This window comes from Varanus komodoensis, unplaced genomic scaffold, assembly GCF_004798865.1.
Source record: "Varanus komodoensis strain SLA01 unplaced genomic scaffold, ASM479886v1 scaffold3, whole genome shotgun sequence".
NCBI lineage: Eukaryota > Metazoa > Chordata > Lepidosauria > Squamata > Varanidae > Varanus > Varanus komodoensis.
This window is the reverse complement of record NW_025335761.1, coordinates 8,285,158-8,410,548: the sequence shown is the minus strand read 5'-3', so window position 1 is coordinate 8,410,548 and position 125,391 is coordinate 8,285,158. Positions and strand designations below refer to the sequence as shown.

General features: G+C 40.5%; 2 protein-coding genes across 2 annotated transcripts; both read right to left on the bottom strand.

The window, feature by feature from the left end:
• Positions 1 to 16,581: 16,581 nt before the first annotated feature.
• On the bottom strand, positions 16,582 to 82,150 carry TTC17 (tetratricopeptide repeat domain 17). Its single transcript, XM_044435966.1, is given in 25 exon segments — positions 16,582 to 17,633; positions 20,826 to 20,969; positions 24,572 to 24,691; positions 27,930 to 28,013; positions 28,989 to 29,148; positions 30,744 to 30,864; positions 32,437 to 32,602; positions 34,203 to 34,462; positions 37,260 to 37,427; positions 50,974 to 51,160; positions 51,923 to 52,147; positions 53,760 to 53,837; positions 54,723 to 54,897; positions 55,652 to 55,767; positions 56,446 to 56,592; positions 59,938 to 60,050; positions 60,724 to 60,884; positions 61,292 to 61,431; positions 61,865 to 62,009; positions 63,113 to 63,222; positions 63,552 to 63,683; positions 67,364 to 67,475; positions 70,923 to 71,092; positions 72,728 to 72,817; positions 81,932 to 82,150. Coding segments are annotated over 25 exon segments (3,675 nt in total). The 3' UTR covers positions 16,582 to 17,501.
• Positions 82,151 to 85,438: 3,288 nt separating this feature from the next.
• On the bottom strand, positions 85,439 to 107,908 carry API5 (apoptosis inhibitor 5). Its single transcript, XM_044436460.1, has 14 exons — positions 107,726 to 107,908; positions 104,980 to 105,141; positions 102,233 to 102,326; positions 101,000 to 101,065; positions 99,923 to 100,074; positions 98,782 to 98,988; positions 95,860 to 95,964; positions 95,334 to 95,423; positions 94,217 to 94,398; positions 92,636 to 92,729; positions 91,395 to 91,451; positions 90,392 to 90,468; positions 89,487 to 89,623; positions 85,439 to 87,893 (listed from the first exon to the last, which is right to left on the bottom strand). Exons 1-14 carry the CDS (start codon positions 107,792 to 107,794, stop codon positions 87,814 to 87,816), a joined length of 1,572 nt encoding a protein of 523 aa, XP_044292395.1. The 5' UTR covers positions 107,795 to 107,908; the 3' UTR covers positions 85,439 to 87,813.
• Positions 107,909 to 125,391: the final 17,483 nt, after the last annotated feature.

The window sequence follows — 125,391 nt, the reverse complement described above, 5'->3', positions numbered from 1 at the left end:
CATAGGAAGTCTGAGCAACAACAAAGCTAGTGGAGGTGACAGTATTCCAGCTGAGCTATTCAAAATCTTAAAAGATGATGCAGTAAAAGTGCTACACTCAATATGCCAGCAAATTTGGAAAACTCAACAGTGGCCACAGGATTGGAAAAGGTCAGTTTACATTCCTATCCCAAAGAAGGGCAATGCCAAAAGAATGTCCAAACTACCACATCATTGCACTCATTTCACATGCTAGCAAAATTATGCTCAAAATCCTACAAGCTATGCTCCAGCAGTATGTGGACCGAGAACTACCAGAAGTACAGCAGGATTTCGAAGAGGGAGAGGAACTAGAGTTCAAATTGCCAACATATGCTGGATCAGAAACCTATATGCAGGTCAAGAAGCAACAGTGAGAACTGGACACGGAACCACTGATTGGTTCAAAATTGAGAAAGGAGTTCGGCAAGGCTGTGTATTGTTGCCCTGCCTATTTAACTTACATGCAGAGCACATCATGAGAAAGGCGGGGCTAGATGAATCACTAGTTGGAATTAAGATTGTTGGGAGAAATAGCAACAGCCTCAGATATGCAGATGATACCACTCTCATGGCAGAAAGCAAAGAGGAACTAAAGAGCTTCTTGATGCGGGTGAAGGAGGAGAATGCAAAAGTTGACTTGAAACTCAACATTAAGAAAACTAAGATCATGGAATCTGGTCCTGTCACTTCCTGGCAAATAGATGGGGAAGAAATGGAGGTAGTGACAGATTTTATTTTCCTGGACTCCAAGATCACTGCAGACTGGGACTGCAGCCAAGAAATTAAAAGACACTTGCTCCTGGGGAGGAAAGCTATGGCAAATCTAGACAGCATACTAAAAAGCAGAGACATCACCCTGCCAACAAAAGTGCGTATAGTCAAGGCTATGGTTTTCCCAGTTGCAATGTATGGCTGTGAAAGTTGGACCATAAGGAAGGCTGAGCGCCGAAGAATTGAGGCCTTTGAATTGTGGTGCTGGAGGAGACTCCTGTGAGTCCCTTGGATTGCAAGGCGATCAAACCAGTCAATCTGAAAGGAGATCAACCCTGACTGCTCTTTAGAAGGCCAGATACTGAAGATGAAACTCAATACTTTGGCCACTTAATGAGAAGGAAGGACTCCCTGGAGAAGAGCCTAATGCTGGGAACAGTTGACGGCAAAAGAAGAAGAGGATGGCTGAGAATGAAGTGGCTAGATGGAGTCACTGAAGCAGTTGGTGTGAGCTTAGGTGGACTCCGGGGGATGGTGGAGGACAGGAAGGCCTGGAGGAATGTTGTCCATGGGGTCGCGATGGGTCAGAGACGACTTTGCGACTAACAACAACAAGAAAGATGGCTGAATTGGCCATCTAGGTGAGGTCCTTTGGAGGGGGAGGATAAAAGGTGTCCTTGGTCCCATCCCTCCTCCCCCAAACGTTTTCTCTGAGGTCCTTGGCAGCCTTGGAGTCTGCTCGCCTTGGAGATTCAGCCAGCACAGGTTTTTTCCATGCCAGCTCCAAAGATATGGGGAAGGTGCACCAAACAGCCCCACAGGTATGAGCAAACACTTGCTGGTGTGCACAACATTCAGTTTATTTTTCCAGCCACAGCTCCTTGTAACAGAGACTCTTCTTGAAATACCCTCAAATCCTGAGAGTGGCTTGTTGGACAGCAGGCTACAGTTGGAAGGGAGGAATCCTGTTGGCATTAAACTTTGTGGGGTGATATCATGGTAGGGATTTACAGACTTATGCTTGGTGTGAACAAAGTGGATAAAGAACAGTTTTTTCCTCTTACAAGTGAGGAGCAGATTCAGAACATATGAAATGATATATTTTTACATGCATAATCATTTTCTTGACTTCACTGCTGTAAGAAGTTGTGATGGCCACTAGCCTAGTTAGCATTAGCAGTAGACTAGGTACATTAATGGTGGGTCTAGCAATGGCTTATAGCCTTGAGAGAGACATTGACCCCCCAACACCTGTCCATGAACTGGAGCAAAAGCACTGAAAAAACTGTTGACCCAGCAATGGAGAAGACTGAGGGTTTATATACACGTTGCTAACTACCTATTTTCTTGGTTCAGCAGTTGAAGCTCAGTAGTTTCCTCCATGGCAAAAGGGTCTTCTGGCAGACAGTTGGTTGTCACAACAGGTACACTCAGGCAACCTGGCCAGGTGTTGCTTATGCTCCAGAGAACGACAGGATTTGGGAAGGAGAGTCAGGAACCACAAGAGGATTTGGGAAGGGATCAAAGGGGATCTTGGAGACGCCAAGTAGGATACCTTGTGATAGGACCCCTCAGGTTGCTTCATGTGTTCTGTGGGAGTGGGTTTGCTATGGGAGCCCAATCTCCTTCTCTGAAGAGGTCTCTCCTGGGCATGGTGTGGCCTGCCCTGGCCAGGAGTCTGACATATATGCAGTTACACTTAAGGGAACTAAGGGGAGGTAAGTGGTTAGAATGCATTATTGATCCTTCGGAACAGACCAATACAAATCCAGGCTAAGCAACAGAGGAACCATACAGGAAGGTGTGGTATTCCATTATGAGCTACTACTATGAATGTGGTTCATAAACTATGTCTAGGTATGTTTTGAAAGCTGAAGCATCAGGATGCAAGTTCATAAGAAGCGATGTACAGGACCAGAGGCCTACCCTGTCTAGCATTCTGTTCCCGCAGTGGCCAAGCTGATGCTTATGGTATGGAAAGCCTCAAAGCAGGACACCCACACACAATTGCACCTCCTGCTCAGGTTTCCCACCAGCTGCTGTGCAGAGACATGCTGCCTCTGATACTGGATGGAGAGTATCAGCCCAAGTTGGAGGCTGTCACTATGTTAGGTGGTACCGTATTCCATAGTTAAAGGTGTGTTGTGTATACCTGTTTGAATCTCTCACCATTTAGCTTCTTTGGATGACCCTGGGTTCCAATATTACATGAAAGAAATGTCTATCCAGTTTCTTCAGACCATGTGTAATTCTAGGCACTTCTGTTATGTCTTCTCAACTCACTTTTTCCTAAGTTAAATCCACCCAGCTGTCACAATATTTTCTCATAGGGGAATTTTTCTAGCTCCTTAACCATTTTAGTGGTCTTTTGTGTACTGCTGACCACAGCTGTACATAGTATTCAAAGTGTGGTCACACCATAGATTTGAATAAAGGCAATATGATACTTTCTTAATAAACCTCAAAACCAAATTCACCTTTGCCTTAAAAAGTGCACACTGGATCTAGATTTTATTGAGACATCCACCATGACCCTAGAATCTCTTTTCTCTTTTCCCCCAGCTCAGAACCCATTAACATATCTGTATCAAGGATGATGATGAAGATTTGCTCTAGTGTGTATTACTTACAACATGCTTACACTGAACAATATTTTCTCCAGTTTGTTGAGATCCTTTTGGAGCGCATAGTTCTCTCTCATTTTTACCATCCTAAACAATTGGGTGCCATCAGGAAACCTGACTAGCTCATTGTTCACTCCTAACTGCAGATCATTAATGAACAAGTTAAAAAGCAGATGAGGTGAACAGAATGTAATGAAAATGGAACACTGGTGGGATCTGGTAAGAGGCAAATGTGTATTTCTAGTTAACTGAAGTGTTACGCAGTCCCATAAGCACCATACATAGGCATTTAGGAATCCTGCAGATATTTGTGAGAACCTCTCCTATGAACACAAGTTGCTCTTCTGATCTGATTCAACTCCTGTCGCATTTGGCACTATGTCAGCTGGGCTTTTCATGCATGTTTTATCATTTCTGAAAGGTAGATACTAAATGCATCATATGCTACTGGACACATATTGAGCATCTAAACCAATTTGAAAGGATTGGTTTGCAGGTCATAGGACTTGGTAAATTTCATCTCCTACAATTTAATTATGTTGCTGACTATAATATGAGTTTTCATAAACTACAGAATTGGGAGGTTTCAGCATTTGGTTACCAGGTTTCAGGTTTTTCTGTTCACAGTTAACAAATGGAGACAAGAAGAAGAATAGATGAGGAGGAAATAAGCCAAGAAGAATTTCTGATGCTGTGGTCATAGCACAGTGTCACAAAGATTATACTTAGGAAACTGGGGTGCTGCGCTTCATTGTTGAGGTATTGTACAGTCTTCTGTTCAAGCGAGTTTCGAACATGCTTTCAGAAGAAATTATTTCAGTCAATAATTGTGTGTATTGAGACAATTATGTGCATTACAATTAGAGTCATGTAGTGAATTTTTCAACCTGCTCTATCCAATCCAGACACTGCTGAAAAAACTTGCATTATATAAGTCAATCAAATACCATAAGGTAGCACTGTTCAAGTCTTGAAAGTGTGATTTGAATCGCAAGAGTTTGTTTGTTTGTTTGTTTATTTATTTGCATCAATGGCCCATCAACCCTCAAATGACACTCAACTTATTTAGACTGCACCTCATTGAAGTCAAGCATCTTACAGTGAATGAGCGAACATCTCTGGATGTTGTGTTTTATAGCCCTCCTCATCCCTCACCATTGGCTGGACTACCAGCTTATGGCTGGTGGGAGTTGTAGGCCAAAACATATGGAAGGCCACAAGTTGCCCACTCTTGGGGTAGTCCTGAATCACTTAAATCACACTTTTGCATGCAGAAGAAATACGTCTTATAAAAAGCACTAGTAGTACAGCATTTTCCCTGCTTCTCATTTTGGTGCATGGCTATATATGCAGTTTGTGTGCTCATGGTTATGAGTGTGAGTGGGGATTGCTTCGTATGTTCACTCTGAAGTAGGTATTAATCAGGAAACCTCTGGCAATCTTTGCTAGTGTGTTTCTTCCTGGACCGTGGCCTGCCAACACCATCCAGATCATTTTGTCAGAGCTGGGAGAAGGCCCTTCTTTCAAGACCACTGACTTCAGAGGCATGTTTGGTGCTGATGCGAGGGCAATTCATGGCTACTCCTTGGCTGTGAAATTCTGTACTGGGTGTGGGGGCAGGTTAAAATTACTCCTTCTTTGCTGTCTTTCTGCAAGCAGGGAAAGATCATCTTAGCACCAGTGGGGTGCAGTGGTTAGAGTGCTGGACTGGGAATTCAGGAGATTCGGGTTCTAGTTCCTATCAGTCCTGAAGCTCAGTGGGTGAGTTTGGGCCAGTCACAGACAATCAGCCCAACTCACCTCACAGGGAAGTTGCTGTGAGGCTAAAATGGAGCTATGCAAACTTCCTTGAATCCCTCACAACAGGACAAAAGGTGGGATATAAATGCAATGCAATAATAATCTTGTTTAGGTAGGCCTTACTCATGTAAGCAAGTCTGTTGGGCTGGAAGCTGTTTTTGTTCTGTTTTTAATTGTGTGTCAGTACATTTGTTTTATTATTTTAATCAGATGTAGGAATGATTGTAAGCTGCTCTGAGCATCATTTTTCTTGGTAGAAAGGTAGGGTATAAATCAAAGAATTAATATATCAGTTTGGATGACTTCATTATAAGCTGTTGCACTTTTTCTTTTCCAACTCTCACTGTTGATGCTCCACTGACTCTGGAAGATTTATACCTCATCATGACTTGCAACCCAGTACATGTCCCTGTAGCTCTGTATATTATCTTGCTAGGCCAAGTACTGTGCTGCTTGACTCTCCTACTGGGCCAGTTCTGTCAAAAGCAGCAGCTAATTTACTCATGAGGTGGACCCTTATAAAGAAGCTTGTTGTTCTGTCTATGTGTACTCATCTGAGATTGGTTCAGCTCCCCCAGCCCCCAAATTCAATTCAGAATGGAAAGGTTCCTGTGGGACCCCCAGTTGTCAGGTGGTATAACATCTGTGTTTTATGCAGTGCTGGTCTTTGTTTCCCTACCCAGAATGCTGACTCTCTTCTTTCTCATGACTTGGATTTTGAAGAACCAGTTCTCAGCAATCTCTGTATGAAAAATAAATAGTCTGCATCTCTGCTTCATGACAAGTCTTCAGGGCATCTCCGTAACCTGTGGCACCATGACTTGGTCTGAGATGCATCTGGCTTGCAGTTTTCCATAGTCTAATTTTTACATGTAAAGTCATCAAGTGGGTAGCTGATCAGTTAATTTATTTGTGTATTTTGGGAGAAGGAAGTTCCTTGCGCAAGGGCAGCAAACATGGTTAATTGGGGCACAATCTATTGAGAATATTTTCAGTATAATCTCCATATAAAATAAATGAGAACTGGTCAGGAATATAATGTCACTGGGCAATTTCTTCCATACAGATTCCATCTTTGGTCACCAATTTACATGGGTGTTTATTAAACATTGTCATGAATATTGATTTACCATATCACAGAACTGCCCTTGAATTCAGGGACGTAAGGTTCCTGTCACTTTTCCTTTTCTCTTCCTCCTCCTTTTCTCCTTCTTATCACAGAAAATGTTTTGCACATCTGTTAGTATACTTGCAACCTCTGTGCTGCAGTTTTGTAGGAGGGATCGGCAACTAGTAGATACAATGGGAATTCTGTCTCCTTCATCTGTAGTATTGCAAACATTGTTGTCAGTTAGACATACCATTCTGGGAAGAGCTTCTCACTTTCTACATCTTATTTGGCAGATAAATCTCTGAGATGATGCAAGTCTTTATTAACTGCATCTATATAAATGCTTTGAAATTGTATCATGAAGGATACCGTATTTTAACATCTGCTCCTGCTTTCAGAAAAAAGAAATGAGAAACTAGTTGGAAAGAATTTATTCTCTATTTTGTTTGGGGTGTGTGTTACTGTTTATTTAGCATCACCTTCTCCAAACTGATATCCTCCAGATGTTTTGGACTTCAGCTCCAAAAAAAACTTGCCAGTGGTGACATATACTGGGAACTGTAGTCCAAAACATCTGGAGGGCATCAGGTTGGGAAAGGATGATTTAATAAATCCATTTTTTTCAATACATACCATATCTAGAAGTAATGCATCGAGCTAGCAGCATCAAATCACTGTATTTGTGGTATAATGGAGCATAAAACACAGGGCAGAGCAGCTACTGTGCTGGCTTTCATGGGCAAGAGAGAGTTAATCCCTGTGGGGTTTTCATGTACGTCAGAGCAGGTTTCTGTCTGTGCAGCACTCAGCTTGATTTGAGAGTTTTTGCACCTTGTTATTTTTCATTATTTCTTTGCATTTAATAGTCCCCCCCCCCATTTTTATAAGAACCAGACAATCAAGCCAGGCAAACAGAGGTTAGGTTTATTGTCATCTTCCATTTGCAAGGAGCAGGGTGTTCCTATACATACGCTGAGAAGACAAGCTGCCACTGCCTTTGGTTCTTCAGTGCTTACACATTACAGTGTTTTTATCACAGCCTGCAAAAAGACCACACCTTCTTCTTTTGCTTTTTAAAATTAAGAGCAGGAAAAACAAACTTTTTTTAAAACAGAGCCTATATATGCCACATCAAACTACACCAGCTTCCCTGATGTGCTCTCCAGATGTTTTGTACTACAATGCCCAGCATTCCTGACTCTTGCATAACTGACAGTGGTTGATGGGAGTTGAAGTCCAAAACTTTGGGAAGGCACCAGGTCAGGGGAAGGCTGACATAAAGCTTGCAGTGATGAAACTGCAAAATCTACAATTTTCAAAAAGATTGTAAAGAGGTGGCATATGCTACACAATAATTCCTGTCAAGGAATAGGGGAAACCACTGACAATGGTTCTATAATTTTATATCCTGTAAACTATGAAGGCTGATTCATAAAGGTGATTCTGGTTTTGAGGCCGTTTCAACCATTCCTTCCCTTTGCTTGCCGATTCTTCCACAAGTCCAGAACAGCAACTAGAAATCAGCATGAAGTTCTAAGGGATATGAATATGAGAAGTAGATTAGGCTTTCTCACATTAAAGGCATACACATAAAGATTTTATGTATAAGCTACACCATGAAAATAGAAATAAAAATGTGTGCATGCTGAACGTCCGTTCTCAAGTGCAAGGGTGGTGGATGCGAGCACAAGACAAAGCTAGAAGAGGCTTCGGCTCTACATCTTGTATTCAACAGAGTGAAAAACACACATCAGCTACTATGTGTGTTTGTGTGTAGAGGGCCATTTTTCCCTTTGCATCATCAAGTGTAGGAGAACTAGCTGTACGGCTAGCCGTGTAGCTTTGCCTCCATCAACGTCTAGCCACTTTGAGTGCCGCAAATAAAATGGAGGGAGTTTAGAGGATCACCACAAAGAAGGCTTCAGAGAAAGAATTAGGTAGGCTTGTGTATGGCTAGCTAAGAAATGTGCAGCTGAAAGGAATAGTTTAACTTGGTCTTGTTGAAAACTGCAAGGAGGTGAATACCAGCAGGAAAATAGGAATGTATGGAGGTGGAGGTGGGTAAAACCCAGAACGATGGGCTGAGGAGTACAGTGCAGTGGACAATCCTGTCCTGAGTGCCTCCAGACGAGGCTTTTATCATGCCATCGCACCATCATTCTCAGCATTTTATGGTGCAGAGGTGGTGGTGGTCCAGATGAAGATGTCTTCCACCTGCAACCCTCCCATGTTTTCCCTTTGCTTCTTCTGGCTGGTATCTTACCAAAAAAACATCTGTTAAGGAGGAAAAGATCTGTTACTCTAGCTGTTTATTCTAATTAATATTTCCATGGCTAAATGTTATGATTCGGTGCGGTCGGGGCCCTTTTTACCACACCCAGTTCATTATATGTGCTTGAGCTTCTGGGAAAACATTTTTTAATATCTGTTCTTTTTTTCTGTCTCCAACTTGCTTGCACAAACCTTTTCATCCTGTATATGAGAACTAATAAGCTTCCTAATATTCACAGAGCTGTTGTTTCCACTGGATTTATCAGTGTCTTCTTTTCAAATAAGGCCAGACTAGTCCTTTTAGAATGGTGCCCTCTTGTGCCAAAGAAGCAACTATTCATCTGTGGAGATATGGAAATAGATGCCTCGACAGGGGATTAAAAATATCACAGATTTTTTTCTTGGTGCTATACTTGTGTTATTATATTTTCTGGATAAAGTAGCTACAACATGAGATTGAAACTTCTTATTTCCAAACTATATTTTAAAAACATATTTTTTAAAAAAGCAGGAAATAATTCAGGAGACAGTCATGGAAGGGTGAGATGCTGCTGAGGAGCCAAAGATGGTGGACATGCAGCTGTTCACATCTGTGCTAGTTAAAAGGTGATAAACCATCCTACACTTAAGCAGTACCCCTTTGCAGTTGTCTTCTGAAAAGACTAGACAAAAAGATTACAGCAGTTCATGGGTGGACCACTGGCCAGTTTCTAAAGGATAACCTAGTTCAGGGCTGTTGAACCCCTTTCACTCTGAGGGCCAGATTCCATTTCAGAGAAGGTCTTGGGGGCACCATTACAAGGGTGGGTGGGGCCAAAGGTAAAAGGAAGAGAGCCAAAAATACCAATATATTTTAACTTAAAGGCACAAGGTTTAGCAAGTTTAGATAGAACAGAGTCTACATGGGTTCCTCTTCTCCTTCCCATTCAAAGATGCACCCTACATTTCTTGATGCCTCTGAGCCTTCCGAGATATAGTGGAATGCTACAAAACTGTACAAAAGCCATGAAACCAGCACATTTTACAGGCTTGGTGCCAGGGAGCTGAGGACCTCCAGGGGGTTCCATGTTGGTCCCATGTTCTTGCAAAGGACACTGGAGTCAACAGACTTTGGTCTTGTGTTCTTAAAGATGCAGTCCTATACTGTTCAGAGAGAAAACAGGCTGACTGTTCCTGGTATTCCCCAACCAGCTACGTTGGCCGGGGAATGTCGGGAATGTCTTTTTATCTAAACATGCACAGAAGTGCATCCCAAGCAGAAGTGCGTACTGAACATAAATTAGTTATGCCTTGAGTGTTAAGAGGTGCTGGCTGTAGATTCCTGTTGGTGAGGAAAAAAATAAAGAGGGCATGAGAGACTCGATTCCCTACTTAGCAAGTGAATAACATAAAAAAGTGAAAACAAGGATTGCCAAAAAAATTACAGGTTATTTGTGCAATAAAGATACTCTGCTCACAGCTGAAGACCTGCCAGCGGCTTGCCCAAATGTCCGGTAGATGGGTCAGGAGGAAGGAGTACTGAAGAGTGGTGTGGATCAGAAACATGGTGAGGATAACGCACCAGGGCTGAGTCCTGGATCAGGACTCCAATACACAAAGGCAGTTAGAGCCAGGTTCTTCTAGATGCCACACACAGCCCGGGACCCAGCAATGCTCAGTCTTTGTGGCCTGTTTATAATTCCTGGGCCTGACTGCTCCTGACAGGACTGCTTCCTTCATGATACGTGTGGGAGTTTGAAGGCCCTGGAGCCTAGCACAAAATCACCTCCCCATGGTTCCTTCTCTGGGCCAGTGCAGGAGCTGTGTGGATGTGACAGCTGAGTAAAGTGGGCTTGAGTTTGCAGATTTTGGAGGCTTAGACTGGAGGATCTCCACATCTGTGGGGGTGGAGGGGGCTGGTGGTTGGGCTCCAGCTCACCGTTAGGATTTATTTGTCTTGACCCCTTGCTTCAATGTCCATGGCTGGGTCACTGTTGCAAGATGGGATCATGAAACTCAAGGCCCAAAGCTTTCAGTTAAGAACTTGGATCCAACCCTCTGCTCCTGATGCAATTCCTGACACAACACCACTGCTTGAGTGCCTTGTGCACCCAGTTATGGTTTCCGATATGATCATTCCACTTAGCAGCTGTCGCTGTCTTCTCTTGCATCACGGCTATTGCGTGAGCCTTCGATATGGGTGGTATTCCTAGCAGAAAGAGCTGCTCCAGAACTACTAATTGCTTGCACTGCTCCTCTTAACGCTAGTTCCAATGGAAGATTTGTAGAGGCTCCTGGATCTTGTGTAGGGTGAGTTCTTTTTCTGTAAATGTATACAGCACCATTCTACCCTAAGATTCCTGAAACAGCTGACAGGGCACACAGAGCTATGTCCACCCCTCAGATATGGACCAGCATCACTGGAGGACTAAGGATGAGGGAAGAGATGGGAGGGAGCAAAGAAGCCATGGTGAAACCGTGTCCATTGGGCATGCTGTTGCTTATTGCCAGGGTGAGTTGGTGTGATGTGTGAACATGCCCAGTAAGCACCTCCTGGTATTTGACTCGCTGCATGATGCGAAGTTAAAGAAAACCTTGAGACAGTGTAAAGGGCAGGATGCAAAAATTTTCAATCAATCCTGCTTCCCACAATACCGCTTATATTTCACTGAGGAACTGCAACCATTCTCCACATGGGAGGCATCCATCTGAGTTCACACACCATGCATTGTGTGGGCATTTCAGGTGAACTGGGTGGAGAGAATGAACACAGAATTGCTCAGATGGAAACTGTGGCTGGAGATCAATAATTGCTTCTAAGTGTTCTGACAGCAATTCTAGGATATGCTTTCTATCATATTGTTACTAGTGGTCCAAACAGGTTTTGCAGATTTTTCTAAATAGTACAAAAGCCTGAAAAACAGGTTCGGTGGAGGAGAACAGAGGAATGGCTATGGGCAGCAATCCCTTCAACTCTCAAAACACCTTCAACACTCTTTAAAAAAAGGAAACTCAAAAAATTCTTGTTACCTTGCTCTAATTGTACCATTCTAGAGAGGACAAAGGGCAAATACCAAAACAAAATCCAGACCTCATTAGAAATTAGAAATGGCACAGAACTTTATCTGGCTCTGATGTATTTCTTCATTTAAGAAAGTAACTAAACTTCATTTAGTCCTTGTGGATGAGGGGACATGTATCTTATTTACACCCTTATATATACTCATATACACCCCTGCATACAAGCTGGGCTTAGAACAGGTTCCAGCTGCCACCTGGAGGATTCCAAAGGTGCTGGCCACATTTTCCTCCACAGTCTGCTGCACAACAACCTCAACCTTGGGAAGAAGGTGCTGGAGAGAAGAAAGCTGTGCATTTTCCTGGAAGTCTGATCATGTCCACACCTCACTTGATTAAAGAAGAAGGGATGCATGTAGTGGGCAGGGGGCATCCATGCAGCATTGTGCTTATAGGTATTCTTGGTTTTTCTGACCAGTGAGAGGTTCTAGGGACAAAGTTTAGCAGGTTTTAACTTCCTGTGGAAACTTGCTGTTGAACGAGGGATTGCTGGAGATATGTGGCATTTCTGTACATATAGCTTAGGTAGAGGCAGAAACAACAATTTCGCTGTCCCTCATCAGATTCCCCTGAGAAGCTCTTCAGGACATCAAGACTTTCTTGCCTTCAGGTGATTCATTGCTTCTGCATCGGATTCGTTGTCTCAGGGTACCTCTGCTTCCGTTGTTCTCTCATAGGTACGTAACTAAAATTCTACCATTGGATGACCACAAGTTCAGCTGTTATAAGAGAGGGAGAAAAATTATCTTGGTTGACTTTCTCCACAACATGCATAGTTTCCTACATGTCTTTCTTGTCTCTCCTTATTTGCATTTTCCTAAACCAGAAAGTTCCAATTGTTTCAACCAGTCCTTCCAGAGGAATGAGTGCAGCCACTTTTACCAGTTCTATATCCTTTTCAATTGCGGCAACCCGTACTGTACATAGAATTCCAAGCATTGTTGCACGACCGAGTTGGAGAGAAGTGTTACCATAGAGGCCATGTTTTTGCACCCTTTTGTAATGATCCAGAACACTTTGGCTTTTCCATAGCTAGCTCACGCTGTGTGGTGACATTTTCACTGCACTATTCACCGTGACCCCAAGATTCTTTTCCTGGTAAGCCACTGCCAGTTCAGGGTATATGTGAAGCTATAATTTGCTGTCCCAGTGTTCATCAAGACAGAACGTTGGTCTGGTAAATTATTGTGAATTGTGTAGTACTGCTAGGGGCCACCTGTGCAGTCACACATATGGAATCTGTATTGGAGCAGAACCTATTTTGGACAGTCCTTTTCACCCTGGAGTTCTGGTGGATGCCCCACCTCTACCCTGCCATCGCATGCTCAAGGTGGTGTGGCTCCTGCCTTTCCACTCTTGTTCAAACCTCTGACTGACATGGCAGCTATAAAAATGGAGATAATGGAGAAGCAGATGCATAATGGCACCTTCAGAAGGACAGGAGGATGAGTTGTGTGGCTGCACAGAGGACTAGCTGAAATATTTGAGACACAGATGGGCATCCTGTCTTTCTTCATCATGATTTCTTGCAGTCTGCCTGATCTGGGGCTATTATAGCAAGCTAGCAGAGAGGTTCACTGCAAGCCCAAAAGATCCCTGGACTGCTTCAGACTGGGAATCTTGGTAGCTGGTAGAATGAGTAGATCTTTGAGTAGACCCAAACAGAGAAGTGCAACATGGAGACTGGGTCCCTCTTGGGACCTTCATAGCAGTTTTGCACTTTTCCAGAAGTTCTCAGTCGCATCTGAGAGAAGGCCAATAGCCAGTGAACATCCAAAGTGTGGAAAGGAGACTGGGGGAGAGAATTCATAGCCCACCTGTGGGAAGGTCCACCTTTTTTATTTATTAATTAAAACATTTATTTATTTATTAAAACACCTTTGACATGTAAAGCTTAGAGGACCCATAGAATTTTTATCTAGCTTGTTGACTGGGTTGTCCTCTAACTCTTCCAAGACATCTCTCCCAGGAAAGAAAGGGGTACAGAACCTCAGGTCTAGGACCAAATCCATGTCCCCTGCATCTCCCAGACAGCCATGCTGCTTTTGCTCAACCAGCCCATTCCTGCTGACCAGCAGTTGCTTTATTTTCCTGATTTCTTGTATGGTATTTTCCCAGGGTTCTACATGGTTGAAATGCTTGTCCTAAGGCTTAATGACTGGCAGCAAATGCTTTAAGCTATATGCTGGCATTTTGGACCAGCTTTTGTTTTTGGCCCCACCCACCAGTGGAATGGAACCAGCTAGAGCTTGAGTTTGGCTTTCAGGCTGAAAAAGCTTGAACACTGCAGCTGGTTCACCAGTGAAAGCTAACTAAATGCACTCCTTGCTACAGGTGCCACTGGTGTGCCTAATTGTGCCTTTGGTGGTGGACTTAATCCTTCCCCAACAGGCTGTGCAGCAATTCCCACATAAGCAATTCCTTCATCTGATACTGCTTCCACAAATCCATGTCTAGATTAGGCTTCAGCTTTTTAGTAGTCTTTCCTTGATTTAAGATACTAGCTCAGGATTTCTTCAGTTTCTCTGGAATTCAAGAAAATAGTGAGGAGAGAACTGATTACACTGCTGTCTAGTTCCCTGAAACCCAAAACTCTTGAGAAACCTTCTTGGCTGTTTAATATAGATACTTCAAGCCCTAGGTTGGGTGAATCAGTGTATGCAAACAAGTTGAATTAGAAGTAGTTTTTACTTTTGTAGCAGTTAAACCTAGATGCAAAATTTTACCTGGCTCAAAAATGATAGATGAATTCATAACATGCTTTCTAACATATAACCTAAAACTCAGATCTAAGGAAGGCTTGTGTATATCCCTTCAAGCTTGTTTCCACTGCACTGGTGAAATGTAAAAACTAAATTCTGTAGTCCATTTTCACTTGAATGAATCTAAACCCAGAGTTTCCTTTTTATTTAATCCAAGGCTTCTCAAGGGACCTGTGTGTTGCAACTAAGGCTAAAGAAAAAACTGCTTATTTTTGCCTGTAAATAGGGACAGAGAAACAGTTCTTGCGTGCCTGCTTCTTGGATTTCAGCTGAACTTTTCAGTTTTGGAGCTTCACTTTTTAAGTGACATAGTTATAAACACAGCTTGGTGAGAACTTGGCAAGTTCTTACAAGAAACAATGCCTGGCAATGTGTTTAGCAATGGTGGCACTTGTCCAATGGCCAGTTTCTACTTAATTTTATAGACATCATACCACATCAGGATTAAAATGTCTGAATTTGAGAAAACTATGTCATTGCATGGTAGAGAACCTAGGATTGGTATGTTTCATCTCTGATGCCTGGAGAGAGGGACTGTATGAAGAATGAACTGTCAATTGCAAGAAAAAATAAGAAAGGGAAGATCAAGTTGCTCTTCCTGTAGGACATAATGACAAGATGATGTTTCTACTTCTTTGATGAGTCATTAGGCTTGATAAAGAAGGAAGTTCTGAAAAAGTGAACGGACCTTATTTTCCTGGAAAAAGGAGTGTACCTTCACATTCTTGACTGATATACTCATATTTGCTCCATTTTGTGGAAGGCAAACATGTCATCTTACAGTCAAATGATGACATCTGTTTTCATCGCAGACTGCTGCCTAACTTTAAGAGAAAATTATATAGCAGCCCTATAGCAGTTCCTGCAGTCTCCTGAGATATGCAGAAACATCCGTTTAATTTCTGATGTCCACAAACATTAAGATGTACTCAATCTTATGCAACCACTGCTTGATCTTCTTCTTAAGTACAGCAGCACCTGAGCCATATATTAATATGACTGTCAGGAATATGTACAATTCTACATTCAAGTTACCACAGTCCAAGTAATTCTAACAAAAGACAAAAATTAGCCTTATTTTTGTGATTATGACAAAATTGGGAGTCAGAGACCCTTGCTGTAAATAACCAGTGATCTACTAATATATCCTGATCTATCTACTGCCCAAACCTGTGTGATTGCAGTTTGCTCTCTGACTTAAAATTATTGTTGCATAGCCGGTTGTAGAGAACCCTGTCAGAGGGTGAATGCAAGCACAAACATTCTCTACAAATTATGCCCTGGATTTCCAAAGAAGCATATGCTGAGCTCAGCTACATCTTTGTCATTCAACAGACTGTTGCTAGGCTTTGTTTGGAATCTAGATCACAGAGCCTCACCATTGTTTCGCTCAAAGCTTTTATAGGGGCCAAGGACAGATGGGGCGACTTCCCAAATGTAACCGCCACACAACATGCAGGAAAGTGGCTGCAGGTAGCATGGCAGGCACACTCCTCAGTGATTTTGTCATCTCACCATGGACAGCAGTGACCCCCAGGCATGACTTACTTTTAAAAAGTGCCAGGGTTTTGCTGCTGCTTCTGTTTTGTTCCCATTAACTTGCTCACAGCCCCTTCCCCCTCGTGGCTTTTAACATTTCAACAGAAGGAAGGCAGCCTGCTCTTGTGCTTGGAGGCTTTAAGTGCTGCTACTGTTGACAGTGAGGAACAGGGTCTGTGACTGGACTTACCTCTGCTATGCACAGAAAACAGTAACAGCAAACCAAGCAAATACCCTTTCTTCTTCAAATAATCTTATCCAGGATGCTTCAGCCCAGCTGTAGCTCCAAAATTAATCCAGGATGCTTCACCCCAGCCCCCAAAGTTAAACAAATTTGTTTGTTTAATTTTGTGAGCTTGCATAGGGTTGTAAATTTTCAGGGAAGCCTAGGCATGTAGAATAAACTCTCTTTTTCCTGTGATGCATCTACAGCTGGGGCTGGGGGCAGAGGCACGGGGAATATGAGGTCAGCCACAGGAGGACAGCCCTCTCACCCACTCCGTGAGATCCTGTGTCAAGTAGAACACCTAAGGCGGGCTTGGATTGTTTCAATGCCAACGTAACAGAGCAGAATCTGAACTCTACTGAGCAACCATACACTCTCTTAAGAAAACAGCATTTGAAACATGGGCTGTTCATATCTTATGATATCCAGACATTTGACTTTTAAAAACAGAGGCCAACATTCAGTTCATTAATATAATAGTTTATTTTTTCCCTAAGTTATGTGTCCTTGTTGATTCAACAATGAAATCTGGAGCTCCAGGTCCTTCACTGACCACGGTGGAAGCTGATTTGGAAACAGACCATTTGTTTGTTCTCGCTTTCCCTAGCTTTCAGAGAGAAAGAGCATGTGTGCACGTCTTTAACATTTGCAACTTAAAATCAGTTGGGTAAAAAAAATAATTAGTAAAAGGCAGGCTAAGGGCTGCAGTGTCCTTCAAATATATAGATATAAAATCTCCAAAATAATATTTTGTCTTATTTGCTTCCTTTTTGTCTTTTCACCAATGTACATTTAATTTCAGTTGCTGTTCTCACTGTTCCCCAGCTCCCTCCCCCCATGGAAAAAGTGTAGATAAAAAGATTGTATGCTCCCAAAACACATTAAAAATGGTCTGCAGCCACCTGCACTTTTATCTCTTAATCTTTCTCTGAGCTGGTAATGCTACAATATGGACTGGCTGAGATGGCAGAACATGAATTTCTGATGGATGAAAAGCTAATTATGGCTTCTTGCTACGTACAGTGTCTGGTGCAACAATGTGCTTTGCATTTTCATAGATATGCTAAGACAAGAAGCAGGTTACATTCGATGCTGGCATCAATTTGAGTTTCATGGGACTCTAATGGTGTTTGGTTCACAGGCATGTGGAAGGTTTCTGGGCTCAATATTTAATTATACAAAATTGTGGTAAAGTATTTTTAATGTAGCTCCCCATAGGTCTTTTGGTTTCTGAATAATAAAACCAACCTTCAATTCTTAGCACAAATCCTGGTTTCCCAGATTATATTAGCACACCTCATTACAAGCATAATAGTGAACAATGATTTTGTTGCCTTAAAAAACAAATACAAGAAAAAAAGGGAAGAAGATTGTGCTCCTTAAGGAGAACGTCTTTCTTTTTTCATAAGTAAATGACACTGAATGGCACGGATTCGATTCTTTGCTGGGGCAAATTCAGGCTGCAGTTTCAGTGTTGATTCATACCATCTCATTGCCTTCTCGAACTCTTCCTGTAGAGATCACAGATGCAAATCAATCAGTATGGGTTATAGCACAGTATATAGTAAGTCGATGGGTGACTTAAATGTTGTGAACTGCCCAGAGAGTTTTGGCTACAACTGGTGTACTAATGTGGTGGTGGTGATGATACACTAAGGCATTGGTGTTGAACTCTGGACTAAAATCCATCCCAGTTACTCAAGTATGATATATGAATGGGCCCAAATCAATGATGACAAGCAACTAGGTTCAGTTTATATCACTTTTGGTACAAAATCAACATGTCGTGAAAGACGACTATGGGGAATCCACTGCTGTAGTGCTCTTATGTAGCATTTCACAACAAATAACTGCAGGCCAGGTGAAGAGTATCAAGCATAGAATTTATACACAAATTCTTCCTGACGCTTTTAGTTCAAGTATTACTAATAATACATTCACTCTTAGAGCTGATTCAACCATAATGCCAAACCACAGTTTAGCACTATATGACTCTTCTTTGGGCCTTGGGTTGAATGCTTCCCTGCAGGAGACTGGAAGAGGCAAGGGCATGGCTTAACCTGACTGCAGTGCGTGGTTACGTCTGAACCAGGACTATGTTGTGAGGAGTCAAGGAACAGATAGAATTCCTGTCCACTCATATTCAACATGGACAAAGACAAGTTAGAAGCAACACAGCAGTGGCCCAACACAGCATTGCCCGTATTTCCTCAACAGCTCTGTAAGCAGCAAAGGCTGGGAGAAGACTAAGAAGGAAGTGGCAGAGCAACACAAATAACACCATGTTCTGAGTTAAGCATGTCCCAAGGTGAGCCTGCTAACTACCCACCTTCATATTCAATGCAAAGGTGTTCCAGGGTGGAAGGAAACTTAGATCCTAGATGAAGGCTTGACCTAGAGGCCAAATCCAGCTTCTTGGAGGCCAAATCTGGTCCTTGGGTCCCTGCACAACTGCACATCATTTTCCTTGTCACACTCTTTTGCTTTGATGATTAGGTTGTTTGTCAAGGTTCTGCACATCTCATCCCAGCTGCCATTTTAAAAGTTCGAAATGTCTCTCCTAACGCTTAGTTACTTACAGTAAGAGCTTTATGCTACAATAGACTTGTATTTTTGGAATTTAGATTTTCCCTTTCCCTGGCTTCATATACTACTCAAATTTGGCCCCTGAGTGCTGCTTTGAAATGGAATTCAAAGCAGGCAGAAAGTGGTTTCTCACTCTTGATCAGAGGAAACAAATTGGACCCTTGAAAGAACTCGGTGAGTGTTTCAAGGCAGTAGAGGGCACTCAGTGGGATCCACAGGTTAAAAGAGCTAGAGTGAAACAAATATCATAAAATGCAGTAACAGATGTAAACTCAAAAGTGTTTCTTCTCCCTGTGATGACCCTGATTTCCTATTCCTTAGAATGAAATAGGATGCCCTGGAATCCTGCATAGAAGAGGAATGGGGGCTTATGATCTGGAAACAGTACACACACTATGGTTTACTGAAACAAGCCATGATCAGATACCACAGCTTGATCTTGGCTAATTTCAATACACTGTATCTTAAATTAGTCCAATTTGTCCTTCTCAGATGTAATGACGACCTACAGTCGGTTTAAACCTGGAAGCAAATGCTTCCAAGATGAGTTGAATGAAGAGCAGGAAAGGGATGAGACAAGCCTGTGGCTCACTTCTCCTCACTCCGCAGTGCTAAAGCACAGGGAAGCATCACATCTCAGCCAGGCTATCGATTTAAAGACATGCAGTTAGAGGCCTGGGGATCAAACCATGTGTTACCTTTGTAACAGGGTCCCTTCTGAAAAGTAGAATTACACCTATATTGTTGCTGCTTTATTATTATTAAATGCATTTTAATACTGCTGAACATATTTAAAATATTTCTACTGGGTTCCCTATGAGACGCTATGTGTGTGAAGCAATTTAAAGCATTTGTTGGTATATTTCAATCACATAGCACGGCACAGAAAGCCACCCCATGTTGGACAGTACACAGATGGTTTTGCTGGCTACCATGTCACAAAGGGAACACATGAATAGGCCTACACCAGCAATGCAGATTCTGACCAACAGAAAAGCAGAGGAAGTTAAGTATAGAAGGCTATCTCTGGGAAGTCACAATCCTTACTTAAGTCAGAAACATTTCAGGCAAATACGTATTCTGGTAGAAAGATAAATAGATAGAGCTTTTAATTTTTTTAAAAAAACTCTTACTTATGGTTCACTCACTGACAATTTGTTTCCAACTTAGCATCCCCTTCTGTAAATTGAAAGAAAACACTCACATTTGCTGACTACTGTGGCTTTTTAAGGCATTCTGAAATGACTTAGAATGTTGAATGAAATATGTAAGAATTACAAGGATCAATTTATAAAGTTCACAGCAATGGCAGGAAGAGATGAGTTATGTGGAGTTATGCGTGGAACAATGTATCAGGTTAACTCTTGTCAGAAAAGTTTAAGTAAAGAGAGTAAAAGAAATTATATCACTGAAGAACCACAGGATTTCATGACATTATCAACTAAGATCTATTTTCCCCGTTATTGTTCCCTACTAATCTGAAACTAAAACGGTGCATTTCTAAGCTGTCTGAATTCTCACAAGATGTTCTTTCTGTCTGGTGTGCTAATTCATGAGCTTAGCATATTTCCCTATTGATTCAAAAGCACCAGACATTTATCAAGTGTTAGTTTGGTAGAAAGACTACAGGTTGAGTGACTGCTAGGAAGGAAGGAAGGAAGGAAGGAAGGAAGGAAGGAAGGAAGGACGGAAGGACGGACGGACGGACGGACGGACGGGAGGAAGGAGCAGACCATATGGGTGATGAGAGAACCTTCTTTTGCCTGAAGTAAGATCCTAAGGGAGAGTGCAAAGCTAAAGAACAGAGAAGGAAGCTGCAGCACAGTCTTAGCAATAGGGGAGGAGGGAAGCAAAGGCCTCCCTGTTCCAAACTAGAAGGTAAGCAAGTCAGGAGGAGGAACTGGAGGCAACATTTTTGGCATTAGTTGGATGTTATAAATGCTCAGATGTGATATAAGTAAAAGGGAAAATTTTGTGGATCCACCATGCTATTACATGCTGTCTCCATCTGCAGCTGTGGATTCTGTCTTTGTTCCTACACTCTGACCATCTGTAGCACTGTAGCCTCAGGATGCTATAAAAGATAGAGGGACCAAATCTAGTGATTATTCACTCACCATTGCTACATAGACATTAGCCAGTGTGAAATGATTGACGACAAAGTGCGGGGCGATTTCTACTGCCATTGTAGCCACGACAATGGCATCGTTCCAAAGTTTTGCATTGTGGAAGATGTTTGCTAGGCTTATGAGTGGCACATCCTGAAAAAGAAGAAAAGTGGAACAAATCCAATGAGAAGAACACTTTGCTTTTTAAATCAGGTCATTTTAAGCGAAGGCTATTGAATGAATCCACTCCCATTTGTTAGGTCAGTTTTCCTTTTTTGCTGCCATGGCATTGCCAGCAGATGGATTTTAATCCACAATCACAAAAAAGAATTGCCAACTGTTGCAGTGAGGATGGCCATTTTTAATTGTAAAAAGAATCTGGTGGGCTTATATTTTGAAAAGTTCACTTCTCCTTGACTTTGCAAGCCCAGCATATAGGTTTGCAGCTTGCCTTGTGGATAGCAGGGTCACAGCTATTGAAGAGTAAGGTTGCTTACCTGTAACTGACATCCTCTGAGTGGTCACCTGAGCATTCACACATACGGGCTTTGCAGCTGCAAGGGGCCTGTTGTCTGGAAGATTTTCCCTAGTTAAAATCATTTTGATGGGAGCGCTGCCCCTCACTCCCCTTAGTATGTTATAGGAGGGACCCCAACTCTTAGGGGACTGACATTTTGGCCACAGGACTGGCAAGGAAAAGCTGGCAATGGCTCTTGACAGTGGCAGTACAATTGCATGATTCAGGTGGAACTGTGATGTGACCTTAGTTTGTTTGCCTGCCTGGCCGTGGTGATCACCACTAGAAAAGCAAACTTCCATGAGAAAAGGTGTAAATCCATAGTGGCCAAGGGCTCAAAGGGAGACTTCATAAGAGCCTGCAAGACCACCAATGGGCTCCATCCTGGCATGAAGGACTGAATGGGCAGGATCAGGCTGTGCACAGCAATAAGGAATTGATGGGACAAGGGATGAGAAAAAACAGAGACGATTGGCCATCCTGTAAGAAAAAGAGAGTGCCATCAGATACACTCTAATGGAGGCTGGTTTCTGGCTTCTGGTGTGGAGCATATGGAGGAAACCAGTGATATGCTGGTTGAATACTTGATGCGGATCAAAGGCTTTCTCCCAGGAGAAAGCTGTAAAGGTGTTCTATTTGGCCATGTAGGAGCATCTCATGTTTGACCATAGGGCTGCATCCAGGATTGCCTGACACTCAGGATAGAGAGGATCCTCCTTATCTATTGACTGATCTGGCACAGTATCAGATGGATGGTCTTGATGTTTGGGTGTAGAATTATCTCCCAGTCATTTGAGATGATGTCTGGTCTCATCAGAAGGTGGATGAAACTGGTTGGAAAGGCAGAGGAGGTGGGCGAACCATGCTCACCGGGGCCACCACAGAGTCATAAAGATGCTGGTGGTGCCCTCCCTCCAGATCTTGGCTAGCACCCTGGTGATCAGTGGGAATGGTGGGAACAGGTAGAACAAGATCCTTTCCAATGGAGATGGAATGTGGCCTGCATCAAACCCTGGCAGATCCCGGCCCAAGAGCAGAAGGCTTTGCATGCCATGTTGGTTGGCATGGCAAAGAGGGCTACAGATGTGGTTCCCCAGGTCTCGATGAGCTGCCTCAAAGTATCCAGATGCAGCTTCCATTCTTGGGTCCCTTTGGGTCTCCTGCTCAGGGTGTCTGCTGTGATGTCGGTCCTGGCCAAATGAATAGCCACAATGGTAATGTCATGTTCCAGGAACCAGGCCCATATCTGCAGTGTGAGATGGGTTATGGATGTAGATCATGTGCCACCTTGTTTTTTCAGGTAGAATACCACCATAGTGTTCTCCAAGGCAACCTAAGATATTTTCCCCTGAAGAGAATCCGGAAAGTATTCAGTGCTTTCTGGACTGTGAGGGGCTGGTTGATATGATGCATGTGATCCCGATTGGTCCACAGTCCTTGAGCCTTGCTGCCAGCACAGTGCATCCATCTCAGGTGCAATGCATCCATCATCAAGGTCAGGTCCGGTATCTTGGGCATGGACAACCTTGACCATCTCAGGAGCCATTGCACCTGCTGCACCAAAGTCCTGGGCTCAATCTGGAGCTGCAAAGATAAAATGACCAGTGCCACCACCCAGTCTGCTGGAAGGAACGCTTCTATGATTATGGAGTCTAGCCTTGTCCCAATATAAAGGATCAACTGGGAGAGAAGCACAGAATTCATGGTGTTAATGCACAGTCCCAGTCTCTCCAAGAGACTGTATGTGTCCCTGGTGGAACCAAAGAGATCCTCCTGAGATGAGGTGCCAAGTACCCAGTTGTCCAGGTAAGAAAAGACCTGGATCCCCTGTAGCCAGAGGTGGGTGCACACCATAGCCATGCATTTGGTGAACACCCAGGGAGCTGTGGAGAGCTGAATGGAAGCTCTCTACAGCTGAATGGAAGCACACAAAATTCAAAAGCATTGGGCCCAATTTGGAACCAGAGAAAATGCCAGTAGTCCTGATGAACAGACACGTGAAAGTATGCCTCCTTCAGATCAATTGAGGCAAACCAGTCCCTTTGGTGCAGCAATGGCAGAATGTTTTGCAATGAGAACATGTGGAACTTCTGGTGGGGGGTGAAAAAGTTAATGTCTTGCAGGTCTAAGAAGGCACAGAGGCCGCTGTTCTTCAGAGTGATGAAGTACTGCGAGTAGAACCCATAATGGAGATCAGATGGAGGGATGGGACTGATTCCTCCCTTTGACAGTGACACCCTCTGCCAGCACGGGAGAGGGTGGTGTTGTGCATATAGTTCTGAGAGGTGGGAGGATGAAGGATATCATAAGATAGCCAATATGTGCTCTCCACAGCAGAAGAACTGACTGATTCAATGATATGGATTCCCATGTGGGAAGCAAGATGGTAAAGCAGCCTTCAAACCATATTTGCAGCACTGGAAGGAGGGCTGGTTTGTTGCAGCAGTCAATGGTGCCACCTCTTGGTGTCCTTCTTCTTCTTTTGGGACTGCTGGAACCAAGAGGAGGTGTCACTTCGAGATGCCCATCTTCTCCCACATGAAGACTTGATATCTCCCCATGGCGGCTTTATAGTTTGAAATGTGAAAGCCCAATCTCATCATCATGTAGACCCTCCTCGCCACTGAGTCCAAGTGGCATCTCCGTTCGCTGATCTTTCTGTGTCCAACCCTGCATTGACGTTACAGTGACTGACTCTGGCTGTGGGATGGCCCTCTCTTGGACCTGGTACAAGATCTCCAAATGGCTGTGGTTGTACTGGCACCTTCCATGGTTCTGTCATGGATTGGAGGAGCATTGGAAGGAATAGAATGGCCACTGGTGCAGAAGCCTTGTGTATGATGCAGAGAGACCACGGAGAAGACTTAGCTAGATCTGCTGCAAATTTATTCAGCATAAGGTTGGATCCAAATCGATATTTGCATCTGCTCATGGGGAGGGGCTCCCCATAGTCAACTTCCTGCTGCACAGGTATGCTGGGACCTTCTCTGACAGTTTTTCACTTTATAAAAGCAGCAATTAGCAGGTCTTCCTCAGTATTATGAGTGAAGGCCTTCTACCACAGTTTACATGTTATGACGATGTGGACAACAGACTTAGAGTAGTTTTAGGACAGATCTGAAAATATAGCAACTTATTCACATGAGACCTGTTCTACAGATATGAGAATCAGTGAAAGCAAATGAACTCCCACATGCAAACTGAAAGTCAGAAACCGCCAACAGAGAGCATTACACACCTTCATGTGGTAGGGTGTATGATGCAGAGCTTGACGGAGGCAGTCAATTGCTTTCTTCCCTTGACCTTTTACCCTCCAGTAAAGGGCTGCCATGCTGGAGAGGACCCAGGACGTTTGATTCTGGCACGTCAGGAAAAACAACAAGTGGTAAATAATGTTAGCATATATCAAATACATCTGTTACAAGCCCTTTTAATTTTCCTCCTCAGCCCCAAGCTTATTTGATAATTAAGGCACTCCAAACTTATCTTGGTCTGAGCAAGGGATACTATTTTAATTCAGGGAGCTTTCTATCAGAGAAGGTGTGTAGATGCTTATTATGGTTACAACAATGATGTGCTTTTCTTACAAAATCTCACCCTTGGTTTTTGCTTAGTGCAGAAATGCTGCCACTCTGTGGTGATTCATAGCAATCATGTAGCTATCTGCTATGAGATCCATTCCCCAATGTGGAAGATGGATTTGGGTGGTCAGATGCAGGAGAAAAGAATGAGGCTGGGATGAACATCAGCATGACACTCTTTAAGAGGACCAGCAAAGACTTCTGGTCTCTGAAAAGGTACTTGGTTGATTAGGGGAGGTTTGAGAACTTGGCAAAATTCCTAAGGAAAATGATAAATAGGTGCCATTTAGCAGTCAAAGGTGCAAACTACATATATCTGCTGTAATTAAAAGTGTTATTTAACATTTCCCTTACTCATGTTATTTAAAAGCTTGCTTCCTCTCATCTTAAAGAGTGATTAGGGAATGTCAGTTTGAATATACTATTCTTGCAGTGTCGCTGAAAGGTTTGAGTGAAGTGACTAGGGTTCTCAGCTTCTCCAAAACCTACAAAACTTATTTCCTCCGGAGGTTAAAGTCAAGGTCTGAGCCAAGCATTCCTTACAAATCTTGTGAAACATTTTCAGGGGAATATGGATTCATAAGGGGAATCCTTTTGGGGGAATGGATTCAATATATCAGGAAATTAAGAGGGCTTCAACATATATCAAGAGTTTTAATGTAACAGTAGTTTTACAGTTTTGGACTAAGGCATGCACCCTGCCTGGACCCTGAGATTATTTGTGGTTGTCCTCTGGGAGGCCCTGCCAAATGAAGTGAGGTGGGCAGCTTCTAGGAAAAGTTCCCTTTCTGTTGTGGCCCTCTAGCTGTGGAAGGCGGTCCAGAGAGAGGCTTCCCCTGGTGGAATCTTTTCAGCACTAGGTGAAGTCCTTTCTTTCCCTATTCGATTCCTCTTACTTGAAATCTCTTGCTGTATTTTCAGTGTCTGCACTGCTGCTAATTTAATTTTGGTTTCATGTTGTATTTTATAGGTTTAATTGATATGAACTGCCCAAACAGCTTTGGCTAAAGGCAGGTACTGAAATATAATACATAGAAAATAAAATAATAAAAAACAAATCAGAAGGATCATGTATCTAATCACTCTTTATTAACAACTGACAATATTGATAAAGATGTTCAAAAATGGATTGAAAGAAATACTGGAATTAGTCAATTCAAAAAACAAATTAAAATAAAACACTTCCCACCATTATCGTAATTGTGCTTAGCCATGTGTCTAATTTGATGGCAGTTCCAGTGAAACCCTTGTGGAAGAGTGGAAAAATGACTTCTCCTGCTGCCTTGGAGGCCTGTTAGCTCCCCAGTATATTATGGAGCTGCAATTCCATGAGCAAACATTCAACAAAAGGGGTCACAGAGATCAGAAAAAGATTTGCTTGATAGTTACTTTTTACACCAGAACAGTCTTCCTCAACCTGCTGCCTTCCTGATGTGCTAGACTACAAGTGCCAGCATCCCCCAACCAGACACACATGCTGGGAGATGTTAGAAGTCACAGCCCAACACATTTAGAAGCCACCAGGTGAGGAAAGGGTGGGCCAGAACAGTGATCTGTGGACTTAATTGTGAGTTATTCTACCCTTAGAATCTGGTGGGGACACACGGAGGCTGGCATATTCAGCCACATCAGTGTTCAGCATCCCTCTGGAAAGCTGGGTGAGGCTGTTTGTAGCTTTGCAGAAATATGGATGGCATTTAGGTCTATATTTCATTAACTGGGCAACCTAGATCTGTTCTCTCTGAACTAAACTTGTGTCTCAGGCCAAGAGATAAAGCAGAGGTGATGTTCGTGGGGAGATTAGACCGTCTGGAAAGGGCATCTCTACCCATGACAGAATTCTTTTTGACTCTTAAAAGCAGCTTGCAGCCTAAGGTGCTACTAGATCCAGCTTTTCAGCTCACGGCACGAGTTGAGGCAGTGGCCAGAACTTCCTGCTGTCACTGGCATCTTAGAGGCTATGCCCCTTTCCTTGAAAACAGGGATCAATCTACATGTATGCCAATCTTTACTGAGTGTGCTTTGTGTTTTTGTTGGATTTTATGGACTATATCTCTAAAATGCTATTCCAAGCCACCTCACATATACTGTTCCCAATGGAACAAACCACCCATTGGCATGAACTTGGGATTGAAGTGTTAGATCCTTAACATTAAGATGATGGTAAGTAACTCTTGTCTTGCTTGAGCTAAGTATTTCAAGAGAGTTATTTACTCCTGCCACTTCACAGTGCACCTTGCAGAAATGATAATGTTAGATTCCTGGAAGATCAATGAATGTTAAAAGCTGTTAATATATTAACAACTCAGTATACTTAAGAGAGTGACATACCCTCTTGTCTACAGTTTGGAAACAGTCTCTGCCAGGTGCCTGATCCTCACCGTGTTTCTATGTTTCTCACTCTGTTTCTATGTTTCTATCAATGGAGCAAAGCTCAGGGAAACAGGATTTAGGGTGGAAGCCAGGAAGTACTTCCTGATGGTTAGGACCCCAAGGGTATGGGATGGACTTCCACGGGAGGTGGTTGAAGCCCCAATGGTGAGGGTGTTTAAGGATAGGCTGGACATGCACATGGTAGGCATGTCATGAGTGGAGCCGGTTGGAGCCAGGGCTCAGACTAGATGGCCCAGCAGGTCCCTTCTGACTCACTGTTTCTATGTCTGTAGTGTGTATTGCTTTCTTAAGCCATGGTGAGCATGCACAACAACATAATCGTGCCAGGGAAGAGGCCAGGACCGCAATCAAAACCCATACATGATGCAGAGATGCTCAGTGCTACATATTATGACTGATTTAGAGGCTAGGCTGTTTCTAGTGATTTACTTAAGTAAGTGTCTCGCAGACTGTATGCCAGTCTGTTTTATTCTGTTTCTACAGATCTGTTGATTACTGGAGACAGCAAGAAGACAGAAAAAAAAATCATTCTACTGCAGCCTGGTTTATGTCACAAATTTTGAGAGAACACTACAAATCTAACTAAAATTATTACAATTTGTCTGGGTCATGTCCACCTACCTTTTCTAGCACTTTAGCTATTCGAGTACCAACTTGTTCTAAAGACTGTGGTGGATAATGGTCTTTTCCAAGATTCTGCAATACCTGAGAAACAAGAACAGACAAAAGCCCAGAGGAAGTTATAACCAAATCAGGCTCATGGCATCTTAAATTCTGTATCCTGCCTTTTGAGGAGGTGATTTCTTCCTTTCCGACAGCTAAGCCCAGTTGTCATCTGTACCTAAGCTGTCTTTTAAACTACAAATGCTGCTATATGATAGCCAAATAAAGTTACTGATAGTTTAATATACTTATTATTTGTTGATTTATTATTATTCACATGCTCTCTTGGAGGCCATGGAACTATTCAAAAGATAAATTATCACTCTACTTCTACATGTTCTGTGTAGATGCTGAAGAATGTCACAGTTCAGTTATTAAGAACTGAACTACAGTCCTCATGACTGTGTAGAAAAGCTTACAAACCCATGGACAGAGCTTTGTTAAGCGGCCAGAAGGCAGCAAGGTCAGATATCAGCCGTTTGACAAAGGTTATGTTCCTGCTATTTCTGATGGCCCCTACTTGTACACATGGATTTCCCTCCCTCCGTCCCTGTTCACTGCAGACCTATTCCCTGCAAAAAATGAACAATTTGGCATAGCTTATCTTCTGCAACAGAAATAATTTAGGAAAATCAAATAAATGCAAATATTTGCATAATGCAGAACAAAGGAGTTATAGAATTTGATTCTAAATCCTGATTCCTGTAAACCCATTTCCTTTTGTATACCACATAATTCAGACTGGGTTTTTTTCTGCCAGCAGTCTAGCAAGATGCTAATGGTAGTTAATTCTTGTACCCCACTGGCACTAGGCAATCATTGCTAACAGTAGATAATGTTTCCCGGAGAAAAGGTCCCGTAGCTTCCAACCAGAGGGTTAGACCCATACTTAACTGTACCTAGAGCAGACCCACTGAAATAAACGGGACAAATCCATGGCTCACTGATTTCTAAGCACGACTAAGTAGGCAACCAGCACCGTGTGTCTTGAGTGCACACATGACAGTAAAAGCCTACCTCCTTCAGTTGACTTTCTCCCATGTAATGTAGACTGGCACGACTGGCAACGCCCTGGAGATGATCTAATGTGTGCATGCTGGCAGGGAGGTTGGCATTACAGAGAGGCTCCATGGCTGGTTCTTGCAGTGGAGTGGCAAAATCGATGTGTTCAGTAATACTACAAAGAAAAGGAAGACCGAGTAATCAGAAATCAGGATTTCAGAGAAGGAGGTTGGAAGAGATGTTCCAATGTAGTGACAGCTTATCTACTAGCCAGTATCCATCTACAACCCGCTAGTTGGTTTTGGCATATTTACTTATGCATTATTTACCTTGCTTATAATTTGTTCTTTTTCTGCAAAGAAGCTTGGGAAAAATAATTAGTGTAAATAATCAACAGCATTAAAATACAGCATGAAACATTCAGGAAACCAGGAATAAAATGCTAAGGGTTAGAGCCAAACTAAATTAGTTGCATTGGCCCCATTAAAATCAACAGGTCAAGTCTGTGATGATGTAAGATCCACCGAAATCAGTGGAGAACAAGTACAATTGATTTAGGCTGCAATCTTATATAAATGCACATGAAAGTCTTACTGAATCCAATGGGACTTATGTCTAAGTAGGTAGGTAGAGGAACACACTGTTAGTCTGGAAACAACCCTAAGAATAATAAATAAAAACCTGAAACAATAGTAGTGATGTTACTGACCATTAAAAACAAATAAAAAGGCCTTAGCCTACTGGCAAAAGCTCACAAAACTAGGTGCCAAGTGAGCAGCCCTGGGGGTGTCTATTCCTAATTGCCACCCGCCTCACCTCTGATGAAAGCAGAAAGAGAAGAGCCTTTGAGGGCAAGTAGGCAGGCTTCAGGGGTAAGAAATAGCTTTCCTTTAGCTATCTGGGTCCCAATCCAGATAGGACATTCAAGGCTAAAACCAGCAATTTGATTTCTGTTCAGAAACAGACAGTGAAGCCATATAAAATTACTTAGATGCATTCAAAGCCAACTGATACAACCCACTAATCTTCCTGCAATATTTTGAACTAATTTTAGTTTTCCAAGTTGTCTTACAAAAGCAGTCCCCCATATATTATATTACAGTAAATTAGCCTGGATGTTATTTCTTACTGATACACATGCTCTCACATCTTGGTTGGCTAGTATGGCTGTTGCTGCATCTCTGATCACCAATTACTGAGGATGACAGCTGCTCCTTTTGCAGCACTTAGCAGGGAAAAGATCCTATCTCTCAGCAGCAGCCAGCAGAGATTCCCATCCCCATTGTGGTCCACCAGGTGGGAAGGGCTGAGAAATACTCCTTATCAACTAAAAAGAGTATGTACATATGTTTCTATTTGAGTGTACGAATGGGATGGACAAGTGTGTGCATGGGCTTGTGAACTGCGTGGAAGGAGTGTCTGTGTCTGTATGAATGGTATATGAGACAACGGGGTGGCTACACCCATTCTGGGTTCCAAAATGGGGCTCCCTGGAATGTTTCCAAAAATCATTATGTTTAACAGTCATTATAAACTCTTGGAGCGTTGATGGAGCATCTGATTTTAAGGACATCAAGGTGAACAAACCTGGATCACTATCTATGACAGTATTAGCTCCAGTAGCAGAGTTTCCACACTAAATGAGAGGGCAGAGTTTACCCGAAGCACAACAAAGTTCAGTGTATCAGTCCATTCAGACAAACATTTTAGGATATATATATTTGCTCAAGTTTATGCGCTGACCCAGTTTTGTTTAGCAAAAGTACTCACTCAATATTTTTTGCAGAAACAGCTAGCCATGTGCTGGCTACCGTAGTCAGCTCTACTCTACGGAGTTTGATGCACTCATCAGGACTTGGCCAGCCCAAGCTGCGGTAGTCTCTCCTTTTTCCTTGAAACAAACAAACACGTAAGACAAGTTATTAAGAGTTCTCAGTTGTTTTCCTATAAAGGGTAGACCACCCATTGAATCAATAATGTCTGACAGGCATAGCTAGATGTAGTAAATATTAACTTCTTCCAAATTTGCAACAAAAACCTAATTGTCATAGTTAAAACTAATGTTAAAACATTATGATAATGATTGTGATAATGTTCATTTGTGGTTAGTCAAAAATGGAAGTGGAAACTTCTAATCTTCTCCCGATGGCTGACCAAAAAAAAGGTAGGGTGAAGACCCTGCAACTCCAAAGTCTACTCTGATTTTTGTCCCATAGTGATAAATTGTAGGTTATCATTCTGCATCATGCAGCCAAACTATGCAACATCAGCTGGTGAAGATGCTCCTAGTTGTTCGTATCAGCAGTGCAAGAAATGAAATGGAGGACACACAGAAGAGGACTGTGTGTAGGTTCACACATCAGGCTAAACCACCCTGTGAATAAGCCACAGTGGGCTTATTAGCAGAGCAATCCCTGGTGTGTCTGACGGCTGATTCCCCATTTCATGGCTCTCTTTTGGAACACGTACTGCTGCAGTTACTGCAGTTCCCTGGCTGTTGGACAACCTGTTCTATGTATAACTTGACCATGCTGCTTTTATGATTTCAGTGGCAACTCATTCACAGCTGCAAGCAGTCAGGGCATTTGGACCCAGCACCTGTACCACAGGCAAGCTGTGCTGCACAAAGCAGGAGCAGTTTCTCGAATTCCCAGTGTGGCATTCCTGAGAGATCGTTCCACAAGGTCATACAGTAATGAGAGAGTAAAAGTGAAGGGGATAGCCCAGGTGGTTCAGAGGCATATGGGTTTCCTCGAAGCTGCAATTTTTCCCAAATTCCTCACCAGGTACTTATATACGTTCAACAGAGCATTCTTGATACAAGGATGAAATATATATACATACAATTATGGTGTGAAGGTAAACTACAAACATTTTGGAAGTCCTCCGCAACATGGAATACAGCTCCCACTTATTATAACATGAGAATGGAATAACTGCCATGATCTGGGTTGCAGATGTAAAGGAATTCCTCTAAGAGAGGTATTTTTGTAAAACAGTATTTTCTCACCTATCACATTTCAGCCCATGGAAACCATAATTATTGATCTAATTTGTTCTAATTCATATGCCAGTTGTGTTGAATACGGCTTTTAAAATTGGCAGGACTTGAATGTCACTTTCATTTATGCTCATTCTACTCACTTCGTTATGATTCTGGCTACCAGGAAAAATGTACCATGTTACATTTTTCACTGATCATAATCAAATGCTGCACTGTCCTTCAGGGATACAGTTTTGCCTGCTTTGTTAAAGAGGCCAAGGTTGAAAACTATGAGCACTTACTTGGGGGGAAGCCCTATTGAGTGCTCTCACATACTTTGGAATAATAAATGTGCACAGGACTGTACTGTGCAATATAAAACTATATAATCTTACATTATGATTCAGTTGATGTGTGAATGAAATGGAACCCAATGTTCTAGGATATTTCCATCCTTGTTCTTAAAAAAGCAATCATTACCTGGTGGTCCAGGGGAGGGGATTTTTGGCCCGCTGATTTCCAGGGCCATTTGGTAAAGGTTCTCGCTTTCTCCATTTAGAGCTTCCTCTCCAGTTCTTCCAGCAGGCTCCTGCGGTTCCAGACTATCAGTTTTGGGTTTCTTTACACGTTTTACTTGGAATGTGATCTGTCACAGAAAAAAAAATTGTGAGGGTAACAGGACCAAATATATCAGGCATGGTGTTAAGAATCAAGAGCTATCTGATTTTCTGCAGACTGTGTTGATTTCAAGGGCAATTTCCAGACAGTTCCCTTTTTTTGCTGCATCTCTAGCCACTCTTATTCTGCTTGCATTTTAATGCATCAATTGCACAAATATAGGCATATAAAAGTAATGCATTTAACACAAGGTTGGGCGACATTTTCAGCACTGAGAATGACACCAAAGATAACTTACAAATTTGAAACCGGCAGGAAATGAGCCTATTCTGTAAAATGATTGTGTTGGTCCACTGATGATGGTCAACCACACTAGAGGCACAACTTCATTAGGAAAGATAGTTAGCGTGTGGAAAGGTGGAAGCCTATGCTTCTTTGTCCTGCTGCTTCCACACCTGATTATGCACATCTGCAGAAGGCCACTATTTGAGCAGGCAGGAGACCATGCTCAAAGCACGGATTTGGAGGTGAAGCCAGCAGGAGCTACATTAAAGCTGAGACACAGTCCCACTCTCCCTCTAAATGTGAGATCACCCTGCACCAACCTGGTGTCCGCTAGATGTTTCAGGCTACAATTTACTCCCACTTCAGCCAGCAATGCCAATTAATTACCTGAAATGATGGGAGTTGTACTCCAAAGCATCTGGAGGACACAAGGTTGGGGAAGGCTGTGTTAGCTCTATGCATAGAAGATTAATTTGAGCAGGGCTTACATTTTTTAGCCATCTTGAGGGGTTATAAGGTGGCGTGACTTGTGGAGGTCCATTTTGTACTGAAGAACCAATATTCTTGGTCTGGCTAACAGAGGAAGGTTTCAGTTTGAACTTCAGCATTCATTGGCTTGCTAATGCCAGAAAACAACAGATGTTTTTTCTGTATTACATATTAAAAGTATATCCTACCTTTCTTCCAAAAATGGTGCATGAAATGTGATTAGAAAGAGTCTGGGAACATATATACCAAGCTATGAGCAAGCTATTCCCATTAAATTGGCCCCTCCAAGATAAATTATAATGAAGATGGAATTAATGGGAAGCAGGACAGTAATGAAGTAAAGGGGGAGAATGAAGGAGGGGAAATGAGAAAATTGGGAGATGGGGTGAAGAAAGACCTGTGGAAAATACAGAAGAAGAGGGGTGTAAGAGATGTAGCGATGAAGATATTTCGTGGTGAGGCAGAGAAAAGAAAAAAAAAAAAACCTATGGACATACAGAGATCCATGAAGTAGAGAAATAGAGGAGAGGGATGAGTATGGGAGTTGCAGAGAGACCTGTAGTGGTGTACTGCTTGCTGGTTAAAAACAAAGCAAGCCCAAATTTAAAATCGATTAAAAAAAAAAAACCTTTCCATACATAAGCAGAACAATGTGGTCCTGTGTTAATAAAAATATAGGAATGTTTGCAGACTGATCTGGGCTGTACACTCTGTCACAGTAAGATGGAAGTAATCCCATGGTTCCATCTGTGGATTACTCAGAGGCAAAATGCTGAAGTAGAAAGAAACCCTCTGAATTTCAAGTAACCATGACTAAAGTCTCAGAAACAATGAAAACGAGAGAGAGTTCCTACCCATTCGGTGTCTTCGTCGTCATCATCCTCTCCACAATCACCAAAGCAGGAGCTGGCAAGCCCATCCTGAGAACCCTTCTTGAGGACACGGATCCCTTGCAAGTCCATCCGATGGCCTTTCACTTCCAATGCTCCTTCAAAGGCTTCAAGAGGCCAAGAGTTTTCAAATTCATCCACTAATGCCAGCATCTCCTCAGACATCTGAGCATCTCCTATACTCTCTACTTCTTCTGAGCCGTTGCTTTCAGCAATCACAGTGCCTGTAAAGGAGGAACAGCAAAACAGAACACTCAGGCCCATAGAAGTATTATAACTGTTAGCCGTATGCTTTCAAACAAAACAAAACAAAACAAAACAAAACAAAACAAAACAAAACAAAACACTGTACTTTGCCTTAACTTATGCCAACAAATGAAATAACACATTAGGGATGGGCAATATGTGTTCCCCATCTCCAGTGGAACTCCTGGCATATTTTTTCAGTCTGGTGGCAAAAAATCTGTGATTTATCACTGAATTTCAGTGACAAACAACAACAGAGGCTGAAAAGGGACAAATATAATGTGTCCAGTTGGGAAATCACCATTTTTGGGGTCAGAATGGCAGGAGACTGGGGGTCTGGGACAGAGAGCTGGGTCCCAGTACCCTTGAAAATGCCACCTCTGTAGTACAAGAACAGCCCCAATAAACTCTGAAACGCATCATGTTCTTAAACAATTTGTTTTTCATATTTCTTAGATCATCCTTAACAGTTGAATAAGAAAAGGATGTCTTGCAGGTTAAACGTACCAAACATCTGCTTGAAAGATATCCATGCTTGAAATTCCCACTAATATAAGACAAGAAGAACTGTACTGTATCAGACCAAGGTCCATCTATTTCAGTGTTCTGTTCACACAGCACCCTTTTAAACTTATCTAAATTAGAGACCATCACTAGATTTTGTTGAAGAAAATTCCGTTGTTTAATGCTGAGCTGTGTACTTCCTTTTATCTGTCCTGAATCTCCCACCAATCTGGATAGGGATGCTCCCTGTTGGGTTGTTTGGGAAAGTCTACCAGTCTAGGAAGCAGATAACTGGGGCTCTCTGGCTTATCTGTCTAGAGACAGCATCCAAATGAGACTCTTCAGCTTTACCTGTGGAGCCGATTCTGCGTGGTGAATAGGTAGGATTTCAGAGAAAGCCATGCTGGTAGTCTTAGATTTCAAACTCCTATAAGCAACCTACATTTGGCTTCCAGGATCTTATAACTACTTTTCCCTGTGTCACTGGTACCAACATAGACCATAAGCCCTGCCTCCACCACACTATCCACAAAGCTATCTAGATAGCATGTGGTATCTTCTCACCTGGCAGACAAATTACCATGTAGTCCACATGCCCATGATAAATCCAACAGTTTATGTGCCTGATGATCAAATATCTCACTACCACAAGCTCCCTGTCCCTGCAAGCACATCCTTCTCATCAGAAGAGTTTTGTCTTCTTAAGAATAGGGTTTTTCTAAGGAATCAATTCCCCTTCCCCCCATGATTCTCTTGTTCCCCAAGACCTCCCATTTTTTATGATAGCAGAAAAGCCTTCACCCAAGGAGTGGAACACCAAAGGTCTCACCCACAAACCTCTCTGATTCTCTCAGCTTTTTCAGGACTGCAAACTTGGCTCAAAGTAACATACTTTTTTCCTGACAGCCAAGAGCTCATAACGCTTAAAATACAAGCACGCTCTCTGTCCAGCTGGCAGAAAGTCATGTATGTCTCTCTCAGTGCAATATAACCCTGCCGGCTTTCTAGCTTCAAAACTGTTGTTGCTGTTGGATTTGTTTACCTGGAAATGAAGTAATTTACTGGGAGGAGGTGGGGAAGAGTCAACTACCCTGGTTATTTAATTATTTCAACAGTTATTAATTAAAAGCTGCTTACTAGGAGAAGGTGAGGAAAAGTCAGCTTCCTTGCCCTGGTGCTAAACTTGCACAGGTGCTTAAGTTGCATATGTGGCAATGCTGTGTCACTGCGACTCCCCACTGTGGGAGCTGCAACCCTGATGACACTCCGTATCTGGACTGGAGCAGTAAAACAGCAGAACTGTCCTTTTTTTTGGCCTAGTGTTTTGTTTGGATTTGTTAAGTTTACATCCTTTTTGGATGTATGTATCAGCCTAAAAGTCAAAAATTCAGTTAATGATTACTGAAATCAGGAAGCAGAGTTTGGAAAAAGCCTCATGGCAGAAAGTCTGCAGACATAGAGGAAATACAGAAATGAGCAGGAAGTACAGCAGAAATTAGGAGAAGGACTCAGGATAGGAATTTAGGGCAAGAATGATCAAGAAGCTACTCTCTGCATTGGAGGCAGAAACATGCAGGGTATATTTTAATATATAAAGGCTTGAGACAGAGGAGCAGATTTTTAGAAGGGAAGTGAAGGGATCAGGTAGAAAGCCATAACAACAACAACAACAACAGTAGCTCAGTCCTAGAAGAAAGGGCTGCTAAATCTGGAGAAATGGAAAAGGATTTCAAACCATTAAGATATTGCTGGGAAGGGACTTGGATAAAATGGGGACACAATCTAGTAAGGTTAGCCGGATTCAAGTATGTCTAGATATTTTAATTACTACTTGCATATATGGCTTGTACTGTATGTGCGCTACCTATTCTGGGATAAAACTTTTTCTCATTAATATTTTTCCCAGTAAATTTTTCAACTGCTTTCTTTAAAACTCTTCACTTTCTGGGTTAACCATGCTAAGCCTAGAAACCCAACACGCAGTACCTGGAAGTGACAATCTGAGACACAAGGAGCTTTAAGGCTGGTTTGGTGGAGGCAGTCAGGAGAAAAAAAAAGGGGGGGTGCAGAGAGAGAGCTGTCCACCTGATGTCAGCAGAAAAGCCCACAAGCAGAGAAGGGCAAAAAGAAGGCACACTATTTGGTCCGGATTCCCTTCCACAAATGGAAAAGGGTTTCATTGATCAGTGACAGGTGCAAAATAAAAATTGTTCTGAAAACAAAGACAAATATAATCCCCTTCGCTGTGCTCATTGTCCAACATTCACTTACTTTCTAAACTCAAAGATGAATCCCTTGCAGAATTAGGAACAAGATCTGCCGAATCGTCTTCAGTAGCTGCCTCAAGATTTTCTTCCACGGATATTGTCTTAGAATCGTGCACGTTGAAGTACTTCTGCTTGGGATGGCTGTCATCTTGGCTCCTCTCATGGCAGTGGCCTGTGTGACACACACATACACAGACATGATTTCCTCAGGGCAAAACACTTGCTACATTGCATGTGAATTATTAATACACACAAGCAACTGGCCTTAAGAAAACCATGTAAAATGCTACTAAGATGAATGAAAACAGCTAGATTCTTGCATGATTTAGCATCCTCATAATTAGAGCATGGTAACAGCTTCCAGTGTTCCTGACATGATACCATAGCACACAGCTGAGAAACCTGGAAATCCTACAGGAATAAGGGAGGGATTTCTCATCTGAGCTACTTTCTCATCACAAGATCCAAGGACATGGACCACCCAGTTCCAGCCTATCAGCTGTTATGATGACATGCAAAATATAGCTATGCAAAAAGAAGCCATTTCACATGCACTAAACTCTAATCAGCCACCACTGTTACTGTGCGTGAATCTAAGTGTGAATTGACCCAAAGCTTCCAATTCCTACATCTTAGATATTTAGATTCCACCCCCCCACCCCCCCAAACACACACAAACATGTCATATGCTTGCTTACTTGGAGTAAGTCCTTCTATGTTCAATGGAACATACTTCCAGATGAGTGTGCTTAGAACTGCAGCCCAATAATTTAATATATTCAAGATTGCAGAAGCACATCAGACTCACTAGATTTGGTACATTTGTGGTTCAGGAAAACAGGGAGATTACTGAAGTAATTGCACAATTAAAGGGTTTTGCTGTGAAGATTACAATACAGTCCTTCTGGATTCTCACAAGTGACATATTTTGCATGTTAGAAGTAATTTGCTATGCCCTAATTTGCCACTGGAATAACTGCAGAGTAATAAGCAAAACCTGCTTGGTATATTGGAATTGGGAAGAAATTTGACCCGAACTATATCAACTTCACCCACTAACTTTGGCCAAGTTAGATTGGCTAGGGATTTGTCCTGCCCTTTATTACCTCCATGGTATGCTTGATTTCCATGCTTGAGTTGTCTGGATCTATTTGGCAAACAGGAACACTTTGGTAGGATGTGCATACTGAAATAAATACTGGTCAGACAGGCATTTCTGTTCTTATATATACTGTGCAGTCAGGGTTAGATGGTTCTTGATTTTAATGGAAGTATGCAGCTGTGGAGTGGGGTGGTAAGGTGTTTTGAAACCTTAATTTGGTTTAAAAAAACTCTTCATGTAAAATTACATAATGTTATTAAATATGAAGGAATCCTATACCTTCTTGGCATAGGGGACAGACATGGTAATCTTGTCTAACTGTGAAAGTGTTTATACTGCCTTCTTTATGTCAAGTTTATAACTCACCCCATCCTAAAGGATTTGACCAGGTAATAATACATTAAGAAGCAAGGGCTGAAAGAAATACTTGCTTACATCTAAGTATCCTTAGAAATAGGGGTTTGAGCTTTCTTCTGGCATATTCGTATGACAAACCACTTATGAAAATGAGGACAGTTTCCAAAATGGTTTGTGATATGGCATGGAAACCAGGTAGCAAAATCCCAATTGGTTGTTTGCCTCTTATCTCTAAAACTGCCCATTAGATAAAATAGCCCTTTGCTGGGTTAGTCCTGATTATTAAAAGCCAGCCTAAATACTAAAGCCAGGGACCACACTTGAAAACAAAATAAAACAAGTTATAAAAGACATTCTGTCATAAGCAAGCGTTACCTTCTTTAACACATTGACATTGTTCTATTCAGTATCAGAATGGAGATGCTACACAAACATGTTTTGCATGATGGATTAATGGACGAATAAAAGAACAATTCTATACTATTTATGGAGCAGTCCAAGATCAGAGCACTTGGATCCTCCTTCGGCTATGTCAACTCTTGTTGACAGGGCAGGAGCAAGAGAGGCAGAGCTTACAATATTGGATGGAAGAAAAAAAAATCAGTCCTATCATGGCATTGGGAGGGAAACATTTAGACGTGCTTTGAAGACATCTAAATGTTTCCTGGGGATGGTAGTATGGTTGGTTGCTTGGTGAACTTAAGATCCTTTGGCTCCCCAGCCATTTCCTTCCTCCCCACTGACATTCCCTCAAATGATGTTGGAATGCATCCTTTCTGCATCATATAGGAAGCCATCACAGAAATCTCAGCAGTGTCTGGTTGAATCAAAACAAGGGCAATGATATTGGGAAAACCCTTCAATGTTCAAGTTCTGGCTACACTCTCAGGGTTTTCCTGTCCAATCCTATGGCCCCTGCAATGCTATCTAGGCGCCACAGGATTGTTCTCTAAGCTATGCAGTTAAAAGTTTATGCGATTTTAAAGAGCTACTGAACAATTACATTTGTGTTGCTCAACTCTCCCTACTCCTTATAACTGCATTTGAGTCTCACACTTTTCCCCACACTCATCTCTTTCTCATATCCACCCCCTGACATTCATCTTCTCTCTCCCCACCCCTATTAAACTTTAATTGGTTTCGTCCTTTTAATTCCTTGCAAAATGCAGAGAACTTCATGTTAAATTTATAGGAGATAGTGAACTCAGGATCCCAATGCAGAAATGAGTCCTTCTTGCTGACATCTGATCCAAACTTTGGTACAAGTATGGTGTATTTGAAGAACACGATGCCCTTCAGCAGACAAAATCTTGATCATAGCATTCTGATAAAATGAATTTTTAAGAATAAAAGATTTTATGGGAAAATTTAAAGCATTCAGAATAGTGCTGCAGGAAAAGGACAAAGGAAGCACACAGAGGAAAAGGGATAACAAAATGGTAGCAGCATGGTGTTCTATATGAGTGCTATCTTTGTTAAATTAAAATTGTCTGGATGTTTGGGGAATGCAGGTCTTGCTATGTGTACAAAGTTAAGTAGACTTATGTTACATTTGCTTGGTCTTACAGAACAGAAGCCAGCTTACATACTGGTTTTGGCTTTAAAGAGCCACTTTTGGTCTGATCATCTAAGCAGAATACTGAAAAACCTCAAACATTTCCCATCGCTTGCCACAACATGTCTCTTGCACTTCATCTGAACTAAGAATACCAAGGAGTTCTTTGAGGGGAAAGGTAACAGTAGTAGGAACTAACACTGCTATGGAGAATTTCTATTCTATTTCTATTATTTTCTACAAACAGAACACAACTCAGTATCACAATACTGTTACAAATCAAGGCAAATGCAATTTTGGGTTTGTAATAATGTATAGCATCAAACTGTGAACTGAAATAGAACTTTGCTGCACAATACTGTTTTAGGAAATGTGGGTAATATCTTCTAAAGTTAGGAACTATGTAGAACAGGCACAGGGAAAGCAGATCAGGGAAAACATTCACATGACTGAATTTCATGCACAGTCTTACCTTAAAAGCAGCTTCAGAAAACATGAAGTATAGAATCATGGAGTTGGAGGGGCCTTGTTGGCCACTTAGCCCATTTTCTTGCTAAATGCAGGAAATCCAGAATCACAGCATCCCTAACAGGGGAAGCTTGAAGACCTCCAGTGAAAGGATCACACCAACCTCTATGTAATTGGTCCATAATTAGTCCATTCTTCTAATGTTTAACTAAAATCTACCCTACCATGAAATCTATGAAGGCTCAAAGGAACAGAGGGAATCAGCAAGACTTCGAGTGACTATGAAGTATAAACTCAATGTTGCCTAGAGCTTACTTTCTGTCTACTACATATCAGTCCATCTGTCATGCTGTTTCTAGTCTCCATTTACTTGACTTTCTTCCACTCTCCTGTTCAGTCTACAAGATGTCACTAAGCTAAAACACAAATAGAAGTGTGCAAAGTAAAATAATCAAGCAGCATTCCCTGGTTTATTTGACTGTAACACTTTGCAGGGTGGTTTAAATGAGCCTCCTTACTTTCATCCATTTACATCAGCGAGTAATGCAACCAAAGTGACCAAAACTAAATTTACTTTGATATTCCAATACAGTGTTCATTACCTATCTATATTTCAAGAAGAGCATAGCCTTATTTATACTGATAAGAAATCAAGGCTTACACCTGTAATTTGTTTTGAGTTTTTGGTGTACCCTGATCCTCCAAAATTGCACTTAACTATACACAATGGTGAAGTGTAACAAAACATGGGTTTCTCCAGTATACCCATTTATTTTTAAACTTTAGAGTTGTTCTGTTTCCCTACAGACACAGCCAACATCTGACCATTGCATAACAGGCTCTATTCCCAGCGAAGATAGCGCTAAAAATTACCCTTATGAAATATAAACCATCATTAAATAAATCATGAAAAGAAAAATCAGGACAAATGTCTGATATATTTGCACTATATGGTCACTTTTGCACTATAAAGTGACACACGTACACACAAGTCCATCTCTTCAGAGAATCTACTGGAATGACTAACAATATGTAATTCCTTTAAAAGCACACAATTAAACCATGAATAAAGGGGAGGGAGCTGGCTTGGCTGGTTACATCAAAAACCACCACACCCTGCCCTCATCTTGATAAGAAAGGATTCATCTCTGCGATGTGGACAGAGACCACAGTATGTTCTCAGCAGTGACTGGGAACGGGGCCGAACATGGAAGATGATTTTCTAAATTTAACTGTCTAACGTTGCCAGCAGATAAGACTAGAAAATGCTACTTGCAATGCCTCTCAGGGTATTCTGATGCTACATATAGTGCAGCAGGCTAAGCAGCGTTCTGGTCTGAATTTCAATTAGTGCCTCAAAAATAACTTGACGTCCTTTAGAAAATAGGGGAGGGTGAAAGGCACAGACCTTCAGAATGGTGTTGGCTTTTTTCAACCAAGTTTTTGCATGAATTTTAGTTTCTCCTCTTAATATAGAGTGCGTGTTTTTAAAATTCTTTCCACAATAAATAAATGTTCTAAATTTGCAGATTATTTACATGAAAAATTTTCTCAGTATATCTTGATATGGATCTTTTTATATAAACCGGTTCTGTCTCCTGATCAGTAGAACATGTCACAGCAATAATGGCCAAGCTATCTCCTCTTGATATTTAAAAACCCTAAGGTGAATGTATTTTATTCTTTAAGAAGGGAAAAAAGTATGTTTGTAAAGGTTTGCATTCAGACAATAGTTATGGTTTCCTCCCATTGAAATTAATGGGGCACGTATCAATCATGATTAACTTGTTTCACTGATTTCAATGGAACTAAAGCATGACAGAATTTAACTTGAATCCTGCCCATTCGGTAAATTACTTTTAAACATTCAGTCAGGAAAGCTGAAGTCTTCACTCTAGCCATGATTCCACACAAAGACCAGGAAATTTCAACTCAAATGAACCACAGAATTTTCCATGCAGCAGAAGGCTGCTACCCACGGCTGGCCTTACCATTCGGCAGAGTGAGGTGGCTACCTCTGGAAGATTTTGGGTATCATGAAAAAGAAACAAGCAGTTTTTTGTCATTGTTGCTGTTGAATTTTTACTGCCAGGGAAAAACATCTGTGAGATTTTCTGCCTCAGGTGCCAAAATAACGTTGCTAACTTCAGGTACAGCGCAGCTTTTCTTTGTAAATGGAGGACAGACAACATTTGCTGGTTTGCCTCAAGCTGAAAAATGTATTTGACCACCTCTACTGCTAGCAGTGTACATATTGTCCATTTTAAAAAGCCACTTTTGTTCTTAATTTTCAGAAATGCAATTAGTGCTGTGCTTATCCTGGATTGCTATTTTAGCTCACACTCACATGTATAAAACTGTAATCTGATATTGGACTAAATTTCCAGAAGTAAATTGGTAGGTTTTTTCCTGCTTTCTTTTTAGTTAGCATCTGTATCTTCAGAATCAGCCACGAGGACCAAATTTCATAGCGAACTTAAGTGCAAAACTAAGGTCAAATCCTATGTGACGAAGAACAAAAGTAAAACATGGAAGTACGTAAGTGTGTAGAGGACAGAAGGCATAGATTATCTTATCAGTATTTAGATCTGCCAGGTGATTAGCTTAGGACAGGGGTCGGCAATCTGTGGCTCCGGAGCCGCACGTGGCTCTTGAATCCCTCAGCTGCGGCTCCGTTGCTCAAAACACGCGCTGCCACAGCCACCGATCTGCCACCGAGTTTCGAGTTACAAAATACCAATAGGTGATGATGAGGCATCCACTCAGGAACGCTGCGCTAGCTGGTTAAGTAAATTGCTACATTCCTCTGCTATTGTGCAGGGAAAGAGTGGAACAAGCTTCCTGCAGGCTCTCATGTTACACAAAACACTGCTGAAAAGATTTTCTTTGTCCAATGTAATCTCCTTCCTCTGAATGTTAAAAGCTGTGCTTGGGACCTGTCACAATTCATATCACTTGACTGTTTATCTGCTAATCAGTCACTAAATACACATGTATCTGCGACCCGCGCCAGTTTACTGAGCGTTTAGCCTGGTAGGCCAACCAGGGATAAATTGAAGAAAATTAAACTTTCTGAAGAAAACCGAACGTTTAATGGTAAGTACGCGGGTAGATTTGCTTGCTTTTACTGCTGATGAACTTATGGGGTTTGCTGTTTAATGCATGCAGCCCTCTAGCACTGATTTTGACTCTGCAGGAAGCTGTTCTCTTATTCAAAATATATGAAAGTTCTACTAGTTTATAATGTAAGATTAAAAATAACCGTTTTTAGTGACTGAACAAGAGCTACAGTTAAATCATAATCAAGATATAGATCTACTTCCTCGTTTTAAGATTCCTATAAAAATTTCAGCAACATTATTACATTGGGAGAGGGATGTTTGTTCAATTATTTCACCAGACTATTATTTATATTTGTTTCATTGCAGAAACTCTACGTACTGTATGAAAGTATCAGTTAGTCCTTTTTTATTCAGGTTGACAGCTGACTGCACCCTCCAGTACACGTGATAAAAGGATGAGGGCACACAGTAGCAGATGGCATTTTTGGTTTGCTGCAGGTGGCATGTTTGGTTTGCTGCAGGTGGATAATTTAAGTTTGGCCTTTTATTTCATAAATACGAGGAGGACTCAAATAGACATTGAGTATTTTATTTGAAAGTAACCTTCAACCCAGCATCTCTTTTTTCGGAGTTCAAAATATTTTTGTTGCATGCAGAAATAAAAATTTGTTTTCTCTGTAGCAGTTCATTGATTTCATAAATACGACACACTATAGTTTTTTTATACATCGCATAAAGGTAAAAAACTATATATGCAGTGTTATTTTCATTTTAGATGTCAAAAGGGTTTTGCGGCTCCCAGTATTTTCTTTCCTGTGGGACACGGGTCCAAATGGCTCTTTGAGTGTTAAAGGCTGTCGACCCCTGGCTTAGGAGAACTGCTCATAGAGAAGTTCATGATGATGAACTGTGGTTACAGAGGACCTACTGCATGAGTATCTCACTGGTATACCTGAAGCGAGGTGGGAGGCATTCAGGCAATTAAAACAGAGAGGCTGTGACAGCAAACAACTTACTTAAGCTAACTCTTTCTGCATAGTTTTTCACCTTCGGAAAACACCTGAAAACTATTCTGTGCTGAAGAGGCTTTTACAAATCTTTATATTATTTCTTTTTTCTTGGAAAAGTAATTTAATTGTCATTTTTCTGCACTATATACTCTAAAAAGTGGGATTAGTGTACTGTGTCATAGAACGTTGCATTCCATGGCATTATTCATGGCAAGGGGATTCCCTCCCAGTCTTTCCCACTACAGATGTTTCAAGTGTCATCCAAGGTTCTTAAGGGTTAGGGGACTCAAAGTAAAGGCCAGGAATATGGAATGGGGGGCTGCAGACACTCCACTCACGTTACCCAATTTGCCTTACCATTGCAGCCCTGCCCCCTGCATCTTAGAGTTCAGACTTTACAGAAAGCCCCCCCACCTCCAATTCCGAAGGACAGGATTGGGAGAATACAAGTGGATTATAAAAGGAGTCGGGGGAGAACAGGGGATTTCCTGTTACATTGGATATAAACTTTGCATAATATTTGTTAAACTACTGTATTTTTTGTATTATTTGGAACAACTCAAATGTCACTTTGTGAGGCATATTGAGCACTTTCTGGCAAATGAGCCCTAGGTAAATTTCACTCCTGTAGTGCATTTACACAGCTGCAAACATTTCAGAAATATATGTATGTGAAGACAAACATACCATCATTTCAAGACCTCCCTGTGCTGCTAATTGTAATTCCCATCACTCAGATCTACCCTAATAATTGTTCTTTTGTGCTATTCATTCAGTAAATATATAAAGCAATGGTACAGGAGGGTAGCAATCTTTTCCTTGTCAAAATTTCTGGAGAGCTTCACAATTCAAGCAGCACTCATCACCTTAGTCAAAACGCAAAAACTATGAGTTGCTGATGCCCATATGAAGCCTTTCTCCTACTTAGCTAGGGCTGCTTCAATATCACAACCAGATGGTATTTTCACACAGGAAAAAGGATAGACTTTCCTGTTTTCACACACACATTTAGGTCTGTTTCACAATGCAGAAACAACTGCAGCTAATTGTGTTTTCCCAACATGTGTTTGTTCCCAAGAAGGGAACCCTTCTTCCCTCTGTATATCACAGGTTTGCGGTGTGCTTATGGTTACCTATATAGAAATGATATTCAAGATGAAAAATCCTACTTTACAGCAATCCTTACTCTGACTGCAATGTATATCTATGGCTCAAGACTGAATACATGTTAATGGATACATACTGGCCAGAAAGTGCCTGATTTCCTAGATTTTCTGGAGGCCACAATAATGCAACAGTGAAAGAATGTATTTTTCTAAATACATTCTTCTTCTTCCCCAAACTGGAAAAATTGATTTTCTCCCCAAATGCAAAAGCTGGAGACATCTTTTAAAAAGGTCCTTCAAGCCTTCCTGTGAAGATGATACACTGCTTCTGTCCTCTTCAGAAAAGCTGGCTAGCAAGAAGTGGCACATCTTCACTTGCTAGATACAGGGGTCAGTTTACATTATCAAATAAGTCACTGTGCTGCATGGCAGAGAGAGTTTCAATGATCACCTGATCACAGCCTGAGCCTGAGTTGGAATGGCATGTTGCAAGGGGAAACAACCTTCTGATAACTCCCTGGCAGCTGTAGGAATGCTTCCCTCTCTATCAACCTGTGTTTTCCAGGGCTGGATGACAGAACAAGCTGTGCATGGGTGGTAATTACAGAAATTGTGCCTTGCACTGTGATTTAAATAAGCCACCATGGTCTATTTTGATTATGAAAACTAGGTCACAAGCTATCCCATTCTGAATTCTGGGCTCAACAGCATATACATTCCTCCAATATAGCTCTGAAATAAAGAACACTGAAAGAAACCAACTGAAGAGTTTTATTCCAAGAAGCATATAAGAAATGCAAATGTGATATACCACAAGAGGGCAGCAGAAAAAAAGCCTGCACAGGACACACAGTATAGATGCTGGTTAAAGAAAAAAATACAGTGTTTCAGAAATACATGAATTAGAATGAGTAGAATCATTGTCTGATTAACATATGTACTAGAAACTAAGAAAAAACAAAACAATTAGGGTACAAAATGAGAAAAGCACCCACAACTTAAAGTAGGGATAGGAGAAATTCTGGCCTTTCTGATGTTGGACTACAAATCCCATGCTTGCTGATGGTGATGGGAGTTAGCATTCAACAACATGCATTTTTACCATCACACCAGAGGAAGATAATTAAACTGTATAATAGGGTCTGGAATAGGTAGGTGGTAACATATTGCCAAAGTCAATGTTTCAAATTTGGCTTGGGAGCCACCTTTCAAGGTAGTTATAGATCTAGCCCAAACAATAGCACTTGATATTTACATTAATCAGCCAAAAACAGGTGCTTCCTTGACTAGAAGTAAAACACATTTGCCACATTACCTGTCTGAGGGCAGAAATATGGGTGTAGTCTAAGCAGCTTTAAGGTTGCAAACTTATGTCCATTTATCTGGAATGCACCAGAGCTATGACATCTATAGGACTGTGATTCTATTTACAGCCTATATGCAAACTAATTTAGTGGAAGCTTTAATGTTAAATGTGCTCTGCCTGCTTAACCAAATCTACCTCCCCTAGACTCTCAGCAATATAGTGTCTAGGACCTGAGGTACACACAAGAAGAAAAAGGTGATGTAGTTTTGGGACATGGAGGCCTATGGGACCAGTGCTGCTTATCTCTCAGCAGAATGGAAACCAACAGCACAGTAATCAGGAACATCTTGGCAACTACGACCTTTTGTACTTTAATTTTATGCTTGGCCAGTATCTATGTGGCCGGTATCTGTTCACTAGTCATTCTATCTTAATCGATTGGGGAAGATAAGTATTTGGTACCACAACATTCTTCCCATCTTCTCTTTGTGACAAACCATGGAGCAAATGCAGATAGTACTTCACCGAAGGTCGCTCAATGACATCTAGTATTTGGTTGCATGAACCTCAATCTAGTTTACTTCAAGATATAACAGAGACTAATTTTTGACAAAGTAACCACTGGCCAATAAATAGGAGTTGGTGAATTACTAACTAGTGGATTACAAACAAACCCCACACACAGACTTTTTTCTGATTGTGCAAAAGGGACACTACTGTACAATGGTGAAGAACTTGCTCCCTAAAGGAAGCTGGAGCATTGAGTTTACAAGAGCTGAGCAGGGCTGTCAAGTACAGGATATTTTGGAGGGCATTTTTCACAGAGTCGACTTGATGGCGCATAACAACAAGAGCAACAGCAACAACCTACATTTTGTGCATCCACTTGTCTGAACATTTCTTTTAAGGGTGATTCACAAAAAGTAGTTAAAAGCTTCAGCCATCCATAGGTTACATACCCATCACAAGTCACTGATTCTCACGGCTAGGAAGTTGTGAAATATTAAAGCTATCACTGTAACAACTGCTGCTTGTTATAGCTGATTATATCTGTATAGACAGACATAAAACACTGAGTATGAATGTTGCTAAGTATGGCTCAGGATGCTCATGTGTAAATACAAGCTTCCTATATGAGCCAACCTTTTTGGCATGCATTTCCTTACCTATTTAGGAAACATCTGGCATGTTAAACAGTCCTAACTACTGAATGAATATTTAAAAATATATACAGATATTCATTATAAGAATGGATAACCACAAGTAACAGAACAGGAAATTATTAATTTTGCTGCATTCTGAGGTTAATGCTGAATGATGTGCAGTTTTCTGCATATGTAACTATACAGTGGATATTCTTTTGATATTCACTGTGTAACTGCTTTACATCATAGTTAAAATTATCTTGTCTATTTATCCCAACAACTGAGATGGTTCCATATTCATAAAAACTTATAGCAAGCAGGGGCACAGGCCATGCATGCAAAGGTGATTGGACATCTTTGAGTATAAGTCCTAACATTTATAGTCTATTTATATATAAAGGGAAGAACCAATACTGAACATGGCTCAGAAAACCTCTGAACCCCTGAAGAGCTGCTGCCAGTAAGTGGAGAAAATAGTGCTCTAATGGTTTGATGTGGTATAAGGCAGTTTCGTATGTTTAGTTAGATCAGGCTACCCTTTATACTTGAGAAAGGGTCAAATATATTTGAAGGTCTGAATGTCTTAATTCTTATAAAGAATTTTATTTTGTGTGTGTTTAAAATGATTACACGGGGCAACGACTGTTAAGCAGGTTGGCCAACTGCTGGTGCTTCTGCTTTCCACTTGAAAAGTACTACTTTGAGCCCCACAAAAAATCATCAGTATCATGAAGTTGGATTCACTTGAATGTTTATTTCACATTCTTAATAACAACAAAAAATGTCCACACCATTTCTCATGTTCAAAGTTCTAATGCTCTCACACTAGCAGGGGACAGACAAGGTGACCTGAAGGATTGCCCACCTCTGTAGTCTATAAAAGAAAGGAACACAGCATATGAAGAGCAACGTAGAGGGAACATAAATATGGAGGCTTCCAAAACCATATTTATGTTTTGTGTATTTTCCCCTGAATATTTCTGACAAGATCCACATTTTAAATATAGGGCAGAAATAAAATCCATAGGATCCCAAATTAGTATCAAACCCAGAGTGATATTAGGAGCCTCATTCTTATAAACAGACAAGTAGTATTTTCTTTCTGAGGAGTCATGCAAGTTGAAAGAACTAACAGTATAGCATGGGGAGGAAGTTCTCAAAACCCATACTTAATAAAAACCATTTTCTATTTATGGTCTTGGTTTAATACCTGTGTAAAGTACAACAGAATAGGGCATTATTACTCTAAAGATATATAGGAAATACAGCAGGGAAAATGCACACATATTTCAGAAGTTGTATGAGGTTTACCTGCAAAGGGCAGAATTCTCCAGCCTATATGCATATTTAAGTCATATTAGAAAACTTAATGTTAATTCCCAAGATACTCAGAACTATCCAAATGTGAGGGGCTTAACAGCATGTGTGACACCACACACTCCAAAGAGAGGCAATATGAATAGTTTAAGAAAGAGTGGTGAATATCAGTATCCAACATTGTCAGGAAAATATTTCTCAGTTGTGGAAGCTTTTACACATTTCCAGCTTCTTTGGAGTCTGCTGCCATTCTAAGAATTTGGAAGGATTTGGGTAATATGTGGAGAAACCAGAAGAAGAAAGAAAGACAGTAGTACTTGGGATTTGGAGAAGAATGGAATGAGAATGAACAGCATTACTATCCAGTTATTTACTACAGGCAGTTCTGCACCATCCCAGACAGCTGGAAGTCCTGCCCAACACCTTTGCAGTTTGAGTCTTTGCCCAAAAACTTTCCTCACAGTTCAAACATCTCTCTTCATCTGAACTCTGGAAATGGGAATCTAGAAACAGAAATCTAAAAGCCAGGTTCTAGATTCTGCATCTCTCAGAGCCTGGATATGCCCCATATCTCTGTCTCTAAACACTTGACATATATCTTTTCTGAGCAATGAAAATGTTGCACCTTGGCACATAATGTGTATTCGTGTGAAGATAATGCATTCCACTCTAACCCTTAATAAACTCTTGACATATTAACTTCTATTGATAATTAAATTCTAGACTGGTTCAAGAGTCACTTCTAATTTTGTATATCTAATTATATGTTATTAATGAGCAGGAATGTGCCAAAGCTTTAGCAGATCATGCTGAAGGCACTTGTTTAAACCGTTTATTGCTCCACTTGAATGAGAAGCTAGAATTCTTCAAGTATTTACAGTACTTTCTGAAGAAACAGAATACTTGTTTTAGTATTTTCTAATCAAAGTGCTGGTTTTAAAACTATTCCTGACTACTCCCCTGAGCCTCTAATCTTGAATTCTTGGTATAAATATGTGAATATTTCAATAATGTCCTGCAGAGAAGGACTGGTACTATCCTAGTATTGACTGAGTAGAAAATATTGCAAACAGAGATTGTTAGAAGATTTATGTTGGGAATTTAGGGAGAGAGCTTTGTTCAATTGCCTCTTTCAACAATTACTCTCAACAATGAAAAACCCTATTCCTTTCCCTCTTGGACATATATAAGGAAATACCAGAGCAATGAGAAAGAATCATAATCCAATTTCTGTAGGTGGTGGTACAGGAAAAGGAGATTAATTTGGGGACTTATTGAGCAGCTGCTTACCACTGCAGGTGGAAGGGGTGATGTTGTACAGAAATGGATAGAACTGCAAACAGCGGATCAGCTTCAAGCTCCTCTCACACTCCAGGCATTTTGTAGCAATATCCAGGGCATGTCTGAAAACCTGTAATGCTCCACTAACATTCTTCAGAGCCAAGTAGGCATTTCCTAAGCTCAACCAAGTCAAAGGCTAAAAGGAGAAAAGCAAACTTGCATCAGAACAGGTATAGAGGAAAGGCCAGAATTTCAGTTGTGAGCAATGCCTAATTTTCTACCTTTTACTTTCTCCCTAAACAATGAAGGAAAAAAGCTCAAATATCTTTAAAACATTTAGTATTAGGACTAGACATACCCCTAATTCTGCAGTTCAGCAGTCCAAAGAACTGGAGATTTTACAACAACCACTTCCATATTCTTGGCAGGTCTGGTTTACAAAATAAGCTAATATATTTAAACCACATATCACATTGTATTCATAACCTTCTCCCCCACCATTAAATTGAGATTTAAAAATATGGAATTCAAAACCTGTAGGTTGAGGAAAACAAATACATCTTCCTTACAGAATAAGTATTATTACTCATTAGTTTGTTCCATTGTGCCCCACTGAGCTTACTGGTTTGGACTCAAAACTGTGTGTGCAGAAGCTTCCTCTGTGCTCTTCCTGCTGTTTGGGAGCTACTGTTGGAGGAAGATATTGTCCAAAATAGGGAGCAAGTACCTTGCATGAGCAGAGTAAAGCTTAAACAATACTTACTTTTAAATAAACCTTTTATACTTGCTAATATTAGTTTCTTGATTCAGCCCAGTAGAAGAACCAGTGTGCTGAAGTTCAAATATAATTAGCTATTTATATTACTGCATCTAGCACTGAAAGGTTAGAAGGATTACATGAGAACAGGAGGTCTTCTGCTTTTCTTCAATTAAACTATCATAAAACAAAGATGCTCACCTCAGAGCCATTGATGGCTAAAGCTTTTCGCAGAACCTTGGTGGCATCCAAGTGAAGGCCATAGTGAATCAAAAGGTTGGCTAGATTGACTAAAGGGATATCCTGAAATTCATGTGGGGTCAAGTTAAATGCTTTTCTTAAGCAAGTGAAGGCATAGGTGCCATTTCCAAATGCACGCCAGTACAGACCCGCTTCATTGAGTGCCAGCCATAAGGGATCTCTTGCCTGAATTTAAAGGGGGGGAAATGAAAGATTACCATTATTAATCTCATTCTGTTCTTTGCAGTGTTAGCTTTCCATTGCTTCCCTTGCACAGTGACAGAAGTTCAGAACAGTTTTCAGTGATCATCATCACAGGTTGGTGCACAAACCATATATAAATATTTCATCACAATGAGATCAAGAAAGAGGATGTGGTGATGTAGAGATGAACAGGTTAGATGGCTGGAAACATCAACAGCAGGTAGCAGGTGACGAGCACCACCATGCTGAAATGCATGCCTTTGTTTTCTCATGCATTTATGAATGTCTTCATCTCCACATGAACAAGTAAAGTCTTACACTTAGGCACACAGAAACAGAGTGAGTCAGGAGGGGCCTCCTGGGCCATCTAGTCTGACCCCTGGCTCCAGCCGGCTCCACTCATGACATGCCTACCATGTGCATGCCCATCCTATCCTTGAATGCCCTCACTAACATACAATGCTGCTGTGGATAGCAAAGCTTGGATCAAGTATTATACTTAGAAATTTATTTTCCCCAACAAACTATCAACCATGTCCCTCTCTTCTGGAAAAAAAGTGAGGCACAAGGTTCAGGGCAATGTCCTTTTTCTTCTCTCTAATCCCAACGTCTAGATTTTGGGGTGGCTGGTTTTTTAACAAATTATAGACAGTTTGTTAGCTTTTGCAAATTGGTTCTCTTTGTCTGGTAGATGAACAATGTGGAAATAACCATTAAATTGCATTATAGGATTGTGTGATACACTGCATGCAAGGATGACTAGCTGAGGTTACAATTCTAACACATTTACTAGGGAGTAAGCTTCACTTGAATACAGAGTAAACATGCATAGGATCACACTCTGAATATTTTCTTAATAAATGATGTGATAATAAATTAAGGTACCAAAGAACTAACAATGGAAAATGTTAACACTAAGTCTAGTAATAGTATGATTGCCTGTTAGCAGAAAAAACTACTTGCTTTTCTCCCCTCTCATTGATTTGATTGTTCAGGATATTACTAAAAATCACACAGTGCAGATCCTTGTTTGAATCCCAGGAAAGCATGATCTGCTGAAGAAAGTATCAAGAAATGCACTAGGGTTTTTCTACTGTAACCCTAATCTTGAAGATAGCAGCCATCTCAGAGGAGCTGAAAGCAACATTTTATTGATAAAGCTGTAAACAATGAGGATGTGTTCACTGTAAAAAGCAGTCAGGACCAATTTACAAATTAAAAGACTATATTTGAAAGGTAAATACTGATAGCTGTGTACTTTTCAAAGATAGCTAGATGATAGGCTAGCAAAGTATGCTGGGAAGTAATGTTGGAAAATAGAATTAGAAGTTTCAAGCACTTTTAGGCAAACTGGAAGCCTGAGTGAAGACACACAAGAACAATTGTGACAAGATGTAGCCTAAGACTCATATACCAAAATTGAGCTTTTTTAAGAAGAGGAGAGTGGGACAGTTTTATAGTTAACTTAAACAGAACATTTTAAATTATTCAAATGCTTTCGTAAATGATGATATTTTGGGAATCTGGCATACATTTAATATATTCTAAGAGGCGAGTAAAAAGCAAATGTTGCAGCTACTGGAACTGGACTCACCTTTACAATGGCATGATGGATGAATGACCCTATCTGCTGCTGTGTAATTGACTGGTTGTTGACACGAGTGTATAATATCTACACAACACAGAAAAACATTTTAGAACCATACTTCAAGGAAGTATAAAAAGTGCTTGATGAAAGTAAGAAGTAGTAGTTTGTTTGCTTAACTATCTTAGGGATCACTAGATTTTTACCACTAAATTTTTACCACTACAGAAGCAAATCTCATGTTTATATTCTGAATATACAGCTAAATTGGCAGGCATTGGTTGGAAAAGCAAAACTACCATGTCAATTTATAAGTTAGTAGAGATCCAGGCTGGCCCTACAGAATAAAAATAAGGAACACAAATAAGGTTTGTAATCTCAGAAATGAAAGCAAGCAACTAGAGATTTGGTTGGAACCAGATCTTCCTTTGTCTAGTTGCACAAAGGCAGAGAGTTGACAGAGACTGGAAGAAATGATGCTGTCAAAATCCACCCCCCACCCCCCGCCAAAACAAACCAGCAAAACAAAACTAGGAAATGAAGTAGTCAACGATGTCATCAAAATGGCTTATTTTTGCAAAAGGCTATTTCTGTTTGCTTGGAGGAAAAGTTGGAAACATCATCGTATATTTTAGGCAGGTATTACATTTCCTCCTATCTAAAGCACTACTGATTCAGAGTACATTAATGCCCTCTTTTGTATGTATGATGTCAACTAACTGAATAAGCCACACCCTCAGAATCTGATCACAGTGCAAAAATGGGGGCTGCCTTCAGTGTGTTGCAGGTAGGTTCTCTATAAATGGAAACATCCATCCTGTAATGGCATCCCTTTCTCAAAGACTCCCTCATTTCTAAAATTGATTTTATGAGGGGAGTTGGTTTGCTTTGAAGAACTTGTCAAATCTGGGGTAACTATTCCTAGGGCAGAGATGACAACGAGCGCTAAGCAACACAAGCACACACACTAACTTGTTTCGCATGATCATCTGGCATCTTTACGCTCAGATCTAGATGACTGTCTAGTTCTTTGATCAAAATGGATGTAGAATCACTGTTATGGTCATCAGTAATGGAAGAACAATCTGGCTCATAGACCTCTGTTTGTGCATGGTCGTTGCCTGGGCTGTTAAGCACTGAATGGATTCTATCAAACAAAAGAAAGAAGAAAATGTAGCAACATGGTCCAGGTTTCAGGGATATCAATTTGAAGCAACCACAGAGAGCAGAACTAAAGTCCTGTAGAACTAGAAGAGGCGGAACAAATCATCATTGTTAATTCACACATTGAAAACATTGACTCTGATTTGCATTTCCTACCAGGCCAAATTATTAAAAGCAAACTAAAAAAATATGCAGCTCAATAATCTGTATGTTCACTGGTAAGTAAAGTCTGCTGAACTCTCTGTGACTTATTCCGAAAGTAACAGGCACTGAACTGCAACCAAATTGTCAATTTTTCAAGCAGGCGTCTGACTGAGACTTTTATTTCATCATCACCCTACTATTTTCATGGAACTTTACAAGGCATCCAGATGCTGCTTTATATTTGCACCCCTCCTAGGGTTTCCTACAGCTTCTTCTGTATTTTCCCTACTTAGAAAACCCATTTAAGAAAAAGGTGGAACTGTAGCTCAGAGCCTTCTAGCTATTAGTGCTAGGAGCCCTCCATCTAAAAGCAACACAGTTGATGAACATATACAATATATTTTAGCCTCATTTGTGTTGGTTTGCTTTAGTGCAGATTATATTATCTATGTTTTAACAATCTACATTTTTTAACTATGCAGATACTTACATGTTTTTGTTTTTATTGCACTGATTTTATTTGTATCCTGTAAGCTATGCTGTGTAGAACAGTAGCAAAGCAGTATATAAAGATATGCATTATGAACACTAACCTTTGTCCCCTATTTTCTGGTTGCAGGAAATAAGATGGAAGTTCCTCTGGGGAAGGGATGACTGGATAGGACTTTATACAATCTGACCTTTTAGGCCACATAATATTCTGTTTCTCCTGTTGAAGAAAGAAAAAGTTTCTTCATTTGTCAAGTAGCTTTGTTAAATATCACTCTCCTGATATGCTAGTTCCTCAAATATCCAGAGCATGAAATAATAGAAAAAGCAGGTGTTACGAATGTGTCCAGTTTGTTCTGACAGTTATTCTTTATCCATCAAGCTAAGTCTTTGATCACAGCAGGCCAATACTTCACAAATGTCAAGCAGCTATTCTATAGCTTTGAATCACGCAACAGATTTTTCAATCATACTATTGCTGTGATTTGTATTGCATGGCAACCTTGATGAGTGAGTGAAACTACTTAATACCGAAAAGCCAGTGTGGTGCAGTAATTAAGAACATGGGACTAGGACTCAGACAATCTGGGTTCTAGTCCCTACTCAGCCACTGGATGACTTCACACTCTCAACCCAACCTACCTCACAAGGTTGTTGTTGTGAGATTGAGAGCAGGAGGAGGAGAATTATATGTCACTTAGGTGAGAAAAAAGCAGGATATAAATAAATAAATAAGAATGCATTCTTGACAAATTGAGATACAATGAGTCCAAGAGATGTTAGTTCAAGTGTACGCATATTTAGTCATGTATTTGAGCTTTTAGAAGAGCATCATCAAGAAACAGGAGTGCCACAATGCTTTGTCAAGCAAACAAAAATCAGCTATTCCACCACATACCTGGAAAGCATCAGAGTCTAGACCCCAGAGTGAGAAGACAGAACGGACCAAAGGGGAAGACTCCAAGGAATGGCTGAGGTCACTGTGGTTGGCATGAAGTTCAGAATTTATAGATGTCATACTGGAGATTGAATCAGCACCACTGAACTAGAAATAGAGAGGAGAAAAAAGGGAGCATGGAATTGGTAGCTTGATGGAATTCCTTTATCATGAAAAGTATTGCCTTATGAAAATCACTAGCCACACTGCATTCAGAGACACTAGACTATCACCCAATTTTGCTTCAAATTTCCTGGATTTATGGTTCTAAGACACAGGCAAAATTCTAGCATAGACATTAAGGAAGTGGAATAGATTATGTTAGGATAAGTTTCTTCCAGATGTGGAAGATGCTTCTTTATTTTAAAAAATAAGATCAAAAAGGGTAGGCACTCTCATCAACTGCCTTAACTCCAAATGCTTCAAAACTACATCAGTACGGTTAGCTACTATTTTAATTTGTATCTGTAATGATCTGATTTTTACATTATAAAAAACTGACGGGACTTATCATGAGGGTTTATTCTTGGTGTACAGAGGATCCCCAGGTCAGGTTTTATTTCCCCTATTAATTCAAGGAGCAGCAAGTATGCTGATAGTTTTAAGACTTTTGCTTCTCCGAAGGTGCCTCTCCCAGTTCCCAAATGCAACCAAATTTCTGATAGAATAATATACGATCGGAAATCAGTGTGAGCAGATAAGAGATCAGAGGGGCTTGATGGAATGAAACAGAGGAGATCAAGAGCCCATGTTGATATTAAATCATCTACTCCTTCTGCCCTTTGTGCTAGCAAAGAACACTGGAGTCTTCTGGGAGGTTATGAGGTTTACTCTATATGGCTGAAGTGCCTCTGAAACACTTTTAAGAGTTGTCACATCATAATATCCCGACACTCATGTACTTGATGAGGTCTCCTGCAAGAACTCCAATATCATCTAAATCTCTTTGTCTCTTGAAGGTGTTCTTGAGCTTTGCACCAGGAAAGGTTGCCAGAAGAAGAAGTCCTACAAAACTCTATGCAGCGCACAAGAGAACTGAGAAAACATCTTTCACATATCCATTTTACCTCTACTCCAATGTAACTTGTGCACCTCATTTATGATGGCATTTGTGGATCTCTCAATTGGTTTCCAGAGTAGCTCTGATTTTGGGGATGGCCCTATCCTTGCAAGGGGAGCAGAGATCTGGTAGAAAAATAATTTGCTATTCTTTTCTTATGGAATATATTACTCTGTGCCACCATTAGGTGAACTGTGGGATCATAAGTAGCTGTTTGAACTGCTCTCAGCATTTTGGGGACTGAGAAATTACATGAATTGTCCACTGCCACAATTCAGTTTTGGCGGCTTAAGGGAATGACACCTTTGTTCCAAATGTCAGGAAAACAAAAAGATTTTGCTGCTGTCTGCACCTAGCAAAGCTAAGCGGTTGGAAACCTCTGAATGTGGGCACTACTACTAAAAGGATTGGCTAAATCAACTGCTTATTGCAAGCTTTATACTGGATCAATCTGGCCTGAGATCCTTCTAGTGGACAGGAGCAGCAACCACACAAAGAAAATATTATTCCCCCACCCCTTTGGCCAAGCGTTGTTTCCTGAAGTCTCTGCTACAGCTGAACAAGGTGACAGGGGTGCCTCTTGCTTCAAAATTCTTACAGATTTCTGTTCTCTGTCTTTAGGAACTACTATCAGAATAGAGGGCACGGAGGAGAAAGGAAAAGAAAAGAAAAAAGGAGCATTCTAAAAATTTTTACAAGGCTTGATAAGAGAAAGGTTCTACATTAGGAATAGGAAATGGTAAGATGAAGTGAAAGGATTAAGAGGTGTGAAGAAATGCCCATATTTATGGTTTTGTGATGAGTACTTTGCGGCCGCTGTGAAATTACTGTGTATCTGAGCAGGCTTTGTTTTGTTTCTGTCAAGGGTCTGCATGGTAGCTGGTGAGTAACATTCTGGAGAGGGGAGAGAAAATTGCTTTTGAATGTTGTTAGATGGGGTCTGGACCAATCAAGAAAATTTAACTCTGATTGCCTGGGGATTCTAGCTAGATGAATAAGACCAGCTAGGAAATGGTAAGACAAGGAGGTCTGCTGGTTGGTCTGTGATGCTTAAAAGGACAAGGAGAAAATTGACAGCGATTCTTTCTGCTTGAGATAACCCTAGCGTGACTGGTGAAGATCAGGAATGGGGAGCAGGTGGTTGGGTTATGCCAGGAAGCTGCCCTGAGATCTTGCTGGGGAAAGTCATAAAACAGGCAGTAAAATTCAGAGAAACCATCCAAACAGCAATAATGAAATGGGAGGAGCTCAGGTATTAGAGACAAAGATTGTTCCAGGTGTAAGGAATGTGGGGCTGGGATGGAAGTTTAGGAAATAGGTAAAATATGTCCTTAGAAGTGTATAAAACCAACAGTGTTTCTTGAATCCTAAAGATTTTTCACTAGACAGGTCTTCTGAAAACTCCTAAGTAAATACTGCTAATCACTGATGCTTATGACCTTCTATGTTAAAGTGACAGAGTCCCATATGCCCATGAATATAAGTTTTTACTAAAAACAAGAAATGCCATAGATGGACTGCCCAGTGAAGGACCAGTTTCCCCATGGGGAAAGAAAATCCTATGTAATGGGCAAAGTAGGTGCCCCCCCCCAACCCCGAGAGATAGAAAGACTTACCAGATTCCTGAGCTAGGCAGGGGGGGATCTGGAAAGAGCTCCACTGAGGAGGCAAGTCTTAACACTTCATTAGCATACTCCCTTCCTCTTGAGAAATAAAGCCTGGCCCAGAGATCCTCTCACACAGAGAAAAGCCAATAAATAGATAATTATTCCACTACAAAGCAGCTATTTCCCAAAGCTTCATAGCTTGAATTTGCATACTTCAAGTGTCTTCAACACAGGGGTGGCGGTTTTCAACACTGATATTACAGAATGACTATTGATTTTTTGAAGAGGGAGGCAAAAGTTCAATATATTTATTTGTGCAATTAAGATGTTTAAGTACAAGGGTAATAGTAAGCAAGGTTTTGTTCTTACATAGCAATTCGTCTTGCGTGTCCTTTGTTCCATGCCAGTATGAGTGTTACAAAACACTCTGAGGATGTCATAAGTCTCAACAGGAACAGATGAGCATGCTCAGGGAGTTGAGAAGGTTGTGGTGGTTTCTGTCAGAGCCAGGGGTGTTTTTAAATAATTCAAGCCAATTATATGGGTGTATAATTTCTGCAGTGTTGAAGAGCCAGGCAGAAGATATTCTCCAACAAGGAATTTTGGAGCTTCAAAGGGATCCTACAAAACATGTGGCTGACTGGCTAGGACTCCCCATGCCCCTTGTTTTAAAAGCCTTACTACATTACGAGTAAATTGCTAGAAATAATAATGCAGAACTTCAGACAGAATGATTTGTGCTCTTCTTCACAAATCATGAAAAAGACAAAGGCACTGGAGACAAACCTCCACATATTCAACATTTTCAAACATGTCATTGCGGTGATAACGAACAGGTTGATCCCACTGGCAATGCAAACTGTGTTGCTGGTTGCCCAGGCGACAAATCTGATGGTTCCCTGTAGTATGTAAACATATAATACAAGTTAAGAACTAATGAAAAATGCTCACTGACAGCATTAATGCAAAACAAGTCTCTTCCAAAACCAGGAAGGATCCACAATCTTCCTTGAATTATTGTTCTGTGTTACTTCTTGAAAGTTTCAATTCTGCATGGAAATTGAACATTTCAGATACCAATTGCAAGTGTTTTCTTGTACCCATCAAGAGCCTGTGCACTTGAATATCTTTGCCGGCATATAAGATCTTTCCAGAAAAAAACTGAATATCCAGTCCAGAAATGTGAGACTCCAGACTAAACTCTGTGGAACAGACTTTAGTTCATGCATTTTAGTAACCACCACAGTCCAGAGAGGTCAGTTCGTCCTTTGTAGCATGTCTTCTGCACATACACCAAGCTGTTCCAGAAGGTCTGCTGAATGGGTTACTACCTAAGAGGAGTCTGAAAGGCCTGCACATGGTCAGTTAGATACTGGCTAGATCAATTTCACTGACCACCACCATAAAATTTTCCAAAAGAGAACTTCTGATATTAACCATTTCTATGGCAAGCATTCTATTTAATGCATGAATTTATTTAAAAGCCCTAATTGCATCTAACCTGAATTTCTTTCTTTTGATAACCACATGGATACCATTTTGGCTTTCACATTTGCTATATGTGACAGATACCTAGCTGTGCCTCTTTCGCCATCTGTGTCTCATGGATAATGTTCCTCAGGATTTGCTCTTCCTGAATCAGCTTGTGCTTTTCTAAGATCTCCTGCTGTCTCAAGTAATGGTCATGTTGCTTCTGATATTCCTTCAGTTCATTTAATGTTCGCTGAAGTGATCTTGAAAAATGTAAATAGCAAAGAACAGTAAATTCAAGTTGCTTTAAGCCTCTGTTCCATAAAGAATTACTTTTCGTACTAACTCCAAGGTTCTGTGCACATGTTGTTAGAACTTTCAGTATTTCAATGAGATACAGTTATGCTGCGATAAGCTGCTTGCCTAAGGAAGGCTTCTGTCAGGAGAAAAGGGAAGAGTGCAATTTTTTGATCCCTCCTGTAGCCTCCCATCTCTCCATCTGCCAATTCTGTCCCAGAATGCTGGGAGACCCTCTACAACAGATTTTCTGGGGCTTTGGGGAGGAGGGAATAAAGCTGAAAATAATGTCCCTCCCCATTCCATTGACCGAAACCTTCCATCAGTGGAGAGAAACTAATTATTCCTTGATTTTCAAAGAAGATAAAATGACCTGTGTTGAGCCTCCAATTTCTGCTCAAGCTTTTGCTGACATCGGACAGCATGTTTCCTTTTAATGGCTTGCTCAAACCCTGGTTTGGCCTGTAAAGCATGATCATAACATAGCACTGAGTGGTTGTATTCTCCAAGCATCTGAAAAAGGATTGAGAAAAGAAAGACTTGTTAGTGGCATTGAACTTAGAAACACAGAAAAGAAGCAAGTTAGAAGGGACATCTAGTCTGACCCCTGGCTGGCACTGTTCATGTAATCTCCAATATGTGGTTGTCCAATCTTTAATTAAACATATCAATTAAATATAACTTCTGAACTTCTTCCTATTACCAGTTTCATCAAGTGATTACTCTGGAAGTAGAATTATGTTTAATATAGTTATTTAATGGACTCTGTATGACCCCATCTCTCGCCTTGACATATAGCCAAATGCTGTTATCTGTCAGCTTAAAGATAAGTTGCAAAGACTGCTGAATCCAATTCTTTTTAGTCCAGTAGATTTGTCCCATTGCTTTATTTGTAAGTAGTGCAGTGTTCCCATTCCAACTTAATAAAAAGTAAGATGTTAATTACTGCATATATGTTTCCTAAAGTATAATAACTGGTGAAGACATCACTGAAATCTAGAGCCGCATGGACCATGATGGCTGCATCAGCAGAGAAGTGTGCTCTGTGCAACACATTTGCCAGGTTTATCAGTGCAATATCTTTATTGTGCCTAGAAGAGAGAAGAAACAAAACAGTAAGGGGTTACTTTAAGTTTTTTCTAAGTAGCAGGTAACCGCTGGGCCCCAGGTTTGATCTTTGGCATTTAGGTAGGAAATGACAGAACTAGGAAGCTACTGGTTTGAGACTGTGAATAACTGCATTTCATACAAACTGCTAGGAACAACCGTAACAGTGGTCTGATTCAATATCAGCTAGCTGTTTATGTCCACAGCTGTATACATCTATATGAACTGCCTTACACTACTGGTCCCAAGACATGGTCTGAAGGCACATGAGGCAACCACCATGCTAAGCAGGTCTGGGCCTGGGTGATGCCTGGAGGAGAGACTACCTGGGAACCACAAGTAGCCTTCTTAAGTAGCTTTATGGAGGTAAGTGGAGTATAATACAATCAAATAACCAACCAAAGCTTGATTTTTTAAATTAATACTGCTATTACTACTATAATTTATGTGCCACCTTACTTCCTCTTGCAAGAAACCCAAGCAACAGGTAATCAAAAAACATGTGGGTTGACCGGCTGGCTGGCTGGCAGGGGTGAAATACACTGAGAAAGACTGTTGACTTATTTTTTTAAAGGCCCAGTGATGCTTTCACTGGTTTAGAAAGCTTTAGGAATAATAGTCTTATCTGCCCTAGAACTAGGATTTGAGAACTAAAAGCATCAGCTATGTGTGAATTTTAACCATCACTTCAGCATTTGCTGACGGATAATAGTATTGTGAAGTGAGTTATAAGTAAGTCACTTTGTTCTTAGCATAGGGAACTATCATTCCAAGGCTAGCACGAATGATGCCCAGACACTTTTATATAAGCAAACACTATGACACACAGACACGCTTAATGTGTATGCAATGCAAACAAGTTCAGATTAACTGACAGCATAGACTGAACAATATAAAGCAGTTCTAGAGATGAGATGGCTTAGCCTGAAAATGCTTACTTAGTATGAGAATTGAACTTGATCATGTATCTACATTTGCCTTTTGAACTGAAGCCATATGCACTGCCACTCTTGTTTTAGTTAATTTTCCATAATGCAGTACATTATGTTGCTAGGAAGGCTATCTGTGTAATTCACAGAGATCTTACCTTGTAGAAAAATGCAGAGCTCGCATGGCACATTCTACCACCTGATACGGCTCATTCTTTATTCGCCAATAGAAGGAAGCCATATTATATAAAACCCAAGAAGAAGAATTCTGTAAAGATTAAAAAACAGCATGTGAAACCATTGCTCAATGAGTGTTTAAGCTAGGTACCACCATAATCAGTTTTTGAACACATTCCTGTTTTGTTTTTTGTAATAAATGGCAACTATGAGGACTTGTACTGGGAAATGATTCAGATTCCAGCAAAAGTGAGTCCTCTACATACATTACATGAGCACATTTCTAATTTGTTGGAATGTTTGCTGTTCAGCAACAGACAGCAGTAGAGTTAGTAATACTAAGTCCAATTACATTTGTGCTGTATACCTTCTAGAACCTACTGCTTCTGGATTTCATCAAGGTAATTACTGTAGTCATACCTTCATGAGACCTTCATAAATGCGATGGCCTATCTCCTCTATGCTTCTTCCTAACCGTCTTGATAAGTAAGTCAATATAGGATCTTCTTTAGGTAATAAGGGTGCAGAAAGATTAATTCTTTCTTGAATACCCTAGATGGAATGAAGAAAAATAATTGGCTGGAAATGGCAATTGAGTTCTCAGAGAGAGAGAGAGCGAGAGAGAGAGAGAGAGAGAGAGAGAGAGACAGAAGATAGACAGACAGATATGAATATGAGATTTAGACCCCACCTTTTTTTCTTTCAGAGAACTTAAAGAGGCTTACATCATTTTCCTCCTGCGGCTTTCAGTCTTATTCCCACAACAACAACCCAGTGAAGTAGGTTGAGCTGAGAGTCTTTGACTGGCCCAAAGTCACCCAGCTGAGCCATGGTGACTTCTCCATGGCTGAGCGAGATCTAGAACCCAGATCATGTAAGTCTCAGTCCCACGCTCTTAATCACTACACCACAGTGGCTCTTTAGTACAGGATTCTCTAGTATCAGGACTTGATAGGAGGCTTGCATGCTTTAAAAAATTATTTTAATTAGAACTGTGGCCCACTAACGTGTTCTAAATTAAAGGGTGCCGCTGCACTCATGTCCTGCTCATGTGTTTCCCATGGCCAGCTGGTTAGCCACTTTGTGAACAAAATGCTGAAACAGATAGACCCTTTGTCTGATCCAACATGGTTGTTCTTACTCAGGATTCCCTTACAAGTAAGACATAGCTAAACTATGTGACTCTACAGTTTGTCCTTCTGCTTAAGAAAATAACTAGTGCCTAGCTGTAGAAGATCAGAATCTAGCAAGACCATCATCTTTTATAAGAATCCCAGCAATCAGCAACTGGCCAGTCCACCATGTTCCACTCCCCTCCAACACACTCAATGACTGCTCCAGCACATAACACCTGAAGGGGTAAAAAGCAGCAGACCCTGTTTTAGAAAAGACAAGTAATTATTTAGTTTGCATGACAACTCACTGTGGGTAACTAGCCATCGTGGACTGTCATGTTGTGTCAGGTGAATTCCAACCATTTCCACAGGCTGGCTGGCTTGCCAACAACAGGCCATCCTGGCAAACCATGGCTTGTTCAAGGGACTTTGTACCCAAGATAAACCAATGTGTTGCCAGAATACAGGTAACTTACCCCATCATGTGTACGGGGAAGTTCCAAGCGAATCACTTGGCAAGAATAGCAAGAACCCCTTGTCATTCTTTCCAAGCTCACCCATGGTGACCACCATGGACAGCAGCACCACGAATGCTCAAGTACCATCATGGAGTGAAAGTCACAGGCTCAATTCAAGCCCTCTTGCACCTGCAGTGGCTTTCCTTCCTTTTTTCCCCCCAGAGATTGCTTTTCATTATCTCCAAGGTCACAGCCAAGATCAGCCCTTCCAATTTGCCTAAATGGCACATTAAAGGGGCGGTCAATGGATCAGTACTATTATTTAAACAAAAGAAATCTGTAAATTTGTTTCTGTTAACTGGCATTGTGCAAGTGCAGAGCTGCACGCTTGTGGGAGTCCAAAATGGGAAGCCTCACCTGGGCAATAACCAGGAGGTGTCTACTATTAAAGTTCAAAGAAATGAAAAAGTCTCCATCCTATTTTCAAAAGCAAAGGTCCCTTGCAGTTTTGCTCTTTCTTGACAGCTCGACTTTCAACAGCAGTCAAGAAAGTGCAAAGTAAGAAAAAAGGTATTTGCAGCTTCTGTAGGTCAAAGTTCACGGTTGGTGCCCACTGTACTTTGAGAGCAAACATCACCAGGGTATTACCAGGTCCCATTTCAAAACACTGTTAAGTGCTTCCTCTCACACTTCTACAAAACCAAGTAAAAAAAGAATAACAAAATAACAAAAAATTGTGCATGTACCTTGCAATTAAAAAGAAAAAAGTGATGGCAAAGCAATGTAGCCCCTCCAGTATACTTGCTTGGCTATTGTGAAGGCGCTATCAGCTCAGAAATCAGGAAAAAGAAGGGGAAAACATCATGGTGAGGGCAAAAGGGCTTGCAATTGCAGTGGAGTGTTGAGACAAGGCAGCTTGGAGACTGTGTGGACTGAGAGGAAAGAAACTGTGGATCACCCCTGGTGAGCCTGAGTGTTTGTGGGGCACAGTGTGTGTTGTTTCATGAACAAGTCATGCTGCATAGCTTATTCAAAGGGTGCTTTTTCTGTTGTGCCAACTCACCTGTCGCATTTGCAATGTAATACTCAGAAGCACCTCCACTGAGTACAATGGGACATTCCTTCCACGCAAGTGTGCAAAAGGACCAGAGCTTTAATGCTGAAAACCTTGTGGACACATAATGGTCTACATATGTAGAAATGATATCTGTGGTTTTCTTTTTAAGATTTTAATTTGTTTCTTTTTAAACTGTTATGATTCTTAAGAAGGCCTGACAAAATTGGAAAAACAACAACAACAGGCAAGGAAACATACAAAAGATAGAATGTAAAACAAAATAAAAATATACAGCATAAAAAGAAGATATTAAAACCTGATGTCAAGGGAAGGAATGTTTGCAAATATTGTGGTAAAGTGAACAGCTGCTATTATTTAGCACACACTGGCTACTATTTGGCAGGATGTTCCATAAGACAGAGAAGGAAAATATTTCTGCCTGGAAGGCTTGGATGTATGGCTTCATATGCATTAATTTTTTTTCCAGCAGTTACAGTGCAGCTAAGGAAACCAACAGGAATAGCAAATTCTGGGAGCACTGGAATAAACAATAATAGTGCAGCATTTCCATGTGAAAGGTGATGACATGCTTCTACAAATGGTGCCAATTAAATGATTTTACAGCACTGTAGGTATCAATATATGAGCATGCTTCAGTCTATCATTAGCTGTCCTCCACGAAGACTATTCCATATTGTGTACCTGATGCCACAGCATCTCCCTTGATTTAATTTTTAAAACCTTTCAGAATCAGAGATATGAAATAACACCACCAATAAAGTCATCCAAGTCATCCATCAACACCTTCCCATTGGTGTTATTGGGTAATGCATAGCTGACATAAGTGTCCATAGGTATAATCACTTAAAAGTACCAAGATGTATCTATTCCTTTTATATTCTGCTAAGGAACACATAGCAGAGTTGCCAGTCTTCAAGGAGACATTAAAGACAAACCTCAGTTCCATCTGCTTTTGATTAGTTTTAATATGTTATGCTTCTACATTATTTTCAAACTGCTGCTTGTTATATAGCAGTAGAGTTGAAAGGGTTTTTATGCTGAGTGCCTAGATTTTAGTAAACTATCTTGCAAAGGCATTGTACCATTTCTGCTTTGTTTAGCTGTTTGTGCAAGAGGGAGCAATCAAGCAGGAGCAAGTGGGCTGCAGGCATCAGCACGTATTATATAAGGATTTATATTTTAGATTTGTTCACATGACTTATTCCTTCAATTTTTTAAAGAAGGTGAGTATTTTTGGCAAAAATTTGTAGGACCAAGTTGCTTGTGCACACACATTAAGAAATATTAGCCATAGTAGATGGCCCAAAAGTTGAACTGGGAATTTAGTGGCCATCATTACTAAAAGTTTTATCTTAATTTCTGAGACATCTCCCAAATAATGTGCAGATGATGCGGGTGGAAAGCTCATGAGGCTTCTTTAGGAAATAGTTCACTTTTTAACACATTTACTTCAATTAACAAATTCCAGATTTAAAGTGAATACAAAAAATAGTGCTTTTGAGTAGTTCAAAGCATTTGGGTCATCTCAGCAAGAGAAGATCATAATCAAACTGACAGAAGGCTATAAAATTGAATACTTACCCGTAGATGCTGGAATGCATGAATACTATATGGAAGATCTAGAATTTTTGTACATTCTGGCTGTTCTAGCTCTAGAGGTAAAGGAGACTTTGTGTTTATATAGTCTTCAGGGCTGAAACCAAGAAGTAATGTAAATATTAGAATACATGTTTGCAATGAAAATAACAAAATATTAATCAATGGACATTATCATGTGGGAATGCTGATAAATATTCCCTTCTTTAAGTCTACTGGCATTACACTCACTCTTTTATGCATCAGATCAGACTGCATTTCTGCTTAATGCTAGAAACCAAAAGCAATATACCTTTCCCAGAAGAGACATACACTGATTCATAGCTAGGATCCAGTTGTATATTCTGCAAGAAAGAACTTGATGAAACGATCTTCAGAATCAAGACATTCACCTTGATTTTGAAATGCTGATAATAAAAGCTTAGGAATCAAGTCCCCAAATAAGTTATTAATAGTGTTCTGAAAGAGGCCAACTTTACCAAGAATTTAACCAAGCCTAGGAAAGGGCAGAAAAACAAATATTGTTGCAGAGCAGCGTACAGATCTGTCTGTCTGGCCCAATACACTGGGTTGGATGTAGCTTCTTTTCAGCTTACAGGAGCAGTCTTGCTGGCAAAAGGGGGAGGGAGGGTAACCAGCACCCTCTCCCGACAGTTCTAAAACTCTACAGCAGATTTGTTGGGTGTGGTGTAGAGGACAGCAGAAGGAGGGAGAAACAAAACCTGTTCTTTTTTCAGCAATGGATTTCCTTCACTGAATCAGACACTTTCTGCAGGGGAAAGCTCCTCTTCCATCCACAGCTGGCAAATTCTGAATCCACCCCAGTGTTTTGCAACATATTTTAATTGCAGTTCAATGTAGTAGCTCTGCTCCTACTTGGAGAGCTGTCTTCAGAAGGTGGTGTTTGGGGAATATTGGTTTTTCTAGCATTGAGATCCTCAATAGTCTCTTCTGTTCCCCATGCTACTGAACATCTGCAGGAAACCACTGAGTGGGATCATCCAGAATTTTAATTGCATTGCTATTGGTATGCTGATGGCACGCAGCTCTATTTCTTCTTTTCACTGTCAGCAGGTGAGGCTGTGGATGTGTTAAACTAGTGCCTGGGTGCAACAATGGACTGAATGAGGTCAAACACACTGAAACACAATCCAGACAAGACTGGCATGCTGTTGGTGGTGGATCTTTTGAATGGATTGGGGGAGGGTGTTCATTCTGTTCCAGATGTGGCTGCACTCCCTTAATGAGCAGGTTCATAGCTTGGGCGTGCTCCTTGAGCCATCTTTGTCACTTGGGACTCAGGTGGCCTGAAGCATCATTTGGCTGGTGGCCCAGCTTTTCCCCTATCTGGATAGGGATAGCTTGGCTTCAGTAGTCTATGGTCTGGTAATCTCAAAACTGGATTATTACAACACACTCTATATGAGGGTGCTCTTGAAAACAGTTCAGAAGCTGCAGCTGGTGAAGAACTGGGACCCAAAGAACCAAACATACAAGATCAGTTCTGGGCCATTTGCATTGGCTGCTTGTACGCTTCTAGTCCTAATTCAAGATGCTACTTTTAACCTATACAGCCTTTCATGGTTTAGGACTACAATATCTATCAGAGCACCTCTCCCAACCACGATCTACTTGGACATTACAATCAACCTTTGGGGCTGTCCTCTGAGTGTCAATTCCAAGAGAAATGCAGAGGGTGGCAACACGGGGGAGAGCTTTCTCAGTGGTGGGGACCACCATTTATGGAATAACCTCCCCACTCAGCTTGACAGGCACCTAATCTGTCATCTTTTCAGTGCCGGGTTAAGAAGGCTCTCTTTTCTGAGGCTTTTATTGACTTACTCAGCAGCCTAGAAGCTTGAGCGAGATCACCAGGTTTCACAGAGCCACTCTTTTTGTCATTCACTGTATTGTCAGTTTTTATAATCTGTTCTTAGCTATTTAAACTTTTTAATGTTTTTCCTGATTTTTATGCTATTTTAATTGCATTTGTTATCGTATGTTTTAATGTATTATGTAAACTGCCCAGAGAGCTTCAGCTGTGGGGTGGTACAGAAATGAAATAACAATAAGTTGCTCTCTGTCTTATTGTCTTGCATTACTAGAAAATTTTGATCAAAGGAATCTACAGACATACTCATAGATGGAGCTTTGTGCAAATTTGGGAATACAGAGCAAGCGTTAGTTAGGAGGGTTCACTCTCAAGAGAAACCAGGATGTCTGCTGCTTGGGAAGAAAATTTACTCAGCACCAAGGCACAGTTTGAGAATGTCTTGGGACGACTGCATAATCTGTATAAAATCTACATGACTATAGCGGAGGCCAAATCTTTCTTGGAAGAAAGATCAAATGTTACAAATTATTGCTTTTAGAAGCTACTGCTTTTTATGCAACTCTGGTTTTACACATGACTATACAACATGGCTTTTGTCCTGTGATGGGGTCTCATACTAACAAAGACCAATTCCTGTAAAGCACAGGCAACAAATCACACTGACAACCCTTGAAATTCCCAATGGTTTTGCACATCACTCACTCATCATGACCGAAGGAATGAGTTCTAACCATCTAGGCAAGACCAACAGAATGTCCCAAGCTTGCCCTGGCCACTGGGGAAGGCTGGCACTGGCTTAGCATCTCCTGCTGCAATCATGAGCTGTTTGCAGCACACCGTGGCTGTTTTGTTTTTTTTTGTCATACACATCCTTTTCTTTTCTGGAGACTGCAAAGCGAGATGGCTGAAAAGCAGGCTTACCCTCTCTGTTTTGACAGTCACTGGCAGTCCCTTCAAAGGGCCCAAGTGACACACTGCAGCAGCATCAACTACCATTTTAAATTCATTTTAGGTACCAGGAACATGTGCAAACATTATCATAATTTTAATAAATCAGTAACTCAGTGTGCACTTCTGAGTGTCTGAAATGACAAGTTATGCCACTCCGTGGCATTTAAGTCAAAGTAAAGTAGCTACCAGCCAAGGGCAGTGGCAAACCAAGGCTACAAATGCATTATTTGGTTATTTTGCTTCTCATTTAACAGCAGTCATATGAAAAGCAAAACCATAAAAAGACCTTTCCTTGCAAAGGGAATGGTGAATATATCAATGCCTTTATAGCAAGAACATCCAGACTGAAGTGCAGACCTGATAATTCTGAGTGTTCTCCATGTTTCCCTGAAACTCCACGTGGTCAGGAAAGGGGGAAAGGTGCATCCTACTCTATTTACAAGGACACAAACTGAAGAGTTGTTAAATAAAGGGTTTCTTTTAAGCAAGATGTTGCAGCGAGCCAAACAGGGTCTTTCAGCAGGGAAATATACTTTCTCTGTCAAGGTCTGTGCACTTTGTTCTAATAACTAAGAAATTCATGACATATATTTAGAAAAATCCTCACTGTTACCATCATGTGCACATGCTCATGCTCCTGAATTAGCTGCAATTTACAGATCACTCAATAATCCAGCAAGCAAATACCGCCATCCTCCTCCTCCTACCACATGAAATTAAAGTTCCTGTAAATTATTGTACAATTAGTCATCTCATTACCTGATATCTTTGCTTTCCAAAGTGATGTATGTGCCATCATAGAGATCCAAGTCCCCCAAGGGAACCTTTGCTTTAATGCAATCTGGATCTTCTTTATTATGCCTTTGTTCCAGTCCTGTGTCTCTGTCTTCATTCTCTTCTATATGGATTTTTTGAGCAACTAATTTTTTCTACAAGATGCACAAAAAATGTTGATAAATTGTTAATATTTGACAGTCATATTATTATAAAATGGTAAAACTAACCTTGCACACTCTGACAATATTGTTTATAAGACAAGTTTTCACAAAAGGGTGGGCAATTAGGTCATGACGTTTTTATAATCCATATCCAGTATGAAAGAGTAAATCAATCACAATTTACAAATGTAGAATTTTATGGCTGGAGTGTGGAGGGAACCTTGTGCAAGCAGAAGGCACTTTTGGAATGTGGCCATGCTATTTCTTCTGATTTCCTGCTTCTGAGGCAGCCCCTTGCACTACACCCCAAGTTAGTACAAGGGCTTCCTAGACCTCAAGAGTGACTGTACAGGTATGTGCACAGGGGCCAGTACTGGGAAAGGGAGGCAGAAATGCCCTGCTGTGCCAACACAGACCTGTTCACAGTCCTTCTTAGGATCCAATGCTATGACTTGCAATCTTCCAGACAGACGTAACAGGTCCTATATTGTCCTTTAAAATATTAGATCCATGTTGAGAATTAGTAGCGTACAACAGGTGGTTTCCTTAGGTGGACTTCCTTAGATTCCAGGGAACAGATTGGACAATTCAAAATGAATAGCCACCATTATTCATACTGGATTTAGCTGACATGTTAGTAAGACTTTGCAAACGATCATAATTACCTCTTTTGTGAGGAAGGGTTATGAGAGTTGCCCATAAAAACCCAGAATATGGGTTGAACAATGGAAAGTGAGTTTCCATGGAACCTGAGACTATTATTGGTATCTGGAATACCAAAATAAAATCTATGTGTACCACAGATAAGTATTAGAATTGAAAAGTACTCGGCTGCCCTAAACAATGCTTTTGGAGTAAATCGAGCATTTCAAATAGCAGACAATGTTATTAGTAACATTGTTAAACAAGTATGGTTTTTAAAAAAACAGTCTTGCATGCCAGATCGTGAACTCCCTTCAACTCCATTCAATTTTAAAGGAAATTTACAATGAGGTGAAAAATGCTGTTCAAGAAAAATAAACCTAAGCCTTTTGGGCTCACCATGATTCATCCCATTCTAGCCAAGGTTTATAACTCCTAGAGCAAAATATACTTTTTTAAAAAGCTGCAAGTTTTATCTTTGTAGATGAGCACAAGCTTATTGTCTCCAAGGGTTATGTGGGTGTCTGCTGGAGTGCCAGGAGCTGCATAGGTATGTGCACAGGCACTCTCATATTCACACACTCGGAAGAGAACAAGGATAAGGGAAAGTATAAGTGCTAGCATGAGGAAATCTCAAGCCTTCAACTTCCCTTATCTCCAGCCTCAGGAGAGACTGGAATAATGTGAAGACCTTCTTTGCTGGTGCAGTTAAAAGGAAGTCTGAGGCTTTTCCTAGCTAGCACAAGCACTAACAAAGGAAATTCTGGGCAGGATCCACACAGGCCACACTGGAAATGACCACAGGTTGCACAACTGACATTGACAATGAACTATTGGGAACTCATTCTTGACAGTCAAGCTCCTAGCATAAGTAGTCTTAATCTCCCAAAGGCAGATAGTTGACCAGCAAAAGTAGTGGCTCATGCTTCTCACTGCCTACAAAGCTGGATTGCAAATAGGACCAGTTCATCATACCAGACTCACCTCTAGCTCTTTGAGGTAGTTAACAGTTGTTTCCTGTCTCATTAGTATTACTAAATCATGGGGATGTTTCAGGTTCATTGGAGAGTCAACCTGGAAGACAGTTAAAATAAGCACTTTTACTGAGGGGGGCGGGGAGAAAAGTGGGGTTGGATATAATGATTTGGCTTGCTCAATCATGTTGTACCTAGCCCAGAATGATGCACCCCCATTCCACAGTGGTTTTGGACCACTACGCCATTCATTCAAGCTACATTTCCCAGTTCAAAAGAGAGAAATGTGGCTCCGTGCAAATTTGCTAACCAAGATCTTAAATCATAGTGTGAACGTGGTTTAAATTCCAATTAAAAACTTAAGAAAAACCAAAGGACATTCTGGTCCAGAATTATGTTCACATGGTGAGCAAGCAAAAGCCTATGGGAAGCCCAAAAGCAGGATGTGTACGTTGCACCACCTTCTGTGCTTGTTCCTTGGTAACTGAGGATGAAAAACTTAGTACCTGAAACAAAAAGTCACAATGTTTGTTTGGTTTTTTTATGCATACACCACCTAGTCAAAGTTATCTAGGTTGTTCACACAATTTACAAAATGTAATATAGCTGCTTAAACATGCACAATATAAAAGCCAATTTAAAAGTATACAGTCATCATGACTTTATGAAGATTCACAACTGGTAGACATTTAGGGAACATCCAGTGAAGGTAGGATGGCTTCTCAGGCCAAAAGGATGTGTATTATTTTATTAATTGCATGGAGAAAAATATCTTAAATCCTTAAATATCTTTCAAAGTTTCCTCTATAAGAGCTTCCAATACCATTTACTTTCCTTCCTGTATGTGGAAACTAATGAACCAGATCACTAGTTACAGGTTCTTCAGACAAATTTACATACATTATTCACCACTGATAACTATTTCTAAGAGTCTTCTATCCTTAACTCCATATTTTAAAGAGCTACTGATTTAAAGGATGTTTAAAGCTAAAGGACTACAGATTTAAAGGATGTTTAAAGCTGTAGTCTTAGACACTATAGAATGGTTTACATAATACAGCAACCCGCCAGGTGTTTATTTAAGCCACAGTGAGTTGTAGCATGGGTGCGTGGCCAGTTTGAGTACTGAAGCTTCCACACTTTGGATTGTTGTGCTGTTTGAACCTGGCCACAGTGGGTTGCTGCTGTGGTTAACAAACCACACAACTCAAAACAGGCCGTGGGTTCTGGGTAGTTTGTTAAGCACACCAGCAACCCACTGTGACCAGGTTTGGGCATGAAAAGCCACAGTTGCCCCTTGCATATGCAAAGATGCCCAACACACACTGCAGACCATCATGTCTTTTTATTTAACCATCATTTTAAGAATTAAGGATTTTAGATGTTTAAGATTATAGCCACATTTTTATTTATTTTTTTCTTTTTATGAATGTGATTTATTTATTCCTTTGCTATTTATTGTTTTAATTACTGTATCATCATTGTTGATTGTACTTTTATTACTACTGTTTTTAATTATTGTAAGTTGTCCTGAGACGCTTTATTGGGAAGGACAGGGTAAAAATGTTTTAACTGAATAAAATAAATAAATGTCTCCTATGAAGCCACATTAGGCTGACATGATTACATGAACCCAGTCATTTAACTGGAGTAAGCCCCACTGGGACTATGAGGAAAAACTGAAGGAACTATGTTATCTTTTGCCTTAAAAAAGAGAGTACTAACCACAGATATGCCAACTCTTTTCTAAAATAACCATGAAATGGCAGACTTAATTTACAGGTAGGAAGATTCCAGTTGAACATGAGGAAAAACAGCCAGAGTGGTGAGACGATGTAATTGCCTGCCTAGAAAAGCAGTGGGGTCTCTCCTTCAGTAGAGGCATTCAAGGAGGGAAAGGACAGCCATTTGTCATGGATATTTTAAAAAGAATTCTTGCACTGAGCACAGGATTGGACTCAATGGTTAAAACAGGCCCTTTCAATTTTATGACTGAAAAAAATATTCCCTGGACCATAAATTTTTATCTAACTTTTTTTACTTATATAATGTTATTTTACTGAACAAAGTAGCACAAAGCCTGAAAATACAATGTGGTATTTATAGTACAAAAGTTCATTCAAAGAACATCTATCTATACCGATCCTACTGAAGAGGATGAAGAGGTCCACACGATCTGCCTGGTCAATGCAGTTGCATCATTCATATGAGTTCCAAATTGTGTGCAGACCCCATGAGGCTATGTGGGAGGTACAGTACATATCTGATATTTGTACAGAGCATCCTCAAGCATAATTATGCATAAAATCTGTAATAATTATCATTACAATATTAGAAAGTAAACTCAGTGAATTTGTAATTACTGATTAAACTGCACTTCTAAATTTAATATACTACATAATTATTTGAAGAACAAAGCAATACATAATGCATTTTAGGTTGCTATTTTATGACTGCTGGCAGGGGGGTGGGGGGACTTTCACAAGTACTCCAGAAAGCTTGTGAATCGGAGAAAGACTGGCGTACAGCAACTGTTCCAGTTTGTGAGGATTTAAGGGGCATGAAGTTTAGGAAAATCTAGTGTGAAGGAAATGTTATTTAACTGTGGAAGACCATATGTAAAAGGAATGGTGACTATGCCTGGTAAATATTGTACCGTGCTGTACAGTAAAATTGTACAGTTGTACATAAAAAGGAATGGTAAATATTCCTTCAGCATAATTAGTTTAAGATCCTTTATAATTCTTACATTATTAAGATTGCATCTTTAGTCCCTTACATAATAATGCCCCTTAATAAGCATCTTAATTTTTGTTAATTTAAAGATTATCTCTAGTGGTGGTGCCAACACAATGTTTATAAAGACCCTGGCAATTAAAGGTTTCATAGCAGAGGCAGGATTCCTTAATTGTTGTTATGTGTGTCAAGTCATCTCTGAATTATGGTGATGTTATGAATGAAGACCATCCAAAATGTTGTCCTTCACAGCTCTGCTCAGCTCTTATAAACCCAAGGCTGTGGCTTCCTTTAGAGAAGATGGAGACGAACCATCTAATATTTGGTCTCTCTTCTTCTATCTTTGACATTCCCTAGCATGATTCTCTTCTCCAGTGAGTCTCGCTTTCTCATGATGTGCCCAAAATATGATCACATCAGTTTATTCATTTTTTGCCTCCAGGAAAGTTCTGGCTTGAATTGCTCCAGGACCTACTTGTTTGTGTGCTCATCCAGGCTATTTGCAAAGCTTTTCTGCAGACCATGTTTTGAATGCATCCATTTTCTTCCTGTAAGCTTTCATCACTGTCCAGCTTTTACACCCATACACAGTTATAGGAAATACAATAATGTGTATGATCTTGGTCTCAAATAAAACATCATTTCACTTGATGACCTGTTCCTTCACTGATGCCCTTCACAGTCTTGGTCTTCTAATTTCTTGTCTGCAATCATCCCTTTGATTGATGACTGGGCCAAAGTATACAAAATACTGAGCATTTTCAATTTCATTACTGTTGGCAGTAAAGTTTTGCAATTCTTCTGCAGTCATGGTTTGTATTTTCTTAATGGTCAGCTGCATTCCTACTTTTGCAATTTCTTCTTTCATTTTCATCTGGAACCAATTCAATTCATTGCTGCTTTCTGCCCGTAAGATGGCATGTTCTGTTTTTCTTCTACCAATTTTCACTCCTTCCTCTGACTCTAATTCTGCTTTCATTATATGTTCAGCATACAGACTGAATAGCTAGGGAGATAAAATATACTATACCCTTGTCTAATACCTTTGCTTAACTAAGGAAAAACTGAGACTTTTATTAAAAACCACACACAAACCTAAACCTTTTCTTTAAAAAAGAAATCCAGGAATGGTAACCTTCAATGTTGTTCTGCTGCACATGGTGGCACTGACTGAACAAAATACAGTGAGTGGGCTGTCATGTGAACCTGGACTGCTTCTCATAAGGTGACTTGTTCATAGCTACAAGTCATCTGGACAACCCATGGCTTGTTGTGGGGTTTGCTCAACCCACAATGGGTTGTCATGTCCCCTGAACCAAGGAGAACAATCGCATTGTGGGTTTTAGGAGGTGGCAAGCCATTGATGCCAATTTCACTCATGCTGCCACCAGTGCAAGTCAACTGCAGCTTTTTCACTGATGTCCCACCAGCTTTCTGGACAAATCATTGCAGATTTGCTATTTTTAAAAAAATGGTGCCAGAAATGTATACTACAGTCTTTTTTAATTTGCATTGCTGGTCTTTCAGAGTTGTCCAAATGTACTCCTTCACCTTTTAGATATGATCCATACAGTCTTCCCTGATTTACCGCCTTGTCAAATATTGCTATCAAACAATATTTATTTATTTGTTTATTAAAAGCTTTTCTATCCTGCCCCCCACAAAACATCTCGGGACGGCTTACAATAAATGTAATGAGGTCAGACGGCATAGAAGCTACTGAGCATTGTCAGTGGCTAGTTCTCAAGTGGAACACATTATCAAATGGGGGAAAAACTGCAAAGGGAAATGCACCCAAAGGAGTACATCTCTTTCACAAGGTGATCCCCTTTGTTTTTAAGTGTTGAATCAATGCACTTCTCAATGCACTCCAACTTTAGGGCAGATGTTATGTTTCTAGATAGTTCTTATTTGAACTATCTAGAGTTCTTATTCAAATAAGGTCACTAAAGTTACCTATTAGATGCAGATAGGAAATCCTAACATGTGCATTTTCTACATATGCTCAGATCAAATTTCAGAGGACGCTGGCCTCCTGTACCCACCCCTAACTTTCCTGATTTGGACAAAATGAGCTTGTTCTTTGAGGTGCTGGCTCAGGGCAGTTTCCAATTATTGGTGGATTCCAAAGAAGCAGCATGAATATTTGTTAAAGCGTGAAACCAAACACAGGCAGATCCTGTTTTCTGCTTTTATCACCACCTTCCCACTGCTGAAGGAAAGTTTTAAGAACTACTAATTTCCATAACAAAACCTGTTGCAAAAGAGAAAGCAAAGTTGCACTGCATGTTCCATTTTCTTTGGACGAACCTGTCTCTTCTTTTTAGGAAATATGAGCAGAATGATGAGGGCCATGGGTGAGGAGCTCATGAAGACTGTGGTGAGGCAACTATCTGAAATTGGTTGGGGAGAAGAAGCAACTATCTGAAATTGGGGGGAGAGATCCTGTACCAGTGGCAACTCCTACTTGGAGTTGGTGCAAGGAAGAAAGGGGCCAATTATGTGAACCGCTTTCTTTTATTCCCTTAACTGTGTAACTCAATGGTAAAGCACATGCTCTGCATACAGAAAGTTCCAGATCCCTAGCATCTTCAGGTAAGGCTGGGAGGTTTTCTGCCTAAAACTGTGGAGAGCCACTGGCACTCACTGTAATACTGAGCCACATGGATCAACACAGATCCAATGTCTTTTGTTCACACAATGGTGTGAACAATGCTCTCTAAATACAATGTTATTTATACTACAGAAAGATTAAGCTTCACATTAAAAACTAAAATTGCTGCAGAATCCAGATATCCAATGAGAACAGTAAATGCTATCCCAGCTTACCTTGCCTGACTTAGAGTATACATACCATTCTCTGTATTGATAGCTTTAAAAATAAACTTCAGTGCAAAAAGCTGAGTAAATCAAGACATTACTACAGTGTAATTAAAATCCAGTACAGTATAAATCAAATACACTTTCCACAGAAATAAAATGCATTCAACTATATTAACATGAGCGTTCATTCATTTTTATTTCTATTTTGCTTTAACTTTCAAAAATCAATAATCATTTTTTTCAAATGAGAGGGAGAACTACTTGGTAGCCAGTAATGAATTTATTTGTGTGTTATATTCAAGCCATCAAATTTGAATACAAACACATGGTATCAGGCTGCAAGCTAGGTAATAGGATTCTTTTTCAAAATATTGCAGAAATACTCAATTCAATCATAATTCTAACTGGATATCAGGAAAGTTTATGATACGCAGCAATAGACTGTAGACAACTATGAAGTGTAACTGCAAAATTACAACTGCATATATAACAGAAAATGACCTGCAATTTTCAGATTGCCACATACCAACAGGCTTCAGTACATTTCCAATTATAGTTAGTTTACAGAAGTACGATTAGCATTCATACAGGGTTGCAATTATAACATAACCAAGAGATAAAGGTTGTAATCCTATGCACATTACTGCAGTGCTGTTATTATCATTCACTTAATTTATACACTGTCCAATAGCTAAAATTCTGAGTGATTTACAACAATTTGTACAACTGAATTAGACCCAACAGAAAAACATGGCAAAGAACTTCTACAACCCTCAGACTTTGTACCATATAAAGAAGTCATATTAGAAGAGTAAGAAATACTGGTGCAAGGCACATTCAATGTGCTTCGTAGAGAATATCACTGATGTTTGTTGTTACAGGAAAATTAATGCATTTGCAAGACGTATGATTGACAGGGTGCTATATTAAGCAAGCATAAAAAGCAGGAGAGAAGGTAAAAGGGAATGAAAAACACTGTTAACAACAAATACAGGATTTAGAAAACTGAACAACAGGAAGGTCTATGACACCAGACTATCATATAATCAACACATTCGTAAAAGAATACTTCTTATGACTCAACATTAGTTAAACACTCCAATGGCAGCAGAAAAGCTTTCAGGCACTGTCAAGAGAGACAAAAAGAAAACATGCTGCTATGGCATTCTTTTTCTGTGCTATATTACCTGTGCCTGCTTAGTACAATTATATATGAATATCACCTCCTATATCTTGTTGCTTAGTGAACAGGCAATCTTTCTCAATAAATGATCAATACTGGGAAAACTTTAAAAGTCCCAACCTGGTGGGTTGTACCACCTCACAGTGCTCCTCACAATCAATCTCTCTAGTGCAGGGTGGATAAAAATCTATTATTTAAAAAAACTACGATCAAACTATCACATTTATTTTTTAGGTTTGTTAAAGAAAATGGTTACCATCAAATGCTCTCTCAATAGCAGCATGTTGGTTTTAAAGTTAATCAACGACTTGAGTTAAATAACTTTTCTGCATAACTGAAGAACCAGTCTGATAACTTTGCAAATGTGAAAAGATATTTTACCTACCAGTTATTTTCTTTCCATCTTATGAAAATAAAAATATTCTACTCTACTCCAGTCACAGGCATTTCATTTTTTTGCTATTTGATTTTTGTAATGGTGAGGATGGTTCCAGGCAGAAAGAAACAAAAAGAATCAACACTGGAAAGACAACACATGTCTGGTGCAGCTGCTTCTATATTCTCATATTTAATCTCACAAACTGTTAAGGTCATAAGATAAATCCCACATAGGAGTATTTCAAATATATCCCTTCTACATGCAACACATAGATGCAAGGGCTGTTGATAGAAGGAAACCACACTAAATAATCTGTGCAGTAGTGGTTAACATGGTTTACTTGTGAAATCTGCACAAATGTTTCATATTTGAAGTAGTAGCAGTGGGAAACTTGATTTCAATCAATTCAACCTACTGCAGTGCAATCATAAGAGGCAACAGACCAATAGTAGTGATGCCTCCAATCTACAGCAAAATGGGACTTTGTACCTTTAAGTCTCTGCCAATACATTCCTATACTTACACAAAGACAGGAGGACAGCAAGCTTAATGAAGGGAGCAAAGGTGAAACTAACAGTGCAGCCTACAAAATCAAGCTAGTTAATAAATGAATTGAAGAGGATCTGAGAAATTACACACTTTTCATGCCCTACTGTCCTAAGTAGAAATCATTATTTAAATACCATGCATGAACTACTATGGCGCTTGCTAAGATTTGCTTTATATTCAATCCTATAGGCATGTGGTTGGTCACTGTGTAACAAAATGCGGGACCAAGAAAGTCCATGTCTCTTCCTATATTCTTATAATCTTAAGTGTCAACAAGCATATAAGACAAAAGAAATTCAGTACAGGCTTTATACTTGAGGCCTCCAAAAATCTTTTTACAGCTCTTAAGTAAACATCTGACATGGTTCTCTTATGAATCACTGGGTAAAGAACAAGCAGCATAGGGTAAGGATATTAAATATGTTTATATCTTGCTGAGCAAGCAGCAGTTGTCCCAAGCCTCTGTCCTGGAAGAACCATCACTGAACATTTTAAACTAATGTAGAAATGGGGTTAAATGAGGTAACTGGATTTACACATGAAAGCCAAGAAACTCCAAAGGAGTATTCTGAACTGAGTTAAGGGACAACAGAAGGGCAAATGCAGGTGCAAAGTGATGCACATTAGAATATCTGACAGAAGCATCCTAAATGATTACAGGACTGCAGCATTTCAATAGGGAAAAGCTTCAAAGTTTGTGGTGTTTTAATTCTGAAAAGTTGACAAACGTTGATACTTACAGCTTACATGGAGAAAGTCACATAATACTAACTCTTTGGGTCACCCAGTGAAATTTATTGAAATAAACAAAATGTGCTTATTAGATCTGGGAGAAATACAAGTACAGATTCTTGCAAAAACTGGTACTTTAAAGAATTCAGACACAATGGATGTGGATTGGTCATAAACAGTTGCTAACAGTGTAAAACCAAGAACAGTGAACTCTTAGACCTGTCAACATCCGCATGCCAAAACTAAAGAGATTTTTATGTTTAGAGGAAGTATACCTCTGAAGACTAGATGCCTAGATCCTTGTAGGCAACAGGGAGGCACTGCTGACTTTATTCCTTGTTCATGTGCTTCCCAGTAATGTCCTGCTGGCTACCTTTTAAGGCTACTGGAGCAGCCAACATTTTGGTCTGATATAGCAGAGCCCTTATTATTATAGAAATACCCACCAAACAACAACAGAAATACAGCTTTATTGATGCATCTGATTAAGCGGCCACAAAAGATTATGCTCAGAAGAAATGTATCAGTACGCAAGTGCTACAAGCCTCCTTGCGGCTCTACTGAGGCCAAAACAGAAATGCAGATCTTAAGGCACAGAAAGGAGACTTAAGGCAGGAAACAGCAAAGGCGTGAGCACCACTGACAACTCCTCTAGATAGAAACGAAGCATCCGACCGGAGATGACAAGGCTGCAGTTCAGACTTTGGGAATACGTCAAGAGGCTCTTTCCCTACCCAGAGGACTCCAAGCAGCGAGAGAAAATAATCGGGGCGGGGGGAAGGATTTCCACGACAAGGGGAGTAGCTCCTCACCTGCTGCTGAATCTTGCCATCTTCGGTGACCACCCAGTGAGTGGTGGCGGCACCCGGCTGAGGCGCCGAGCCTAGCAGCAAGAAGAGGCCGAGCGCCCAGCGCAGGGAGGCGCGTGCCACCCCTCGGCCACCCCACCCGGACACTCCTGCCGCTACCGCCATCTTCCTCAAGCCCGGCCCGCTCGCGTCACCTGGAAGCGGAACTGCCTATACCGCCATCTTGGAGAAGGAAGTATGTGCCTACGTCTGAAATACACCTAGAGGTAGGAAAAGCTCAGAGTCACACATGGCCTTCAGTCAAGGAAATAATAGAATGATATATCGATGAGAGCACTATCGGATCTCTGTGAATAACTCTGTAAACAGAGGGAAAGCAGCTCCCTTTAGGATCGGAAGTGACGATAAAGGGTTTTGCGCAGCTGGAGAAAGAATGTGGCAAAAGGGATGAAAGTTGCCCGAAAAGGAGGCGGGCGGGCTTAGTGGCGAGAGAAGGCGTGGGCTTGCTTACACTCCGCCCACTCACGTGCAGGTAGCAGCCAATCCGAAGCTTCCAGCTGCTCGCACCGGCGGGCGGTTGGGAGCAGCGCTCGATTTGACTTGCGCAGCAAGAGAGCATGTGCTCAGCTGGGTCTACGGGCGGGAAATTGCTTGGTTCCCCCTGCGGTCCGTTGTACATACACACAGAACAGAGTGGCGCATTGTTAATTGTAGTTCTCTTCCTATTTCCACCACATCTGCAGTTACTTGCACAGCTGAAGTCTCGCACTCCTCAAAATCATTCATGAGGACTGGAATCAATGTCTTCCAAACTCTTGTTAATGTTGATATTTTGACCTCTTCCCATGAATCATGAATGTTCTTAATGGCATCTAGAATGGTTAATCCTTTTCCGAAGGTTTTCAATTTTCTTTCCCCAGATCCATCAGAGGAATCGCTACCTATGGCAGCTATAGCCTTATGCAATGTATCTCTTAATGAGACTTGAAAGTTGAAATTACTCCATGATCCATTGGCTGCAGAATGTTCGTTGGCATGAAAACAATCCTATTGTACATTTCTGTCAGAGCTCGTTGGTGACCAGATGCATTGTCAATGAGCAGTAATATTTTGAAAGGAATCTTCCTGAGTCTCAACAGTGGGCTTAAAATATTCGGTAAACCATGTTATAAACAGATATGCTATCATCCAGGGTTTGTTCCATTAATAGAGCACAGCAGAGTAGAGCTGGCATATTCTTCAGGGCCCTGGGATTTTCAGAATGGTAAAAGAGCATTGACTTCAGCTTTAAGTCACCAGCTGCTTTAGCTCCTAATGAGTCAGCTTGCTCTTTGAAACCAGGCATGACTTCTCTCTAACTTTGAAAGTTCTAGATAGCCTCTTCTTCCAATATAAGGCTGTTATGTCAGCATTGGAAATCTGTTGTTTGGTGTAGCCACCTTCATCACTTAGCTAGATTTTCTGGATAACTTGCTTTCTTATCATTCATGTGCTCACTGGGGTAGCACTTTTAATTTCCTTCAAGAACATTTCCTTTGCATTTACAACTTGAAATATTGCAAGAATTACCAAAATGTGACACAGAGACATGAAGTGAGAAAATGCTATTGGAAAAACAGTGCTGTTATCCTTGCTTAACATCAGATAAACATTAGATCATTAAGTCTAATGGAATTGAAGTGGTAAGCTTGTCATATATGTTCTGTATGTTCTTACTCATCAGGAATCAAGTATCTTTTACATATGCCCCAGTAAGTTAGATGCACATTATCATATAGTGCCATTAACATACGTAGCAATTGCAAATAGGTCCCTGCTTCCACAGAACTTACAAACTTAGTCTGGAAAACATGTGAGGAGGAATGAGCATTGTCCAATACACTTGCATATCTTGTAGATATGAAGTATAATGTGAGCTCTTGCACACTCTTACAGTATTCCCAATGAGACAAAAACAGTTAATACCGCCAAAAAGAGCTTGGGAGTATCCTAATAATTTTTCAAATTATTATTTAGGAATATTTTATAGAATTTAGGAATATCCACAGCCATTCAGTTTACAGAAGCCACTGCAATTAAATAGGGAATGGTTCTTCTTTGGGGGAGTAGTTATAGCTGCAGAACAGGGTAAATGGCCAGATAATAAAAGCATCTTATAAAGTGGTTTTGCTTGTTGATATTGTTTCCCTAGCTCATTTTAATAAACATGTCAAACGTACCAGATTTTATCACTGGAATCCAGAGATAGGGCTGGAAAAGAACCACTGCCAGTAGGTACAGAGCCTATACTATAGCAAATTCTAAATGAACCCAGGGTCTGATTTGGTATGATACTGATTCTGGTATTATGGTACCAAATTCTCGCAAAACAAAAGGTAATTGTATGTTCTCCAATCAAATCTAGACCTGGCATGTGCAGACCCAAATATGTTATATACTGTTATCTCCAATTTATCATGGCCCTATGAATGAAAGCACTCTAAAATGTCTGATCCATGAAAGTCTTGATGCTATGCATTCTTTAATTATTACTGTTTCTTGCCCTTATCCCTAGCATTATCCATTGAGCCAAGTGTGAAAATACCAATACCCAACTACCACTTGTAGGTGAACACATATTTTTAACATTAATGGTTGGCTTGAAACTCAACATTAAGAAAACTAAGATCATGGAATCCGGTCCTATCACTTCCTGGCAAATAGATGGGGAAGAAATGGAGGTAGTGACAGATTTTATTTTCCTGGGCTCCAAGATCACTGCAGATGGGGACTGCAGCCAAGAAATTAAAAGACGCTCCTGGGGAGGAAAGTTATGGCAAATCTAAACAGCATACTAAAAAGCAGAGACATCACCCTGCCAACAAAAGTGTGTATAGTCAAGGCTATGATTTTCCCAGTTGCAATGTATGGCTGTGAAAGTTGGACCATAAAGGCTGAGCGCCAAAGAATTGAGGCCTTTGAATTGTGGTGCTGGAGGAGACTCCTGCGAGTCCCTTAGACCACAAGGCAATCAAACCAGTCAATCTTAAAGGAGATCAACCCTGACTGCTCTTTAGAAGGCCAGATCCTGAAGCTGAAACTCAAATACTTTGGCCACCTAATGAGAAGGAAGGACTCACTGGAGAAGAGCCTAATGCTGGGAACAATTGAGGGCAAAAGAAGAAGGGGATGGCAGAGGATGAGGTGGCTAGATGGAGTCACTGAAGCAGTCGGCGTGAGCTTAAGTGAACTCTGGGGGATGGTGGAGGACAGGAAGGCCTGGAGGAATGTTGTCCATGGGGTCACAATGGGTTGGACACAAGTTTGCGACTAACAACAACAACAAAACTATATCACAACATGGGTATACTACAGGTTAGGGTGCATGCCAGCCTTTTTTCTAACCAAACACACATGGGCTTGTGTTCTTACTGAGTTTCATTATCCCTTAAATCCATATATTATGTACTAGTCTAGTGTGTTTTTATCAAGGTGGCATTCTTAAAATAAAACCAATCACAAGTCACTAACAAAATTACAAAATGGATTTATTGCAAAGGCATAAAGGAAACATTACAAATAAAATTAAGTGGTTAGTGGGTGTCTCCAAAATAATTCACTGCATATGCAACACAATATGAAAGTCACCTATTTCTAAGGACAATCTGCACATTATTTCTGGGTAGAAATATATGAAGACAGCTTGTTACTTAAGGGACTCACTCCCCCCTCCCCCAGCTACTGGAGCACAGTGATTAAAACTTCCTTAAAAATCAGGCTTTGACATTCTTAAGAAAAACTAATTGTCATAATAGTCAAAAGAAGCAATACTATTGCGTTGTATCCAATCCAAACTGTTAGCTAGTAGGACAGAAACTGCTAGCCTCTATTTCCCTTCCCCAGCTTTTTGCACACCCTACACATCTCTGGTGGGCTCTCCAGAGCAGTACTGGGAGGCTGGGAGCTACAGGGAGAATAAGGCAAAGCCTGCTTATGTGATATTCTGTTTAAACCACTGAATTATTAAAAAAAATCAAATTCCATTTTGATCAACTATCAGTTTGTAATTTGAACTGACTGGTGTGAAGGGCAATAGCTTAATGGGAGATGCAGACGATTTGCTTTATTAGAATTTTATCTTTAAATCATTTCAACTATGGAAATTTTAAAATCACCTTTCCATAAAGATTAGTACAAGCAAATACAGATCTGACCTTTAATTTAACTTGAACCATTTCTTTCCATGAAGACCTATTTTACAGAAAAGCTTGTGCTTACTGTAGGAAACAAAACACTGCCATCTAAGATAACCTCTTTGTCCAGTTTATAAGCTAATCCTCATCAACACATTATAAGTTTCTTGGAAATACCTTACATACCAAAATATGGTTTCCAGTATGGACAATCAGATGTAGAAAATGAGGCCAAGGAAAAGAAATTTAATTGGTTTTAAATAAAGCTTGAAACCTGGTATTTTATAGTACAATCCTATGCAGATGAGCATAAGAAGGAAAGAAGGCTGAAGACACCACAGGATACTTCATATCCTGGCCTACTCAGTCTGCTTCCCTCCATGCCAATGCCCCTTCTCCCTCCCTCCTCATAGAGCAGAAGGGGGGGGGGGTGTTCTGATCCCAGGTCCAAAGCCTAAGTGCAGTCTCTAACCTCAGATCTGGGAGTTTGAAATATCCTATGCTGCCTCAGATAGTCTATGGGCCATAGGATTGCTCTGTGATAGGGTTTTTCCTATTTCAGCTCTGTTGCTGAGCTAGATATTTTACAATGCTTGTTCTTAAAAAAAAAGACAAAAGAAATGGTTTTAATGCCAAACTGAACGAAAAATCAAGTTTGAAACATCGTTTTGTTTAAATAAACTTTCTGTGAAGCTTATCATTACAATAAGGTTCTTACAATTACTTAAGTATTACAAAGAGATTGAAGTTTTTACTCAAGTGCAACTGAACAGCTGTAATTTTAAGTGTATGATGCCATGCTTGATATTTTTAAACACAGATTTAACTGAATAAAAATGAAAGGTTTCTGCTAAAGACTAAACTAATGGGAAAGTCTGGATATTATTGTCTACTTTGGATCTCTGATGAACTGTCATAGCCTCACAAATTTGCCATTCTGGGGTTACATTTCTAGAAGGTTTTTATTAGAATTTTATGGCACACACGTATGCATTTATGTGTGTGTGTGATTGTGTGTGTGTGTGTATACGGACACACACATATTTATAGAAGACATTAAAATCCATTTGCAAAAAACACATTATGTTACAATATATGGAGAAGAGTGAACTGTGATGCAGAAGTTAACAGCAAGTTCTCCATACAAGTGAACGGCCTGGTTTATGTGAACAGTAGATTCTTCTGTATCTATGTTGCATACTTTAAAATTCAAGGATTTCTGTCAACAGTCAATGCCACCATTAACAGCCTATACTACTTCCCCTCCCAACTCTTCCCCACTTATTGTAAAAAATAAGGTTTTGTCTGGAGAAAGGTTACTGATTTCAACTTCAGTTATGACACTTCCATCCATTATCTAGAATTCAATTATTATACACTGTCCACTTTGTATTAGCCATATTTATAGCTGAATGTAAAATCTGGAAGCAGCTTCAGCTGGAACACCCATGCTTTTTCCTGAAAAAAATTCTGGATGTTTAAAAAAAAACACAAACTCAAAATGACAGCTATTAAACATCCAAAAATACAGTTGTAGCTTCACTGTGGGTGAGTTTGTAGTCCATTAGAAAAGTAGATCATACATACAAAGATATAAGAACATTTAAATCAGTCTTTCGGAGAAGGCAGTCCTTTAAACAATGCAACCTTCCAGGCAATCCTTCAAACTTTAATGATGTTTTAGCATAATGGCTTTGGAACATGCCACTGGGTTCAGTAGATTCTTCCACGACTGCGATTACCACGTCCACCCCATCCTCTTCCTCGTCCACCACGGAAACCCCCCCTCTGTTCTGAAATAAAAGGAAATAAAAGAGGTTAGTTCCTAATTCAGATCTAGTGCATGACTTGTTTAAAGCAGCAGTTACTCTAAATGTCTAATACAATCCAATAGGCCTGACAGCACTGCTTCACAACCCCAAATTCTTCCATTCTGTACAAATCTGCAGAACTCATCTAGCAAGAACCAGGCTGGCTCCCAGCACATATAGCCCAGTTTGTCTGAGTGCTGGTCCACATGATGATGTCCCTGGTTAAAAATGGCACGAAGTAATCTGACAATGGGAATCTGTTTTTAAATATACCTTGAACCATGCTTGTCTCTCAAAGTTACCCTGTAAAATAAAAATAACAACAAACCCAAGACAAACTGTGAAATATTTAGCGTGCTCCCCTGCGTTACCTTCACTATGCAGTAAAACTAGTAATCTACATATGTTAACTGTTACCTAATCTAGTTTTATCATTTCAAAGACTTTATCGTCATCACTGTAATGCACACAGTGAACATACATACTGTATATATGTATATATTACCCCTTAAATTATTGTGCTGAGCATGTCAGTTCTGACTTGTGAAGTCTAAATCTCCATTTTGATTGGGAGACTGTAAACCTGTCCTGGACAGGGCTGCACAGTCCCAAAGCAGCAGTCTCTGACCTGGTGGCCTTTCAAGGCATTTGAACTGCAACTCCCAGAATTCCTATCCAGCAGGGCCATTGACTGGAAATTCTGGATGTTGCAGTCCAAATGTGTCTGGAAGGTTGATAGTTTGGGAGTGCTCCTGGACCCCAAGCGATCTTGCTTGCTCAGGTGGACTCAGTTGCCAGGAGCAGCTTTTATTAGCTTCAGCTGATTTACCAACTATGCTCCTACTTGGGTGAGGGTAGCCTTGTCACGGTCATTCATACAACGGTAACCTCGACTATAATGCACTATATGTGAGACTTCCCTTGAAGATGGTCTGGACTTTTCAAATGAACCAGAAAAGGATGGCACAAGTGCTGAAGAGCACCAGTTCTTATGAACATGTTACACCTGTCCGTTGCTGGCTGCACAGGCTGCTGTTCTAATCCAGGCCCAATTCAAGGTTTTTACTATGACATGCTGCCCAGAGAGCATGATGCTAATGGGCGACTTTCAAACAAATTCCAATAAATAAATAATATTTTAGAGCCTATTTGTTCCCTTGTATATTTTAACTTCTATGTTAAATAGATGAGAGATAAGTGTAACTGTCACGATAGCATCTGCTAATTGAGTGATACATATTTGATAAAGAGCTTGTCTGCTTCCCAAGCAATCTAAATTGAATATGAAACAAGAATATTACTTCATAACCCTAAACTATTTTGTGCAGGAAAATACTAATTTGACCAAATGGAATTATTTTGTACTAGACAGTATTCAACATTTAAAGCAAAGTCATACTGGATTATATCCTGAAGAAATAGCTAGACACAGAAATAAAAATCACAAACTGATTCTATGCTCTGAAAATATTGGAAGCATAGAAACTGGTCACTCGTATTGCAACACAAGACAGGATTATATTTAAGATTCTCCAGCCTGCTGCCCTGAGCAGCAAAACCTCTTACAACACTCACCATAAGAAAAGTTGCCCAAGTTGCTACTGTATTTCCCACTAGGTGGATTGTAAATCTGCCTGGCGTCCCTTTTTGGTCCTGCAGGAGCCTTCTTTGCTGGCAAATCTGAAGTTGCATCTTCACTGGCTCTTTTTTGTCTTTTTTCAGAAGACAAAATCATCATATTGTAGAATCCCAAAACAAATAAAGAGTCAAATATTAATAATGCAAGATATGTGCAGCACTGCAAAAGTCAAGACTACTATATACAAAATTAGTTTAGCAAACTGCAAATCAAGCCTTGTAGGTAACTCTTGTGTGAACAAAAAACAGCTTATGCAATTGATCTTTCTCTTCCCCTGTGCCTCTGTATGGTCCCCTGCAATGCCCCTGCAGATGGCTGAAGAACCTCATTAAGTGGTTTCTGTCAAAATTGCCTGAGTGATTTTTTTATTCTTCTCTCCTTCTGGTGGTAGCTCCCTAAAGGTCAGGGCCTCTCTGGAGCAAAGCTTCACAGGGAACAACCCTTCCCCCACATATTTTTCCTGCACACATGTGGAAACACTGCATTTATGGGTCTCTCCAGATTCAATCCATACCAAACCACTACATTCTTATAAACAAATACAATGCTACTGTGTTTTATCATTTTTTGTTTTAAATGTTGTGTGCTGTTGTCAGTGGTGTGTACCGAGAGAGCTTTTATAAAATATATCCTCTATTTTACTTCTCCCAATCTGTTGGACCAACCCATTTATACTTCCAAGGTTTGAACCACGGTAAATTCACTTCACCTTAATATTTTTAACATATACTTATATAGTTACATGTAAAAACAAAATCCAACATTATTTTAAATAAGACCGCCAAAACTGTACAAAGAGAAGATCATAGGAATACTTCACAAACCTTCACAGATAACTTACCCAACTTCAGACTTCTGTACAGGTTTCCAAGACAGTGTAACTGTGCTCTTGTATGAAGGGGGAATGTGGAAGAGATCCTGGGGGGGGGGGAATATATTTTTCTCAAATTAAATCCACTCCAGAAAGATTTTATATGTTTGCAAAACACACTTACAGTACAATTGTATTGCTGTTACAGAGTCCAGATGGCCATAGGCAAATTCAGAGTCCCACCTCTAATCTTGGAAACCTGCTCCAAGGTTGCAGCTGTGGCCCTGAACTTGGTGTGCTCTCTCCCTAGCCCTAGTTCCATTTTTTTAAAAGAATGAAATCCTCCAGCTGTGGCTCCAAGATCCCAAAAAAGACCTCAGACATAGGCTTTTGGGGGTGGGGAGGGCCATACATGGTAGCACTGTAGCTCTCTCTCCTGCTCTGAGGCACCACACTTAGGACAACATGGCAGAAGGAGTGCAGAGACTGGATGCCCACCACCTTCTGAGTTTGGAGTTCTGGGAAGCATCACTGAATTGCACCCTTCATTTTTCTTACGTTCCCTGAAATCAAGTTTCCTGGTTCATGAAAAAGACTTTTTTTCTGGAAAAACTAATGTAAAACAAATAATTCAGTATCTTTTCCCTCTGTTGCCTACTCCTACTTACAATCTACAGCCTACAGGAAAAAAATTCCTGTGTTTAACTGTTCATGAAATCGCATTTTATTATTTAATAAAATATTTTAGGCCACCTTTTAATCCTCCCCAAAGTGGCATGCAAGATCAAACAAATACAGAACAATGCAATTCGATAAAACTGGGATTATACATAAAACTAGCATCCCATCCCCCCCCAAAGATTAATTCCAGAGGTGATAGGGCTACTACTAAAAAGGCTCTTTCCCTAACTGAGCAGCCCTCAGTGGTAATCAAGCAAAAAGGGCTTACTGATGATCTCAGGGTAGTTTGGCTTGTTCTGTTTTAGGAATAGTGCCATTCTCTAACTGTATAATCAAAACCAGAACTGCTTACCTTGATTAAAACATTAATGTTATTTGTGATTTTCAATGCCACGACTTTAATTTTGTTCTGCAAAAAGAACACAGGTTGTTTTTAAAGCACTGCAACAGAACTACTTGGAGGTCGACATTTAAGACTTTAGAAAGAAATAATAACACTGAAGCTAAATAAGCAAACATTGTTTCCCAAGAGGAATTTTGACCCCTGCTCAGTGTTCCAAACAGATTTTTGGGGAGCAGAGGCAGTTGAAAGGGAAAGAGAACCTCCCTCATTTTGCCTGTGAGATAATATTATAGAAATTATATTCATCTAACTTGGGATCTAATTACTAACATGAATTCAATGGTGCCTGCATGAGTTAAAAACTATTTCTGCCCATGAAATGACACAGAAAAGGACTTTTGTGCAGCCCCTCAACCCAGTACTGAACCCTATACTGCTCCCAAGGTATCCCCCAACCACGAAAAGCAGATTTTCAGAGGGCACAGTGGAACCATGAAAAACCTTTTCCATAAGAAGAAATGGAGCCACTGAAGTCATAATCCACTAAGCTTATACATCAGATAATTATGATAAAGGAGTCACTCTCGGCTGATTTATACATAATGGTGAGCCATGGTTTAGTGAGACATGCTTGAAAAGGAAGGCAACATTGGGTGGTTTGCATGACACAACAGCCCATCATGCATTGTTGAATTCATGGGGGTGCTCTGGAATGTGTGGCTTCCATGTTGAATAGGCACTCCCACTTGAGGTTTGTCATATCATGTTAATCAACTTTCATACAACCCATCAAGTTGTACAGTTGAGCAATATGACAACCACCATGACTAGTAACCCACAGTGAGCCACACAATGTCATTCAAACCTAGCCAATGATGAACTCCGGGCTTGTAGGTTCTCCTTCCCACATGCCCAGGATTACTCTGACAGCATTTATTTCCTGGGTTCCTCACAAAGTATCATAGTTTACAACAAATTCCGATCTGTTTCAGAACAAAACAATTTTAAAGCTTGATGTGTGAAGCTGGATTAGTTTATTATATCACAATCATTGATCTAAATGGCACAACTAACCAAAATTCAGGAAAAACGAAAGTAAATGCTGCCAAAGTGGGAAGTCAAGTGAGAAACCCATGAGACCCATGATCAGTCCATCTATCCTCACAGTCAGTCTTTATGCATGTTTTCCTAAGTCATTGTTTAGCCATGTAAATTTTGCTGAAACAGTACTTCTATATAGTGTTAAATACCTCTTCTGTTTTTAATGCTTCTCCTGTTTTGCCTTGAAGTGCCAAGCGAAGCTGTCGGATGTACACCTGCAGTCCTCGAGCAAAATACTGTAATCTAACAAAACAGGATAGTTGGAAGTTATGCAACAACATAACATTTAGCAAAACCAAAGTGAAGCTGTTCAGAATAGAATAAAAAGGCTGATGGCTACTGACTTCAAATTCTCCACAACCAAAGAGAAAACTGAGCAAACTGGAACTGCATTAGCAAGGTTGCATATGACCTAAAAAGAAGGAACTAATACTGAAGTAGATTTATTCAGGTTATTTTAATGTCACATATAACCTTATAGTAAAACATACTTAACAGATAATCTTGTAACCACATACTATTCTACCCCTGTCCACCAAGAACCAGCTGAAATTCCACTGTGTCAGCATCAGCTCTGGAAGACAGTCTCAAACTTCAGTTCAGCTCCAGGGAAAGATCAGGGTTTGCTCCAGTTCTCAGATCTTGGGCAAAACATTCTTTGGTGGGACTTGGGAGGGCTTACTGGGGCAGCATACCAGACAGCGGAGTCTAGATACCATTACGTTTCTCCACACTGTTCCCCTTTAGTGGTGGGCTAGACTCAGTATTGCCTGGGCTCAGTTCTAGGCTGGGGAAAGAAAGTAAGGGCTTGGGCAGAGGGAACATTAATGCAGGTGTTAACAATAGTTTGTTAGGATCCCAACATCACAGGCTTCAATGGTGAATAGTATTTGCCACAGAGAAAACTGCAAGAATGTCTTTCTATATATTCTTACCATCTTTGGAACCCCAAGCTTATTTATCAATTTATGAGAGCACTTTCAGTTTTTATTTTGAAACTGTGATGGGGCAAACATATCAAGACTTTATCTCCAGAAATTGTCAGAAAGTTTAATTAAATCCTAGCCTAATCAGACAAGAACAGAAATCAACCATGTTATCACAGTAAGCTCACTATGTGACCCTCGGTTTAATTTCTGCTGCTATTAATTGAAGTAGCACTTGATTTGAGAAGTCAGAAGTGGATTCTGTCAAATACATGAGCCCTATATTGTAGCTCATTTCTGAATTAATCCACTGTAGAACATACACATGCAGTTAACTCTGTGGTGGAAGCCTACTGTGTAGCTAATATTCAATGTGTGTTAGGAAACTGAAGAAATTTTATTTCACAACCTGCGTAATTACTACTTTTATCCTAACACAAGTATATGCAAGTTAAAGTCAATCCATTCAGTGGCAGCTGCAAGTTTGGGAAAGCTGATCCTCAAATACTTTACAATTAACCTAAAGAGAAAATTTCAGAGGGCCAAAAAACCTAATGCTGAAGAGAAGATTAACAGTACAACCCTATCTATGTTGACCAATATCTTTAGCATTTTCAGTCTGAAGTTTAAAGAACCTTTTTGGGTAATGTAGTTAAATTTTTCCCCATCAATCTTACGGTTAAGTACCATAATCCATTGCAGGAGAGAACAGCATAATTCTACATCTGTACTTCTAGCATGATTCCATTACAGTTATTCTGGTGAAACAGGCATGTAAGTATTTCAATGTTTTAAAAACTCTACCTAATTTTAAAATCTTTCACTTTCTCTGTGTTCAGCTTGGCAGTCAGAAAGTCTGGAAGTTTTCGGCCCAGTTGATGAAAGCTATATAACAAACATTCCACATAGCTGAACTGCAATTTGGGCTCTTCATTCCCAGCATTCTCCCCATTCTCTGCTTCTTCTGGAGGAAGTGGCATATACTCCTAAGAAACAGAAACCAGAGTATTTATGCAACATTTGCAATGAAAAATATTGGCTGAAGTAACATTTCCCCTATTATGTATTCCTTTAATGATGGAGTTACCTTATTTTGGCTATCAGAAATACAGCACCATCTCCTGCCAAGAGTCACGGCATTTTGCTCATCTTTTAAAATTGACTGCCAGCATTATCCCCATCTCATTCCTTTGACAGACTGAATGCAAGCATGAGCTTACATTTCCCTTTTGCTTCCCTAAACTGAACTCATGCTTCAACATACTTTATCACCTACTGCTTTCCTTTGCATCTCTGCCTCTGCTGCTTAGTCCTTTTCCATTCCCCAGTTCCCACCGTTTCCTGGCAACTGCCCCAGGAAGGTGAAGCCACTCTGAATGTGTTCAAAGGCATTCAAATTCCAACTGACTAGTGCAGTCTTTCCCAACCTGTTGCCCACTGAATGTTGTTGGATCCCATTATCTCTGACCACTGGCTGTGCTGTTAATAGTTGATGAGAGCTGTAGTCCAGAAGCCAGTTGGGGAAGGCTGATCTGATAGTACCCATTGGTTGGGTATCAAGGCTGGCAACAATATGTGGATCATTGCTCTTTAATATAAAAACTGATCAAGACTTTCCTTTTATCACCTCAAAGATGCCAATCAAGCAACTTGTAGGCTTTGTGTTACTCAAACTTAAAGAATGTCAACACTTTTATATAGGCTTTCTATGAAATGTCATAAACAGCAGTGTACCATCCCAGTAATCAATTAGCTACTATAACATGATCCTGAAAAGCATGGGTAGTATTACAACCGGGGGGTTTCCTCCACTGCATGAGGAATTCAACTTGCGGCATTTAACTTTTCAAGTACTATCAGAAATCTAATGAAATTTAATTAAAAACTTTTACTATATCCCCAAGGCTAAAATTCTTATTACCAGTAATTTATCAAAAAGCTTCTTTAAATTTGACTCTAGTTTTTCCATGTCTCCACAGAAGGAACTCATCTCAGCAAGTAGTTTCAGTACCTGAAAAGAAGAGAATCCGTGGAAAATTTTAAGTTGCAATGTTATACCATTATAATTTTAAACAAAACAAACTCAGAAAAAGAAAAAATAACTGGCTTGACTATGAATATGACAATGCCAGTTGAGTCAAAATGATTTAAAATTGTAAATTTTGAAAAGATTGTGCTTAATGTAAATTAATTCTGACTTCATGCTATGCCTCTTTAATAAGACCATTTTTAGACTAAAAACTCAAGAAAAGGACTGTTCAGCATAGTATCAAGCTTTATGACAAAAAGAGAAATCTATAGAACTTTAGCAGTGTAAGGCTTCTGAATCAGGTTTATTAATGGTCAAAAGTGGTCAAGAATGGTCAATAGTTTTATTATTGCTTATACCTGACACATTATGAATAAATATAATGCAGGCTATATTGTATATTTCCAGATTAGCTTACCTCTAACTGAATATCAAGGCCTTCAACAGGGGTGGTCAGAGAACTCAAATTTGGCAACACGTGTTCACAAAAATAAGTGACAAATCTTGTAGAGTGAACATTTTTCTGTGGAAAATCAAACAGCAGATATTACTGCAAAATTCTCTCGTGCTTTACACAATTCTATTTTTTTAAACAACTCAGTAGGAATCAGTATCAGACATTTTAATACCAATAAGTTTCTAAAATGCCAGGGCTTATTTTTCCACATGATAGAAACATCTTCAAAGCTTTTAGATAGAAGGAAGCTCAAACAAACAGCATTGCCAGTTACATGCAATATGCTCGCAGTTAAGCACTCACTTGGGACACATACTACTTCCTAAATAAGTAGCTTATTATTTAGACAGACTGGTATTTTTCTGGAGTGGAGGTGATACAGTATTTTTCACACTTACCTGTAAAACTGAATTACAGAAATACTTCTACTATACTCAACAAGAACAGTCAAGGTTGAAAGAGATAAAATACAAAAATCATTAAGCCTGGATAAAAAACAATTATAAAACAAAAGATGGGATCTACAACAGGAAAAAGTCTAGTCAAATGTCAATCCCATTTCAGATGTTTTACTCTACAAATGCTATGAAACCACCTACTACTGCTACTGAAGTCCTTGACCAAGACTTTTCATTAAAGAAGTTCCTGAAGGAAACTATTTCATTTTCAGCTCAGGTAAAAGATAATTGAGTTTCACAAAATAACTAAAAAGGCAAGAATAATCCTCATTTTACAGAAATTTGAACTTGTTCAGTGTTTTGAAAAGCATAATCTCAGTGCAAGGAATAGTCATCTTTGAAAACCAAACTCTTTATTCTAACAGCAGAATAATCTTCCTCTCCCATTAACAGTTTTGATTATGTGGATTCTGCTCTACGCAAACCTATGTTGTACAAATTTAGCTAGTTGTTAAAGTGCCAAAAGGTTTTGCTAGTTTTGCCACAAAGAGTATTTATTTAATTTACATCCTCCGTGAAAGATATTAGGAGGGTGAGTACCCGGAGGAGGGCGTTCTCTTTGGTGGTGCCCCACCTATGGAATGTGCTCCCCAGAAAGGTCTGCCTGGCGCCGTCGTTATTTGTTTTTCGGCACCAGGCCAAGACCTTTTTATTTAAAAGTTATTTTAATTGTTAATCATTGATTGTACTTATTGTGTTTTTATGCTTGTGCCGAGATGTTTCCGGATTTTTAAGGTTAATTATATGATTATTTATTTTGTAAGCCGCCCCGAGGCTTTTTGCGAAGGGGGTGGCATAGAAATGTTCTAAACAAACAAACAAACAAACAAATCCTACACTTATCCCAAAAAATATCATTTAAGGAAGCTATCAAAATCCAAACTTAATTAGAAGTACAATTAAAAATAATTGAAATTCACAATCAAATTCAAAATCATGAGCTTCGGCTGTTGGGTGATACAGAAATTACACAAATAAAAAATACTTTCAGTAGCTTATCTGTCAAAGGCCTGGCTATATCTTTGCCTGCCAGAAAAACAACAGAGACCTTGAAGCAGCAACTGAGAAGGCCCTACCAGATCAGACATCTCAAATGACAGATCCAATTGGCACACTAGGCTCAGCAGTGCAAACACACCCTGGGCCACTACAAAATCACTGTCTCTTGGTACAGGGTTTAACCTAGGAGCACACCTAACCCTTCAGGGGCAATGTAACTACATCCAGCACATGTTAAACTCCTGATCTCCCTTTCAATGAAGCAGGAACACTTCTTTTCAATGAATAAAACTGTTTCCCTCATCCAGCCCATTATCAACTCTAGACACTGATAAAGAAACAGAACAGGTTTCATGGACTTAGATGAAAAGGAGAGATTGACCCAAGTTATCAGCATACTGGTGCACTGAACCCTTAAAACATGAGGCAACTTTTTCCAATGATTTTATGAATACAAGTAGCATGGGGGCAAGATGGAACTGTGAGGGACACTGCAGGCCGATGGCCATAAAGTTGAACAGGAGTTCCTGAGCATCATCTCCTCTCCAAGAAGAAACAGAGCTTCTTCTAACACAGTGCACGCCATCCCAGCCTGACAAACACATCAAGAAATTCAGCCCAATGTCACTGAAAGCCTCCAAAAAGTCCAGCAGAACCAAAGACACTCTGCACAGATTGCCAATCACAGTGACTGAAGCAGTTTCTGTCCTATAACCTGACCTGAAGCCAGACCAAAGTAGAACTGGATGATCTGTCTCAATGAGAAATCCAAGGAGCCGAGAAGCTGCAACATACTCCACTACCTTGCCCAAGAATGGTACATTGAAGCCTGTCCAGAATCCCAACACAACTGGGAGTCAGGGTGCTTTCTTGAAAAGGTCTATTATGGATCCAAAGTATGGCCTGCTCAATGAGTGGGGCCCAATATTAGTTGGGACAGACCTATGGCTGCATGGAGGCCATGAACTCCTGTGCCATCCTTGAAAGGGAAGTAGAGGTAAAAGCTGGAAGAAATTAATAGGAGGTATCTAAACTAATACAGACTAATTTACCCTTTGGAATCTTTAAAATAACTGGTATTTCTGGTGCACACCTAGAATACTAAAGTGATGTTACACTAGTGGAAACCAACACTAGAGCAATGTCAATAGAGCTTGACTGTGTTTTAGTTCTATTTATTCTGTGCTTAATTGTATCTTATTGTGGTTTTCTTCATTGTTAGCCTCTTTAGGTGCCCCTTAAAGGGCTAAAACAGGATGAACAATTTCATACATAAATGAATGTATGTATTTAAGTTACAAACACAATGGCCTTCCAGTTTTACTCAGACATTATCTACATTAAGGGACATTCAGTCCAGCATAGCCATTTTGCAGTGCGAGACTGATGCAAAAGACACAACACTGTTTTTGATAAACACACTTACTGAGAAAAGTGGGACAGCTTGACGGGTGCACTGCAAGAGTCTGTCCACACAATCAGGATCAGATGGATTGAAAGTTTGTTCGAGATCAGCTTGTTCAGCCACTAGTTCAACTAACTGCTGCCGTCCACTCACTGTCTGCAGGCTTTTTAAGCCAGACAGTATCTTCATGAATAAGACAAACTCCTCACCTGTCACATCCTCAAGTACCTTAAAAGAAATAAAGAAGAGGAGAAAATAGAAATGATTGTAGTCATTCTAACATCACATAGGACTAGATGTGGCCTATGGCCTACAAATTCTCTATCCCAGAACTAAAATACCATGGAAATAATGAACATATTTACCAGAACTTTCAAACTGGGTGTGAAACACAAATGGAAATAGAGAAAAGGAAGAAAGAAAGATCAGGCTGAATAGGATGAAACACCCCCCATCTGTCACAGTCTGAAGATGGAAGGGGAGGGAGTGCTATACAGACTTAGCATAAAGGCTCAGTGGCTGTTCTCCCTCTGAAAACATGAAAGCCAGCCACTATTCAAGCCTGCCTCTCTCTAATACTAATTGGAACAAACCCCGTATATAGCTGAGAACAAAAGGAAAAAAAAACATGGCAGACCCCATATTGATAAAGGAGGTTAATTTCAGATAGTAAATTATGCAGTAAAGAGTCATAAAAGCCAAAATGGATATTGTTATGTCACCCTGGCACAAAGGAACTTTAAAGGGAAAGTGAAACTTGAAACCATGAGTTTGCAATTAATTAGATTCAATTAGCCCCTGTAGTTAATCAGAACTTTGGTATCTAATTAAGCCATACACATCCTCAAAATATTGGAGGGTGTTTGTGGGGGGAGGTAAAGTCCTGTTGTATGAGTAGAAGTCTGCTTTCACAATAATGAATTTCATCCAAAGGTTTCTCATAATTGTAGATATTTTACCAATGCCAAGAAGTCTGTGCTTTCACCAGCAAAGGTTTTCTTATGAATGGATAGTGTTAATACCATAACTATCACTGTTTGTTCTTTCTGCATTTTGTTTCATTTCTGACTTTTAATGCATGTATGAAAACTTAGGCGTAAAGTTTTATTCTTTAACAAATCACCAGACTTTTGTTACAGTTTAACTAAATTAATGTACTCACTTTCTTTGATTCTGTCAGTATGAGTTCCTCTACTTCTTTTGTTAATACCTCTTCAGGCAGTGTTTTCAGTTTTGTGGACAGAAATTTAATGGCTCTTTCTCGCACAATATCCTCTCCCTGAAGAATCTGGCTGAATAAACCACCCAATGTTCCTGAAGTGGAGAGAGATCACACACTAATATCTTTACAGTGGAATCAAAATGACTTTTGTTACATGTGTAAGAGTCCCACATGTGTAAGTTAAAGCAGGATAGGCAACTTTTCTAGGGTCATGGATCTTTTTGCTGATTTGAGAAACTGACCTTAGCACCACCATAAATGGATGCATTATAGATGACAACATCAGCCTACAACAGCTTGCCTTTTTCATTTTCTAAGAATGTCACTAAACCCTCTATGTGCTCCAGAGGCTTTAACAGGAAGAGATGAGAGCAGCTAGAGGCCCTCATTTTGCTCTCAAATAACCTCAGATGGTATTCAGCTGTCATTTTTTGTAAGTAGAAGGAGTAGGGCATCTTGGTGGGCACCAAAGGTGTCTGAGGGCACACTGATGCCCATGGCTACCACCTGCCTATCCCAGAGTTGGTTACTGGAAACTGTGATAACAGCTTTCTGAAGGATTACAAAACCTTCTTTCACATTAGTGAAGAAGCTCCAGTTGATTCCAACAGATCTGCAGTGCATTCTTGAATAACGATTGTAATTGTGACATCAATAAAGGGATGAACACTAATATTGGATCCAATTCTAATGCAAATTTTGAGGTTTTCCCTCAAAATGGTATTACAATAGCCAGGAACTCTCAGCCATCACAAGGCAGCCTGTCAGAGGTGGCAGAGAAAACTGCTTCCCTCACTGATGGCCAATACCATAGCTTCTGGTGGCAGCAGTTTCCAAATATTGAATTTATAGCATCTTCAGAAATTATAATTACTATTACAATCATAAAAATAGTACTCATACTAGTTAGTATCTCCTAATATCCACCAAAAGTCATTCATATATTTTAGAAATACCAGCAGTGTAAAGATAGCATTCAGACTATGAAACATGTCAAAATAAAAAAGCATCCCTTACCTTTAGCATCCATCTTAAATATGCTTAGCAAAGCATTGTTAACCAAGTTGAATTCTGCAGAATCATCTAGACAAAACAAGACACTAATGATCAAAAATGTTTTTAAATAACACAACTCAAAGATTGGAAATCAGGAAAATATAGAGCCTCATACAAAAATTCTCCCCAGAACTAATTAAAGGATGCAAGTAACAAAACATTTGCCAGGAAAACAGAAGGCAAGAAGAATGGCAGCGCAAACAAAGCTCAAGTGAAAACTGACTCCAGCTGCCTTATTTTGTTGCCCTATAATAAACTTACATGCAATTCCCTGTAAAGTATATTATGCAATTAACTAATAATAATAATAATAATAATAATAATAATGAACAACACCATTTTGTTTACAGCAGAAGCTTCAACAAAATACCATGTTTAATCAAGATTTAGAAACCACAGAGCTCTACCTCATGCTTACAGGGAGATTCCACTAGAACACTCTAAGCAGCACCATTTCCAACAAACATATACAGCTCTGAAGACAATCGCTCGCTCTGAGATATGCCAGAGCTTTTCTGCCTGCAATGATATGCTAGGGAGTAATGCTATGGTTATTGGCCCCTGAATGTGAAGGCTTATGATCACCCAATGCAGGGAAGAGCAATAGAGGTAATGTCCATTTCCCTATTCTCCTGCCCTCTATTTTCCATTAGGCAAACCTTTCCCCCATCTAGCTGGAGGGTCTCAGAGGGGACTAGAAGGACACTGGAGAGGCATCGATATAATGTGTATCTTTTCCAGGCTTCTCTGCTCCTTGTGCCCTTTCTGAAGTTGTTTTTGTAATGCTGCAAGGCAACTAGATGGTTCTTTCCATATTGGCTGTGTTCAGGCAAAGCTACAATTCCCAGCTCTGATTCAGATGCCTAGGGACCACAAGAGTTCTTGCCAAGTCTACTACAATGAATTTTCTCATACTGTGCCCTGTGAACTTTTCATCATGAGTCAAGACTGGTATGTGCCTCACCAGCTCCCTATATATGTTTGAAATTTCATTTGGTGAACATCCATAACTTTTAGAAATCTTTTAGATAAGTCAGCAGGAATAAAGCGGTGGTGGTGGGGAGGATCCTGAACACCGGTGAGGGAAAAGCAAGAAGGCTAAGAGTACAAAGGCAGTTTTAGCAAAAGTTAGTTCCCTTTACTTTAATTATAACTTGTGAGCCAACTACAAAAACGAACACCAGTTTTTCCTACCTGACTGCAGAAGTTGGGTGAGAATATCTGCCACTCTGGGAAGGTTATCCCCTGTAGCAAATTGAGGTAATTCCTTGATTGCTTGGCGCCTGATCTATAAAATAAATTAAAAACTCACACATTCATCAAGTGAAAAAATAAACAAATCCTCTCATACAGATAATTCTCAAACTATGGGATATGCTCCCCAGAGAGGTCCACCTGGCGCTGACTCTGCTCTTTCCGGTGCCAGGTAAAGACCTTTTTATTTACCCTTCATTTTAATAATTAAATTAATATTTTTAAAAAGAAATATCCATCAGTTGCATATTCTTTCTCTTTTCCTTTTTTCTTTTCTTCAATTTGGAATATATTGGTTGGATTGAATGTTTCAATGTTTATTATTGAATTTTAATTGTATTTTATATGGTTATTTATTTTGCTGCGAGGCATACTGAGGCTATGCAACTGATGGCACAGAAATGTTTTAAATAAAATAATTCCACCTATATCTATACCAACATTTCAACAAGAGGCCATTAAAGACAGCCACTATTTCTGTATTTTCTGCTGAACTGTGCTGATTTCTATCCATCAGTCCATCACTACTGAGTTTCTAGGATCCTAAGGCTATGTATTTTAAATTTTTATTTTTTAAAAACACTTGTTAACAGCCCAGATAGCCTTGGCTACTGGGCAGTATGAAATAAGTAAATAAATATCATGAACCTCCTCTATGGAATCTAGTCCATGAGTGACTGATGAGAGACAGAGCTGCCACTGCCCTAGAGGAACAAAGAAAACAGAAGTAAAGCCTTGTGCCAACATTAACAGAACTAAAATATGCATAAAGAATCAAAGAAGTCTTGCCAAGGATACAACTCCTGTGGGTTTCAGGTTGATTTCCACAAGAAGCAGGGGCTTCTCTGTAGTGACCTTGGAACTCCAGAATACTTTTACTCAGGATAGTACTGCTCCTCCCTTTCTGTCATAGTTTTGTAAACTGGCACAACACTTTTCATCTTGCCTCAAATTACTCCTCCTTCCTTTTAATTTGTATTGTTATTTTAGTTGTTTACATTTATTTAACAAGTAATTTGTTTTTAAAATTTTAACATACACATTGGGAACACATGGACTCTGCCGCTGTACAGCAATTATAAAAACCACAAAGGTGCATTTCTAAATGTACTTTTAGGGTATAGCCTGCATAGCTATATATTGAGGAAGCATAATGATTCTCCTTTGCTAAGCTGGAGAAGCATGGGCCTGCAGCCAGATGGGTGACCACATGTAGTAATGGACCAGGGGGTTGGATTCAATGGTCTTTTAGGCCCCTTCCAACTCTGCTTCTGTCCCATCCTCTATGCCAATGGAATGGCTTCAGTCAGCAGAACAGGGAGAGGGAAATTCTTCCTGTCTTTCTAGAAGGAGTAGAATGTGAGCCAGCATGTGGTGCTGCAGGGAACAGAGAAAGTTTCACCGAGCAAGTGGAAGCCCAGTTATACAAAACTGAATTTTGCCTGTAGTTACAGGGGAGGAAAAATATGTCTGATTCTAAATAAAGCAAGTCTGAATGAACCAAGAAAGCTAACCTCTCTATTTCTGTTACTAGATGATGATATTGTGCAATTAAAAAAAGTATACCTGCACTTAGCCACAGGATATTTGGCTTCATGGCATATTTCACTAATGTCAATGGACAGGCACACCAACCTTTCTTGGCTTCCATAGACAGAAAAGCTGACAACATCAATACACTACTAAAATTAAATTGACCCCAAGAAAGCTATACAAATAAAAAACCTTGGTTAAGGTTGTTAAACATTACATCATTTGCAAGTTAAACCCCTCCCGGAAACGTTCCTTTATAAAGATCTCCCATTTTCTAGTAGAATTGCACATAATCAGAACCAATAATATAACAGAATGTAAAGTATAAATGCCTACCTGAACGGTATCTGAGGTTTAACTGGGACCATCATTTTTAAGCCATAAACGTGTTCCACCATTAACTGACACATAATTGCATTAGTTGCAGAAATACAACATGGTAACAAACATGAGTTGTCAATGATTGTTAACAAATCTCATGGACCTTGCATGTATACCAGGTGTAACCTGAGCAGTTTATGCACAATCACATTTCACAACTGAATGAACTTGGCAGATAAAATAGTTACCTGAAGAACCTGTTGGTGCAATTTTCCTCACTGCATTGACCACAGAGGTAAGACCTACTCCTTTCTTTTGGTGTCAGTAGTGATAGGCCCTATCATTTCTGCCTCTCTCAAAACTCCAGAGAAATATGGTTTTATTCCTATACTCCAGCGTTTGTGGTTTTAACTGTTCTTTATTTGTTTTGATGTCATGCTTTGATTGGGATTTTATTTTGAATCTGTATTTTATTGCTATTTCCTTTATTTATTTATATGCCGCCCGATTACTTGCATCTCTGGACAGCCTACAACATTAAATTGACAATCCACTCTGGCTGCAAATTAATTAAATACAACAATAAAATTCAGCATTAAAACATATTAAAATATTGATTAAATAAAAAGGTCTTGACCTGGTGCCGAAAAACATATGATGATGGCACCAGGTGGACCTCTCTGGGGAGCGCATGTTAGGCACCAGGAACACCGTTTGTTTTTTGTTTTTTTGAGGGAAAAGCAAGTTAGAGATCAAATAAGCAAACAAGGAGGAACAAGACACAAGTGTAAACCATTCCTACAGCAGCTTATTGTGAAAGAAAAGGCACTTACCGAAACATCTTCATCCTCGCAAAGGTCCAGTTGGGCATTAATAGCTGAATCAGCCAGCTCAGGAAAATGTTTGAAAAACTTTGGAATAAACTGTGCTGCTAATCTCTTCTCCTTGGCACCCCCTTTGACACCATCCAAGATCACCTGGTAAGCATCTTTATGCTAAAGAAGACAGAAAACACTTCTTTTATGCAATTTCTACTTTATCCTGAAAAATTAGAATATTATTGTATAGATATGCATAAATATGAATTTCCAATAATAAACAAAGTACATGTACTTGCTTATAGCATACCACTCAAGATGAAAAATTTCATAAGCACACATGGGTACTCAATTTTTTCTGAAGCATGAAAGGTAAAGATCAAGCCCTTCTGGAAGAAGGGGTTGCACAAGGAACCTCAATTAGATGGCAAACGTGAGTCAGCTATGTGATGATGCACTTACCACACCAATATGAGTGAGTCCTCAAAAAACCATAACATACCAGCACTCTGGCATCTGCACTTAGTGGAATTCAAATCATTGGCTTATAAAATATTAACAATTTAGGCACACTTGTTTACTTACTAGAGCTCACTGCAATTCAAGATCTTTCAAGAGTACTACGTGTACAACATTCATGTGCCATATAAGCACTCAGAAAGGTATTTTTAGTGTCTGTTCTGCAACTGTGAACCAGCTTTTTGTTTGAAGCCAAGCAACTTCTATGTTTTTGGCTTAAAATAATTAAATGGAGACTTGATAATACAGTGCCATCTATCCAAAAGTTCAGAATACAGCAGACAATAACCACATTTGCAAGGCACAATAACCAAGCTTCTAAAGATTTCTGGCTTATCTTAAACCAGTGGCTCTGGTACATGCTGCTCAGTTGCTCCTGCTAAGAGTGGAAGCTGCTAAACAAACCATGGACATTCCATCCATAGTCGTTTTTTGTGACATGTCAACCAGGCATTCTGGCTTCTTTGCCCAAGCAAGTGGAGACATCACAAGCAAACCAACTATGGATGGAAAGTCTGCAGTCCAGTGGAAGTGATCAAGTGGCATGCCCCAGTATGTTGGGTCCTTCACAATTCTTTAGAGTCCTGATAAACCATGTCATGTAACTGTGTTCTCTAAGTAAAAGCAAAGAAAACGGAATATTTATTATTTCTGTGGACTGTGCAGGATCTGATACAGAAAATATTTGCAGAATAATACATGAAACACATTCCTATAAATTAAAAGAAGCTGTCATTGGCACAGCTGGCTGAAGAATATAGCACTTTCTGGTCTTTTACACAACCAGCCTAAATGCAAAGATATTGCAGTAGATCACCCAGATTTTAAGGAAGAAACACCAAGGAACTTACCTCTGACTAAACATGAAAAGGATTATACTAGAAGATACATATTCAAAATCATGTAATGCTGATTCCTCCCCAAAATGAGGTGTGTCATGCCCTTGAAGAGTGAGGAATCTATGCAATAGGATTTTGAATATATATCCTTACAGTGTATCCTATTCATGTTTAGTCCAAATGTGTTGTACTATGTCAGACTGTCATTTTTTGGTGTGGCATGTGTCTATGTATGGAACTAAATTTTCCCCCAAAAGGCACTTTTCTACTCTATATCAGGCCTGCCTTCCTAGAGGTCAGTTTGTCACAATACATTGGCTAAGACCAAAATAGCACCCCAAAGTCAAAAACAGATTTTTTGGGATGTTTTTGTATCCTGGGCCCTTTCTTGTTAAAGAAAACTAAAGGAGAAGTTGTTGCAATTTTGGAACATAATCTACCACTGCACAGGTGACAATATCCTGAAAGGACTACATTGTAGGTCTACTTCTGGGTAAATTGCACAACAGAAAGTGCATTCAGGCTAGATTTTTGTTTGAACATACTGAAAAAGGGACATTCCCCCACCACTGCAAGCAAATCAGACTGAACCCCTGCAAGGGTGCAATGGGAGAAAGCACCGCTGTGCTGAATGATGCTTTCCTCCCAGCAGATAAAATTACATCTGTGGAAAACTTAAGCAAACCTCTGCTAATAAAACAATACTGTTCTTGTCCCCTATATAGAACTTTCGAAATAGGATTTCCCAGCTGCCAACTGGCATGGTAAAGACAGAATCCTACCATCTCATTTTAGTCTTAGCACTCACTGTTGCTGCAATCAGGGACATCTTTTCAATGAACGCTCACAAGCGAAGGAGGGAAAAGGCAGTTTGAAAGTTTTTGCTAGCTATTGCGAGTGCGAAACTCAACGGCGCTCATTATTCGGAATTCCTCAGAGCGTTTTCAATCCTATCAGGGAGTGGAGAGGAAATACGGGGAAGGGCTGCGAAAGTCTCTCGAACAAGGAAAGACTCAGAACGGCCGCCTCAGCACAAACGAGCAGCACCAGGAGAGACACTCGCTGATCAACTCCACGCAACGAACCAGCGATTGCGGCACAGCAATTATGCCTATCCAGGAAACATTTAGCGGGCTGCGTGTGCGAGAGCAACGGAGCGGCGTCCTCCTCCCCGCATGAGAGCAGCCTTTTACCGGCGGTATCTGGGCTGCCAAGCCTTTTACCGGCGGTATCTGGGCTGCCAAGGGGGCCTTCCCGAGACCCTGCTCCCGCTCGGCCAGCGTCCATCCGCGTGGCTGCATCACAGGCTGAGGGGTTCTCGCCCCCACCCCGCCGCGACCGGCCTAGGCCCAGGAGCCCCGCGGGCGAGCAGACGGTTCTCCACCGCCCCGCCGCGTCCCCACCTCGGCCGCGGTCTCCTTGGCATCGGCCAGGATGCCGTAATTACGGTACAGCTCCTCCACGGTGGGCATCGTGCTGCGGCTGCTGCTCAGGTCTGCCAACGCCTCTGACTGCAGCGGCGGCGGCGACGACGAAAACGACGACAAGCTCTTCCCCGCACCGCCCCCCGCCTCGCGACCGAAAGCGAGCGGAACCGCCGCGCCAGGCCGCGCACGGATCCCGCGGCATCCGGCCACGGAGGAGGAGCTCTCCGCTCCTGCAGCGGCCCCTGCGGCCGCGGAGGTGGCATTGCAGGAGGGCCCGGGCGAGGGATGCGGCGCCCTCCGGATGCACTTAGGTGAGTCCTTGCCTACCCCCTGTATTCAAAAATCTCGGGTTATATCGTTTAGGGGTGCAATCCTATGTGTGCTTAAACAGAGAAAGGTCTTAAAAGTCCCAGATTTCGAGTCAGCCGTGCTAGTTGGGGCAAACATCAAGTTGCTGGAGTTGGGTTTTGTCTGGCTAAACACGCAGAGGATTGCAGCTTTTTCTTTCATATGGCTATGTGAGATGTCAACCATTTATCATTCTTAATGTTAATTCTAAAATATTGAATATACACTTACTTATTGACATTCATTTAAAGAATATTACTTTAGTACTAAACTGATGAGCAATATGTCACAGCTAGGGATAAATTATCAAGAGCCAGTGTGGTATAGTGGTTAAGAGTATGTGTCTGGGTGTCAGGTGATCAGGGTTCCAGTCCCCGCTCAGCCATGGAATCAGCTGGGTGGCTTTGGGCCAGTCACAGACTCTCAGGCCAACCTCCCTCACAGGGTGGTTGTTGTGGGAATAAGACTGAGAGCAGCAGGAGAATGATATAAGCCATGTTGGGTTCTTTGTAAGAAAGCAGTGAGATAGATATCTAATAATAAATTAATCTATATAAAATTCAGGACCAAGCACAGAATGTTCAGGATTAAGCACAGTTGTAACAATAATCATAGTTCATGATGTTGTTAACCAAAAGTTAAGGGAAAATAGAACAAATGTCAACTTGCATCTACATAATACTGTGGAGTACAGACCTAGTGGGAACACTCTGGTCAGACCTATTGCTAACTTCTGCAATGAACCTCAATGGAAAAATAGAATGATATCCTGGCCCCATATTAACGCTGGAATGTTGGCTGGGAACAACCATTTTAATTTCCCACAATGTCACAGAGTTAGATGATGTTGACTGTATGAAATAAAAATGGCAGCTCTGAGCACCAATTCAGAGTTTCCTTGATACTTCTTGTTAATTGTGATGGTGACCTCTTGGACTTGCTGCTGTCCTTCCTGATTTGCAGTATACATTCTAGCTAGTATGGTTTTGGGTAACCTACAACCATTTTGGAGATATTTAATCTCGTTGACTCTCTGTTTCAGTTCATGTTTTAATGGTCCCCTCATGTTCGAGATGCTTCCTTTTGAAGTCAAATGTGACTGTGTTTAATTTCCTTTACACATTTGCACTTAAATATGAATTAAATTTGATAGCACTGTGGCCACTGTACTTGGTTCAATACTAATATCTCTCTATAGGTCCTGGGCTGTGTCCCTTTTGGTTGGTTCTGTGATCAGTTTTTCTAGAGCACAGCCATTTAGGACAGTGAGGAATTTCCACTCTTTGTCATGGTTGGAACATGACAGCCATGTTTCTTCAGTTAGAAAGGGGGTAATTGAAGTCACCCATTATTACATTATTTTATTGTTGGAATGCCTCCCTGATTTCATTTTCAGCTTCAAGATCACCAGGGTTTTCTGGATCAGTAAATGACAGTATGAAATTATGCTTGGAGCCTGTTATTCTTGCCCACAGCACTTCTTTTTCAGAGGCTGCCCCTTCTAGTGTCTCTAGTCTGCTAGACACTATGCCCCTTTAAGGTATAGTGTGACACCACCGCCAAAATGTTCAAGTCTCTGTTATGCCCACTGTATCTAACTTCTCCTTTAAAACCAGGCAGTCCAACTCTCATGATCTTTGCATTAATTAATATACTGTTCTGTTGAATTTCCAGGATTTTCTGCCGCTCTGTATGGGCTTCTAGATGTCATGTAATCTGACCCTGAGCAATAAAGCATGTGCAGACACATAAGGATATTGCAATCACACACCATACCATATTTTTCCATCTATAAGACACCCCCATGTATAGGACACCCCCCACTTTTCCTACCCATGCCCAGCGAGCAAATTGCTGCCGCCCGCGTGCCACCTCACCGCCCCCCCATGTGTGCCGCTTCACTGCCCACCCACGGGTACGCGCAATCGCGCCAGTCTCCCCCCGCCCCAAGCGCGCCCACGGTTCTCCTTTTGGCTCCCCATGTATAAGGCACACCTCCATTTTTAAGTAAATGTTTTTAAGAAAAAGTAGCATCTTATACACCGAAAAATGCGGTAGTATAGCTTTGTGGAGGTGAGAGTGATCTGGCTGTGACATCTGTCTCCTGACTGATCGCCAGGTTTGATTCAGCTATTCTGGCTGGCTAGGAGGTGTCTCTTTCCTTCCTCACTATTCCATGTGCATTTGTCCTGAAGCTGTGTGCTTCGTAGAAGAGGATGACCATCCCAGACAGAAGCAGTGTGCAGGTCTTCTGTCCAGGGTATAGGATAGTATAACTTTGCCCACACCCTGGAAAAAATCCGTGCTTGGAAGAGATCCAAATTTCTCCAAAGCAGCCAAATTCCACTCAGGGTTTAGGATCCATCCAAATCAAATGCACCCTCCTCCCAATATCTGTTCTCCATTCAGAAATGTAGGTTATTCAGACCTTGGGGGTGCACACTATTTTTAAAATGTCATTGCCAACATCTCCTCCTCAGCCATAAGGCAACAGTTGGTTTATTGGAAGTTGGTACCAGAAAATAGGGAGGGTGGAACATTTACTTGCCATTGAGGGGAGGAATCTCATTTTCCCAGTGAGAAAAAAAAGCCTTTCAAGTACTGAGAAAATGCAGCTTTACTGCAACACAACATTATCTTAAAAAAAATAATCATCTGGTCTTGCACTAGAACTGCATAACTTCACCAACTGTTGAGCCTTTAAATTGCTTGAAAGCACATTGGACTGAACAAAATGGCAAATAAAAGCATTGGAACAGTATGGTGTGTCAATTTTTAAGGCTATAATATACTGACATTTGAATTTAAAGGACATAGTCAGTGTATTCTTTGGCTAACAGAAAACAAGAAGTAGTGTTTGCAGCAAACCATTGCAGTCTTCTTGTTTAGAATTCCAGCTAGCCATGCCTTTTCCCAGGATGCCTAATTTCATTCCAATTTCCCAAATCTCCAATAGTCAGCCAGGATTCAGTGGCCTCTGAGCATGCTGTGCTCATTGGGCTGCTTCTGATTCCCTTCCCTTGGATGGTGCCACTTTGGCTGCATAAAGATCCACATATGATACACCTTTAAAGTTATCATGTTTGGATTATTATCATGTATTTATTATGATTTATTTATTGGGTGGTTTATTGAAAGCTGTCCAGAGACATACAGTAATTGGACTGGCTAGAAATACCCCTAAGAAAGAAAGAAAGAAAAGAAAGAAAGAAAGACAAGTCATGACTTTCTTAAGTGTAGACTGCATTCCCAATCCTATACCCACTTCGAAAAGACAAGTACCAGATTGTACCATGAATCAATTAATTATGTGAGTTCTAGTAAATTAACTGGTTAATTTATTTATTTTGCATACATTGCATATGGGTAAAAACAGTATTTCTGAAGTAAGAGTTATGTTTTCTTTGTTTTCTGATGGTGCACAAATGTGTTGTTATTTTACTTTACAAGGGACATGAGCCATGTTGGTATAACAGAAGGGAAGATGCCTGTTTTTCAGATCAAACCTGTCATCTGCAATTTTATAAACATTTAATACAAGAATAATGCCTTTACCTTGCTTTAACTAGCTATGTGGACCCATTTGGAATTCTAAGGAAGTGTTGTGGGCATTACCTTAAAAATAGCTTCACACACTTTTCTTCAAACCTATTCAGTTCCCCTCATGTCAAATAAGATACATAAAGTGATCGTATTCAGTTTGGCATGATCCTAAGATTTGATATATCATATTCCTAAATGGAGGGTCTCCTTTCTTTTCCAGTATTCTGAATAAATTAAACTAATACTCGATCATATGAAAAAGTACCTCTGTGTCTTTTCAATATACACCTTTCAGATATGTTAATAAATACATTCATATCATAGTATTGTTTACATTGTAAACAATTATTTGATTAAACATTAAAAGTTATATTAACTTCTCTGGTTTACAGCAAAGACCATTATAGAGGTATAGGAAAAAAGCATGTTATTACATTTGTAAAATGTAGTGCGAATGATCATGGCACGATTGCAAAATGCTTTGGCTGTATGGTTCTGGCATAAGCTGTATGGTTGGGTAGCAGACTTACCAAGAATCAACCAAAATAGACCATTTAATACTCATTGTCACTAGGTGGCAGTGGGAGTCCATGGCAGTGTGCATCCAGCAAATGCCAGGATTGCGTTTATTTATTTTGTGTAAAAGTAAGGTGCTAGCAGAGAGGAATATATTTAAATCCTTCCTTAGCTTAAAAAAACACCTTACAATGCTTAGTTCCTCAGTTTTGCAAGTGTGCAGCTGGAAGCTTTCAGAAAGAATTTTCAAAGTTACATAGTTGCACATGCTCTATTTACTTCCCTTATCAGAGGAGAGTTCTTTGGTGTACTACATATTTTAGTAGCTAGATTTGATTCTCTGTTTTATATTGGGTTTTGTTTTAAACTCTTAGTACCTGTTCCCAATATCCTTGAGGTAATGCAAACAAAACCGTTGAGTAAATCGATTGCTTCTGTTCTTCTGTAGTAATTCATTTTGTGTGCCAGTTGACTTGGTTACCTAGCAATACACTAAAGAGTAATCTCCAGCACTGCTAGTATAAAAGATGATATTCTTTCACCTTTGTTCTCTGCCTCACAAGGAAACTGTGTGTTTCACTTAGGAGCTGGATCTGGATCTGAAAATGGCGAGATTCTATATTTATATTTACAAAAAGGGGCAGGGATCTGTCCCAACTTTGGCCTAGTATTAACACCTAGCAGAGGCTAAGCCCAGTATGTCTAAAAGTCTCTTCCAGGGCTCTGTCCTAGACTAGTATTACTGCTAACATCATGGCACCATGCCACCTTCCTTCCCCAACCTTGATTTGCTTAGCATCCATTGCAGCAAAGGCTTCTTGAAAGATTGCATACTATTATGTGATGTTTGGGTCAGTCCCAATAGAGATTTTGCCCTTTGGGATTTTAATCTAGATTGGCCCAGGGTCAACATCAAGGGTAGGCTGGGCACCTGCTAAGAACCCACATCTACTGAGGAAAGTTTATTTCTTTAATTTCAATACTGCCTCATAGCCAAAGCTTTCTGATTGGTTTATACTCCTCCTCTTCACCACTGCAACTTGTTTACTTGTCTCCCTCGGGATCTGGTCTAGCCAGTGATGGTGGTGAGCAAGAGCAGTAGATGCCTTTGCCTGCCAAGAGGCCAAGGGAGCATAGCAGCCATGGTGGGGAGGAGGTTGACTCACTGAAGGAGGCTGCTCATGAAGGCTGTGTTGCCCACGGGCCATTAAAATCCTGGAGCCAGCAGGTATCAAGCTCCTGTCTAAGTCCAGTAAGACCAGTATTACTCTAATCAGCATTTGGATCTTTGAAGCGGCCATATCTGGAAAACTGGATCCAGATATCTGTCCTGTATGTGCAACCTTTCCTGTTGTAGAAGTAGCTCTACAGAAATTTGTGCTTATGCCAGCTATGAATGCATCTCTGCATTTCTTTTGAAAATATTATTTCTTTATTTCTCTGTGGTTGACTACAAGACACACTAAGGAATATTAGGTTTTTACAAGCAACTGCTTATGCACACACACTTCCAATAAATGTTTTAACACACTCAGATAATTTTGAGGCACTGTTCTGTAGCAGTCAGGTTCATGAGGTTGCAGGGAGATATTAAGAGATGCTCTAGGAGAGCCAACTTGCCTCACTTGTAAACAGTAACTTCATTTCTTCCTCCTCTAGCGCTTCCAATAATTGCCATTACCATTCTCTGGAAATTTACTATTCATATTATGCCTTTTGAATATGAAATGTTCCAGACTATATGAATTATTCAAAGCCAGGGCATCACATATGCTCACAGTAGAGCATTATGATATTTTGCTTATTATTCCCTCTCTTCCTGTTTGATACAACCAATTATTGTGTTGCTTGCCCACTGAATGAATCCCTTCATTGACTTCTCTCTAAGGATATTGAAATCTTTATTCCTAAACGGCAGCAAGTATTTATTTATGAATCTGTTCTGTGTGCCTGTTGCCCAACATGAAGCCAGTTTGAATGCAGCAGGCTTCCGCAGCAGGCGCTCCCACAGAGTTCAGTGGGATTTGCTTCCTAGGAAGTGTGTTTAGGATTGCAGCTTACAGTCAAATTCATAATTCAAGATCTTTATGAGTTAGAGTAGATCAATCCCATTGAGACTAGATGGGAGTAAATCAGCTTAAAACCAAGTAGCCAGGCTCACTGGTTTGTGAACCCGGCTAGTCAAATGGTACTGGGTTAACATGTGAGTACCCCTCATGTCCTATGTTGTTGCTTCTTTTCCCAGCAGGTGGCACTGTTCTGCACAAAGCATTTTCCCAACAAGGATGCTCCAAAGCTCAAATATTGAGAGAAGAGACTGTCCAGACTTCAAATTGACAGGGAGCTATCTCCAGTATAAGATTATCCAGCTAATAGTGTAGTTGTGATAACCATTGCACATTAATCACAATATAAAGGGCTAGGTTAGGGCTTCCCCACACTATATCTGGTATGTCTGTTAGCTTTCTGTTGATTCCATGTTTTGACCTATGTTTCCCCTTGGCTTTCTCAAAACTGATTGAATTCCCTCTCTGACAATTAACCTCCCATGTAGTGGTGGCTTCTAGCAATTCTAATTAAGTGCCCAATCAGGAAACCAGTGGATTTTTACTCACAGAGAGGAATGTAATGGGGAAAAGATAGTTGCTTGTGCTGTCAAAAATATGATTTATTTTAAATATCTGGAGATAACAGGGAGCAATCTTTTTTTTAGCATGAGATTGACATTATCAAAAGGAGATCCTAGAAACCTGATTATGATGGTATCTTGATTGTATTGAGAATCAGGCTTACAGTGAAATAGAGGGGAGCAAGATGAATCCACAATAATTTATTCAGAACCTTAAGAACTATCTCTTGAGAGAATAAGAAAAGCCATTCTGGACTAGATCAAAAGTCCTTACAGTTTAGCATTCCATTCACCCGGTGGCAAATCAGCTGTACACAGGATTCCTCAAGCAGCGGGGTGAAAGGCTTCTACCTGCCCAAACTCCTCAGTAGCTGGTATGTGCAGGCATGCCAGTATATAGCCAGCAAGGCTACTAGCCATTGATTGGATTCCTGTTGGACGAGGCTATCTCCTTTTATAGCCATCCAAATTGGTGGTCATCACCACTTCAAAGTGAATTCCATAGATTAACAGCATGTTGTGTGAAGAAGTACTTCTGTTTTTCCATCCTAAATGTCAGGAGCAGAGGTTCCTCCTTTGTGCATTCAAAGCCATGGACCCTTTCCTTGCAAAGTGTTCTTTATGGACCAAAAGCACAAAACAGCCAGAATGAATCTCTGAGTATTTACAGAGCTGTTTGTTGAACCCAGGCTAGTAATTACCTCCAGAACTCTCTTTATGAGCATGCCTGGACCCCATCCCTTTGGCAGAAGTCTTTTGAAAGCAAGCATGCCTCTTCTTCACACACCAGTCCTCTAATTGAGCCACCCTCCTTTGCTGGTGATGCATCATGGGATCAAGAGCCATGCCTGCCGTGCCTGATTCTGAGAAACTCCCCTGTTCCAAGTCCCTTCCTGCCAACTACACACCTCGGTTATTCCCAGAGACTGCCTGCCCACCTGGGGAGTCTGACATTGAGATATGCATCTCTGCTTCTCTCAGTTCAGTGCCTCTGGATGGCCTGCATTCCCAGCACCCCACCTCCTTCCCCTCTTCTCCTTCTGATTCTGATTCTTCGGGAAACCAGCCAGGAGTCCTTGAGAATGTGTGCCCAAAGCTGCCATCTTTCTCACTCCCAACATCAAATCTCCCACCAATCAGCTTCATGGGATGACCCTCGATTCTAGTGCTATGGGAGAAGGAGTAAAATGTCTCTCTCTATATACTTTCTCCACACTGTGCATAATTGTGAAGACCTCTATTATGTCTCCCCTTCCTCACCCTTTTTCTAAGCCACGCAGTTCCAATTTCTGTAGCTGCATCTCATGGAGAAGTTGTTCCAGCCCCTTGATCATTTTTGGTGCCCTTCTTTGTACTTTTTCCTACCGAATCCTGTCTTTTCTCAGGTAAGTTGACCAGAACTGTGCACAGTATTCTAAATGTGGGTGCACCAAAGATTTGTATCAGTAGAATATAAACTTGGCAGTTCCCTTTGCAGTCAGGCCTACCATGGAGTTTGCCTTTTTCACAGCAGCATTTTCATTGAGCTGCCCAACCTGCTGACCCCTTTCTTGTTCAGTCACTGCTAGCTCAGGTTCCATCAACTTCCATCAATACTTGGCAGTGCATTACTTCACACTTGCTTACATTGAACTGCCCTTGCCAGTTTGATGCCCATCCTCTTATCTTTAGAGCGCCTCAAAATCTTATTTGCATCTGTGGGGACTGATTTACAGCATCAGGACTGTATATTGTGTGATATGCTTAGCCTTGTAGAGTAAGGTTTACAGTCCACATGCACTTAGCTTCTGCGTGTATGAAATTTGTATTTCCCAAATTTTATCTTTCTTTCTTTGTATTTATTCTTGTGTCATCATCATTATCATCATCATCTGAAAATGTACTGAAAAACATTACAGAGTTTGTGACTACAATTAGCTCCCCAATACACTTTTGGGTAATGGGGGACAATAATGCAGATTTCCTGCAGCTTCTCTTTTTTGTTATCAGGAAGCAAGTTCTGGAGGAAGATTCTTTGTGATGTTATTGGAAGAATCCCAGTACAGGTTTTAATACTGGCACAGTGGTAATGTTTATTGGTAAGAACTTGCTGTTGAAATCCTATGATTATAATTGATTATGATTGCACAATTGATTTTGGTGGCCTAAGTATGCCCGCCTCTGCATTTGATTGTGCTGTAAATCTGCACTGAATTCAGGGGTTACTTCTGAGTAAACATATATGGTATCCAACTGTGAGTGTAATTAGAAACTGCATTTGCTTTTTTTTTTTTTTAACTGAAGACCAGACCACATGTAATGTGGGAAAACTGTGATTGACTTCCCTGACATTTGAAGTTTTACTTTAAAGTAGCCATGATAATGGTCTACATTTGATCAGAGCAATAGTACTGGGGAAAGGGATGGTTAACTGTTATCCTGCGCACCATTTTACTAAATTACCCTCCCATAGTCCTTGTTAGCCATACAAGGGGAAAAAACATTTACCAGCAGGACAAACAGAAACTGTGTATGTCTCCATGAACACTGGCTGTGTATGCACAGAATCATATTTAACAATCTGTGTCATAGAAAAGGCTTCACCCTTAAAATGGCCAAAGATATTTTAAAATATAATAGTAATTAAGAATAATGCCCACTGGTTTCAATGTAAGGCTTTTAAGAAGCCTAATTGCAGCACAATGATACTGGGGAGGGATCACAGTCAGGAAGCAAAAGATTCTCTTTCCCCATACATTGTGGCTCCCTCCTTGAGTATCTCTTCCATGTGCCTGTTAGGCTTGGCTTCAGTGGAAAATGTGTATATATCTAATTGATGTTGGGAATATGTGAATTTGATTTTTTATGGATATGAATGTGTGTGTGTGAATGAATGTGCATGAACGGATGGGTGTGCACTATGTCTGTGTTACACAAGAGCATGGTTCCCTGTGTGCTTTGTGTATGAATGCATGTAGTGTGTATGTGGGACAGAGAAAATGTGGGGTCACATTCACTTTATCTTTGACGTTGTCCATTTCATGCACATGTCTTGCTCACTTTTGGTGAATATGGAAGGGTGCCATCCTGTGACATGTGACCCATGAAAGGTTAGCCATTAAGATATGCATTTGTTGGACCAGTCATGTTCTTCACCATTGCTCTTGCATTAAGCTCGCACTTCTTGTTTAGCCTGGATTGGCATCATGCCAGTGAGGCATATTTGTGGGTGCCTTCCTTTTTGGGGATTTGCTTTTAGCTTTGCATATTTTGATAGTGATTTAGGAGTAAGCTGGAGGGGGTCGATAGACTCCTTGGTAACAAAAATGGTGTTTGTGAGAAATAGTTGCCAGTTTTTGTGGCACAAGTAACCATTGGTTGGTTTGGGCTCATCACACATGAAACTGGAGTGCTTTCTTGTGACCATTTTAAAATCGTCCCCTCAATAATCAATATTTTGTGGGCACTTCCCCAATCCTCATTTGATTGGGGTCTTGTTTGGGTGGGGAGGCTATTTAGGCTAATTTGGTACTTTTTTGTACTCCTGCAGACCTTTGGATATCCATGTGGCCTCTAATACTTACCTCTTTGTATGCATGGTATGTATTTTGGCTACATAGAGATATGCATGCAGATAATGAATTTACTACTAGTATATAGCTATTACTGTATAACACACATGGTCCTTCAAAATTCTTGTACTATAACTTCCATAATCCCTGACCACTGGCTCTCCTGACCAGAACTCAAGGTCACTGTGGTCCAAACATCAGGAGGAAACTAAGTTGCGTACCCCATAAGGATACTCCACCTACATTCAAAATAGGAAAAAGGCATGGTATAAATGTAATAATGTAATAAAGCAGGGGTGAAAGCTTTTGCTTTCAGCCTGAGGGTAAAATTCAATTTGAGAGACACTGTTGAGGGTTGCATTCAAGTTGTGGGTGGCCCAAAGGCAAAATGGACAAGAGTAAAAATACTGGCATAATTTAGCTTAAGGCTATTCTCACCAGTAATTTAGCCTTAGGCATTTGAAACAATCTAGAATGGAAAAAACAAGAGCTGGGGAACCACCAGTGGAGTGGGCAGGGGGAAAATAGCATGGCCACTGAGGAATTTCAGAGGGTAAATCTCACCTGAGGGCCTAAAGTTTTTACACATACTCTAAAGCAATTAGGACCCCCCCCCATGATTCTTCTGTGCTTCTGCATCAGCCCTTACATGTTTTCAGCCAAAATTTGCTGAACAATACTGACAAGGCCTTTTCTTGATGTCTTGTATCAAACTGATACAAGGTGCACCAGAAATTCGATATGCTACTGGATCCCTAAACGCTTTTAAACAGTGCAGAATTAAAAAGTGGCTTTGAATTAAAAACACAATTTTCAATTAGCTGCCAATTCAAGGGAAGGTGGGTGGGAACAAGCCAGCATGTGAAAGAGCTGGGACTGTCTTGCATTCTTTGTACCTGCTTGTCAACTAACAGGCTTTTTCCCTTGTTAGAAATCACCTTGCTGTAATTTGGCAGCGATCCCGTAGCTGCAATATGTTTTGTTCCTGAATCACTGCTAAGCAAGAGCTCAGTGAAGGAGGTAGTGGATCTGAGCTAATCAGTGGCAGAATTCCTGTTTATATGTTATGAGGTAAATATTGGTGTCATATGGCCAAGTTGTTCCAAGTTATGGTGACCCTATGAATGAAAGCCCTCCAAAATGTCCTATCCATGACAGCTCTGTTCACCTCTTGGAAATTCAAGGCTGTGGCTTCCTTTATGGAATCTGACATTTGGTCTTTTCTTCTTCCACCTTTAACTTTCCCTAGCATGATTGTGTTCTCCAGGGAATTTTGCCTTCTCATGATGTGCCCAAAGTATGATAGATTGAGTTTTGTCATTTTTGCTTCCAGGGAAAGCTCTGGTTTGATTTGATCTGAGACTCACTTGTTTGTCTGTCTTTTGGTCCAGAGTATTTGCAAATCTCTCCTCCAGCACCATGCTTTGAATGCATCTATTTTCTTCTTGTTAGCTTTCTTCACTGGCCATACATAGTGAGTACAGGAATGCCACACAGTAATTGGAAATGATACAGAGGACCAGTGCGCTGGAGGATATTGAAAGACCTCTGCATAATTATGCTCTAATACAGGGGTGAGGGGAGTGTTTAGTCCATGGTGGCTAGATTGCTCTCTGCTCACCACCAAGGGTTGGATGACCTCTGGGGGTAGACTTTGCCCTGAAGCCCCAGTGACTGCTGTCACAGCAGTGTTTCACCATGGAGAGAAAGGGCTACCAGTGCAATGAGATGTAAGAATCTTCACTCCGTGCCTCTCTCTGCACAAAGGCAGCCTCTTTTAGTGGCACAGAAAGGCAGCTGGGAGAGGAGGGGTCAGGCCTCTCCAGCCTCTGTCGACCAGATGAAGAATCTCTGCAGGCCAGAGATTCTCCATCCCTGATCTAAAATGAGCTGATCTAGGTGCAGTGGATTACCTGTTATGCAAAGAACAAAACCTGGCAGTCTGATGCAATATTTATATTGAATATGAATCATCATCCATGTCACTGGAGGATAGCGAAGACAGTCTTGCTTAGATCATGTAGTATGTAGCTGCTTATGAATTCCATGGCGCTAGTAAAGTCAGTGGTATAAGGAACAGTGGCAGCAAGATGCTAGCCCAACATTGTTAATATGTAACAATGGGAAGATAAAGCATCATTTCAGAATTTTATGGTGTTACTAAAGCACTGAAAGCTAACTCAGGAATTCATCCAGCTTCTTGACAAATATATTCAGACAAAATATTAAAATTCAGCACTTCAGCAGCAAATACTTTGTCTTGGAAGCAGTTCCCATTACTTTTTTCAAACAGAGCTCACTGGTAGCTAAGCAAGCACAGTTAAGGTGCATTTCAATGCCCTCCTCTTCAGGTGCCCATAAGCCTCCAAACTCTGAAACTTACATGGCTCCAGTGCATATAAGTGGTGATCTCCACTGATACTGCATCTCATGCCATGCATTTGTCTAGATGGACATTTTTAGCCATCTACATTGAATGCCAAGAGAGGAGGAGGGAGGGAGGCTGGGACACTGATGCAATAGGCTTAAGTTGTTGGCCTGAGTCTGCTCCTTTCCACTCTCTGCCCCTCAGCACGCCCTGTTTCCTCTTCTCCAAGGCCCAGTTGCATCTTTGAAGAGGCAGCTAGTGTGGTTCTTTCTGCACCAGCTCTGAAGGAGGATGGGATGGGGCTTGGACTTGAGATTCCCAGCTCCAGGGTCACAGGACTTCAGAGCTGGGCTCTGAATAATCCTTTGGCTCCCTCAGCCAACATCAGGTAGACATAGGAATGTATCTTTAAAATGCCTAGCAGCAGCATCCTGTACATTCCTATTGAATAAGAATAAAACGTTCATTTCCATGGAATGTAATTCTAGGGAAGTGGATATAGGACTTCTGTATAAGGATTATTTTCTTGGGCAGGAGAGAGAGATGGAAAAGTCAAGGTTTATGGCTGAATTTCTGTTTGTTTATTAATTACCTTTTTACACTTCCTGGTAGTCAAAGTGCTCTGGGCAGTTCAGTGTCTAACTGGAAGTGGATGTGTTCCCCTAGAATATTTTGTTTTCCTTAGAAGCTTTCCAATTCTTTCTAGTGGCTTGGAAGCTTCTGTATTCTTGCTTTTAGTGTTCCATCTTTCAGTTTTCTCTTATCCCTTTCCAAGTTCTGTGTATCATTAATCCGTGACCATTGGAAACAGCTTCTGGAAAGGCCCAGTTGGACAGCAGGAGGCAAGGATTAGTAGGAGTGCTTCACTAGGACTGATAAGACTAATGAGAAAAACACGCTGTATTGTGCATTTCTGTAGCAAAAGCACCTCCAGCCATTTGCCCTTTGGCTGTGTCATTGCTAGTAGCTGGATCTGTGCACTCTCAATGCACATTTGGAACTCAAAAGTCTCATTGCTGGAAATGCATTTATCAGTAGGGACTCAACAAGTACATAATAAAGGCTTGCAGGCAAAGCCAATCCTAAAATAGCTGATTTTTCTCCTAGATATGAAAACTGAATTGCATTCCTTCTAATCTGAAACTTTGGGTGCACTATGGACAGCATTAAGAAGCCACATGGGGTGATGTGTGGTAGATGTGAAAAACTAATGATACACTTTCACACCATGGAAGACTCTTCTAAGTGTTTGAAGGCTTAATGCTATATATGAAACCAATCCTGCTAAAATGAGTTTAGTTCTGATGTTGGAAGTCTGCTATTCATGAAAAGAAATGAAAATGGAATATTGAAGAATTAATAAACAAATTTATTAACAGCTGTAAGATTTATAATAGCAAAGAACTGAAAGGAAAATGGGATTTCCAATTAAGTGAATGGTATAAGGAAATTTGGAACATAGCTATTAATGATAAGTTAACCTGTAGTATTAAGGTGAAAAAAGAGTTGATGAAAAAAGAATAATTTTAATGACATTTGGGGTTGTTCATTGAACATGTATTAATAAAGGAAAGGTTATTAAACCTTTTCATGATTCAGTGAAGTTTTGGATGGGGAGGGGGTTGTCCTGAGATAGGGGAAACATAGAAGAAGTAAAGGAGAAAAGGGGGATATATGGATGTGAATAAATAATTATGTAGCTGAAGGTCCCTCTGTGGGGGTGCACCTTATGTGTTCCGTATCAAACAAAATAATTATTAATACTTTTGATTGAATTATATGATACAATTTATTTGTATTATAATTTTTATCTTCTTTTAAATTTCTTGTTTTTATGGATGTACTATTGTATTGTATTGTATCATTATTCAGTTAGGTAATAAAAACAGAAATGCTAGAATGGCAACATCAAATGGACAACATTGTGCCCATGTATCGTATTTGCTATGTGTTTATTTGTTTGTTCGTTCAATATTTAATTATTTTATACTCTTTTTTCTAGTTCTGAAACACAGGGTGGTTAATGCTAGAAAAAAAACAGCCATAAAAATAACAGGTATATTCCATCCTATATAAAACAGCAGTGATACAGCATGTTCTAAAGCCAGTTAAATAAGTTAAAATATATCCAATCTTTATATAAATGTTTTGCCTATGGGGGCAGATCTAATGTCACCTGAGAAGGTGCTCTGCAGATAAATAGTATCATGGAGAATGTCATCTTGCATCACCACTTTTCTAGGTTTGTCTGTTGGTGGGATGACAAGCAAGGTGCCCATTTTTGATTATAAAGCACAGATTGGTTAGTAACAGGTGAACTACCATGTACAGGTAGTTCCGGACTGTGTTTTCAGGACTGAGCTGTACCATTTCTACCTATGCAGTGAAGTGAATTTCAGCAGGTGCCATATCAGAGTGCCTGCCCTGCTGAGGTGTGAGGCCCAGCTGAAAGTGGGTTGTCATGCAGGAATTCATGGTTTCCAGTCATGTAAGGTAAAGGTTTCCCCTTGATGTTAAGTCCAGTCATGCCTGACTCTAGGGGGCAGTGCTCACCTCCGTTTCCTAGCTGAGGGAGCCAGCATTTGTCTGCAGACAGTCTCCATGGTCATGTGGCCGGCATGACTAAACACCGAAGTGCATGGAACACTGTTACCTGCCCACCGAAGTGGTACCTTTTTATCTACTTGCATTTGCACGCTTTTGAACTGCAAGGTTGGCAGGAGCTGGGACGGAGCAACGGTAACTCACCCCGTTGTGCAGATTCAAACCAGCGACCTTTCAATCAACCAGCCCAGCAGCACAGCAGTTTAAACCACTGCGCCATCTGCACCCTCCAGTCATGTAGGGCAAGGCAAAACCCACTTCAGGACCTTGGACAGCATTCTTCCAGCAAGCGCTGGTATCCCCATGGGGGATACCAGTCATCTGATGACTGAAGGAACTCAGTTTTTCAGTGGCTCCACCCTGGTAACTACCATCTTGTAAATTTTAACAGTATAGAAGATGGTGTTGCCTCATCTGAATCCATCTTTTTCCTGGTTAGCCAGGAGACATGATAGTGTAGTTCAATGAGGCAAGTTGTTTCTGCTGAAATACCCTGATTTCCCAGAAGCCTAGAAATGCCTGAAAAAGTTGACACTTGCAAATTCTGATGTAAACCAATGCCTCCTATTGTTTGCATCAGAAATTATGATGGGATCCTAAACTTGTTTCACCAGGAACATGATGGGACTTCCTGCTGAATGAACATACACAGTATTACACTGCTGGTTGTCTATTCTGATGCAGTTCTTGGTTTAAAACAAAACTTATCAAAATATGTTTAGAAGGGCATATTTTGAGAGAGAAATATGTTTAAATGTGAATTACTGTGCAGATTGTTTTTTTAAACAACAGCAATAAATACTGCAATTTAATGTAGAAGTAGGACAAAACCAATGGATGGATGAACACATGTAAAAGAAACATGGATTAGAGTTGTCCATCCATAAACATAGAAACAGAGCGAGTCAGAAGGGACCTATCGGGTCATCTAGTCTGACCCCCAGCTCTAGCCGGCTCCGCTCTTGACATGTTGGCCATGTGCACATTCAGCCTATCCTTGAACACCCTCACCGATGGGGCTTCAACCACCTCCCATGGAAGCCCATTCCATACCCTTGTGGTCCTAACTGTCAGGAAGAACTTCCTGGCATCCAGATTGAGCCTTGGTTTCCTGAGCTTTCTGTTGGAGCACATCCTGCCATCCTCTGCAGGGGAGAACAAAGAATATGAAAATTCCTATGGATCAGATCAAAGGCAAATGTACCCCAGTCCTCTGTTTGCATCAGCCAGGAAGCCCCCAAGCAGGACATGAGTGCCTTGTGTTCCCCAGCAGCTGCTCCACAGAGTGCCCTTCATCTGTACTGCAATCCAGGTAGCAGCCACTGTAGTTTCGTTATACCCAGCATGAGTGGGCACAAAGTTAGAGATGATGTGAAATTAGAGGTTCATGAGGCATTCTGTAGCTTGCAAATGGAGTTCAGAAAGAGTTTGCATCTTCCATTAACGTTGGCAAGGGGCTAACAAGCCTGTAGCCCAGTTTACAACTTAAGCAAGCCTCCCCTTCCTTCTGCAAAGCTGGGGTGGAGGAGAATTGCACTTACCAATGCAAAAAGTGTGCATTACTTTTTCCTTGTACAATATTCTCTGCATCACCCACCTCTTTCCAGAACAGGGCTCTATATTATCCCCCAAATTAGTTTAATGGTATGAGGTCCATCCTTAGTTATCATATTTTTAAAATGAACCGTGGAAGTTGGGTCTAGTAGGACTATCCAATTTTTATTATAATTTTTGGAGGGTTGCTGCTACATAATAAAATTCTATTCTGAGCTAAGGAGCATTTAGAGGGAGGGTATTCTTACCTCAAATTTGATCATGTGGAGGTGAACTGTATTCTGTTCCCACCACTGTCATAGGGAAACTGCACTGATAACATCTGAATGAATGAATGAACCTGGAAAGTCCTTTCTATTTAAATGTGAATGTTGATGATGTGACAGAAAGCTTTCCAGGCAGCAAGAAAATGCCTGCAATGCAGCAGCAATTCCGAAAATTTGACTAAGCAAATCACTAGTAGCTTCTGTCTTTCTTTACTCTTGCTGGCATTCCCCACTCATTAGGTGCTTCTCTAAAGAGCTGCTCA

Bases quoted from the DNA above. Each gene is read 5' to 3' on its own strand.
- API5 (XM_044436460.1), bottom strand. From the start codon at position 107,794: ATGCCCACCGTGGAGGAGCTGTACCGTAATTACGGCATCCTGGCCGAT. The intron at 102,327-104,979 runs GTAAGTGCCTTT...TTTATTTTATAG, and splicing joins GCGAGGATGAAGATGTTTCG to ATCAGGCGCCAAGCAATCAA. The intron at 94,399-95,333 runs GTAATAAGAATT...TCTGTTTCTTAG, and splicing joins AGCTTTTTGATAAATTACTG to GAGTATATGCCACTTCCTCC.